The following is a 101,443-nucleotide window of genomic DNA, read 5'->3' on the forward strand; positions in this document are numbered from 1 at the left end:
GCTGAAGAGACGATGCAGCACTAAGAATACTGGCTGTTCTTCCAGAGGACTGGGTTTGATTCCTATAACCAAGTGGCGGCTTGTAACCATCTACAATTCCAGTCTCTGGGGATCTGATGCCCTCTTCTGGCCTCCGTGGGCACCAGGCATGCATGTGGCATACAACAGACACGCAGGCAAAACATTTGTACACACAAAACAAAATAGTATTATTTTTTTTTAGGAGAAGTAATACAACTGATAACAGAAAGATGCCCAAACAAAATTCTCCAGTTCTTGAATTATAAAAGAAAATAAGGATGACTGGAGAGATGACTCAACCATAAAAGGCTAGACCCACCCACAACCAAAAGTATAAAAGAAACACAAGGAAATCCTGTTTCTCTGAAAGGGAAAAAACGGTCATCTTTAGCATACCTACACAATGAGCATTACCATGCAGCTATCAGAGCCACCCAATCCAGAACAGTGACAGTCCAAAGTTCTGGTGGGGGTGCAGACAGAGTGGCAGAACTTGCTTTTCCTTGTAGGAATGCACAATGATTCAGCTACTCTAGAAGATAGTTTGAGAAATCCTTTTAACACTGAATTTATTCTTGCCATTTGGTTCAGCAATCTTACTTCTTAATATTTATCCAAAAGAATCTATGTCTATGAATACCTGAATATAGGTGCTTTCAGATACTTTATCTACAATTATCCAAAATTTGAACCAAAAAAGGGAAAAGAAAATGATGTCCCTTAATAGCTGTGCTGTTTAAGACAATGGGATGTTATATAATGCTAAAGGAAATGAGCTATTAAGACATGAAAAAAGGTAAGCAATCTCGTGCCCCCATGTGTGCTGTAACTTGTGTACATATGCATGCGTTGCGCGTGTGTGCATGTATGTGGAAGGCTAAGGTTGACATCAGGAATCATTCTTGATTGCTCTTCCAGCTTAGTCGTCCAGGGAGGGTCTCTCATGCAAACCCAGATCTTGTTAATACCACTAGTCTCACTACCCAGCTAGCTCGGGGGATCCCATCTCTGCCTTTTAAGGCTGGAATTAGAGGCAGACTGCCATGCCCACCCAGCATCTATGCAGGATCTGCGATCTAAACTTTTGTCCTCACTATTATAAGATAAGCACTTTGACCACGGATCCATCTCCCTACACACGCGACAGAAGTGAAGAGGGAGTCTCAAATACGTATTACTAAGCAAAAGAAGGCAATCTGTAAGGGTTACGTAGCATGTAGCTCCAACTACAGGACATTCTGAAAGAGGCACACCAGTGGAGAGGGTGAACAGGTCATGTGTTGACAGAAGTTGGGGATGGGAAGGGTGAACAGCTGGAACATAGGAAGACAGTGAAACTGCCCCATATATGGTATGGATGACACTATAATGATAAATATGTCATTGTACACTTGCCCAAACCCATAAAATGTACCCCACCAAGGGTGAACTCAAATGGAAACTATGGAATTTAGGGGATAATGAGATGATCAGGTTTATCTACTATAATAAATGGGCCACTCTGATGCAGCTGTTGATGGTGGGGAAGGCTACATGTCATGGTTATTTTGTCAACCTGGTACAATCTAGAATCGCCTGGGAAAAGATCTCAGTGAGAGATTGTCTAGGTCAAGTGGTCTGTGGGAAGTTGTGTTGATTACCTCAATGCCGGAAAGACTCAATGTGAAAGTGGGCGGTACCATTCCCGGCTGTTGGGGCCTGGATTGTAACAGAGTGTACAAAGCTAGCTGAACACCCAGTAGGCACTGTTCTGCTTTTGATGTGATGAGCTCACTTAAGCGTTTGCTGCTGTGATGCTCCCATTATGATGGACTCAAGTTTGGAATTATGAGATGCAATAAATCCCTCCTCCCCTACTTTTTCTTTTTTCAGGGTAATTTATCTCAGCAACAGGAATGGACAAAACTGGGATGCTATTCTCGAGTGTGAGTAGCAGGTGTGTGGGGAACAGCTGCATCTTCTGCTCAGTTTCGTTGCAAACCCAAAGATGGCTCAGCATGTAAGCATATTCTGCTCAGCAGAGGACCTGTGTTTGTCTCCTACTTCCTATGTTGGGTGGATCAAAACTGCCTGTAACTCTAACTCTATGGGATCTGAGACCTTCTTCCGGCTCTGTAGGCCCCTGAAGTCACATGCACACACCCAACAGATACATGCAATTTTAAATAAAATAAAATAATCTTTTAAAAACCTGCCTTGAAACATAGCTATTAGAAACAAGCAAGCATCATTTCTTTGCCCCTCAAATTCAAGTGCACAGCATACGTACTGTGTTCCAAAACTTTTGCTTTCTCTCCCATCACATTGTTGCTTCCCAAATACTATCTTCAAAAATAGTTTCTACATACTTTTTTTTTTGTTTAAAACTTACATATATATATATATATATATATATATATATGTGTATGTGTATGGGTACACATGGTGACCAGACAACAACCTTGGGTGTCATTCCTCAAGATATTATCTATATTGCTTTTTTGAGACAGGGTTGCTAAATTTGACCTGGAATTTGCTAATTTGGTTAGGATGACTCTCCCTACCCCGCCCATGTGTGTCTGTGTGTCTGTGTGTGGGCAAGAGGCTAACCTTGGATACAATTCTTCAGGAACTGTCCATCTTGAGTTTTTGAAAAAGAGTCTGTCACTGACCTGGAATCCACCATTCACTGGCTGGCCAGCCAGTGAGCCTGGGTTCTGGAGATGGAACTAGGGCCCAGCCTTCTTTCTTGATGTGTAGCTCGTCTGAGCTTTGGATCCTCAGCATACATAGAGTAAGGATAGCACATGCATATGTTTGGGTTGTCTTCTCATTTGTGGTTATGCCAAGAGCATCACTTTTGTATTATTTCCCAATTGTGAAGGATTCCCCAATGGCTTGCTTCTCTTACTGCTGTGTCAGCATGGCTGACCCTTTTCCCACCGAGGAACATTTCTGTTGCTTTGTGTTTTTTCTGTCACGTTTGGAGACACCAGAAGCCCAATGAAGCAGAATCTTCCATTCCCAGAGGCTGATTGTATAGAATTTGACTTTTGCTCATTTCTTTCCTCAAGGAGTATTGGAAGAAATTGCTTTGACAGTCCTGGGGATGCAGCTCAATTGGTAGACTACTTGCCTAGTATGCATGAAGCTCTGGATTCTATACATAGCACCCTGCAAATTGGGCACCATGGCACATTCTTGTAGTCCTCAGGAGGTAGAGGCAGGAGGATTAGAGCTTCAAGGTCATCCTCAACTACAAAGTGAGTTTTAGGTCAAGGGATACAGAGACTCAGGAGTGAGAGAGACAGAGGGGTGGGGAGGGAGGGGGAGGAAAGTAATTCCTTTGAGAGAATGGTATAACATTGTCCAGTACCTCTTTTCCTCTGTCTACTGTGAGAATTCTATAGGCCTCACATGAGGGCTCCTGTCCATGTTTGGGACACAGCTAAACCCCCAAGAGCACTCATTTCTGTTCAACTCTACCCACAAATCCTGAGAAACTCTCAGGGTAGCAGAGTGCCCCTGAACTGTTCATAGCTCCCAGTATGACTGTGGATACCAGCATATCACACAGATATATACAGTTGGTGCTCCCTATTTGCAGTTCTGCATTCTATGACCGATAATGTTCAGGGAAAAATTTTATCTGCACTGACTTCTTTTTCCTTGTCTGTATTCCCTAAACAAAACAGCAGAACAGCTATTTACACAATATTTGCATGTATTAGACATTATGAATCATCAGAAATGGTTTAAAGTATGTGGGGGAATAGGTGTCAGTTATATTCAAATACTTTGCCATGTGTGTATGTGTGCATGATGGTGTGTGTGTGTGTGTGTGGTGTCCACACGAGGCCAGAGTACAACTTGAGCTGTCATTTTGACACAGGGTCTCTGATTGGTCTGTAACTCAGGTAACTGCCTGTTTCTGCTTGCCCAGGGGTGTTTTGCATAAAAGCCTTGAGTATCCCGAGAATTTTGGTATTCATCAAAGTAGTACAGCCCCTCCCCCACGAATGACTCCATAGCATGTGCCATTGGATAATCTTATCTTCGCGAATACTGAATGACCCTTAATCGTTTCCCTGTTACAGGATTAGGCAACCCATTCTCCCAGCCCCCATAGGCTAGGGCAAGCCTGCGAGGCAGTTAGCCTCTTGCTGTTTCATTTGTAAAGTGGTAATAAATTGGAGTCCCTCAGAGGACTGTTGGGAGAGAGACTGGGTGAAATCATGCTTACTCAGCACAATGCCAGGCACTTATTAAATATGCAGTTAAGGGTAGGTGATAGCTAAAGGCAAACTGGAAAAACCAAGTGCTTACTCGGCCTGGGACTAGGCAAAGAGAAAGGGACAGAGTCGTGCCCTAGGGTGCAGGAGGAGGCAGGCTCCGAGCTGCCAGAGGGAGGGAAATCCCTGAAAGGGCATTTTCCCAGCCCCCCACCCTCCCGGAGACTCAGGGATGCCTGCCACGCAGGCATCGATCCTCGCACATTGTCTATGAATTTAGAAAGCACCCAAATCCTTCACCTGGTTACTTTTCTAGGGTTGCAGGAGGTATCTGCTTGGAAGGAGGATTTAAGCCTCAGGATCGCGGTGTCTCTGAACCAGGGACTGCGTAGGTAGTTCCCACCCCCAGCAAGTCTCCAGCACGTCCGGGGAGTCCCTGTCCCGCAGCCCCCAGCCCCCGCCCTCGAGGCTCCCTCCTCCTGGGCGGTGAGGATCTGAATCCCAGAATGGCCCTTTAAAAGGCAGAGTCTTGTCCGGACGGGGAGGGCTGGGGGGCGCTAACCCGTCCGCGGCTAGTCCCTTCTCCCCGCCCCTCCCTCCCCTGTGGGTCCCTCCCACTCTGGATCCCCGCGTCGCTCACTCGCTCTCCCCGCGCACGCTCGGTCTCCGTCAGTCCCCAGAGCTGTTCTAGTGCGCGGCGTGGAGCCAGAGCCCAGGCTGGTGGAGCGGCCGGGGCTGGAGGCTGGGAGCGCGGCGCGCACGGCCTCCTTGCGCCATTATCCGCGCTCGCTACGGGCGAGGCCGGCGCCACGATGGCAGAGATGGGGAGCAAGGGGGTGACGGCGGGGAAGATCGCCAGCAACGTACAGAAGAAGCTGACCCGAGCGCAGGAGAAGGTGAGAGACCTGTAGACCTGCCACACCTCTCACCCCTACCCCTGGGATCGAGCTGGTCACTTCCGGATGATCGTGGCCGAGGAGTCCCTGGGCTTGGTCTCCCTGCAGTTAAGGTGTCCCCTTGTCCCCGCTCGGGCTCCGGCCGAGGAGGGCGCAGCTGTCTACCTTGTGCCCCCCTTCCCCCACCGTTTGTACCTTCTCGGCTCCTCTGCAGAGAAGTGGAGGCCCACGCGCCGGGTTGCTTCTCAGGCGCGGGGTCCACTCTCACTCTACCCTGGAGTCCAAGGGTCAGGAGACTGGGAGATGACCCCCAGCTCTCTAGACCCACGCGGGCAATCCAGGCAGGGCTTGTGTGGGGCGGGGGAGGGAGCCTGTCTCGCCGTCCCTAGGGCTGTTCGCGTCCCAGACTTCTAAGGCTATACTTTACCAGCTGGCTAGTGAGGGCACCCGCTGCCCTCTGCTTTCTACGACCTCTCTACCTTAGTCCCCGAAGGAGGGATTGCTTTACTCCTTCCAAGAGGTGTCTGCGGCCTAGAGGGTCCTGCCCAGACCCGCCGGGTTGCAGAGGGTCTGCACCCCTCGCCCCGGCAGGGCTTTGGCGGTTCCAGCCACTGGAGAGAGAGAGATGGTGGGAGCTCCTGGCTATACGGGTGGCCCAGAAGAGGGGTGTGGAGGGCGCCACAGGAAACCCTATCCCTGTTGTCTGAGAGTACTCTGGGGTTTTTGCAGTGGACGGGATCAGGGCTTCCTGGGACACCCTGACTGTGCAGGAAATGCGGGGGTTGGGGGCGGGGGTCCTTCGCTAGCCTGCCTTTTACCCCTAGCCATCCCTGGCTTATTGAATTGGATCACGCCAGCTGCTGACGCCACTTCCCCTGCCAATTCCGACTCTGAAATCTGAGATTGTACAATCTGTGTTTCTGCCAGGGATAGCCCCCCCTCCCCCGCCCCTGGCTGGGCCTGGGCCTGGGCCTGGTGGGTACAGGGACCCGCTTGCCTTCCTCTGCCAGTCTTGGAGCTGTTTATAAACAATGACTTTTGCAGCTGAGAGCTGTGAGCTCCCCAAGGATGCAGCCACGTGATGTGATGGGGGGGGTGGTGGAGCTCCCCTAGAGCCCTCCTCCTCATCCTTGTGGTTACTAGCTAAGGAGGGGGTGACTGAGTTTGGGGAGGCTCTTGCTAATCCCTGGATCTGTCCAGAGCTCCTCACCCCATCAGGAGGAAAAGGAAGACAGAAGGATTTAGAATCTCCCAATAGTCTGCTGGGGAGACCGAGTTATCCAGCTGGAGCAGTAGGCAGATACTGCTCCCAGTGACCTAGTAATTCGTTTAAGGTGCCTGGAGCCTGCTTCCCACTCCTAAAGGAAATGAATGGGCATATGGGGAGTAAGCGGAGACAGGTTCCCTGCCCCCACTACGTGAGACCAACTTCATGTGGCTCCTCACTTTTGCTGGGGGGGGGAGGGGGGAGTGTGCACCTCTGCCCAGATGCATTTTTCTAGCGGTAGCTTCCTTGATGCAACCCTGAGGGCTTGTTCCTCAGGTGTAGGCTATGCTCCTTCCTTTTAGATGGCCCCGTGTCTCTGGCCCGCTGGATGCCATCTCTTTTCAGTGCCTGCCCAGAAGTTTGGGGCAGTTGGCTGACAGCTGGTTGGCTATGGACCATGACTCTAGCCAGCAGCTGGCCTTGTCTGAGCCTGGCTTCATGGGTCTGCAATTGCCTCTTGCCATGGCTGCTGTGTGTCTCATGGGCACTAAGTAGTGAGGGACCATTTGCCCAGGGGAAGCCTAGACAGTCTGACAGGTATCCCGAGACAGTAGCATGTTTCCCATCCTCTCCTTCTTTGATCCTACAGACCCTGTTTCAGGAGACCCTGAGTCTTGCCTAGATCACTGTCCTTTTTTGCTTATCATCCTGCTACTTGAAATCTGCATTTGCCACAGCCTGGGTATACTGCTTGGACGGCCTCCCCAATATCTTCTAGTGGTGGTCCACACTCTATTCAGTGTCCATTGCTAATGGGACCTCAGTTCCCCTATCTTACAGGCAGTCCTGACCCTGGGCCTACCCTTCTTAGTCAAACAAACCAGCCACAGGGCAATTTTTATTTTTAATTCTCATAGAAGGGTATTTTTGGAGCAAGATGGCAGGTGGAAAGCATAGAAAAAGTTGGGGAGACAGCTCAGTTGGAAGTGTTTGTCGAACAGATCTGAGTTAGATCCCCCAGAACCCGGGTATAAAACTGGAGGCAGGAGTGTTGTGAGCTTGTAACCCCAGGGCTGGGGGTGGAGAGAGGAGGGTCTCTGGGGTCCTATATTAGCAAGCTTCAGGTTCAGTGAGAGATCCTATCTCCAAAAATAAGGTAGAATGAGCGAGAAAGAGACCTGATGCTGAGCTCTGGCCTTTACACACATGTGCACACACACAGGACATACAAAGAATGCCTACGGTGTATTTGCATAGGAAGAAGACCCTATTGCTTCCCATTTATTCTTCCTAACTTCTGGGCCCTAGCAGCTGTGGAGACTCAGAGAGTGACAGTTGAGTGCAGTGTGCTCCCTGGTGTCACAGAGTCCTGTGAGGTCACAGGCCAGCTCTCTGTGTCCCCTAATGGTTGCTACTATGATTCATCAGCCTCTTTGACTGCCCTGGGCAGAGCTGTGTTTGTGACCCTCTTGTGTCTGTCTAGCTCTGGTGGGTGTTTAGTGGGTGTTTGTGAGTGACTGTGGGTATTTGGGTGCTTGCTCTTGGAGCCCTGGCTGGCCCAGACCCTGGAATGAGCTGGTTGTATTCTACTTTCGGCTAGCACACATACCAGGTCCTAGGCTGAGTCCCTGTATGCTGTCTCAGGCAGGAAGCATGTGGCTCAGGCCTCCATGGTGCTTACTCCTGTACTGCTATGTGCCTGTAGTGAGTGTGTGTGCCTGGAGCCCAGGCCTATGGGCTTTGTGAGGTCATCTTCCCATTGCATTTGGCTTAGCTGACCCTCTATAAATGGCTGTGTCCATTTTTGGGCCTCAGAAGGGTGGCTAGGCAAAGCCAATTTAGGGTGGAGGCTGGGTCAGATGACAAGAGGATTAGAGGTTGGCGAGCTGGGCCCCCTGGGGGATGGGGTGGTTGGGGAAAAGAACAGCTGGGGTTGGGGGGGGGTGGTGGAATCTTGCCTGCCCAAGCCCATGGCCTAGGAGTCCTCAGGGAAGAGTATGGGAGGGAGGCTGGGCCTTGTTCTCCTAGTACTGGGCCAGTGGTGAAGCACAGGTTGAAGGTCCTAGGTATGGTGGGGATATGCAAAATGGGAACGTTCCCTTGATGGCTGTGGCTGTCCCTGAGCATGCTTGGAGGGGTACAAGCGAGAGTGTGGGGAACACTAGTGCAAGTCTGGGCTTTTCAGTGCACAGCACACTCTGGCATGTGGAACAGATGCTCAGCAAAGGAAGGGGCAGCGTGGTTATTTATAGGACCTGGACACGTGGTGGTAAGCTGCGCCATGTTGCTCTGTTACACTGCCTTGACACAGGGCAGTGAGCTGTCTTGTCTTCCCTTGTGGTAGGCACATCAACTTCCATAGGATGAGCTTCTGCTAGTGACCTAAAGAGTAGCTAGGATACCTGGAGGAGTAGGTGCATGTGTCCTCCCCTCTGACAAGATGTGCTTTCGCTGCAGTCCTGACTCCCTGCTAGAATCATACAGCCCTTGCAACAGAGGTCATCCGGGCCACTGATTTTACTTAGATAGGCTTTTCCCAGTCAGAGTGGCAGGCCTGTAGCTGCTGCATCCATGCAATTCATGCTCTGCATCTCCTTGTCTTTCTGTGCTTCCCTCTGCCCTGCCCATGTGGATCATCTCCTTTCCTCTATAACTTTCTGTGCTGGGCCTCTCTCCTTGAGCTTGGATAGGCTTCCCTGAACCTTCCAGCCTAGATCAGATTTCTTGAAAATTCTTTATGTAAATGGTTTATCTTCCCTGCAAGAGCCTGCATCCTGTATGAGGTGTTGGGTGCTTGGGGGCAGGGTCACAGGGGATGCTGTGGAGATACTGGTCTCAGGAAGGTGTGGGAGAGCTGTAAGCATGTTTGGGATCCTCCTGACCCCTCTCAGACCTGGTGATCTCGGTAGTGTACTGGCTGTGGCAGGTGGAAACTGGGCAATTGCTATTGTACTGGGGGTAGGTGGACAAGGGGAGCCTGCTGGGGAGCCTAGGGTAAGGTGTGGGCCAAGGTGTGAAGGGCCAGTGAGGATGTGAGAGTTTCAGTTTTGTGGAAGAGAGGGGTGGCTAGATGAAAGGCTTGGGCCAGATTTAACTAAGTGTTGGAAGCTGGGGTAAAAATTGTATACCCCGGGGATTCTCACAGCAGCTAAGGCAGAGCCACTCTCTACGACTCCCTCACAAGCTCCCTTGTCACCTCCCTTCTCTGGCTTCTGCTCTGGGTGGCCCTGGGTGAGTTCTTTCCAAGTTGTGAGACTGGGACACTGCTGAGCTTCTTTAGTCCCGACTCTTGCTGTAAGTCAAGGATGTACCCTCATATAGCTTTTCTCCCCCCAAGGACACACATAGGGCCTCTGGGTCCCCCTGACTGTCTGCAGGACCTTAGTCAGGGGGCAGGTACCTTGGGAGCCTCCTGCCCCACTTAATGGATAAGCTGGAGAGAATGATAGCTCCTTCTCACAGGCATGTTGTGAAGAACAGAAGCTCTTGACAACCAAGTACATGCTCACTAAATATCAGCTAGATATAGACTGATACCATAGAACCTCCTTGGGAGCCCTGTGTCCCTACAAGGCCCACTACTCAAATCGCTCCCTGGGAGTGTCCATTACAGGCCTTTGTAGACAGCTAATCCGGCTGATCCCTTTGTCTGTTAGGGCTTAGGATAACAGCTGTGTGTGTGTGTGTGTGTGTGTGTGTGTGTGTGTGTGTGTGTGTGTGTGTGTGATGCACATGTACTGTGTGCATGTTGATGTATGTGTGTGGTACACACACATGTGAATAAGTGGTATATACAGTCTTGCAGGCACAAGGCTTGGGCTTAAGAATCAGAATATTTTAGAGTTAACTCAGTTCCTACAGATGAATCTAACCTGGGCCCCCTTCTTCAGTCTTTTGACACGGTGGCATAGTGGTGAATTCACATATTTGTTCTACACAACATGTAGCATACACTGGGCGCTAAGCACTGAGGAAGTGGGCATCAAAGCTGTGCCCTGTGGAGCTGATGTCCTCGCTGGAGACATGGTCATCACACAGTGGCCACAAGCAGGAGCGTGTTCCATGTGTGGAGACATGGATGGCTGCTTTGACGGAAGGCTAGAGGAAGAGTCTGGTCTCCAGGTGAGAGGCCACCTCTAGTAGTGGGGACTTCTTCCTATTGGATGTCTAGCATGTTGTGCTTTCCTCTTTGGCATGCTTCCACTGGGTCTGAAAAATGCAAAGAAAAGCATGCTGACCCTAAAATTTTACACCATAGAGGGCAGGCCAGGGCAGATGTGTAGCTTGAGGTGGGTGTTTGTGCAGGGGCAGGTGGGTGGGGGTGCCTGTTCAGAGTGCACTTTGGGGAACATGGGAGAGGCACCTAATGGATGCTACCAAAGGTACCAAAGAAGGCCTGGACTAGAGGGGTGCACTTGCAAGATCCCATACAGGTAGTGAAGTGGGAGGTCACAGGCCTAGTGAACTGGGGTGGGGTCATCTCCCCACACCCACACCGTGTTCCTGTCCTTGGGTAAATCACTCCAATCTCTGACCTCAGCCTTCCCTTCTGAAAAAGGGCTGGCACTTGGGAAGTTGAAATGGGAATTTTCGGGATGCTGGTAGGATCCACCAAGAGCCACCAGTAAGATCCACTTAGTCTGTCATTGCTCTAATGCCATAGAGGGGGATCCCTTGAGGGAAAGCCTGGCACCCAGCCCTCTAAAGCCCCCTGTAAGAGGCTGCCACCTCCTAACAAGGTTACTGGATTCTGCACATGCTATTAAGAAGCAGGGGTCAGGATTGGCCAATGGAGAAGAGAAAGGGTGCTATTCCTGCTCAAGAAAGGGAAGCTTCATCAAATATCAAGTTAGTAATAGTAGCCGTGGGTTACAGCATACCTACATCTTGCCTTCATCGTTTCAGTCTTGTGAGTCTCATCTAGCGAAGAAACTAAGGGGCTGGCAAGGTACCTTGGGCAATAAAAAGGCACTTGTCATGAGTCTGACCATCAGAGTTCTATTCCTGGTCCCTGGGCATCCCATGTGGTAGAACACGGTTTTCTACATGTATGTTATGGTACATATGTATACATACACGTGTGGATACACATGAGTAAATAAACAATTGAATAATAAAATTTATTTTAAAAGAAGGACTGAAGCTTGTCCAGTGGTTGACACTTCAGACCCTCTGGGCGAATCAGACCAGACTTCTAGGTCCCTACTTCTCCTGCAGTCAGGTGGAAAGGTACACAGGTGAGGTGGACTTTGGTCCCTGAGACACTTGACCCTTAAATAAGATGTCCCCCAAATCCCAATTGAGGTAGAGGTTTATACTGTGTGAGGTGGACTAGGTGATGGGAGGCTTGTGCTTCAGAGCAAGACTGAAGATGATGGCTCAGTCTCAGAATTGAGGATAGACTAGACCAAGCTGGTGTGTGTGTGTGTGTGTGTGTGTGTGTGTGTGTGTGTGTGCGTGCGTGCGTGCACGTGCTCCTGTGAATGTTGTTCACGTGGAGATCAGAGAACTTTATTTTTGGGACAAGGTGTCTCGTTGAACCTGGAGCTTGCTGTCGGTGAGACCCCTGGATCTGCCTCCTCCTATGCTGGAGTTACAGGTATGCACTGCTGTGCCTGGATTTTACATGGGAGCTTGGGATCTGAACTCTGGTCCTTATGTTTGCATTTACCCACTGGGTCATTCCCCCAGTAGAGAAGCACCTTTTATTCTGAATTATATACTGTATATTTTAGCTTCCATCATTGATACAAAGTCCATTTAATAAAACCACAGGGATACTAGGTGCTTGGAAGTGTCCCAGGGAGGAAATAGCTACACTTTTAACCCACACAAGCCAGGAACTCTTTTCTCAGTGTGCAGTCCCCTGTGGCCTGGGTACTGCCTCAACAGCAGGGTACTGCTCCTGCCCCCTCATGGTGTCCAGGCCTCCAACTCAGCACACAGCAAGTATTCTAAGCATGAAGTCACCCCCAAAATGCCTTACAAAATGATTTCAGCGTACCCACCTTGCAGATGTCCAAATCCTTCAGAGGTCAAGCCTGTTAAGTAAATTAATGTAGTATTTGCATAGAAAATATGCTGTTAGCTGTCCCTAGATGGTTTATAATGCTCAATTCAATGTGAGCACATGCCACATCATATATTGCTCAGGATACAACAGGAACAAAAAAAAAATCTGTATGTGTTCAGACACAATTTTGTCTTCTGAATTGTAGTTGATATTCAGTTTGTTGAATCTGTGGCTGTAGAATTGGAGGACTAGTGTACTTACTGCAGAAGGATGCATGACTTCTGACATTAGGAGACAGTGCTGGAGGCTGACTGTGTTTTTTGATGGAGAGGAGGGATGCTTGTGGCAGGACCAGGGCTAGGATTAGCCTGGAGGATGCTGGTTCCACCCTACTCTGCCACGTTGGGGTAATCTAGGCCTCTCTTTCTCCATGGTCAGATGGATGAGTAAATAGCTTAGGCATGTGATGGAGTAAAATCTCAAGTGGCTGCAGATTTGCTGCCCGGTGAAATTGTTCTTGTGGCTGGTCAGGGCTGTGTGTGATGTCACAAGGGATGGATTGGGGTCACATCATGGGGCTTAAGGGGGAGCGTCAGACTATCTCTGGGTATCCCCGGGAAAGGGCATTTGTATCTGGTGTCCTTTGGAATGATGCCTAGCTTCGTCATCTTCCCACTGCAGTGAGGGCCCTGCACCAAGCTGAGCCCCAGGTCATCATGGGAGTGAGTGGGTGGCCACAGACGGCAGCCACTGCTGCAAAGCCTAGACCTTCCATATCACCACAGGCTCTGTTCCTTATAGAGCCTCCCTGGCATCATGTCAGGGCAATCCCTGCGGAGCCTTCACTTTGTATATTGCACATCTGACCTGAATTAGACCCCAGGGGGAGTGCGGCTCGCTTGGGCTGAGCCACTGCTTTCTCCCACCAAGCACCTGAACATTATGGGTCAAGGGTCTGAGAAGGAGATTCCTGCCTTCCCCAGGAGAGCTGCCTGACTCTCACACAGTGCCCCCACAGGCCTGGACGATCAGGGAAGGCTTCCAAGAGGAGGAGGTAAACCTGAACTGAGCTCCAGGCCAAGGTGGCAGGCTGGGCTGTGAGGACGTGATTCCGGCAGTCATGGAAGTAGAATTCTCAAGGCCTGTTGGAGATGGAAAGTTAATGCAATTGGGAGGATAAGGCCTGAGGCTGAGAAAAGATAAATGGAGGCCAGGCGGGGGGAAGTAGCAGTAGCTCTGTCTCAGACTGGGTCTGGCTCCTGCTTGCACGCGTGTGTGGAGGTCAGAGGTCAACTTCAGGACTCTAGCTTCTTCTTATTTTTTAAAATCAATTTTTAAGTCAGTGAATCTGGAATGTGTATGTGTGAGTGTAGGTTTGTGTAGGGAGTTGGATCCCGCTCTCCCCTTTGCTGAGGATGGTCTTTTGTCTCTGCTGCTGGCACTTACACTCCGGGTAGCTGGCTCATGAGCTTCCTTGCTGTATCCTTTCCTCCTCTGTCACTGGAGGTGTGCTGGGATTACAAATACACTCTGCCACATCAGGGTTTTAGGTTGTCAGGCTCATGTGGCTATTGCCCTTAACCACTGAGCCATCTTCCTGGCCCTCTCTCACCTTGGTATTTTGAATTAGGTTCATGGTTTAGAATTTGGCAAGCAAGTCATGCTGGCTGGCTAGTGAGCCCCAGGGAGCTGCCAGTCTCCACCTCCCAGAACTGGGGTTGCAAGTGTGTACCATCACGTATTGGCTCTTTTATGTGGGTTTTGGGGAGCAAAGTCAGGTTTTTTTTTTTTTTTTTTTTTTTTTGCTGACTTATGTTCCTGGCTTCCTGGATCAAGCCCTTTAGCTTTCTTCCTCAGATCTAGTGGGAACCATTCTGTCTCCCCAGCTTTGTTCAACCAAACAGTCACTGTTTTGGTGTCTTACTGACTCTGGACACAAGGATTTCAGGCCAGCTGGTATAAGAAAGTGAGCTCTGCACTCCTGGGGGCGGGGTAACTTTGGCCAGAGTAGAAACCAGCTATTTCCGAGAGGCCTAAGGCCAGGACCAGGTGGGGCTGGTGGAGAGCCTCCTGTGTTGGCTTTGTGATGTTTGGGCCTGAGGAAGGGGCTTGGGTGGGGTGGGGTGTATGAGAATGGGGTGGCACCATCTGGTGAGTAGGAATGTCAGGACCCACTCACCCTCTTTAGTTACTGCCTAGAAGGGCATGGGACTGTCCCTCCCTCTTGGGTCCTGCCAGGTGTGGGCATGCTTGGCTGTAGGTGCAGGCTGCAGGGTGGGAGAGGATGATGGGATAGTGGTTGGCCGCTGAGGAGGTGGAGATTTCCATGGCTGCCTGTGGTTGGGGGAGCTTTGCTGGAGCTTCAGCCCGGAAGGGGGATAGGGTGACAGGATGGCCTCAACAGCTTCAGCCCCCTTCCAACAGCTGCAGCTTCTTTCTTTGGACCTTTTTCTAAGTCCGTCCTCTCCCGGGGACTTCAGCCAAGATGCCCAAGCTCTGGCAAGCCTGGGCCCACCACTGAGCCCTGGGCACTGGCCTGATACCCAGAGGTCTTCCGTGGACCCCATTTCCATGCTTCTGGCTCACTATGCTTTTCATAGTTCTTAGTCCAAGGTGGCATGAGCTGTATCTTACTCCATGTTGCACACTCCATGGGACTGGCTCAGAGATTAGACATGCATGACGGGATAGATGGGGGCTCTGACTCAGACAGGCCCAGACAGGACTCAGACAAGAGGAGAACTGGATCTGGATGGGATAACAAGGAGGAAGACAATTTAGTGGCATCTAGGGACAGGTAAGAGGACTTAACCTTCAGAGAGAAGGGGCTTTGTCCTGTGGCCCTAGGGTTTGCTTGCTGTCTGGGCCCACTTTTCCTCTCTCTCTCTCTCTCTCTCTCTCTCTCTCTCTCTCTCTCTCTCGCTCTCTCTCCGCTCTCTCTGCCTAGAACCTGTTCCCCCCACCCCCTGCTCTGCCTCAGGGGGATCTTGGGGAGCCCCGATGCTCTGCAGTTAGCTTTTCTCTGTGCTTGTATCAGGGTTCTAGAAATTGAACTGTAGTGCTCTATGGGGTTGGGGCTGTAGGTGGAGGAGTCAGACAGGGGCATGGAATATATTCCTTCCTCCTCCCCTTATCTGCTTAGGGAAGCCCTGAGATATCCTATCCTGGACCTCATTCTGAGCCCAGGTTGTTTTTGCCCACTGTGGTGTGTGTGTGTGTGTGTATATATGTATGTGTATGTATGTGTGTGTATATATATATGTATGTGTATGTATGTGTGTATGTGAGTGTATGTGTGTGTGTATATGTGAGTGTGTATGTGTGTGTTGGGGGTAGAGTATATATATATATATACACACACACACACACACACACACACACACACACACACATATATATATATATATATATATATATATATGGAGATCAGAGGGAGGACATTGGGTGTCCTTATACACCATTGTCAGCTTTATTCCCTTGAGACAAGGTCTCTTTTGAAGCTAGTCAGCAAGTCCAAGCATCCTCCTGTTTCTTCCCTTGCCACCCACTCAGGGCTGGAGTTAGGAGTTTGAACCCAGGTCCTTACACTGGCTTTGCCCACCTTCTGCCCTCCTCCTCTGAATCCAGGGAGTGAGGGGATGGGTGAGGGGAAGTGTCTACCCTACAGCAAATGTCAGATCAGAGCATCTGTGTTTTTAGATGGCACCCCTATGTGGTCTGCCTTTGTTACTGAGGCCCGGGTATGTGTTTGGGAGGTGGGCAGGGGCCTTGGAGACTGGCACTCTAGAGAAAGTGAATGGACCCTTCACTGTGTCAGGGATTTCTCCATGACCCGGTTCTCCCGTTGACTCCAGAAGTGTATCAGGGGGCCTAAGACCTGGATATTCTTGTGAATAAAGATCCTTAGAGATTCAGGGTTGGGTATGAATAAAGCTAGCCCGATCCCTGAGAGGGTGGTGACAGCTGGGTCAAGATATACTCACCACCTCCACGAGGGAAAGACTGGGGTCTGTGACTTGTTAGTGGCTGACAGGAGGCGTAAGGGTGTATTTAAGCAGTACAGGCTGAATCTTGTCCTCAACTGAAGGGCAGACCCTACTTCCTATCCCTTTGACATTGAGAAAGTTGCTTGTGGAGTGGGATAATGTCTTCCATGGTAGAGCTGAGCTGTCACTATTTGTTAGTTCAGGACTCTGAAGGTCAGGTTGTAGCCTTTTACAGGGTGTGTGGTGCACCGTAGACCAGTGTGGGCGTGTGAGGCAGCTCAGTGGCTTCCACTGGTGCGCTTGGCCTTTATGCTTAGTCCAGGCCCATCTTGGGATCCAGATGGTGGGGCCTGAGGCTCAGTGGGAAGGAAGGAGTAAGTCAGCTCTTGCAGGGGACCAGCCCCCAGGCCACACAACCAAGCCAACTCTTGGCTCAGGGCCAGCCTGTGCAGTTTGGGGGGGCTGCCATCTATTCTCAGCCTCACCTTTTTCTCCTGCCCCCTGCTTGGGCCCGTTCTTGGGATTGGCATTTGTTGAGTTTAGACAGCTGCCCTGTGGACAGGGGCAGCTAGGGAGTGGGCCAGTCTGATCAGAGGGTGTGTGAGGCTTAGCCTTGGGTTCTGGAGCCTCTTCCTTCTGGGGACTCCACGCTGCGCTCCCTGGGCTCATCCTCAGCCCTTCCACTAGTAACAGATGGTGGGGCCCAGCTCTTGGCTGGGTCTACTAGAGTTCTGAAGTCATAGATGAAGTGTCTCCAGTGGAGAGGGACTGGGGTGTGTAACGAGTACGCCGCCACACCAGCCCCAATTAACACACAGAGACTCTGTATATGATATTATGTTGTTGGTCAGGTGCTAGTTTCTTATCGGCTAGCTCTGTCTTGATTATTAACCCATTTCTATGTATTTCCACGTGGTCTTACCGAGAGTGGAGGAATGGCAGTTCTGTTCTCTCCAGGCTCTCCATCCTGACTCCTCCTTACTACTTCCTATTTCCTCCTTGTCTCCTAGTTCCGCCTATCTTGCTTTTCTATTGGCCAACAGTGCTTTATTCACTAAACCAGTATGAGAAACATACAGAATGACATCTCCCATCAGGGGTGGCTTGCCCAAGGCTGCAGTAAGGTGACCGTCCTCTGGCTGCTTTCTTCTCCTCACTTTGTCTGTCTGAGCTGGTGGTCCCCTTAAGTGGAGCTCAGTGGTGCTCAGGGGCCCAGGCAGAAATTACGCCAAGTGGTTCAGTTTGCAGTACTATCCATGCTGGACAGCAAGCCAGGCAGTGCTCAACCTCTCTGAGCCTCTCAACTCTCCTCTGCTGTGGTCATTAGGATCTGGAGTGTGGAGCCTTGTGTTGGCCTTGATAGAACTACACAGGTTGTCAGAGCCCTTCCCTCTCAAACTTCCCTTGACGTTCATCTGGAGGAAAGGGACAATGGCTTCTCTGACCTCCCCACCCTCTCTCCAGTCTCCTTTTTGCCTGCCATGCTCTCTAAGTCACTTCCTTTGCCAGCACAAGAAGAGTAGGGTCCAGCTCTGCAGCCTAGGTTGGCCTTGAACTTATGGTCCTCCTGCCTGAGCCTCCTGAGTGCTGGGACAACAGACATGAACCCCCACACCAGTGGTTATTCCAGTATGGGAAGGAATTATGGAAAGTTGTAAGTGAAACCGTGTTCCCATACTTTATTCTTTCCTGTGTGTGGTGTGTGTGCTCACACATGTGTGCATGCATGAATGTGTAGGTCAGAAGTCAACCTCAGGTGTCGTTTCTCAGATACCCTGTGTTTTTGAGACAGGATTTCTCACTGGCCTGGAGTGCTCTGATCCTGCTAAGCTGTCTAATTAGTGAGCTCCGTAGACTTCCCTGTTCTGCCTCCCCCATACTGGGATTACTGGCATGTACTACGATGCTGTATAGTTTTGGGGAGAGGGTTGACAGGTCTTATGTTTGCAAGGCAAGCACGTTACCTACTGAGCCATCTCCCCAAGCCACATGATTCTCTCTTGATGTTGCTTGGAGAGGAGTCTGTTTTAATGGAATTATATGTTTATGTTTTTTTTTTTTTTTGTCAGTGCTTTTATTTTTGTTTTGCAGTGCTGGGAGTGGAACCTAGCACTTCATGGCTGCTAACCCAGCTGGTACACTAGGCCCATGTGTATCTTCCCCAACAGATGCTGAGGGGGTGGGAGGTGGTAGTTTAGAGGCAGATCCACCCCCATCACGGGCTGTCAGGGCATGGAGGGGTAGTTCTGATATATCTGTATAGGTAGGTACAGAACTACAGCCACGGTGGGGGGGGGCATGTGCCTGTCAGGACAGTGCCCTACCCAACTTGACAGGCCTTGGGGTCACCCTGTAGCATTCACATTCCACTGGTCATGCCTGGTTGCTAGGCTTTTTACAGGCCTCCAGGGCCAAACTATTGAGCCCCAGTCAGGGCTCCCCATAGTGGCTACTGCTGGTTCTGCAAGGCTGTCCCCACAGGGACACAACTTTGAGCTTTCTTTTTGCTGAGTTTTGAGGCCCTTGCATTGTGTGTGGCATATGCATGGAGGCCAGAGTTGTTGTTTGTCTCTGTCCCGCCTTATTCTTCTGAGTCAGGGTCTCAGTCAAACCAGGGTTCTCCTATCTCACTAGCCAGCTTGTTCTCGAGATCCCGTGTCTGCCTTCTAAGACTGGAATTACAGTGAGCTGCAGTGCCAACCCAACAGTTACATGGGTTCAGGGACCCTGAACTCCCAGTGTCTTGCTTATATAGCCAGCTCTTTAAGTACTGGCCCATCTTCTCCATCCTGCTTTTTGAGAGTGAGTCTCTCATTGGCCTGCTAGGCCAGGCTGATGGGGAACGCTCCAACTTTGCACCTCCAGTGCTAGAGTTACAAGCATTCCACCGTGCCTGTCTTTTTATATGGGTCCTAGGGCTTGAACGTCTTAGGTCCTCATGTTTGCAAGGCAACCAGTTTACCAACTGAGCTATTTCTCCAACCTGCTTTACCTTTTTAGCCAAGGGGGCCAGGGCAATAGGCTAGGGATCCTGAAGAATTGTAGCCAGGCAGGCTGCTGGAGGGAGCTTGGTCTGGAAGTTGTAGGCTTAGCAGGTGTTTATCCCAGAGGAAGGCTAACTATGAGCTCAAGAGAGTCACAGAGGTATGTGTGGGCACATGTGGGGTAGGGACTAGGTGGGGTGGGCTGGCTTGGATAGAAACAATCCTACTTAGGTTAGTTTAAAGAAGAGGGGGCTGGAATGGAGCCAGCCGTGACTCCAAGAGTGGGCTCTGTGGCCCTGATCTTTGTGCGCCACTTCCTGGCATTTCTGGGTACCTCACTGCCCCATATATTGCCATCTTGGAGAACGGCATCATTTCTCTAATTGCTCAAACCTCGATTTCCCTCCACCCACCCCTTTTTCATACCGTATTTTATTATTCTCAGCATTTCCTGTCCATGTTCTCACCACTGCAGTCTTGTCCGAATGGATTCCCTGACTTACCAGTTTGAAGAATGTCCCCATGTAGCTAGCGTGGAAGTCATGGTAGAATGGAAGTCAACTGAAATCCAGCTTGTTGGGTGGGAAGATGGCTCAGTTGGTATAGACACGAGGACCAGAGTTCTATCCTCCAGAACTTAGTACTCACTGATGTCGAGCCCAAGCCTGTAGTTGCGGGAGATCCTTTTACCCTGTGAGTCTCCATTCCTTTGGGACCCCAGCTTTCCTTCACTCTGATTTGGGGTTCTTCTTCCCATGTCTTTTGAGGCCTGACTCCCTGGCTTCTTCATGAGTCTTTCCATCCTCCTACAAGTCCAGAAACAGCTGGAGAGTATGGGCAGGGGTCCCTGCTAGGGCGGGAGTATATGTGCACCTATGTCATTTCATATCTGGGTATGAGTGCTTGGCCTGGGATTGTGCTCCCTTGAGGGGAGGGGCTGTCTGAGGGCTGGAGAAAGTTCTAGTTTTCTAGGGATGGGATGGAATTCTGTCTCTGGCTTCTTCCCAAGACCAGCATCACAGATACTTGTGTTACTTTGAAAGGTGGAGAGCAGAACTGGTGGCTGGCCTGCTGGTGCTACACTGTCAGAAGCCACAAAGGTTGTTCCTGGCCATGGTCTTCTCCATCCTGGATTTGCTTTCGGTGACTGAGCCCCTGCGTGGGGACTTGGACTGCTCCTCTGTATCTAAGGCCACAGCTGGGGCAGGTGCAGGGCCTTGGGCCCAGCGGCCTGAGCTCTCCCAGGAGGCCAGCCCCAGTTCTAGCCTCTTGCTCTTTGGTGTTCGCCCTTCCTTCCTGTGGTGGGAGTAAAACACAACAACAGCTCTGTCTTGATTGGTTCTTCAGGCCTAAGCTGTCAGTAGCAAGCTCAGTAGCTCTTCCTGGGGTCACTCTGAAGGGATGGAGTGTGCATTTGTTAAACTTAAGGAAGGAAGGGTTGGTGTAGCCTGTCATGGTAGGAAAGGCATGGCATCATTAACTTGAAGGCATCTGGTCACATTGTGTCTGTAGTCAGGAAGCAGAGAGAAGCAGATGGTGCTTAGCTCTCCTTCTTTTTAGTCACTCCAGGACCCCTGCTAGTGGAATGGTGCTTCCTTTATTCAGGATGGACCTTCTCACCTTCATTAACCCAGTCTAGAAAATTCTTCATAGACACACACAGTCAATATGCTTAGACACAAAGTGCTTAGACCTCAGTGTCTGAACCCAGGCTCTGAGGAGAGGTTGGCAGAGCTCACCTGGGCTCGGTGAGAAGAGAAGCTGCCCCTTGAGCAATCACCAGTACATGTGGCAAAAGTCACATCCGGGGGCCACCTGGTAAGGAAGCTGTAGTCCTGGCCTATGCCACCCTGTTTGGTGTGCCTCTGTCTCCTCTCTCACAAAATGGCTGCTGTAGCCTGCTTGTTCCAGAAAAGAAGAGTGGGAACTGTGGTTGGAGGCATCTCCAATGGCAGCATAGACCAAGAAAGGGTCTGCCTGTGAGCATCCCTGAGCCAGGCCCCCCTGTTGGGGGAGTATGATCTCTATGAGGGCCCACCACACGCAGCACTGGTCAGAGAAGCCTACAGGTGCTGCAGCTTGGCCCCAGCCCCAACAGGTGACCAGTCGAGTGGCTGCTGGCCCTGGTCTATCTTTCTTCCCACCTGGACAGCTCTGAGCAGTGCTGACTCAGCTATTTCAAGACCACAGACCTGGCCCTGTTTTGATGGCTGGTAGTGTCTTTGCTTGCTTCCTTTTCTTACTTAAAAATTATTTAGTATGTATGTATGTATGTTTGTATGTATGTGAGCCTTCTCTCTCCTACCATGGAGTCATGGAGTCTGGGGATCAGACTCTGGTCTTCAGGTGAATGCTGCAAGAGGTTTTTTTTTTTTTTTTTTTTTTTTTCCCTATCAAGCCATCTGGTCTACCCTGGTTTGCTTTTCTGATTTCTGAAGGGAGGGCGTTTTAGTTACTCCTTTCATTGCTATGATCAAATACCTGACAAGAAGGAACTTAAGGAAGGAAGGGTTTATTTCAGCTTGTAATTTGAGGAGACACAGTTCATTCTGGCAGGAGCATGAGGCAGCGAGTCGCATGGCACCCATAGTCAGGAAGCAAGGAGAGACTGATGCTGGTGCTCAGCTCCTTTCTCCGAAGTTCAGCACCCCAGCCTATGGGATGGGGCTGCCCATATTTAGGGTGGGTGTTCCCCCAGTCTGCAAATTCACAGACACATCCAGAGGTTCATTTCCGAGGTTATTCTATACGCTGTCAGGTTGACAATGTTAATCATCAAGGGTAATACTCAGGAGCTTGAGGCATGAGGTGAAGATTAAATACCAAGGAGCACAGATTCCTGGTAGCAGTGATAAACACACAGGGAGGACAGGACTGGACAGGGCAGGACAGGACTGGACAGGACAGGACAGGCAGATCCAGGGCACTTTGCAATACTAGAAAAGAAGTGCGGGAAGATGAATGGCCATATGACAGGATGCTCCCCTGGCCACGTTTGGGACATTTGAGCATCAAAAAGAGTAACAGTGGGACACAGTGAATGCAGAACGAAAGCATGAGTCCTTGATGTAGCTTTCCCACTGTCCTTGCAGAGGTAAGCAGGGAGACTCTTCATAGAGGGCTAGAGCACATGGAGGGGGCTGGGCCACGGGAGCGAGTGCTCCTCAAGCTTTCCTGTGCATGGAACGCAGGGTGGGGGCTGCACAGGAGGATGCCTAGGACTAATTCAGCAGGTGGGATGGAGCCTGGAATTCCTTTTCTTCACCAGCCTCTTGGCTAATAGTTAAGTAGTTGGTTCATAGATCTCCTGTGTTGACTACATTGACACAAGCTAGAGTTATTTGGAAAGAGGGAACCTCAAATGAGGAAAAACTCCCACTAGATCAGTCTGTTGTCAAGCCCAACGGGCCATTGTTTTTTTGATTGAACATTGGTGTGGGAAATCCCAGCTCACTGTGGGCGGTACCACCCCTGAGCAAGTGGTCTCAGATGCTATAAGAAAGTGGGCTGAGCAAGCCATGAGAAGCAAGCCAGTAAGCAGCTCCCTCCATGGCCTCTGTTTCAGTTTTTTGAGTTCCTGCCCAGAACTTTCTTCAGTGATGGGCCATGATATAGAACTGTAATTGAAATATATCCTTCCCACCCTAAGTTGCTTTTGATTATGGTATTTTATTATAGCAATAAAAACCAAGACACTTCACTTTGAGCACAAAAGTTGTGTGCATGTATACATGTATGCTTATGCATATGTTTGTGTGTGTATAGGCCAACATCATTATTTTTCTCCGTTGCTTTCCACCTTATTTTGTGAGCCAGGATCACTCATTGAACCTGGGGCTCACTGATTCTGCTACTCCAGCTCTCCAGCTGTCCAGTAAACCCTAGGAATCCTCCTACCTTTTCCTCCCTAGTGCTGGAATCATAGACATGTCCTATTACACATTGCATTTTTTATGTGGCTGTTGTGGATCTGAACTTGGGTCCTCATGAATGTGTTTGATCCCGTAGAATTGGATGTGGTGGGCACACCTGTAATTCCAGTGCTTGGGAGGTAGATGTAGAAGGATCAGTAATATCCTTGGCTGCACAGTGAGTTTGAGGCCAGCCTGGGCTACTTGAGACTGTCTCAAAGGGGAAAAACAAACAAATGAGAACAGAAAATGAGACAAAGGGCAAATGTGGCTGGTGGCAAGGGTTGCCCAGTGAGTATGGAGGAGAGCAAGCGTAGATGGTGTGCTGTGTTATCTGTTCAGGTTTTTTTTTTTTTTTGAGACAGGGTTTTTCTGTATTGCTTTGCAGGCTGTCCTGGAACTAAATCTGTAGACCAGGCTGGCCTCTAACTCACAGAGCTCTGCCTGCCTCTGCCTCCCAAGTGCTGGGACTAAAGGCATGCACCACCAACGCCCAGCCTGTTCACCTTTTTACAAGGTCTGTTCTTTCAAAATGAGAATTTGAGAGGGACTTATGGAGGCTTCAGCCCTCTCTTCTGACCTGTCTTTTCGATAGTCAGTAGTCTGGACCCTCTCTTCTGACCTATCTTTTCAATGGTCAGCAGTCTGGATACTTGGTGGCAGCTCAGACCCTCATCTGGTCCTTGTGAGAGCCAGCCCAGGTCACTCCAGTGTCCTAGCAGAGATGGAGAGGAGAACCCTCATCTCTATGGCAGAACAAGATCAGCGTGGGTGTAAGAGGGGGCTGGGAAGGGTGTGGAGGCTAAGGGGCCTTTAGTGGAGAATGGACCCTGTGGACATTGTTGCTGCTCACCTCTGCCATTGGCATCCTAGTCTGTGGGCATGGATGAGAGCCCTCTGGGGCAGAAGAGGGAGGTGGGAGGACCTCGTGTCCCTTCTCTGCCTAGAGGCCACCTCTGGCCACTCCTGCTCCCCTGGTCTGTCTTTTCACATCCCTGTATCTCCCAAGATTTCCCTATAAGGCTTGCAGCTGGCCACCCTGCCTCTGCCCACCCAGGAAGCCCTTTAAGTATGGAGCAGAGGGACAGTGGGAGGTACCCTCTATGTTCTGGACCAAAGCTTTTAGCTTGGCTGATCCCAGCTCTGTCCTGTATGTGTATGCACACGTGTGCACACTCAAGGGGTGCAGGAGGATACTCTGGAGTGTCAGGGAATCAGTCTAAAACTCCGGGTACCTGGGCAGGTGGACAGACCTTTGGCCTGCTTCTGGGTCCCTTCCTCACTTTTGCCTCCCACAGAGGAGCCCTGTTTGGTTTCTCACAGGGCCTTTTGACTCCCATCCTGTCAGCCCGAGTGTTGAGTTTGTGGGAGCGTTAGAGTGTACATCCTGTCTCTGCGGTCCCCAACCACAGCCTGTGTTGGGAAGAAGAAGTTCGGTGGGGAGGGTGGGGTGATGCTCTACTGGCTGGGTGAAGCTTCACTCGGAGACTTCCTTGTCATGGCTACAGCTCAGACTCGCCGGGAGGAGATGATGAGGAAGGTGAAGGCCTGATGACTTTTTGAGGGTTTCAGCGATGGAGTGGTGGGTCCTGGGAGGGAGGTGCATGAGTGTGTGCTCTCATGTCTGTGTGTAGGCATGCCTGTGTGTTGGAGTGTGGCTAAACCGGGTGAATGGTGGGTGGAGTTCACTGTCTGCTTCCCGTGGCAGGCAGGATAGCAGAGAACTTCAGTTTTCCTGCCTCGCATGGGCTTTGCAGCTTCCCATGGTCTTTCCTCCTGGGCTCCTGGGTTTGGCCCTGGGTTCTGGAACATGCTTATTCTTGCTTATTCTATGTGTGTACATGTGCATGTGTGCTTATTCCTGCCTATTCTATGTGTGTGTCTGTGTGTGTGAGTGTATTTGTGTGTTCATCCATCCGTTCATTTGACCATCTGTCCACGTGTCCCCACAAGGTCAGAAGGCTTGGTCTCACCATGGCGCTGATGGTGGGAGGGTCTTAGCCTAGGAGGTGACTGTCCAGAGTCTAAGGTTCAGTGATTGACTTGTCTGCCTCTGCATTCACCAGGCTTCCCAGTAGGGAAGATCTGACTCTAGTTCAAACAAGCCTGCCCTGGGGACTTAGCCTTCCCTCCCCCTCTGGGCCATTGGACTTTTTGTATGGGTTTTGCCTCTGTGTGTGTGTGTGGGGGGGGGTGGGTTGTTGTAGAGTTGGAGGGTTTGGCAGGATGGCTCATATACTCAGGGACATGACTGAGCCCAGAGCTCATGCTCTTACTCTGGGTCACAAGGAAGGCCACATTGGGTGTTGGGGGGCTTGGGGAGGACTTCCTCCCTTCCCAGAGGCACAGGTGGCTCCAACAGGCACTGACCTATGCCCGACACCTCATTTCAGCCTTCCCAGGGGAAGTGGCCATCTCAGTTGGCCGCTGCAGAGGGGCAGTGCAGCTGGATGTTTGCGGAAGGAGGTCTGGAGCCATCAGTCGAGGTGTCCAGGCAGCTGTTGACAGACACTCCAGCTCTGCTCACATCTGGCCAAGGGCTGAGGATGTGAGGAAAGGAAGCTCTGATAGGAGGTGACATTGAGTGGTACTGATAAGGCTTCCTGGAGTGCTGGCTCTGGGCCTGCTTAATGACCTCCTGTGTTGGCAGGCACAAAGACGTGGAGGTGTGGCCAGTGAGAGTCTTATCCTTTGTCCCACTTGAAAGGCTCCTCTTTGTCCTTTATAAAATGAGACATGCAGGGTGAGTATGTGCTGCTGTGACACTGAAGGTCTGGGACTTTCTTTTGTTATAAGTGTGAATTAGATTCTAGATGACACCCACTGGGATTTTCAAGTGTGTCCTACAACCAAGAGTTGAACCAGCAACCCATAGATAGTGATAGAGATAGCTCATTGCAGAAGGGAAAGTTGGGGCTTGGGAGGTGGGGCAGTGGTAAAGCTCTTACTACTCAAGTGTGATGACCTGTGCTCAGATCTCTGGAAACCATGCAGTGTCTGCGATGCCAGCACACCATGGCTAGGGCAGAGGTGGAGACAGGAGGGTTCCCTGAAGCTCCTGGGCTTTTAAGTCCTTAGGACTTACAGAGCAAACAGTTTAGCCACGGAGCCATTTCCCCAGTCTCTCACATGTCTCTCTGATGCTTCTGGAACCTCCCTCTTTGCTCTATTCTACTTCTACAGAGCTCTGGATACTGGGTGCCATTGAAGTCACCATCACTCTACCCTTCTCCTTCATAGCTCAGCTTAATGTTCTGTGTGTGCTCCTCCTCTCCTGGTCCACATTGCCCGAGATACTGAGGACCCCTGCTTCCCCAGTGCTCCGTGTCTGTGAACTCAGCACAGGAGACGCCATGAAAGAGATGTGTGGGCTCTGTCAGTGTGTGTGTGTGTGTGTGTGTGTGTGTGTGTGTGTGTGTGTGTGTACATGCATGCAAAGGTGAAGGACCTAAAGTGAGTATCTTGTGCTCCTAACCCCAGAATGGGGACAGTTCCCAGCGTGGCTGAGCATATTCATGTTAGGGAGCTTCTTGGGGACTAGAGCTGGTCAGGAAGGCCTCCCTCAGTGGCCAGGGTGTGGTGGGATGCTGGTGTGGATGGTATAGATAGGAATCTGCCCTGGTAGTTTGTCTTCTCTCCGGCTGTGAGTCCCTACAGAGTTTATGCTCAATAAACAACCATATAGTCAGATTATATAAAAAAATTGCAAAATAACTTAATGTTCCATCATTTTGTGTCTGGCTGTATTCATAGCTATACTCCACTGCAGATGGCTTGCTGACCCTGAGCTTGACACACCCAGTAGCCACAAGGTCTCATTGGCTCAGATGTCTGCAGTGGAGCACTTGGGTGAGGAGGGACCTGCAGGGGGCCACTTTCCTGGCCCTTGGCTATACCATAGTTGCTGTCATCGTTCCTTACCACTGTAGAGAAGAAAGATTACAAAGTTGTTGGCCACTTCTACCATTCTTACCCCTTTCCATCCTGTGACCTGGAACCATTAGCTATCCCACTCCCCTACAATATGACATATCCGTTGTCTCTCTTCTCTATCTGAGCTGCCACCCCCTCCCCACATCTTTCCTGACTCCCATATCTGCATCACCTTTGTGGTTTTAGCAGAGATGCAGGGCATAATATAGGTGGGATGATTAGCAAACTTGCTGTTACTGTACCAAGTACAGGAGACAATCAGGCTTTAAAAAGGAAAGATTTATTTGGCTCATAGTTGAGATATTAGGCTATGGTTGATCTACTGTGTTCGAATACAGCTTGACAAGAGATGGCCATGAAGGACCGGGTGTACCGTAACTCCTGGGGTAGGGGTGCTGGAAAAGGAGCAGTGGGTCAGTGAAGGTCCACAAGGGCCATGGGATGAGGAAGGTCCACGAGGGCCATGGGATGGGGAAGGTTCACGAGGGCCATGGGATGGGGAAGGTCCACGAGGGCCATGGGATGGGGAAGGTTCACGAGGGCCATGGGATGGGGAAGGTCCACAAGGGCCATGGGATGGGGAAGGTTCACGAGGGCCATGGGATGGGGAAGGTCCACAAGAGCCATGGGATGGGGAAGGTCCACAAGGGCCATGGGATGGGGAAGGTTCACGAGGACCATGGGATGAGGAAGGTCCACAAGGGCCATGGGATGAGGAAGGTCCACAAGGGCCATGGGATGGGGAAGGTCCACAAGGGCCATGGGATGGGGAAGGTCCACGAGGGCCATGGGATGAGGAAGGTCCACGAGAGCCATGGGATGGGGAAGGTCCACAAGGGCCATGGGATGGGGAAGGTCCACAAGGGCCATGGGATGAGGAAGGTCCACAAGGGCCATGGGATGAGGAAGGTCCACGAGGACCATGGGATGGGGAAGGTTCACGAGGACCATGGGATGGGGAATGTCCATGAGAGCCATGGGATGGGGAAGGTCCTAGCTGAGGACCTAAAGGGGCCAAGTGTACTTTCCAGACTACACAGCCTATCTCAGGTCATCAAAGGGAGGTGTGTATCAGAACATGTGCATATGGGCTCCATGATCACTGGGCTGTCTGTCCCCTTTTGCCTTTCTTCTCTCCCCTTTCTATCCTGGAGAGCTCTGGGGTTGGAGAACAAGGCCCAGGGAGAAAGTGGGGAGCACTTCTGGGCAGACCCTCTGTTCTGGGCTTCCTCTTAGCCCTTTGACCTGGCTTCTCTCCTAGTCTTGGGTTTACCTCTCCTACCCTTGCACATCTAACACCATACCTCTGTCCGACACCTCATTTCCCCAACACTGATGAGGAGGGCCAGAGGTTACCAGAAGCAGGCCACTTTGGAGGCTTCCAGTTGGGAGTACACGTGTGTGTGTGTGTGTGTGTGTGTGTGTGTGTGTGTGTATGATGTGTATAAATATGTGGGTAGGTGGAAGACTAAGAGTCAGTATGGTTGGGTTCAGTGTTGACTGCTGGGCAATGGAGGAAGAAACAGAGTGCCTATGTCCATGTCACTTCTAATAGTCTACTCAAGTAGGAAGTTGATTTTAAGTGACCAGCCAAGCCCAAGAGCCCTTATTACCCTCTCTGGTCTGTGATGGTCTATTCTGTGCCTATTCTGGGCCTCCCTGCAGTGTCATGGGCCTTGGCAGAGGCAGCAGAGTCATCGGAGTATGCAAGGACACCATGTTTGGCCCCTTTCCTGCTAGGCCCACTTTGAATGGGTGGGGCTCCCGGCCGTGCAGTGAGATCAGTAGGGAGGGACAAGCAGTCTCTTACACTGTCTCTGAGGCTTTCTTCGTGGTGATGTCATGACAGCCTGTCTGAGATTCTCCATCTTGGCTGTTGGTAGAACTTTGGAGCCCTGAGGGCCCCGGTCTTACTGTTTTCATCTACTCTTTCCTGGTATGATACAGGCAGGATAATTTATAACGAAAATGTTTCTGGATCGGGGCAGTGGCTCAGCTGGTAAAGTGCATGCTGGATAACCCTGAGGACCTGAGTTCAGATCCTCAGCACCCACAGGGCTGGAGGAGCAGGGCATTGGAACTCATTGACTGCCAGGCTAGTCAAATAGAAGAGCTTCAGGTTCAGTCTCAGAAATAAGGTGGAGAGTAACTGCACCTAATACTGACTTTCGACCCTTGTATGCAGGTGCACACACAAGCGTATACCCCTGTGGACATAAAGGGCATATGTCACACACAGAAAGAAGGGAAGGAAGGAAGGAGCCAGAAAAACGTTTTAGTCAGTTTGCTGTTATTGTAACAGACTTTAGACAATGGACCTAAAAGACAAGGTGGGTCCTTCCCTTAGCCCTGTGACAGGTTGCTTGCCAGTGCCCCTCCTCCCACCCCACCTCCATTCCCTCGGCATTCTGCCTCTGGTTAGCTCTTTTTCCTGGACCGTCTTAGCCTTCCCTTCTAGCCCGTCTACATTCCTTTGTGTCAGCCATGGATACCCAGAATCACCCCCAGTGATACCAGAGACTCACAGTGGCCGCACTGAGCACTGGGGTAAGCACTTTTCACTATTCTGATCTCCCATTATGCTCTGTTTAGACTTAATTTGAGTCGTTCCTATAGTAGCCTGATTGCAGGAGCTCCTCCTCCTATGTAAACTCCATTCACTGAAAACTCCATCATTGGTACAGACCCCAAGTCCCCCCTAGTCATTTCATCCCTGTCTGTCCAGACTTATTCTCTGTCCTACTGCAGGCTACTTGCACCATGTGTCTCTACTCCCTAGGACTCTGCCTCTTGGTGTAGGCCCTATTTTCTTAGGTCTTTCATACAACCCCCTTAGCCTTCCCTCCTAGCCCATTTCCATTCCTTTCTGCCATCCTCTGGCCTGCAGAAGCACTCTCTACTAGGGTCACCACAGCCATTTACCTAAAACTCAGAGAGGGCAACAGACACCAAAGAACAAAACACCCTAGAGACACCCTGATCATCGTGACTCAAGATGTCTAGATCCCAGTGCAAAAACACAAACACGAACAGCCAAGACAAATAAATGACTGCATCAGAACCCAACAACCCTATCAGAGTAGGCCTTGAGGAATGCAATGTAGTTGAAGCATAAGATAAGGAGCAGTGGTTATGAATATGCTTAAGGACCTTAAAGAGGTTATGAATAAATCCCTTAATGAAGACCAATGAAAACACAAAGAAAGAGTTGAATGAAATAATGAAAGCAGTTCAAGACATGAAAGCAGAAATAGAATCACTAAAGAGAATTGAAATAGAAACAAAACAGGAAGCGAAAAATTTAGAATGTCAGACAAAAACCTCAGAGGCAGGCCTCATCCACAGAATATAAGAGATGGCAGAGAGAACCTCAGGTATTGAAGACAAGGTACAAGAAATGAATACCTCAGTCAAAGAGAATGTTGAATGTCAAAAAATCCAGGCACAAAACATCCAGGAAATCTGGGACACTATGAAAAGATCAAATATAAGAGTAATAGGAATAGAGGAAGGAGAAGAAACCCAGGTGAAAGGGACAGAAAATATTTTCAACAAAATCCTGGAAAATTGCCCCAACCTAAAGAAGGAGATGCTTATCAACTTGCAAGAAGCCTATAGAGCACCAAACAGAAAAGACCAGAAAAGAAATTCCCTATAGAACATAATAACCAAACTCCAAACATACAGAGTGCAGGAAGGGTATTAAAAGCTTCGAGTGAAAAAGATGAAATAAAATATAAATACAGGCCTATTGGAATAACACCTGACTCCTCAATGATGACTCTGAAAGCCAGAAGGGTCAGTCTGATGTTCTACAGTCTGAGAGACTACAGATGCTGGCCCAGAGTAGTACACCCAACAAAACTATTCATCATAATTGGTGGACAAAGGAAAACATTCCACAATAAAACAAATTTAAACAGTTTCTATCTACCAACCCCAGCCCTACTGAAGGCACTAGAAGGAAAACTTCAGTCTGAAGAGGCCAGGCACACCCAAGAAGACATGGGATAAATAATACCAGAAGAGTAAATTATAAGAGGGAGAAAAAACCCGCACAGAACAATAAAATAATAGAATCAGTGAACACTATTCATTAGTAACTATCAAATATTAACCATCTAAATTTCCCAATAAGATACAGACTAACAAATTGAATTAGAAGGCAAGATACATCTTTCTTCTGCATCCAAGAAACACATCTCACCATCAACTCAGGGTAAAAGGATGGGAGAAGTCATTCCAAGCAAATGAACCTAAGAAGCAAACAGATGTAGTCATTTTAATATCTGATAAATCAGACTTCAAATCAAAGCTAATCAGAGGAGATAAGGAAGGAGAGTACACACTCATCAAATGAAAAATCCAAGATGAAATTGCAATCCTAAACCTTCATACATCAAATATAAAGACAAGTAAGTTCATAAAAAGACACAAACAAACAAACAAAAACTACTACAGCTAAAATTATATATTGACGTTCACATGGCAATAGTGGCTGACTTCAGTACCCAGGTCTCACTAATAGGTCAACCAGACAAAAACTAAACAAATACTGGAGCCAACAGACCTAATAGATATTTACAGAAGATTTTACTCAAGCACACACACAAAAATTCCCTTCTTTGCATCTTATGGAACTTTCTGCAAAACTTGAACACAAAGCAAATCTCAACAAATACAAGAAAACTGAAATAATACCCTGCACCCTATCTAGCCTCCATGGATTAAAGCTGGGTATCAGTAACACAAGAGGCGGCAGAAAGATTACAAACTCATGGAAACTGAAGAACTCTCTACTGAATGAAACATGAGTTCAGACAGAAATTAAAAAAAAAAATAAACCTTTTTAGAATTAAATGAAAATGAAAATACAACATAGACAAACCGATGGGGCACAGTGAAGGCTGTTTTAAGAGGTAAGTTCATAGCACTAAATGTCTACATAAGAAAATAGAGAGATCCCTTATTAATAACTTAATAGTACACCTGAAAGATCGAGAACTAAAAGAACTTATATCTAAAAGGAGTAGATGACAAGAAATAATCAAACTCAGAGCTGTAATCAATAAAATAGAAACAAAATCAATAAAAAGAATCAACGAAATAAAGAGCTGGTTCTTTGAGAAAAATCAATAAAATTAGAGTCAAAATGAGGATGTAACAAGAGACACCAAAGAAATTCAGAGAATCATAAGGACATACTTTAAAAATCTGTACCCCACTAAACTGGAAAAGGGCATCTATCTCTATCTATCTATCTATCTATCTATCTATCTATCTATCTATCTATCTATCTATCATCTATCTCCACCAAAGTTAAACCAAGATCAGATAAGCAATTTAAACAGACTCATAACCTCTTGTGAAAGAGAAACTGTAATTAAAAGTACCTCCCCCCACCCCCGCAAAAAGAAAAAAAAAAAAAAAAGGTCAGGGCATAGAATTCTATCAGAACTTCAAAGAAAATTTAGCATCATCACTCCTCAAATTATTCCACAAAATAGAAACAGAAGGAACATTGCCTAATTTTTATGATGCCACAGTTATACTGACACTTAACCCAAAGATCCCCAACAAATTAAAAACTAACCAGCATATTTCTCTTATGGACATAGATGCAACATTTCTTAATAAAATACTTGTAAGCCGAATCTAAGAACACATAAAAAAGATTACCCATTATGGTCAGAAAGTGACGGTAAGGTCCTGTTGCTGAAGACAGTATGTACACATGTCACTGAGTGCAGAGAATTAGGAGTGGTACCTAACTAGTGCTTCACTGACTAGTGTTTGTGGTACTGGAAGGTACTCCATACACTACCAATGGAGAAAGGTAACCATCAGCCCAGCTGTAAACCATGCGACTACAGTGGTGACTTGCCTATGAGACACGCTGGTACAGCAGTAACACAAACATTGTGTGAGTCAGGAACCAACCACTCTGAGATGAGATGGAACCCATGGCTGGCACTGCTCAGGTGGCCAAGAATCTGAAACGGGATAGACTGTGGGCCTGGGGGGGAAACCAAATACTACTGTTCCACTAAAGGAACAGAGCAATAATATGACTCCTTATGGCATCCTGCCACACCCATATATCTGCTGCTTTTTTTCAGCCATCATCAGAGATGGGAACTAATAGACAGACCCACAACTGGACAACTTGCAGAGAGTGAGAGATTCTGAGCACTCAGTCTTAAATCAGATGCCTTCATCAAACTCTCCTCTCAGGGATCAGGGACCTATGGGGAGGAGGAGGCAAAAAGATTGTAAGAGCCAGAGGTGATGGGTGACTCCATGGAAACAGTGTCCTCCAGACACAACAGGACACAAGCACCCTTAGACACTGTGGCAGCATGCAAAGGACGTGCACAGGGTTAAGCCAGATGAGGTCCCAGTGCTGAGAAAGGGAAGTGGACAAGAGCTCCCACTCCTGAGAAGCTGTCTGCAATTGGTACCCACTTGCAAAAGAAAAAATGGTTCTCTCCAATGGAGTCTCACTAGTAGTGTTACTCACACTTAAGGGCAGCCCCCATGCTCAGCAGTAGAACAGCAAACAAACTCAATGGTCTTTTTGTGTACTTTTCATTTTTTTGTGTGTCTTAGTGGCTTTTGCTTAGATACCTGATTTTGTGGGGCATCTGTGTATGTGTGTGTTTGTTTTTGAAAGGGAGAAAAAGAAAGTGTGGAATTGGGTGGGTAGGGAGGTGGGAGGTTCTGGGTGGGGCTGGGAAAAGGGAAATTTCTAATCAGAATATAATGTGTGAAAAAAATTGTTTTTCAATTTTAAAAAGGCAAACAAAACAGAACAAAAGAGGACAGGTCTGTTTGGTGCACATGTTAGAGCTGGCCCAGGACGAGCTGGTATGTCATATTTGGGGAGAGCACATGGATGAAAAGGTTTCTCATCTTGTAGCAACCAGGAAACAAAAGAAAGAGAAGGGGACAGAGTCCCAGTCAGCTCTCCAAGGACATGTCCTCAATGACTTAACTCTTTCCCGCTGAGGCCCACACCCCACTGGCACTATAGGCCGGAGGCCTTAGGCACGTGTAGGAGAGATGCTTATCAAACTGGTGTGTTGTACAGGGAGGATGTGTGCACTACTATGGAGTACCACACACTTCTATTCAAGGAATGAACACCTGTGGAATTTGGTATTGGGACAGTCCTGGAACCAATCATGTGTGGATATTGAGGCACCCCATACAACTAAACCACCCTTGATAACTGACCTAATCCATCGATAACGATGCTCATTATCCATTCATGAAGAAAACGTCCTCTTGGCCTGGTTACCTTCCATGGGGTCTTAACTGCCCACACTTCCTTGTTAGGATAACTTTCCAACACAGAAATGTGGGGATACCCTCTGACCATTGCGCAGTGACAGCCCTCTTGTCCTTGTGTCCCACCCTTTAGAGCACCCTTGTTCCAGCCACTGTGCTTGTCAAGCTGATGATTCTCCCTTCTTTCTGTGCCGGCAGGTCCTGCAGAAATTGGGGAAGGCGGATGAGACTAAGGATGAGCAGTTTGAGCAGTGTGTCCAGAACTTCAATAAGCAGCTGGTGAGTGTTTCTGGAGGTGGAACACGGTTGCCAGGTGAGGACCGTGTTTGTGGAGTAGGGAAGCCCAGAAGGGGGAATGGCGCAGGTTGCTGAGGTGTGAAGGACTTCCTGGAGGAGGATGGCTTGGTCCCAGCAGAGACCATCAGACAGAAGAGGCCAGGGTCTTGGGAAAACTTACAATGAGAAACAGGGAAGGAGAAGCCTGAAAGAGAGCCAGGGATTGTGGCCAGACCCGGGGGGAAAAGCTCACATGTCAAGGCCAGAGGGAGCTAGAAGAACTTCTTGCTTAGAAAGGGGCATCTGCAGCATTTAATGTGGGGTCTAAGCAGGCTGGATTGACTTAGGCATCGTCTGGACACGATGCAGGTCCATTTGAATGGCGGGTTCCAGCTGGTCCTTTGTGGATGGCTCGTGGCTCACCAGACAGCACTGGAGGGCAGCTGTCCTGGTGTTCCTCTTTCATAGGTCAAGCGGCAAGGCTCAAAGAACTAGGCCATGCAGCTTTGGAAGTAGATTCAGATGCCATTTGCTTGGCTCCAAAGTCTGGAAGCACTCTGTGCGAATCCTTACAAGGACATATTCCAGGCTTAGCTATGTAGGCAGCCTGGAGCAACAAGGGAGGACTTCCCTACTTAATGGAAAACCTTGGGCATCCCAAATGGAGTTGACCCACACCATTCCATGACCAGGCATGGCCGGAGGCTGAGCTGGCCCATGGTCAATGGCTTCTTCAGGGCAGTGCCATGAGAATCTGAGACCACAAGAATGGGGCAGGACATGGGGGGGGGTGAGGTCAGGGTTCTGCTGGAAATGGGCGAGGGTGGACCTGGGCTGGGAGACTCCGGCATCATGGTACACCATCTATAGCTTGAGGTCTTGGACAACATTGAAGGTGCCTCTGAAAGCCTCTGCAAGGGCTGGCCTGGAACCCAGGGGAAGGATCTCCCTAGTTAGCTGTTTCTCTCAGACTGTGGGGAGCTTTGAAGCCCTTCTGGAAACTGCCATTACTTGCATACTTACTGTGGGCCACACAGCATGGTCAGCCTTGAAGGGAGTCCCATATTCTTTTTTATTTTTTTAATGACTTTCTCTTGAGACAGGGTCTCCTGTATCCCAGAATGCCCTTGAACTCATTCTGTAGCTAAGACTGAGCCTGACCCCTCTGCCTTCATCCTGAGTGCTGGGATTATAGCCTTTCTCTACCACACTGTCTATGTGTGCTTGGAATCAAACCCAGAGATTTACGTATGCTAGGAAAGCACTCTACCCTCTGAGCAAAGCCCTCAGCTCCTGCCATTTTCTTCATTGCCAGATGAACCACTGGGCTTCAGAGCAGTTAAGGCCACATGGCTAGTTTTCAGGGCTTGGAGATTAAAATTAGGACTCTGGCCCTTTAACTTCCTCTAAGTTCACCCAGCACAGAGGACAGCTGCATGTTATGAGCTTGGAGGATGCTGAAGTCTCTTTAAAGCAGGCTGGGCTGGTGCGGGGAGCAGGGGAGTGCAGGGGAAAGGACAAGGAATGCATAGAGGCAGGAGCCTGTGTGTGTGTGTGTGTGTGTGTGTGTGTGTGTGTGTGTGTGTGTGTGTGTCCCAGCGGCCTGGCCCAACAGAGCAGCACTCTGAACACTCTGAATACTTCCCACGGTGTTTACAGGCATGGATCTGGGATTTATAAGTTCTTGCATTCCAGAACAAGAAATTGAACCATCAGCACATGGATAGTGATAGAAACAGAGAACTCCTCTGAGTGAGGATGTGGGTAAGAGATCTGGGAAGAGTTAGAAAGTTAGAAGTTCAGTGAGATTTGTTCTGGGCAGATGGGGACGGCTATACATCATGCACTTTTTTTTTTTTTTTTTTTTTTTTTTAAACACATGCTCTATTACAGGTCAGCCTTAGTTAGAAGGGGTTTCTTTCTGCCAGTTGGCTTCTGTCAGATGCTAATCTTCAATGCCTTACATTACAGCCACATCAGGGCTACCCTTGCTAGGTCTCTGCCCCTGGGCAAGCCTTCCCTCAGTACTCTTGGGGGTACTGAGAGGCTAGGCCCATGGACTGGCACTGAAGATAGCCATGGAGTTTCTCCAGGACTGGGGCTCAGGCTCCCTGGGCTGGCGTCTGACTGTGGCTACTGACTGTTTAGGGTCAGGGTAGTTTTGAGAGTGCAGCTTTGTAGTCTTTGCATTTCAGTGGTCCTCACTTGGAGGTTACAGGTCTGGAACAGTCTGGGGTGTGTGAGGGATGACTTGGCAAGGGGGTGGGGGTGAGGTGTGGCTTGGCAAGGGTATGGGGGCTGTTCTCTATTCTTGAGGGAGAGAATCCAGGAGCTGTGATGAGCTTGATCCTCTGCCAGCCTACAGAACCGGGATCAGAGCTGGGTTGTGGGAAGCCAGAGCTGCTGTTTCTCCTGTGTCTCTGCCGAATCCCTCAGCACAGCGGGCTCTACTCTAGGTTACTATAAGGCTGATGATGTGTTTAGTCTTCAGGGCAGTAGGTCTCCTCCTCCTTCTTGGGACCTCTGGGGGATGCAGAAGTTGCCTGCTGTTACTTCCCTTCATGGTGACCCAGGTGGATGGCTGTCTTTGGATCCAGTTGGTGCTAGTCACAGGTAGTCCCCTTGACTTCTGCCCTGTCCTGAGTGACTGGACTAAGCAGAGCTCATAGGCCACGAGGCGCTGCCCAGCAACCAGACTCAGGCTTGCCTTTCGAATATGCTCAATTGATCCACACAGACATCCTTTCTGTACACCATTCTGTACAGAGATCATGGCAGTCTTGTGTAAACAGATACCTCACCAAGTGGCAAAAGAACTGTTGAGCAGAAAATGCTTCCATGGGGGAATCCTCTCCAGGGAGGGCGCTTCTGGGAGCAGACTTGGCCCGTGCTTCTGGGTCCTTCAGCTGTGGCAGGCTGGGAGGATGGTGCTGTTGGGAGTTCCAGATGGTCTTTGAGAGCAATAATGGTCACCACTGACAAGTGCAGAAAAGGTGCAGGAACTCAGTGGTCACTGGAGCCACACTCACACAGAGCCCAGTCTCAGAGTCCCTTTGCCAATGGGGGTCGTGCAGAGGCTTGAGATGTCATGCATCGGGAGGCAATCCTGGGGCCACCTCCAGAGTTCCAGTTTTTCGTTCCAGTGGGTGTTAGCTCTGGGCTTTCGGGACTCACAGCTTAGGGCTGTTTATTAACATATAGGAGCTGCCTTAGGCTTGGCTCATATCGGAGCTGCCTTGTGGCTGTCTCTGTGGCACATCTTACAAACATTATTACAAGAAGCCATCGCTGTCTCCCTGGCTGGCCAAGACTGTTGGCCCCTGGGGTTCACTGTGATGAATGGCACTGAATGCCTAGTGGCAAGAGTTGGGACTGAAGCCAAATGCCCCCTAAAACTACCAGGAGACGGGAGCCTCTGTCTGCAGGCTTTGGGTGGGACTGAATAGAGGAAGGCCCAGCAGGGGTGTATGGAGACTGGCTGGGCTTGGCCTCCTCTGGCTCTGTGTCAGGTCCTTACTAACATTTATGGGCTCAGCTGAACAATGGCCCAGAATATTCTTCCCCAGCTGGACTCTAATGTCAATGTGACTGGAACCAGGAAGTTCTAGAGAACTGTTGCCCTGCTGTCCTGGTTAGGAGATGAGTGTTCTAGGTAACCCTTTGCTCAACTGAGTGCTGCGAGTCTGCTCACAGCTCAGTGCCTGGGAGGCAGAAGGGCCTTGGTACAGTCTGCAGCTTGGGTAAATTGGTTAAATGCATAGCCAACCCAAGGGGGACCTCTTGCTTGGGTACAGTGTAGGAGTGTGTGTTGCAAGAGATAGGAAGGGGGTAAAGGTGTGTCTGGGATGAGGGATGCTTAGCAGGAAGAGTAAGAGAATAGCATCACTTGGCAAGCATACTTTAATCCTCACCTTTAACAGTGAAGCATTTAAGGTGTTAACATGGGGAAGTCTAGGAGAGCTGGGGTTCTTCCTGTCCAGTGCTGTGAGCTCTGCATCCCATCTCATAACACTGTTAGGTGCAGCTTTTGTTTCCTCGTTTAATTTGTACTCAGTGAGCCTTGAACCTGGGTGTTCAAACTTACTTCTGACCGGGGTTACATACCAGGTGGTCAGCTTCCCTTATCTGCATGTTGCTGATCTGTGGATTTCACTGACTACAGAGTGAAGGTATTTCTAGAAGAATCAACAACAACAATACATGAATACAAGATCAGACAAACAAAAGCATCAGTGTGCTATTTATATCTCATTTGCCTTCTGAGTAATGTGGAGACATGCACAGCGCACAGGAGGACTTATGTGGGTTCTGTGTCTGTGTCATCTCATAAAGGGCTTGTGCATCTGTGGGTGTGGGGGTCTGACAGGCTTCCCGGATGAATCCCCGATGTTTGTCAAAGTACAGCTGTCCTCTGGGGGTGGTGGCTGAAAGGGTGTGAGGGAAGGATTTTGTTCCTTTCACTTTCTCTGTTTTATCATGTGGCATTTTACGTGTTCTTCTTAAACTGCTGGTGTGCTCAGCTGTGTGATGTGAGATGACAAAACAATAAAATGGTTCCACCCGAGTCTAGCGGAGTGAACCATGAGTTTATTGGAGCGAGCGTGGGTGACTCAAAGGCAGCTGTGCACTGGAGAGTCCACCCAGCGTGGGCGATGACTCACCAGAACCCCCCTGGAGTTTCCCGACTTGCAGGCAGCATGGCTGGCTGGAGCATCTCCTCTCCCCAGCCATTGTCACTGTTTATATAACGTGGGGCAGGGACCTTATAAATCTGTACATTTCAGGAACTTCTTGGGAGCCATTGTAACCAGTTACCCACCTAGCCCGAAGCCGCTGGCTGGAGGTGCTCCCTGAATCTCCCGGCCTTTGTGTTATGCTGAGTGCATTGCTGGCTTCACAGCATCCTTGTCAAGTGGTGATGTTGAGAAGATGGTACATGGGGCTATGAACACCAGTGGGAGAAGTACAGGTCCCAGCAGACAAGGAAGGGCCTGCTGGCAGGGGGCAATAGAGGTTGGAGGGTGCTGGGGTGAGCCAGGAAGGTGGCCAGCCCCTGAATACCCTTCCTGGATGTGGACTGGGCTGGGCAGAGATAATTTTCAGGTCCGAGTGCTGGTCTCCTGTGGCTAGTCATGGCCATGTCTCCACCCCTCTCCTCCAGAGTGAGAAGGGCTAAGATGGTTGCTTCCTGAGACACAGCCACCCTCAGCCTCATGACCCTTCTTTCCCAGGGTGAGGCCCACCTCCAGAGGACTGACTCCAAGGCTCTGGGGCCTGGTGTCTCATCTGAGCCATTCCCAAGCGCTTGTGGTGTGCCAGGCAGGGTCATTATTTGTTCTGTATTCCCGAGTCTCGGGAAGCATGCTGGCTTGCTTACTGCATGACCCCCAAACAACTGTGTGCTCTTTCCCTTCTTAGATGGCTTCTGGAACCTTCCAATTAGCACTTTGGGTTACCCATTGTAACCCTTCTAGTACTTGTATCTCAGCATTTCTGGTCCATTTCTGTACCTCTGGGACTTGAGGGCCGGCTGGCCCATGGTTCTATCCCTTTGCTGGCCCTGTTGCTTCAGGTGGTCTGATACTCTCCTAGCTCGGGAAGCTTCGTAGTTGGCTAATTCCTTCTCTACAGCTTTTTCTACGACCCCTCTCACCTGGGCTAGCACCCTTAGAGTTCTTGAAGAATTTCTATACTTCTTCACCCTGCTAATAGCATTCCTTCTGTGCGTTCCTCCTTGGAGTCTGCCAACCCCCATCCATCAGCACTGCTGTCCCTGTGAAGGCTCGCAGGAGCCCCCTGCCCTTCCTTTGATGCTGTGGGAGTCCCTCTTCCTAGGTACTACCTAAAGTTGCAGAACGAAGTGCCTACTGGTCCTTGTACCTACCTGGCCGTGTTTCTGTGTTCATTTGTGACTTTTCCGCTGCCATTCAAGATCCATACCGCATTGTTCATGTACTCTGTGTTTATGGTATTCAGCAATACCCCAGCGTGACATCCCCTGAGCAGGGGCCTTGTCTTCTAGCCATTCTTACAAATGGAGCTGTGGGGCTCCCAATGGAGGGAGTAGCAGTGACAGGAACCATGGCCAGAGGGCCACAGCTGCTATGCTCCGAGGTTCCCGACTGTAGGAGAACACAGGTTGGGGGCCGTTGACAAGATGAAAACCTGGTTTGTCATGAGATGGGTAATAGGAAGGAGAGGGTTGGTAACTGGTGTCCCCAGGCCCTAACCTAGTTCTTGACTTTTTTGGCAGACAGAGGGCACCCGGCTGCAGAAGGATCTCCGCACTTACCTGGCTTCTGTTAAAGGTAGGGTACTTCTGTCTGCAAGGAGCTGGGGCTGCAGAGCCTTGGCTGGACCACATTCGTGGTACTGATGTCTGAGTAGGGGATGGCATGTGGAATCCATGTACCTTCTCCCTATCCCACAGCCATGCATGAAGCCTCCAAGAAGCTGAGTGAATGTCTCCAGGAGGTGTATGAGCCCGAGTGGCCTGGCAGGGATGAAGCAAACAAGATTGCAGAGGTAAGCATGGGAGGGTGGCCTTGCTTTTTCCCCCAGGGCCATTTTGGCCACAGCTCCTATCCCCACCATGCCTCACCCTCTGGTGCAAGCTACCCCGATTCTGTGACACTTGTATGCAATGAAGCCTTGGCCAAGCTGCTTTCAATTTTCTGCAGGCTATGCTTTTGGTACCCTTCACATTGGGGTTTGAGGAAGTGGATTGCGTTAGGGCTCATAGTCACACAGTCTTTCATGCTCACCGTTACTGTGTTTGGATACTGCAGTGACCCTAGGGACGCTGCAGCCTCAGGAAACCCAGGGTGTGGGAGTTCACAGAGCTTAGAGGTGATGGGCTGTGGGACGAGGGCTGGGGACCGTGTGGTGTAGCTCTCCGAAGCACTCTTGTTCCCATGTTTCAGAACAATGACCTACTATGGATGGACTACCACCAGAAGCTGGTGGATCAGGCTCTGCTGACCATGGACACCTACCTGGGCCAGTTCCCTGACATCAAGGTAAGAGACCTCTTGGCCCATTGTCTTGCTTTGGCTTGGAGCTTGTGGAAGGAGCTGGAGTTTAGGAGAACTCCAGGGTGGGCTCAGGTGCGAGGTGGTTGCCCTGTGGTCAGGTAACTGCTTAGCCTGGCAGTTTGTCTCTTTGGGACTGGTCTCTCTGTGACTGGCTACCAGCTGGCTTATATGACATCGTAGGGGTGACATAGTGCACTGATGATACACCAAAGTTGATTTTACCCAATTCTAGTAGAGTTTCTTGGGGCTATGCTCACCCTAGAATGAGTGACAGCTTGAAAAGCTACAACCCAGAGTATCTTCTCTACCCAATAATTGTTGCTACTTATATAACCTCAGGCAGGGCCTTAGGTGGGAGGATGTGTAAGAACCTACATTGTGTATTTGGTAGTGTGTGTGTGTTGCCTGTTAAGTGTGTGTGTGTTATTCAATGTTCAGAAACCCAGTTGCTTCAGCTGGAACTGAATACATGCTTTGAGCCTTGAATGATAAAGTCTCCACTGATGCTACAGACCCCCTGGGTGCTGTGTTCATAGAGGCACAGGGGTCTGAGGAGCCTCGGAGGGTTGGTAAGGATGCCTCCTTTATGTGCTCCAGTGCAGATATAGAAAGCCACAAATAGAACGGTGCAGAAGATCTGGGGCCTGAGAAGTGTCACTAAGGATCTCCCAGCCTGGCTGAGGAAGAGCTTTGCTTCATATGACACTGACTAGGGGGTTCTGACCGATGAGTTCCTGTTGCCAGGAAAGTAGGTGACACAGAGGAGGACTGCGTGCCCTGCAGAGTGAGCTTTCTGTCTACAGAAGGCTCTGTTGCCAGATTGGGGTCTACTTCAAGCCCGCTGTGTTTACCTTGCCTGTTTTCTCTGGGCCCAGCCTGGGAATCTTGGCATCAGGCCCCACTAAGCCCTCCTCCCTCTGCTCCTTAGTCACGCATTGCCAAGCGGGGGCGGAAGCTGGTGGACTATGACAGTGCCCGGCACCACTATGAGTCTCTTCAAACCGCCAAAAAGAAGGATGAAGCCAAAATTGCCAAGGTAAGGGCCGGGGCAGGGTCAGGGAATCAGAGAGAGGTTAGTTCAAGGTTCTCAGCTGTGGGTGGGGAAGTGCTGAGCCCAGGGCCAGAGAGTAGAAGACCCTGTGGGCGCCTAGGCAGGCAGGTGGGGGCTGTTGATGGCCTCTTTCTGCCCTTTTGCCCTGCTCTGAGGCAGTTTTCCAGAACAAGACTAGACCCGGCTTCAGTTTCACTGGTGTCGAGCTACCTTGCTCAATGCACTGAGTGGAATTCTGTCATGGGATCCAATATGACCCTGTCTTGCTGGAACAAGCCTGTGGGCTAATCACAGGGCTGGTCACAGTTCTGTGGTGAGTGGGTGGGTGGCAGAGCCCTGTGTGCGAATCCCTCTACTCTGCTTACTCCTCTTAAGGTTGTTTTGCAGGTACAGTTCAACTCCCTTTTCCGAGACCGCTTGGGTGGGGTTCCCCTTATTCTCTTAGCCTTGGGGGTTGGGGAGAGGAGAAGCTAGCTATCCTGCTGCATGCTGGCCTCTTTATGGGGGCTGGCTTGTCTACTCTTCGTGGGGTTGTGGGCTTGGTGTTTAATTATCTATGTCTTTGTTTTTTTCCCTCCCACTTCCCTCCTGTCTTTCCAATCTCCTTTGCCTTGACCTCTCCTTCCCTTCCTCCCTGCCCCCTCAGCCTGTCTCGCTGCTTGAGAAAGCTGCCCCCCAGTGGTGCCAAGGCAAACTACAGGCTCATCTTGTAGCTCAAACTAACCTGCTCCGAAATCAGGTGATACTGGCTTCTAACCTTGCACGTGCTGGCGCCTTCTGGTCTGCTGTCCTCTCCTGGGTGTCTCTCTGCCTAGCCTCTGCAAGCTTCCCTGGGATAAGGGAGGGCTTGCCTTCTTTCTGGGGTTTGGAGGAAGACAGGGCTGGAGTCAGAGCTGGAGACCTATGGCACAGGGTGGGGTGAGGTGGGGCTTTCAGATGCTTTGGAGACTCCTATTTTAGAGGTGGCAATTGACTGAGGTGTCCTGGCAGATTGCGGCCTATGAGTTGTGGTTGACCGGGGCACCCACCCAGATCTATGCTTTCTTCAGATGGCTGACATCCACTACTGCCCTAGCCAGGAACACCTTTGAGTGTCTACCCTCTCTGGGGACTCCTGCTTTGTTCCTCAAGCTGTTTGGAGCTCCAAAGTTATTCTGGGTATTTTGAGGAGACGTGTTGCCCCCAGAGGCACTCTTACTTCCAGGATCCCAGAGCTGCTTGTAGCTGACGGGGGCTCCTAACTAGAGGCCCGGGGTGGCCAGCCTGGTTCTTGGCCTGGACTCTGTGTAGGTGGTCCTTGCTACAGAGGACTCAGACCTGGCCACTGGAGGGTACTCAAAAAGGCCTCTGTGTTCTGACTGGGATACCTATCAGGGAGGCCTGGGTCCCGGAGGGTCATCCTTTGGAGGTACATGGAGGAAAAGGTTTTAAGGAAGTTTCCACTGGATGCTGGGCCATACCACCGCCCTGCCAGTGGATCTTACAGTCTTAAACCTGGAACTGCCTGAAGTTTGGCTGGGGCCTGCTGCAGGTGAGGCAGGTAGACCAGAGAAGTGAACTACATTTCTTTTCTTTTCTTTTCTTTTCTTTCCTTTCCTTTCTTTTCTTTTCCACCTTGCTGAGACTCAGGAAACTCTTTATAGCAGGGATGAAGCAGGAAAGGGAGACTCGACTCAGGAAGAGGTCAGATTTCTCCTGGACGGTGCCCTCTTTTTCCTGGGCCTCCTGGTTTCGTCATCTCCAGCCACATGTATCAAATGCCCAGGAAGGGGAGGGAGGGAGCTCTGACTTGGCATGGCTAGCTGCCTAATTTCTGACCTGACCCACTGCCTAATTTCTTGAAGGCCAAGGAAGGCTTGGGACTAACTTCGGAGACACTGAGGTTAGGATCTAGGTGGCTGGCTGCTCATGCAGAGCCTGTGGGCACAGGCTTGCAGGAAAACACCAGGCAGCCTTGGGAGGTAGGGCAGGGGTATCAGGAAGCATTTGGGCTGAGAGGGGATGGGGCACCAGCTGAAGCCAGATTTATGTTTGTTCCTTCCCAACAAGGTGGAGTGCTTTGAATGCATTGGAGAGGCCCCTGGGATGCTGTAGGGCCTGGAATGGGGTGTGCCTGATGCTTCAGGGCTCTTGAGGCAGCTTTGAGTGGGGAATCCTGCTTGGGAGAGTTCCCAGTTCACTTTGGGGGAGCAGCAGAGGAGGCTGAGGTACAGGATCACCTTTTCAAATGCTGGCCTGTAGATGGTGCATTTTGCCCATGTGACTCTCTCTCTCTCTCTCTCTCTCTCTCTCTCTCTCTCTCTCTCTCTCTCTCTCTCTCTCTTGCTTTCACACATCTCCTCTCCCTTTCTAATGCAAACTGGAATACTGGAGCAACTTTGGAGTTGCCCTTGTCACCAGTGGCAGCTGGCTGACTGTGAGCTTGGACTTGACTTTAGGAGACAGTGTATCCTCTGCCAGTTGAGCTGGTAGAACTAACTGGCTTCTTGTGGCCCTGGTTGGTCCTGGGAGCTCTCTAGACTTGTTCCCGTCTTTTGGGCTCGGCTGCAAGCCTGGTCCAGTCTCTGTAGTCAGCTCCTTGCTTTTAGAATGGAGAGGGGTATGGGGGCTGTAAGCCCTCCTGCAGTACCCAGAGCTCTCCCTGCTCTGTCACTCCTAAGTGCTTCCTAAGGGGTGGTATCTGTGGTGTAGTGTACATAGCTGCCTCCCCAGTACTCCCTAGAAGGCCAGGGTATCAGGCACATGGCAAAGGACTCAGGCCCTGACTTCCGGAGATTTAAAGTGCACTCTGCCTTTGTTCTATGCAGAGTTGCTGGAGCACCCGACCTGTGCAGAGGGGCTCCCAGCTTTGATCTGACCTGTTTCAAGGGAAATGTTTGTGTTTAGACAGACATTTCCTCCCTTCTCATTTGTGTGTGTGTGTGTGTGTGTGTGTGTGTGTGTGTGTGTGTATACCATCTTTGCAGGGCGTGGGGGTGGGGTGGGTGTGAGGATGCCCTCGAGCTAGAAGAGGGAGTCAGATCACCTGGAAATGGAATTAAAAGGGGTTGTGACCTTCCTGGTATGGGCACTGGAACTGAACTGAATTTGGGTCCCCTGGATGGGCAGGAAGCCCCCTTTAACCTAACTACTAAGCCATCTCTCTGCCCCCAAATTCAAAGCGGGATCAAACTGAAGCCCTCGGGTGCACAGTGAGCATGCATTTTTGTGAGCTGTCCCCCTGCCTCACTTTTAAAGGTTTGTTAACCCCCTGCTTTTGATTAGATTCTAATAACATTCACTCAGGAGCCTGTGTGCTACCTGGAGTGTATCGTAATCAGAAGCCATGGAGGTCCTTTCTCTTATTCCATCCAAGGTTCCAGCTTGGGATATGCTGGGGCTGGGTGCTCAGGGGTTAGACCTGAAGCTGGGTGGAGTGGCCAGCTGGGCCTGGAGGGAAAAAAGTGTGGTTTTTGTCTGAGTGGTATTCTGACCAGTTGTGGTCCCAACACCAGCTTTAGAACAAAGGGCTGCTGGGTTATGTATGAGTCACTTTCCACAGCCCTGTGTGTGATTCACAGCCTCACTTGGTGCTGGGGTTTAGTGCCACCTCTTGGTAGATGTGAGCACTTTGTAGAAAGAGATGCAGGGAGAGCCATGGGTACTGGGCATGGGCACTTCAGCCCAGCGCCTTCTTCCCTGTCTCATTCTTTGCCCTTCATAGAGGTACCAAGCCACTGCCACTAGTCCCTGATTGGATCAGGTCATAGGAGAGGGATCTGTGGGAAAAACTTGCCCAGGAAAGTAAAGACAAACTGGAAACCAAAGCCAGGTGGGCTCTGGCCCTAAGAAAGCAAGCAGGACCCTTCGGAGGGGTCCTGGAATGCAGCGGCCAGCCAGCTGACTCAGAGCTGACACTCGGTAATGTGGGCAGGGTTCCACTGAGTCTGGGTCTGCCTCTGTGCTCCAGCTCTCTAGGTTGTTTGCTTCCAACCCCTGTCCAACTCTGCGTATGTGTGTTTAGGCTAAGGGCCAAGTTCCCGTATTGTCTCTGAGAAGATGTGCACATTAATATTTTGAGACAGAATCTCTCATTGGGACCTGAGGCATACTGGTTCTTTTCAGCTGGCTAGCCAGTGAGCTCAAGGGATCTACCTATGGGCACCTTCCCAGAACTGGGGTTTCAAATGTGTTCTACCACACCTGGCTTTTTATGTGGGTGCTGGGGATCAAACTCGGGTCCTCCTACTTATCCTGCAAATACTTTACCAACTGAGCCATCTTCCCTAGCCCTTGTCTCCAGCCTTCTTATTGGCTTTCCCTCTAAACCCTCCTTTTGTAATGGCAGCTCAGCCCTCCCATTCCCAGAGTGTCCCTTTAGACCTAGCCGTAAGAGCTCTTAGGTCTCCCAGAGAGAGGTTCTGGGTGGGTATCCACATCTAGTCTAGTGTCTATTCTGCATCTAGACAGGAGAGGGAACCAGTTATTGGGGTAGGTCTGTCTCAGCTCCCCAGGGCAGATTTCCGGGCAGAGGCTAACATACCCCACTGCCTCTCCATCCCAGGCAGAGGAGGAGCTCATCAAAGCCCAGAAGGTGTTCGAGGAGATGAATGTGGACCTACAGGAGGAGCTGCCATCCCTGTGGAACAGGTGAAGTCAACAGGGGTCCATATACCTGGCGGCCAGCCTGGCCCTTGTCTACCTACCCACTTCAAGGCTCTGTGTCTCGGAGCATGAAGCATGCAGTCGCCTGTGGTTTTCACCATATTACCTCCTCTCCCTCTGACAGCCGTGTAGGTTTCTATGTCAACACGTTCCAGAGCATCGCGGGTCTGGAGGAAAACTTCCATAAAGAGATGAGTAAGGTAGGCCAGGGTGACTCTGCAGTGCAGAGGATGGGTCAGCGACAGGGACGGGGAGCTTGGGCACTCTGGTGATGGCTGTGGGTGGTCCAGTCCAGCCCCAGCCTGCCCTGCCCTGCCCTGCCCTGTTTTCTTGCCTGGACCCATGCTACTGAAATATGACCAGCCCCCCTCTCTAACTATAATCATCCTCTCAGGCAACTCTGAGACTCAGGGCTAGAAACAGCGATGGGTATTTTCCTCAATCTGTAGGAAAATAATAAATAAGTTACCGGAATTTCTGTAAAGAACCAAGTCTCCTGTGTTTCTTGAATAGTGAGATGGGTTACTTCTCTTCCTGAATCTGGCACGGGAGGCGTGATTAGCTCGCACTTTCATGTTGTATTAGAACGGAAGCTGTGTAACATGGCCGCTGGTGACGCCTGCTGTGACAGCTGTCCCACTCCTGGTGGCTGTTTTTACTTTGTCTCTGGACCCAGAGGACTGAAGTGATGATGGTGGATCCCAGGTTTTGGGGCTGAAGAGAGCGAGCTTGTTTGGGGTCTTTTTCTGACCACCCTACTAGTTGAGGTGTCTCTTTCTTCCTGCCTTCCCTCCTCCTTAAAGACTTGAGGCAAAGCATACAACAGTTAGGACTGGCAAAATGGCTAAGTGGGCAAAGGTGCTTACCACATAGGCCTGGTTGGTGACTTGAGTTTAGTTCCTGGAACTTCAGTAATGGTGGAAGTAATGGCGAATTGAGTCTACAGGGTTGTCTCCCCAGTAATAAATAATGTAGGTTGAAGAAAGTCAAAGCAGATATTTTAGGGAAAGGAACCTTTGTGCAAAGTTAGTTCAAGGCACAAAAGGCAGAATTATGTATTAAGTAAGAGAAAAAAAATATCTCTGTACTTCCTAGTTGCCAAAGCAAAACTCAAAATGTTATCAGTGATCAGACCCACAGACTGCGTGGGTCAAACCTCTTACCTTTTGGAGGAATTGCTGGGAATTATAGGGTGGTTTGGAAGCTTCCTAGCAAAATGATCTTAATAACTAGGATTAGCAAACATTAAATCTTCAATCTGCAAAAAACTGGTTTTAGGAAATAAAATGTTTTAGTGTCTGGTGCTCGAAATCCAGCAAGTAGGGGGATTAAGGTAAGAGAATTGCAAGGTTGAGGCCTGGGCAACGTAGCGAGACCTTGTCTCAAGCTAAAGTGAACAAAGAGCTGGGGATGTGGCCCAGTAGTAGAGCCCTGCCTGACATGTACAAAGGCTTTGGTTCAGTCAAAGGCTTTCCACATGGTAGACAAGTGCTCTACTTTTCCCCAACTGGGAAAAGTGGAAACTACAATAGACTCTTACGTGGCATTTGGGATAACCCTTTAAACAGCAAGGGAGAAAAGGTGGTCCTCGGCAGTAATAGCTCTCAGCAGTGTGGCTCATGTCCCCTGATTTCTATGCGGTCGGTTGTCTGGGGTTTGTTGCTGGTTCTGTCTTCCACTGATGGGGTCAGACGAGCTTGCTTCTGGTCGAGGCAGGGGCAGCAGCGAGGAAATGGGAATTCCTGCAGAAGGTGCGCCTGTCCAAGTCTGCTTCTGTTCACACTTCCTCCCGCAGCTCAACCAGAGCCTCAACGATGTCCTGGTCAGCCTAGAGAAACAACATGGAAGCAACACCTTCACAGTCAAGGCCCAGCCCAGGTGGGTTAAGGTGGGGAGGGTTGAGGTCAATGGGCCCTGTGACTTGATGGCCAGCACCACAGGGGTGGCTACTTCCTGAGACTCTCATGTCCTTCTTGGTTTCTACGGGTCAGACCCTGGGTCTCTGTGAACCTTCCCAGCTCTGCCTCCTGTAGTCTGTGGAGGAAGGGATGGGGCTAGGGAGCCTGCAGATCCCTTTGTAGAGCAGAGGACGGGGTGGAGACAGGGCTGATTGTTGACAGAAGGCTGTGGTTCCTGTGTGCCAACCTTCCTGCCTCCTGTACAAGGTGAGGTCCAAGGGTGTGGGCAGCGTCTCTGTGCTTTGTCCTTTGCTGCCTTTCCCAGGCAGCTGTAGGGGGTGCTGTCTCCCCAGGGAGAGGGGAGCAGCAGAAACAACCTGGAATCTGGCATTGAACTCCTTCTTGGAGTGTGAGTGTGTGTGTGTGTGTGTGTGTGTGTGTGTATCTGAGTGTGTGAGTGTGTGTATGAGTGTATGTGAGAGTATGTGTGTGTGAGTGTATGAGTGTTTGTATGTGTGTGAGAGTATGTGAGTGTGTGTGTGTGTGTGTGTGTGTGTGTGTGTGTGTGTGTGTTGATTGTGTATGTACAGCACGGTGGCATCATCTGCTTCTTGGGTCACGGGTCCGCTGCCCAGAACTTTGGAGTGTTTCAGGGAACAGTCTTATTCCCCTTTCTCTGCTGAAATTAAAACATGTAATTGACAGAGAGGAGCCTGCACATGTCCTGGGGAGCATGGGGGAGGGGAGAAGGGGAAATGAGGGCAGATGAGTCTGCAGTCAATTTAGAAAGACCGTACCCGCTTGGAAAGACTGTGGGGCCAGGCTGGGTGATCAGGTTCTTGTCAATACTCTCCATTAAGGTTCCCCATCTGTGCCCCACCCTGGCGTTCTGCAGCCTTCCAGGATTGGTCAGAAACTGCCCTTGGCAGGCAGAGAGGGACACCGGACAGACAGGAGGAGCATGGACTGCAGATTGAGGAGGGGAGGAGAGGCTAAGAGAGAGAGGTGAAGGCAGGGCTTCCACGAGCAGGCTGAGGGTAGGGGCAGAATCCTGGGGGAGGAGCACAGGGCAGGAGGCTGAGAATAGGTAGAGGACAGGGGCAGAGTAAGGACAGTGTGGTTAGAACAGGCTGGGTAGAAAGGTCAGACTGGTCAAATGGGTCAGACTAAGGGCAGCTAGAGGGCAGGCCGTTTCTTAGAGACCCCTGAGCAGAAGGGGGCAGAAGGCCGCAGAGGAAGTTCCCATGGCTCCTCCTGCAAATGAAGCATCCACACCCCGCCATTCCCACAGAAAGAAAACTAAACTGTTCTCACGGCTGCGCAGGAAGAAGAACAGGTACCACCGTGAGTGCAGTGCCATGGCCTCTGGGCCCCGCCCTGACTGCGCATGTGCCTGTGACCTGTGCCTTGCTGAAGGGCCCACTAACCCCTAACCTGCCCGTGTGTCCGGTTGCTTGGGGGGACATAGGTCAGGAGGGGATGAAGGACCTGGGATACCAGGGAGGTAGGAGGTACAGGCCAGGTGGTTTGAGGGTAAGTATAGCCCTGCTCTGTGCACACCTAGAGACCTGGCGCTGGCCACCAGCACACAGGTGGGAAAGGTACCCAGCAGGGACGAGTAGCCACACTGTTAAAAACATCACGTGTACACTGTATTCTACACTGCTATGTATCCTTTAGGGAGGGAAGTGCAGACCCATCAAACATGGCCACCTCAGACCAGGCGTCTGGGGCACCAGTTCTAGTGGTCCTTCTAGAATGTTCAGATCCTCACTTGTCAACACCACAGCTCATTATTTCAAGTGGCTCTTGAGCAGCAGAAATGTGTCCACTGTGATCCGGGAAGCTGAGATGGTAATGCTAATCTATTTAAATTAAGTAGACCTATGGTGGCTGGGGCCTGCTGCCTGTTGCAGGCACCGCTGGATCCCCGCCCTGCGTGTCCAGTGGCTGCAGTGCGTATCCCTGTCCCTTCGTGTTTCCAAGTGACCCTGCTGCTCTCTTCGCCCTCTCTCATCTGTCATCTGTCTGCAGTGAAGTCAGCAGTGTTTATTCATGCCAGCCTTGCCTGGGGATGTCTCTCCAGGGTGTGCACTACTAGGCTGAGGAACCATGGGAAGAAAAGTGTAGAGGTAGCGAGAGCTCCTGGGCTGTGGTTCAGTCTGTGCAGGTGGGGAGGGGCAGGTGTGGAGGGACAGGTCTGGAGAGGCAGGTGGGGAGGGGCAGGTGGAGAGGGGCAGGTGGGGAGGGATAGGTGTGGAGGGACAGGTGGGGAGGGGCAGGTGTGGAGAGGCAGGTGGGGAGGGGCAGGTGGGGAGGGGCAGGTGGGGAGAGGTAGGTAGGGAGGGGCAGGTGGGGAGGGGCAGGTGGGGAGAAACAGGTGTGGAGGGACAGGTGTGGAGAGGCAGGTGGGGAGGGGCAGGTGTGGAGGGGCAGATGTGGAGGGGCAGGTGGGGAGGGGCAGGTGGGGAGGGGCAGGTGGGAAGGTTGTGCTGAGGTCAGTGAGCAGGTGAGGTGTAGGCTGCTGTCAGGAGTGGACAGGCTGCTGTCTGATGAAAGAGAGACTCACTTTGCCTCTAGGATGTTTGGCTTGTTTGTGCTGTGGACAGTGGGCATTTAGGCGTAGGTCCTCACAGGTTTGCCCCAGCTTTGAAGGCAAGTCCCCTGTGAGCCACACAGGAGCATGCCCGCCCTGTTCCTTTCACTTCTAATTTATACATGCACACAGTTCCAGAAATGGATTCACAGGGGTTCATAGTTGTATCCACAGGACACAGGTTAGCACACTTTTTTTTTACATGTGAATCCGATGGGGCTCATACATGGATGCACAGATTTGCACACAGGATTGTGGGGCTCACTCATGTACACAGCTCCACATGTGGGTCCATGGACTTCATGTATACACACATGTGATTTTCCATGGTCACCCATAGGGTGTTCACAAACTACTTCATGTTTCTAGTTCCTTGTCCTACTGATATTGCTCTCCTTTTGTCCTTCTGCAGCGACAGTGCCCCTGAAAAAGGGAACAAGAGCCCATCACCTCCTCCAGATGGCTCCCCTGCTGCTACCCCTGAGATCAGAGTGAACCACGAGCCAGAGCCAGCCAGCGGGGCCTCACCTGGGGCTACCATCCCCAAGTCCCCATCCCAGGTAGGCATGTCTATTGTCTCCACGACCTGCCTTTTTTTCCTTCTGTTACTCTGCTTTTATCTCCTCCCCTTTCTCCATCATCCCCTGTCTGGGGCCAAACAGGTTTTGAACCTGAGGCTCTGCTTCAATGAGAACTCAATCTGCATGGCCTACACTGAATCTAGACGTTCTCAGTGGCCTTGGTCTACTTGACGATGGTATTTGTAAACATTCCCATCCATAGAAGTGAGCACCTTCCCCTTCCTGTCTCCCTGTCCTGTTTCCTTGACTCCCTAGGTCGTTGCTCTGGGTGTTCAGCCCCCAAGTATCCAGTCTTTCTCCAGACTCAGGAGGTCTTGCCCTTCCTCTGGCAGGGACTGGGAGCAGAACCCCATCAGATGGTCTCACAGGAAGAGAATGGGCCCAGTGAGGAAAGGTGGGGGACAGAGGGGACAGGTGCATGGCCTCCGCCATCTCCATCCTGTCCTGCTTCATCAAGCCCTCTTTCCTGCAGAAGCCCCAGGAGATAGCTGGGCGGGATTGAAAGGATTGGGCCCTCTTGCTTTTGTTCATGGGAAATTAGGATCACAGTGCCAAGAGTGGCTGGCTGTAAGAGCCCACACCTGAACGATGTACTGCCATTGCTGAGGTTGGGTCCCAGGCCAGTACTGGCTACACTTCTGTTCACTGGGTCTTTTGCACTGCCCTGGGCAAGTGCCCATGATTAGGGCAATCTTTCACCTGGTCTACATATGTGGGGACCTAGTTTAGGCTGGCTTCTGTAGGGATAGCCTGAGCCTGAGCTGGAACTCCTTTTGGGTGGTCCCAGCCTAGGGAAGTGGAGGTAAGGTCTGTGGGAGAGCAGAGATGGGCAGGGGAGGTGGCCTTTAACTAAGTTCCCTCATAGGTGTGTAGGGTAGACCTTCCCCCAGTGGGCTATGGGAACTTGTCAAAGGTCGAGAGCAGGTGGGCCACTTGCTTTGCCTTTGTTTACCCCCTTTACCTCTGTCTTCCCCCTCTTTATCCTTTCTCTTTGCATGGTGGTTTCGGGACTCAATTCTTGGTTTCGTCTCTTGGGGTGGCCTGTTACCTTGGTGTCTATTTAGGGGAGCAGTGACTTGTCTGTTCTCCTTGGTGGCCTGGGAGAGACTGACTAACGTAACCATGGCGTTGTCTCTGTCTTCCTGTGCCGTGCTCTGCCATGCCTCCCACGCTTCCCCACTTGCTGGCCCACAGCTTCGGAAAGGCCCGCCTGTCCCTCCGCCTCCCAAACACACCCCATCCAAGGAGATGAAGCAGGAGCAGATTCTCAGCCTTTTTGATGACGCATTTGTCCCTGAGATCAGCGTGACCACCCCTTCCCAGGTCAGCCGTGTCCACCGCGGCCCAGTCTTCTCACCTTCCCTCTCTCTCTCTCTCTCTCTCTCTCTCACAGCATGCATGGCCTTCCATTCTCCACCCTGAACTCTAAGCTTCTGTCAAGAGCCAAGAGCTTGGCTGGGGAGATGGGCTGGAGCCTCCATCTTTGATCCATCCATCTCTCCCCATCCATCATTCTTCCATCATCATTCATCCCATCAATCCCAGCATGCACCATTGCTAGATATAGGGACGTGATAGTGATGAGTCTTCCCTGTTTCTCATGGTGGTGTCAGCTTGGCAGTCACCTCACAATGATTGATGCTGTAATGGGGACATGGAGTGGTGGGCAGCCATGGGACATTCCCAGGTGTAGATGACATTTGCCTGGGAAGGGTTCACAGACATTGCTTTAGAGCTATCAGAACTAGGTCAGAAGGGACAAGACACTAAATAGAACAGATGGCTGGTACTGGTAGGAATCGGGCAGAGCCCTCTTGGATACTATGATGATCAAGGGGCAGAGACTTACCTGCCAGGGCTGCTGTTCATTAAGTGTCATGAAATGCCCACCCTCAGATGGAGATAGAAGAGAGGTGCCTCGTGTGGTGGAAAAACATCTTTTAAGACTGGAGTAGGCTGACACACAGTCACACCAGCCTGGAGTGATCAGCTCCCTGCTGGCCTTAAGCTTCCTGGCCTCCTATTCCGTGCAAGGCTTCCCTTTTGAGGAGGTGGCTAGTCTAGACCCTGGGGAACTTGACCAGAGCCCTTCCCAGGTGTCTCTAGGCCCTACCTTCCCCAGATACCTGGAGAAGGGGGACAGGGCCTGAGGGTGGGAATGTGGAAGAGCCAACTTAGAATGGAGAGCAGTGGTCACTGCAATAGGAACCTAGAGAAGGTGGACCTTTAGCTCCCATGGAAGGACCATGGGGTGGAGCCAAAGCCCCTTTATGCTAGAAGGTGGTACAGAGGCAGGAAGGAAGAGGCATTGTGGGAATGGGCTGAAAATCTCCAGGCTAGCTTGTTGTAGGGCCTTCCGTTTGCATGCCTGTGTCTTGAGGGTACCTGGGCAGGCGACTGGCATGTGTTTAAGATAAGAGCATATGATATCAGGAGAGCTAGCAGGCCCTGAGTGAGACGGCATAGCTGCTTACTTGTATCATCTTCAAATACCCCCATGTGAGGGAACATAACCCACTTACCGGCTGAGGGACCTGATGTACGTACAGCTTATCCCATGGCCACGTGTCAGAGGGAGCTAGAGAATGGCTGGCCAGGCTCCATGTGTGCCTGTCCCCCATGTCATTGCATGCCTTGCTTGCTACTGCTTCTCGTCCATCTGCAGGGACTGGGGCCATCTGTCTGTCACGGGGTGGAAGAGAGCACTTTGGGTGGTATTGCATGCGTGGGGGTGAGCTCATGTTGTTCACGGTACTGGTGCCAACCGGCTGCTTGGTGTGATGTGAGCAGTCTTCATCCATTCAGTGTCTTGGTTTTGTGTGGGGAAGAGCCATTTGCCGTAGGCAGGACTGAGAGAAGACGAGCCACATCCTGACTGTGGGCCTCCTCTGACAGCACTTCAGGAGTAGTATTGCTGTCTGGGCTGGGGTGACTTCTAAGAAGGGCTGAGGTTGGTGACTCTATGGCAGAGGTGCCTGAATCATACTGTGTGGGAGGCATCTCAAAGTCCCGAGGCTATGATGTCTCTAGCCCAGCTTTCAGACAAGGCTGGACTGGAAAGGTTAAGGGTCAACCTGACTGGGAAGTGGGTCCACTTGGCCTGGCCTAACTAAAAGGGACCCCAGGTTCTCATGCTGTATGGGCTTTTAGTGTCCTCAGGACCAGAGAGGCTCCTCTGAAGAGCCGCAGGCCACGCCACAAAGTTGATTGGGATGGGCAGGGGTCTGGGGCATTCTGTGAGTTGGGCTCCCATGGGAAGCGAGTGGAGGTAAGAAGTTACTGGCCTGACCTTGCAGGGCCAGGGCCCCTCTGCCATCTTCCAAGTGCTGGGGAGGTAGCATGCTGAGCCATATCTCTGCTTGGACTGGGGCCAAGTCTTCCGTTGCTCTGAGGAAGAAGCCTGCAAGCAAGACAAGATTGCAGCTTCTTTAAGGCAGCCAAGTCAGCATGTCCCCAGGGAACTGGTTTTGCTCAGCACCCGCCCAGCCTTGGAAACCCGTCCTGGCCAGCTCCGACTGACTTGTTCAAGGGTCTCCCTTATGGGACTGGAGAGACACCTCCCATGATGTGCTAGTCTTGGGTACATTGCAGCTCTACATTATTTGTGGAGTACTAGTTTCACGTATGCTTCTGGGCTGTAGCCAGGTTCCCCAAAAGGGACTCTGGAAGTATCTGTGGGTATTGTCTACAGCTGTAATTTGGGTACTCTAAGCTCCCTGACACTGGGATCCCACACCGAAGACACCACTGGGGCATGTATTGCTGCTAAGTCTTTCTTCATCCCTAGAACTGGATGGCAGGCTGGGGTGTCCCAGTAGGAGGCTTGGCTAGGGGCTAATGTGTAGTAGTATTCGAGCATCTGTACTAGCCTGTCTTTGGAGTCCTGACAGGGTTCCTCTGCAGCTTTGGAGGCTGTCTTGGAACTCACTCACTACACCAGGCCGGCCTTGAACTCAGAGATCTACCTGCTTCTGCCTCCCAAGGGCTGGGATTACAGGCATGCACCACCACCAAGGACAGGCCAATACAGATGCCGGAATACTAACAGTGTGAAGACTTTGACCTGGGGACCTCTCGGTGGGCATATCCAGCTCAGGCCACAGCCTTGTGCTGCTCTTGATACACAGGGGCAATGTCAGGAGAGCTCGTGGGGGCAAAGGGTAGAGAAGGGATGGGAGTGATCTGTTCTTGGCTGATGGAAAAACTGGCTAGTTGTTGGATGTCCTAGATGGGATCAGGTGTCTTCACATAGATCAGAGCCTGTACTAGTTTGTCTAGTTGTGGACAGTACTCGCTCGCGCGCGCGCACGTGTGTGTGTGTGTGTGTGTGTGTGTGTGTGCACCTGTGCACATGCACACATGTGTGTGTGTGGGTGTATCTGCTTTCCTCTGTGTGCCCAAGGCATAGGCTCAGTCTGTTACTAACTGCTTTCTCCCTCTGCTGCTGCTGTCACCAAGTTTGAGGCCCCTGGGCCTTTCTCAGAGCAGGCCAGTCTACTAGACCTGGACTTCGACCCCCTTCCGCCAGTGGCAAGCCCTGTGAAGGCACCCACACCTTCTGGTCAGGTTGGTTGTGTCCGCCAATGCCTATGGCCCATCAGCCTCAGGACCAGGCCTTGTGCTTGTGTGAACCCCATAGACTCAAGGGTTTGAGGGTGAAGGGATAGGTCACTGGGCCTTTTGTCCAATGTCCTAGCCCTTAGTTCCCTTACCTCCTTTGGATATAGGCTAGAGTAGAGTGGGCTAACCGGGTTACTTTCACTTAGGACACGTCCCACAACCTCTGGTCACTCCAGCATCCTGCCCCTCTATTAGCCACTCTGTGGGTCTCCCTGAAGCCCTCAGAGCCCAACTTGGAGCCTGCTGGGTTGGGGTGTGTATGGGGTCCCTGGGTGTGCTTGCTACCCTGTCTCTAACCTCTGTACTAACTCTGTCCTTTTCCCATTACTGCTGCACTCAGCCAATCCCATGGGATCTCTGGGAGGTAAGCCACAGCCCTGGGGGCTGCTCCTCTGTGTGTAAAGGCCCAGTTACTCTTCCAGCCTGCATATGACACACTCGCTTCTCCATGGTCATATGCACAGGGGCCACTGACAATACATCCCTTTATTAGGACCGCAGGAATGAGCTCCTTGTAGCTCCAGACTGGGTCCTGCACTGGTTTTGGTTAGATTTCAGGTCTTGCTGGTGTTGATCTTGACAACCAGCCAGCAGGTCGTCTAGAAGTGTCAAGGAGTCCTGGTTCCAAGGCAGTGATAGAAAGCTGTTTTTCTGGGGACCCACCCCTGGGACCCCTGGGCATGGGGATTCAGACTTGGAGGGATTCACACTTGGAATGTGCCCAGCAATTGATCATAATAAAACCTGGGTTCCAGGACATGATCTTGCAAATGCCAGTGTATCAGGTACTGTTGGGCCACGCAGCAGCCAAGACTCTGTGGGCTCAAAAGTTTCCATAAAAGCTTCATTCTGTAAAATGCTAGCTGAGTTTGATTGGGCTGGAGAGATGGCTCAGTGGTTAAGAACGTTTGCTGCCCTCACTGGGTTCTGGTCCTAGTACCAACATCAGCTGTTGTACAACTGTCAATAATTCCAGTTCCAGGGGTTCTGATGCCTTCTAGGCTCTGCAGGCCCTTGCACACATGTGATACATATACATTTCTATGGGCACACACATACATGTAGATAAAAATAATAAGTCTTTTAAAAAGATGCCAGGTGTGGTGGCTCAAGCTTGTAACCCCAGTACTGGGAGGCAGAGATCAGGGCATCACTGGATATCACTGGCCAGCCAGTCTAACTGAAGTGAACAATGAGCTCAAGCTTCAGTGAGAGGACCCTGTCTCAAAAAAACCAAGTATATAGTGACTGAAGAGATGTAAGGGCTGGACCTCTGGCCTCCACACACAAGATCATATATGTCACATATGTGCACAAGCACACACACACACACACACACACACACACACACACACACACACAGAGAGAGAGAGAGAGAGAGAGAGAGAGAGCCTGTAATTGCCAGAGAAAGAAGACTGGAGTGGGCTGGCAGGGCCCTTTTGACCATTTTGGTAGATGCTGTGCTTTGTGGTAGCATCACACCCGCCTCATCCCTCCTTGATCATGGCAGGACCAGAGCCACGGGAGGCAGTTGACCACAAAACTGACCAGGCTGCCACCCCAGACCACATTCCTTGTTAATGCTGGCCACTCAAGATCACCCTCTCTTGTCTCCTGCCCTTGTCCAATATGCCTCCCCCTCCCACCTCCCTGGCCTCACTCTTTCCCATCCTGGTGGCTTGTCACTAGTCCACAGAGAGTCAAGCTGGCATCCTGCCTTCCGGGGAGCCCAGTTCTGCTGAGGGCACCTTTGCTGTGGCCTGGCCCAGCCAGACAGCCGAGCCAGGGCCTGCCCAAGTAAGTGTCCCCTTGTTCCCATCTGGCTTCTTCCCATCTCTGGGGTGTTGTGTGGACGAAGAGTCAGAGGAGACACATAGTATGGACAAGACCTGGTGGTCCCGGGATGGTGTTACTAGGTGGTGCGGAAGGTGGTGATCATGGCTCAGATCACACCTACCTTCTCCTACTCTCTTACCTCAGAGCACCCCTGCAGAGTGGGAAGAGAGGGACGTTTCAGAGGACATAACAGGTTATTCTATTTCCCAGAATTTTTCTGACCTGACTTCATCATAACCTTATCAACCAGATACTCTCTTCTCCTCTATATTTGAGGAAGTGGAAGGCAGACAGGTTGCATAAGTAGGTTCCAGTGCTCAGAAGTGGCTGAGTCTGAGGGTTGGTAGAGGTTCCCGCATGGTGGAACTTTTGCCATGGTCTACTGTAGCTAGTGCCCTGGCTCGGACGCTGTACCTGTGGAGAAGCATCATCCAGGGCTGGAAAAGGCTGCCTAAGAATGCGTGATGGGTCCAGGGCATCCGGCAAGCTTCAGCTAACCGATGAGTGCCAGCGTGGCAGGCACCGTGGGCAGGAGGAAGCTGGGTATTTAGAGGGAAGGGCTTGTAAGGCAGAGGTGGGGGCAGCATTCATGGTAGTATGCCATCCAGTGAGCTGCAGTCCATTCTTTACACACCTGTCACCGTGTGTCAGCCAGCATTTCCCCTCCACTTGCCTCTTGTACAGGTATCAGCCTCTTGTACAGGGATCAGCCTGTCCTGCAGGATGCTCCTGGATTGAGTGAGACACATTTCTAGCTCAGCCAGGCCAATACCTGTGGCTCTCTCACTTGCACGCTGCCCTCCTCTGGTGTGTCAAGGTCATGGCATCCAGCTCCTTGTCTGATCCCTTGCTGGCATTTTATGTTGCAGCCAGCAGAGGCCTCCGAGGTGGTGGGTGGAGCCCAGGAGCCAGGGGAGACAGCGGCCAGTGAAGCAGCCTCCGTAAGATGGCAGGGACCATGCCCTGTTTTTTTCTTCCCCATTGTCTGTCTGTCCAGTGCTGCCTGTCTTCTGCCTGTCTGCAGCTTCCCTGTGTTCCTCACCCATGCTGGTGCAGGCCACAGTTCCCAGGAAGAGCACAGGGCAGGGTAGTTTGGCACCGGACGTGAGCTCGTCCCCTTCCGTCCTGTGGCCCTGGCTTTCCCCACACTGCCATTGGTGTGGCTGACTTATCTCCTGTCCCCAGAGCTCTCTTCCGGCTGTGGTGGTGGAGACCTTCCCAGCAACTGTGAATGGTGCCGTGGAGGGCAGCAGTGGGACTGGGCGCTTGGACCTGCCCCCGGGCTTCATGTTCAAGGTGAGCTCAAGCTAGCTAACCCTGTAGGCTGTGGCTCCGGTGCTTAGCTCAGGAGCCCCGTGGCTCACTTTTAAGGCTGCTGTACAGAGTAGCATAAAGAAAGCCCTCTGTCTTTTGTGGGCTAGATTGGGGTGTCCCCCTGACATGCTCTCCCAACTTCTGCAGGTACAAGCCCAGCACGATTATACGGCCACTGACACTGACGAGCTGCAACTCAAAGCTGGCGATGTGGTGCTGGTGATCCCCTTCCAGAACCCAGAGGAGCAGGTGAGCCTAGTGGCTGGTGGGAATTCCAGGGCGGCTGCTGCAATGGTGTGTATAGGCAGTAGGGGGCAGCAGCAGAGGCCCACTCTAGCAGGGCAGGGCTAGGTTGCAATGATCTGTGCCTCCCTTTTCTTTCACCTTATTTATATTACTCTCCCTGCCCCCTCCTGTCCGTCCCTCCCATTGGCCCTCTCTGTGCCTCTCTTTTTAGCCTGTTGTACTGCACTTCCTTATGCTCCAGTGGCAAGGATTTACTAATGGAGCCATTTGCCTAACTCCATGTGCTTCTAAAGCCCTAGGTTTCTGTCTGCTGGCCACTTCGGTGGGTCTTTCCTAGCTGGGTGGAATTTTAAGAAGCTAAAACCCTGGTCTCCAGCCAGCAGGGGGCTGTGTATGGTACCAGAGGTGTTGAAATGGGTTATATGCAGAGTCAAGAAAATGCAGAGATCCACAACAATGCAGATAGTGATAGAACAAAATCACAAAGACCCAGGAAGTCGCCAGGCTTGGGACAGTCACAGTAACTTCAGCAGTGAGGGCCTGCAGAGAAAACCCCTGTGCTGGTTAGCGTTGAAGGAAAAAGCAAGTTGGAATTGAAGGGCTTAATAGAATGGATTTGGGGCTGTCTAGCAGGCATGTTTTACCTGTAGTCTCAGGGTCACATGTGTCCTGGCAAACATATTTAAAGCATTTTGTTTTGTTTTGAGACAAGGTCTCATGTATCTGGAGCTGGCCTGGAACTTGCCATGCAGCTGAGAATGGTCTTAAAGTTCAGATCTTCCTGCCTTTGCCTCCAGAGTTCTGGGATTGCTGACATCCAGGACTGTGCCTGGTGTGTGGTGTCAGGGATGGACCTGGTTCATGCCAGGCAGGCTCTACCAACTCACCATGCCCCAATCCCCGATAGTATAGGATTTTTGTTCTTTTGTTGTCAACTCAAGTATGAACTTTGTAGATGAACTTTGTAGCTGTCACAACGTCTAAAAGTTGGACACATTGCTAGAGGCTTTACATTTTTATTACATTATTTATTGTGTGTGTGTGTGTGTGTGTGTTTGCGCGCACACGCGCGCGCATGTGACATGATCCATGAGTGAAGGTCAGAGAACAATTTACAGGAGTCTTTCTTTTATCTCTCCTTCCACCAGGTAGGATTCAGGGATTGAACTCAGGTTGTTAGGCTCAGCAGCAAACACCTTTATCCATGGAGCCATCTCACTCCCCTCCTATGTTTCTTTTTCGGTGCTGGGTATTATATTGAATCAAGGGCCACATGTATGCCCTACCACCACACTATGTCCCCAGCCCTCTTTTTTAATTTTTAATTTTGGGCCAGGAGCTCACTAGATTGTTCAGAAATGACCTTGAATTCACGCTGGTCCAGGCTGGTCTTGAACTTGTAATCATCCTTTTTCAGCACCCCCTCCCCAATGATCTGATTAGAAGCTTTTAACTGCTTCCAGAACTTTCTGGCTGTTTATAGACTTGGGGACCTGAGAGGACAGTTGGGGTTTTCTTGGAAGTTGTTTGGGTTTGGGAAACCTTGTTCTAGAGAGAGAGACACAGGAGTCAGAGCACCCTCCAGGCTTCTTAGAGTTGACAAAACAATGGAGAGGGAAGGAAAGTGTTAGGGAATATGTCCAGGGTCACCAGCAATCATGACTAGACTGAAGTACGATGTCAGCTTGTGTTTCTGGCTGAGGCAGGTGTTTTGTGTCCCAAGGACTGCATAAGAACAGTGGTGTAGTTACTGTGTGACAGCTATCATTTGTTATGGCCGATGCCCTTCTTCATTTAGGATCCCTTCCCAGAACAGGTGAGTGGCTTGGCTCGTGTAAGAAGCTGTGAGAAGAAACGGGCGTGCCTGCCTGGCCCTTCGCTGTATCAGAAGGGTCTGGGTTCTAGGAGGGATACATTTGCACGTAGCAGGTGGTTATGGCTTGGTACTGAGGCCATTGTTGAGGCTTAGACCAGTGCAGTGTCCAGGCACAGAGGAATCAGCAGGCAGGGAGGCTGGCTCCTCCCAAGCCTGCTTGGGTCTTGTTAGTGTACTGGAAGGTGTTGTGATGTGGGCCTGGGTTACCCATGCTCTGTTGGCCGCAGGATGAAGGCTGGCTCATGGGAGTGAAGGAGAGCGACTGGAACCAGCACAAAGAGCTGGAGAAATGCCGGGGTGTCTTCCCGGAGAATTTCACTGAGCGGGTGCAGTGACGACGGACGGCGGAGCCCCTGCAGCCTTCTGGTGTGTGAAGAACACCTTTTCCCAAAAAATGTGTGCTTTCCTTTTCTTTGTTTCTCTTCCTCTTCTGTTTTTGTTTGGAAATCCTTGAAAAGTGTCGGGAAATTGGGGAGTGGAGACCTAAGTCAAGAGGCGTTCCCCCAAAGATGAGGTGGTTTTCCAAAGAGCCTTCCGGCCAGTTCAGTGGACTTCTCCAGTGTTCCCGAAGCTGCTGTGTCCCCCTAGTTGAGTTCCTGGTGCCCGCATGTTCAGGGCGGGCCTGGGGCGCAGAGCCACCGCCGCACTTGCCTGATGCTTGGCTGTGCCACCGGGCAGGGCTTGGGTCCTCTTCTGGCAGCTGCCGTGGGTGGGGCCTGCACACTGGCCCAGCCTGGTCCCGCTCTGCAGACCACCCGTGTGCTGTTTGAAAATAAGCCCTAGTGTTCAAAATGCAGCGAAACAACAAAAACCTGACAAAACCACCCAGGAACAGTGCATGTGTCTTTATTTGCCTAGTGTGTGAGTGGGACCCAGGGCCAACGGAAGCTGGTGTCCCTGAGGTGGGAGACTGCATGGATGCTACCTCCCCTAGGCTCAGGGCACGTGCTCCCTGGGCTTCCCACTGGTGGTGGGTTAGAGATCAAGTGACAGACACCCTCTGGAAACTGTCCTCGGTGACCTTATTTAATACACTTTGGCATTTAGGGGGTGGGTAGATGGATGCCAGCACAGTGCACGGGAAGAGAGTGTTGAGGCCTATGGACAGGGTGCCCTGCGATGGGACCACAGACCCTATGAGAGCCTGAGTCCAGCTGAGGAAGGGCCAGGGTAGAAGGTGAACCAGCTATGTGGTTGCCCCTCTCTGCCCTCTCCCCATGGCCTCTCTGGAAACAGCTGTTAATGTTTGCCTCATGGACAGCTGGAGAAGTTCAGTGTCCAGGGCTGTGGAAACAATCTGGCCTCCAGAGAAGGTCAACTAGAGTTCAGAATGAAGTCCCTGTGCCTTGCTGTAGGCGACTGGGCTGCTTTGCTGTGGGCTTCCACTTGTGTCTTCTTTAGGTAGGCAGGGGTGCCCAGCCTGCAGCTTGTGGGCTAACTATAGGATAGCTATGGATGTGGCCTGACACTAAACTATAAACTTATTTAAAATTATAGAATTTATTTTGGGGAGGATGAACGTTTTGGTAATTTGATTTATGGTCTTGGGTGTGAACGCCATTGAAGACATCTTTCTTGTTCCGCTGTCAGAAGGTTGGACACACCTGTAGAAGACAGTCATTTCTAGTCAGCTGCCTAGGAAGCTATAGCTTTCCCGTCCTTCCTTTCCATGTTGTCCTTTCCCTTGGGGGCCTTGGGTTTGGAGTCCGGGTACAAGCCTAGGAGGATACAAGTGTCATCTGCTGTTATGGGGGTACACAGGCAGGGTCTTCAGTGTGGTCATTATGGAGGTCAGTGGCGAGCTTTCTTAAAACAAAAACAGCAGGACGGTGGTGGCTCGTGCCTTTAATCCCAGTATAAGTGCACATCTGTGTTTATTGTTGGATTATTCGCGATAGTTAGGGAATGGAAGTAGCCTAGGTGTTCATCGGTAGATGAACAAATAAAGTATGGTATACATTCACAGTGAAATTTTATTCAGCTGTAAAGAGACATAAAACGATGAGATATACGGAAAACAGGATGATCCTGCAAGATATATTAAGTGAGGAAATCAGGACTTGGAAAACAAAAAAGAAAACACACAGCAGTCTTCTAAGGAGAGGCAGGCTCTCAATGAGCTGCGGTTGACTCAAAACCATCCCCAGTGAGAAGCCTGTGCAGTGACAGGGTCTAACTTGTGATCTGCTCCCATACAGCATCGGGAATTCTTGTTCGATAAGCAGACACAGTTTCTAATGAACCTGAGGGAAAGCAGCCTGGTTTTTTGGACAGCATGAGTGATTGGTTAACTGATGGAGCACAGAAAGTGGCCGAGGTCTGTTAGAATCTCCAGCAAACACTGAGGTCCTTTGAGCCCTTCTGTCTGTGTGCAAGTGTTCCGAGTGGCCCCCCCCCAGTCTCCTGCTCCTCTGCAGCCAGTGAAGCAGGTACCACAGTCCATGGCATTCACCTTAGACAATGACTACTTGGGAGAGGGCTGAGTGGATAAAGTGCTTGCTGCATAATCATGGGGACCAGAGGTCAGATCTCTAGCACCCATGTAATTAATGCCAGGTGATCATGGCAGCCTGCCTCTAATTGAAAGGTGGAGGAGGAGGAATTCCAGAAGGCAGCTGGCTAGCCAGACTAACTTGTATTGTTGAGCTCTGGGCTTGCTTAAGACCTTATCTGTCTGTTAGGGTTACTATTGCTGTGATAAAACCCCATGACCAAAAGCAAGTTGGGAAGGAAAAGAATTTATTTGGTTTACACTTCTGTGTCAGTGTTTATCAGGAGGAACGCAAACATGGCAGGAACCTGGAGGCAGGAGCTGATGCAGAGGCCATGGAGGAGTGCTGCTTGCTATCCTTGCTCCTCGTGGCTTGCTCAGCTTACTTTCTTATAGAACCCAGGACCCACCCACAATGGGCTGGGCCCTCCCCCAACAATCACTAAGTGAGAAAATGCCTTACAGGTCTGCCTCCAACCTGATTTTATGAAGGCATTTTCCCATGTGAGGTTCTCTCCTCTCAGCTGACTTTAGCTTCTGTTAAATTGATGTAAAACTGTCCAGCCCACTGCCTCAGTCAATAAGGTAGTGACCGATGAAGGAAGATTCTCAATCTAACCTTGGGTCTTCACATGCAAGTACACAAACATGCATATTCACTACATGTGCTCATACACATGTGGACATGAACACATACATGCTAAATAAATAAATGGGCTCTTCTAAGGCAGAGAAGGGGCCCCTGCCTCTGGGGCTTTGGGCAGGTGGTAGCCACTCTTATTGTCTGCAAACTGTCAGGTGACATGACTCAGTGCTTCCTGTACAATATGAGGATTTGAGTTCAGAAAATGTGAAAAAAAAAAAAAAAAAAGGCATGGTGCATACCTATAGTCCCAGCACTGGGGAAGGGGAGGCAGGTGGGTTCCTGGGGCTCACTGGCCAGCCAGTTTAGTCCAGTCGTCAAGTTTCAGGTAAAAGTGAAAGACTCTGCTTCAGAAAAACAAGATGGCCAGCTCCCTAGGAACAAAGTTGGGACTTCTGGCTTCCACATGCACACACATACACCTGAATGTGCACCTGAACACACAAACATGCATGTGCATATATGAAAGAAATCAGTGTTATGCTGGATTTCTTGAGTTGTATTTTAAGCATACCTGATGCTCATTTTCCTGTAAACAAGCACAGATATTAAGGGATGGGGTAATTTGATTCCCTAATAGCAGCCAGAGTATGGCTGCCCTGAATAAAAGGAATGTCAGTTAAACAGCCAGCAGCCAGGGTACCCCTGTGCCAGCACCAACCACTGAGTTCCTGCAGGCACTGGCTCAGGAAAGTTTATCCTAGCTAGACCTTTTGTCCTCCATAAGCTTGGATGACTGCTAACCTGCACCCCCTTGTGGTCTAGGAACTACTGTGACTGTGACAGTGATTAAGACTGATTAAACTGACACTGACTTATGCTAAGAGGAAAGGCTGTGATTGATCCAAACACCACTTCTCAGGCTACATAGTTAGTCTGCCGAGGCTCCCTGGATGTGTTCACTGGGAGACACCCTCCTGTGCTGCTTGCTGTCCCTGAGGTTAGAAGACTAGGCAGGATGAAGTCTCTTTTAGGTAGTTTTTCTTCCCTGCTTTTAATACTGAGTGGAATGGGAAACAGGGAGGAGTGAAAACAAAACAAAATAAACAACAACAAACAGAAAATACCCAGCAGAAAACACAGACTGTAATGGTCAATGGCAGTCAAGCCATTGGCAGGTCCAGCAAGATCAGCAAGACAAGCTTGCCTGCTGTGCTGTCTTGAGTTCAGGCAGGTGGACAGTTTAAGAATGGCCCGGGCAGGGAGGAGGGCAGGGTGGGGGTTCAGAGAAGAAGCCCTGTGTTGTATAATAGTCAAAAAACTAATTGCAGAGAACAAAGAAAGGCCATTGAAAGCAGCAAGAGAGAAAGATCAAGTCCTATACAAAGGAAGATAGATTAGAATAACATTTTTCCATGGAGATTTTTCATGAAAGTCAGAAGGAATCGGCCTGATAATTTATAAGCTATGAAACATTATGCATGTCAACCAAGACTAATATACTATACAAAACTGTAAATCATATGTGAAAAAGAAAGGAAAACTCTCCATAGCAAAACCAGGTTAAAGGAATTTATGACCACTAAACCAGCTCTACAGAAGATACTGGAAGGATTGTTTAGGTCTGAAAAGAAGGCAAAGCACTCTTGAGAAGACACAAGAAATAAACAGTTCCAGAACACTGGATCAGAAGAGGTCAAAACAAAACAAAAAACAAAAACAAAACAAAACCCCCCCAAAACCCCAACCCCCCCAAAAAAACAAAACAAAAGAAACCCCACAAAGGCCAGAGAATGACAGGAAATACACAAACAACACACACTTTCATCATAACTGAGTATTGATGGCATCAATTCCATGATAAAGAAACCTTTTTCTAACTAACAGATTGGATCAAAAACCAGGATCAATCTTTGTGTTGCCTCCAAGAAACATACCTCATAATTGAGAATCACAGTCCTTGATAGCCACACATGTGCACATTCATGCCCAACAATCTCACATACATGGATGGACATATGCACATATATAAACAAATACACAGAAATAAAACCAACTCTTGTTTTGTAACTGTATACGTTTATCCCTTGGTTTCAATGAGTGCTTGCTTCTAGGAACCCATGAACTCTCACATCTGTAGATGTCCAAGTGCCTTATGTAAAATATTGTCGTTACCAGTCCAGGAGATGTGCCGTGGGTAAGGCACTTGTCTTACAGGTGTGAGGACATGAGTTTGAGTCTCCAGAACTCATTTAAAGCCTCCCTGGTTCTTCCCTCTTGAAGTAAGAAAGTATTTAACTTAAAAAACCTTTTTCAGAAACCTACAGTTATGAGACCTTGGATATTTTAGAGAGACCTTGAAACTGAAGAGAGATTCACATATTTTAGAGAGCTTTTGGATGTTCTAGAGGCTTAGGATACACTCTTCCAGCGGCAGAGATGGAAAATTTCTGGAAGATCAGGCCAGCTGCCCAGGATGACACAGTGCTAAACAGGGAGACACTCTGTCTCCAACAATGTGGAAGGTGGGGATCAAAAACCAACACACATACACACACACACTGTATATACATATATACATCAAGGATAAAAAAACTGAATAAGATGGTATAGTATGGTCATATACTAATTAACAAAGGCAATATGTTCTGAAAAGTGAATCTTTGGTGACTTCATTATGGGGAATTTACATAATCTATAATAGCTATGACACCATCTGGTGATATGCTTTTGGGACCATCCTTATGGTCTTTGGTTGGCTAAAAAAATCTCATTGTGCAGCCCATGGCTATGTGCCACATGAAAATATTTGCTTATGCACATATTAAATATTAAAATATTATTAAATGTGAAATTAACCCTAAACTGGTAAAACCTTAAATGTGCATCATCAGTAGAAACCATAAGCAAATAAGTAGACAATGAAATCATATAAATTGGGGACACACATGAGGGAACCCATCCTAGTGGACCAGCTCATCCTGAGTCTGCCAGCATCCTGATCCCATTTCCACCTGTGGGAGCAGTCACACCACCACCAACTGGAAGAGGAGAGCCATTGGAGTGTTGGATCTGCTTGCATGCACCAGAAGAGAACCTTGGTCGTGTACCCACTAGGAGAGGGAGAGACCCTACCAGTATATAGTATGCACTGGAAGGAGGGGTGGGTAGACAACAGAATAAGAACACAGTGAACAACAGAAAGGTCAATATGACAACCCCAGAGTCTAGGGACTCCATACCAGCAAGACCTAAACATCCAACACAAATGAAGCAGAAGAGAATGACCCAAAAAACAACTTTATGATGATGACAGAGACCCTCAAAGAGGTAAAGAGAAAATCCCTTAAAGAAATGGAAGAAAAAAAAATTTAAGAAATGGAAGGATACAAACCAAAAATTGCAAACAAACAAACAAACAAACAAAAAACCAATTCAAACAGTGCGAGGCTTAAAAGCTGAAATAGAGACAATGAGGGAAGGCTAGAAATAGAAAAGCTGGGGAAATGATCAGGATGCAAGCAGAATCAACTGAATACAAGAGGTAGAAGAGAAAAATCTCAAGCGTTGAAGATACACTAGGAGAGATAGATTCATCGACCAAAAAAAATCTTAAGTCCAACAAATCCCTGATACAAAATATCCAGGAAATATGGGACACCGTGAAAAGGCCAAACTTAAGAATAATAGGTATAGAAGAAGGTGAAGAAACCCAACTCAAAGGTGCAGAAATTATATTCAACAAAATCATAGAAGCAAACTCTTCTAACCTAAAGACAGACATGCCAATGAAAGTACAAGAAGCTTACAGAACACCAAATAAAGTGGACCACAATAAAGGTCCCCATACCACATAATAATCAAAACACCAAACATACAGAATAAAGAAAATTAAGAGTAGCAGAGGAAAAAGGCCAAGTAACATATAAAGGCAGACCTATCAGAATTACATCTGACTTCTCAATGGAAACCTCTAAAGGCCAGAAGGTCCTGGATAGATGTTCTACCAACACTAAGAGACCACATACACCAGCCCAGACTATTATACCCAGCAAAGCTTTCAATCACTATAGAAGGAGAAAACAAGATATTTCATGACAAAACCAGATTTAAACAATGAATATCCACAATTCCAGCCCTACAGAAAGTTGTGGAATGAAAACTCCAACCCAAGGAAGTTAACTACACTCACAAAAACATAGGCAATAAATAATCCCACTTTACCAACAGCCAAAAGAAAAATGGGGGGGGGGATCCACACACAGTATAACCACCACCAAGAAATCCAAAACAAACAAGACTTAACAATTAATGGTCATTAATATCCCTCAATATTAATGGTTTTTAACTCACCTATAAAAAGACATAGCCTAACAGAATGGATACAAATACAGAATCCATCCTTCTGCTGCACACAAGAAACACACGTTAATTTCAAAGACAGACATTACCTCAGAGTTAAGGATTGGGGAAAGGTTTTCCAGTCAAATAGACCCAACAAACAAGCAGGTGTAGCAATTGTAATATCTAACAAATTAGATTTTAAACTAAAATAAATCCAAGAGATAAAGAGGGTCATTTCTTTTTCATCACAGGGGAAATTCATCAAGATGAAGTCTCAATTCTGAACATCTATGCCCCAAATACAAAGGCACCCACATTCGTAAAAGGAACGTTAGTAAACCTCAAATCTCACATAAAACCTCACACACAGTGGGTGATTTGAACATCCCACTCTCAACACTAGACACATCCACCAGACAGAAACTTAACAAAGAAACAAAGGAACTAACAGAAGTTATGACCCAAATGGTTTTAACAGACATTTATAAAACATCCCATCCAAACACTAAAGAATATACCTTCTTCTCAGTGCCACATGGAACTTTCTCTAAAATCAAACACATACTCGGCAATATAACAAACCTCAATAGGTACAGAAATGGAATAGCCCCTGTATCTTATGAGACTACCATGCTTTATAGTTAGAATTCAACAACAGCACAAATTCCAGAAACCCTACAAACTCGTGGAAATTGAACAATGTGCAATTGAGCCATTCCTGGTTCAAGGATTAAATAAAGAAAAAAATTAAAGACTTCTTAGAATTCAATGAGAATGATGACACAACATATCCAAACTTATGGGACAATTTGAAAGCAGTACTAAGAGGAAAGTTGATAGCACTAAGTGCCCACATGAAGAAACTGGAGAATAGTCACATTAGAGAATTAACAGCAACTGAAAGTGCTAGAACAAAAAGAAGCAAACTCACTCCAGGGGAGTAGATGCCAGGAAATAATCAAATTGAGGACTGAAATCAATAAAGTAGAAACTAGGAAAACAATACAAAGAATCAATGTAACAAAGAGTTTTTTTTTTTTTTTTTTTTTTTTTTTTTTGAGAAAATCAACAAGATAGATAAATCTTTATCCAAACTAACCAAAAGGGAGAGAGAGAACATGCAAATTAACAAGATCAGAAATGAAAAGGGGGACATAACAATGGACACTGAGGAAATACAGAGAATCTTCAGATCATACTTTGAAAACCTTACTCTACAAAATTCAAAAATTTAATGGAGATGAACAATTTTCTGGATAGATATCACTTACCAAAATTAAATCAAGAACAGAAAGCAATATAACCCCTAATGAAATAGAAGCAGTCAGGAAATGTCTCCCAACCAAAATAAAAGCCCAGGGCCAGATGATTTCAGTGCAGAATTCTACCAGAAATTCAAAAAACAGCTAATACCCATACTCCTCAAAGTGTTCCACACAATAGAAGCAGAAGGATCATTGCCAAACTCTATTAATGAAGCTACAATTACCTTAGTACTCAAGCCCACAAAGACACAACTAAGAAAGAGAACTACAGACCAATATCCCTCATGAACACTGGTACAATAAAATACTGGCAAATTGAATCCAAGAACATACCATCATCCATCATGACCAAGTAGGCTTCATCCCAGGGATGCATGGATGGTTCAACATACAAAAATCTATTATGTAATTCACCATATAAACAAACTGAAAAGGAAAAACCACATGATCATTTCACTAGATGCTCAAATAGCTTTTGACAAAAATCCAACCATGATAAAGGTCTTGGAGAGATCAGGGATAAAGAACATATCTAAACATAATAAAATCAATATACAGTAAACCAACAGCCAGCATCAAACTAAATGGAGAGAAACTTAATGCAATTCCTCTAATATCAGGATCAAGACAAGGCTGTCCACTCTATATCTCTTCAATACTGTACTTGAAGTACTAGCTAGAGCAATAAGAAAACAAAAGGTGATCAAGGGGATATAACTTGGAAAGGAAGAAGTCAAACTCTCACTATTTGTAGATGATATGATAGTTTACATAAGTGACCTGAAAAACTCTACCAGGGAACCCTTACAGCTGATAAACACCTTTAGCAAAGTGGCAGGATACAAGATTAAAAAAAAAAGTAGCCCTAATATATACAAATGATAAAGGGGCTGAGAAAGAAATCAGAGAAACATCACTCTTTACAATAGCCACAAACACAAAATATCTTGGGGTAATGCTAACCAAACAAGTGAAAGACCTATATAATAAGAACTTTGAGTCTTTAAAAAAAGAAATTAAAGAGGATACCAAAAAATGAAAAGATCTCCCATGCTCTTGGATAGGTAGGATCAAAATAGTAAAAATGGCAGTCTTGCCAAAGGCAATCTACAGAGTCAATGCAATCCCCATCAAAATCCCAGCACAATTCTTCACAGACCTTGAAAGAACAATACTCAACTTCATATGGAAAAACAAAAGACTCAGGAAAGCTAAAAGAATCTTCAGGAGGCATCACAATCCCTGACTTCAAGCTCTATTATAGATCTATAATATGGTACTGGCACAAAAATAGACAGGTAGACCAATGGAATTGAATCGAAAACCCTGATATTAACCCACACACCTATGAACACCTAAACAGCTAAAATTATACAATGGAAAAAAAGAAAGCATCTTTAACAAATGGTGCTGGCATAACTGGATGATGGTGTGTAGAAGACTGCAGATAGATCCATATCTATCGCCATGGACAACACTTAAGTCCAAATGGATCAAAGACCTCAACATAAATCCAACCACACTGAACCTCTTAGAAGAGAAAGTGGGAGGTACCCTTGAACAAATTGGTACAGTAGACTGTTTGCTGAACATAACACCAGTAGCCCAGACACTGAGATCAACAATTAATAAATGGGACCTCATGAAATTGAAAAGCATCTGTAAGGCAAAGGACATAGTTAACAAGGCAAAATGGCAACCGACAGAATTGGAAAAGATCTTCACCAACCCCACATCTGACAGAGGGCTGATATCCAAAATGTACAAAGAACTCAAGAAGCTAGTTACCAAACCATCAAATAATCCATTAAAAAGTAGGGTATAAAACTAAATAGAGAATTCTCAATAGGGGAATCTAAAATGGCTGAAAGACATTTAAGTGCTCAACATCCTTAGCCATCAAATGCAAATCAAAACAACTCTGAGATACCATCTTACTTCTGTCAGAATGGCTAAAATAAAAAACACCAATGACAGGTTATGCTGGAGAGGATGTGGAGAAAGGGGTACACTCCTCCACTGCTGATGGGAGTGCAAACTGGTACAGCCAGTTTGGAAATCAGTATGGCAGTTCTTCAGGAAAATGGGAATTAGTCTACCTCACGATCCAGCAATTCCACTCTTACACATATACCCAAAAGATATACATTCACACAACAAGGACATCTGTTGAAATATGTTCATAGCAGCATTATTTGTAGTAGCCAGAACCTGGAAGCAACCTAAATGCCCCTCAATTGAAGAATGGATGGAGAAAATGTGGTACATTTACACAATAGAGTAGTACTCAGCAGAAAAACAAAACAAAACAAAACAATGGAATCTTGAAATTCGAAGGCTAAGGGATGGAACTCGAAGAAACCATCCTGAGTGAGGTAACCCAGTCACAAAATGACAAACATAGTACGTACTTACTCATATATGGATTTTAGACAAAGAACAAAGGATTACCAGCCTACAATCCACACCACCAGAAAAGCTAGGAAATAAGGAGGACCCTAAGAGAGACATACATGGTCCCCCAGAGAAGGGGAAAGGGACAAGATCTCCTGAGTAAATTGGGTGCATGGCAGGAGGGGATAGAGAGTTAGAAGAAAGAGAAGGGGAGAAGAGGAGGGGAGAGGTTGGCATGAGGGTGCAGGAAGATTGAGTCATGGAAACAATAGAGGAGAACAAGAAAAGAGATACCATAATAGAGGGAGACTTATAGGTTTTAAGAGAAATCTGGTGTTAGGGATGACCCCAACTAACAATCTAAGCAATAGTGGAGAGGCTACATTAAATGCCTTTCCCCAATACTGAGATTGATGACTGCCTTATATGCCATCTTAGAGCCTTCATCCAGTAGTTGATAGAAGCAGAAGCATACACCCACAGCTAAAACTCCTGGAATTCAGTTGCATAGAGGAAGTAGTGATGAGCAAAGGGATCAAGACCAGGCTGGAGAAACCCACAGAAACTGCTGACCTGAACAAGGGGGAGCTCATGGACCCCAGACTGATAGCTGGGAAACCAGCATAGGACTGACCAAGATCCCCTGAATGTGGGTGTTACTTAGGAGGACTGGGAAATCTATGGGGGCCTCTGGATCAGGATTTATTCATAGTATAGGAATGGACTTTAGGATCACATTCTACATAGAGGGACACTCTCTCAGCCCAGACACATGGGGGAGGGCCTAGGCCCTGCTCCAAATGATATGGCAGACTTTGAAGACTCCCAATGGAAAGCTTATCCTCCCTGGGGAGCAAAAAGGGGAATGGGGTCATTTGGGGGAGTGGGGGGGGGAAAAGAAAACTTGTATTGACAAGTAAAACAAGCTTGTTTCAAATTTAAATAAAATTATCAAAAAAAGGAAATAGCATAAGTTGATGAAGTGAACAAATTAAAGATACTTATGTATATAACAAGTGCTGGAAAATAGTCAAACTATAATATTAAGAAAAAGAAGTCAGACACAATGGACTGACACTGTAATTATATTATTCAAAGTTCAAACACAGTCAGTTGACATGATATTAGTAGTTGTATTAAGTAGCTTTTTTTTTTTTTTTGATGCCGTGACCAAAGACCTGAGAAGATGTGATTGAAAGCGAAGGGTTTATTCTGGCTTACAGTTAGTCAGGGACATCCCATCATAGCAGGGAAGACATAGCAGTGGGGGCGGTGGGGAGGCATGGACACAGAAGCAACATGCTGGTTGGTCACATTGCATTTCCAGTCAGGAAGCTGAGTGTGACCAGGAAGCCTCAAGTCCTGCTTCCAGTGCCCAACTTCCTCCAATGACACCCAGTCTCTTAAAGTTCTTCCTCCTTCCCAGACAGTGCTATCGGCTGGGAACCTGGTGTTTAAACACATGGACGTGTAAGGGCTACTGCACACGGAAACCACAATGCTGGTACATCAGTAAGCGTGTTAGTCAATGACAGAAGGCTCATATGCAATACGAGTCCCATAAGCTTATCCCTACTTGGTGACGCCACACCACCTTAGACTATGTTACTCTGTGTTGTGCACATAGTGATGAAATAGCCCATGATGCACTTCTCAGAACCCATTTCCTTCATTACACCATACTGACTGTGTTTGCATATAAACTGTGATCATCTGAGTGCCCTTAGTTCTTTTGGAGCTGAGAGCCAGAGTCTAAGTGCTTGGATGGTGCCTGTTTCTGGTAGTCCAGGGAAGACACAGAATGAGAACTGGGAAGGTTGTGCTAAACAAGAGATCGTTAAATAATACTGTGGAAAGATACTGTTTTATATTCAGCTGCTATATTAAGCCCAGTAGCCCAGACCAAAGCAGATTGGAATGACTTGTGCCAGGTACCATGTTAACATGATTTAGTTTTGAGTTCATTTTCATACTTTCCAAAAACACACAAGAAATTCAAGGCAAACAGTAGAAACAGAAGCCAAAGCAAGCTGGGAAGACACGTGTCTTAGATTTCTATTGCTGTGATAATATAGCATTACCAACCAAAAGCAACCTGGGAAGGAAAGTGGTTATTTTATCTTACACTTCCACATTTCAGTCCATCAGTGAAGGAAGCAGGACAAGAACTCATGGCAGGAACAGAAGCAGAAGAAAGCACTGCTTACTGGTTTGCTCATCATGGATTTCTCGGTTTGTTTTCTTATAGCTCTGGGGTGGTCCTGCCCACAGTGAGCTGTGGTCTCCCAGTCAAGGAGAGGTACCACAGGCTTGCTCACAGGACTTTTTCCCATGGAGGGTTCTTCTTCTAAGTGGACACAAAAACCAGCTGGCACAATGCACTTTAAAAAGGTCCCCCTGCCTTCACCTAACACAAAGAAAGCGACTTCCAGGCCTAGGGCTGTGGCTCTTGACAGAGTATTACTGGGTGATTTAGATCCAGTCAAGTTGACAACAATGAATGACTGTTGTACCCACTTAAACCGAACCTCCAGAAAAACCAGGAAATGTTTTAAATGAAAGAACTATTTTACAAAGGTATGTATTTGGAGGGATGAGAGGGGAGGGGCAGCGAGGGAGGAGAGGGGAGAGGAGGAGGGAGGGAGGCTTGTCTGCAGAACCTCTGACTCAGAGCTCTCCTGGTCCCAGGGAGGAGTGCCTGGTGCGAGGGAGAGTCACCAGGGTCAGAGATGACTTAACGTTCAGATGCCATCTGTTCTGGTTGTTGTTCTGAGAGCTGTTCGTGTCCAGAAGGGGGGAACTGTCTGTCTCTTCCCTGCAAAGAGGAAAGAAGTGGGGCTTCCCAATGCAACCCCAGACCCCTTAACTTCCTCCTGGGAGTCCCACTGGCCACAGCCACCCAGGAGCCATGACAAAGCTATTACCGTTCTGGCCTGTTCAGGTCAGTGTGCAGGGCAGAGAGGGGAGGTGGCTCTGCAGGGGCACTCTGGTGACAACAAGAGGCTTCAGGAACTTTGCTTATCTGTGTCCTGGGCCCAGGTTCAAATATCTCTGCACACAGCAGACCCCGCAGGCAAGAGATGAACCTCAAGGCCTTACTAGCCCTAGATGGGAGTGTATCCTAGTACCTCAACAGTCTTCTTCTTCTTCTTTTGGAGCCATAAAAAGTAAACACTGGACAAGAAGGAGGTGAGAGAGAGGTCAGTCAGAGAGTTGGGTGCGTGTCCTTAGGGGCACTGGAGGTGGGAGGAGCCACTCACCCGATGCCTGCCGCAGCCAGGAACATCAGGACGCTGATGAGGATCACAGCCCACTTGTAGGTCCGAACGGCCTTGACTGGGGTAGGAAAGGAGGAACCAGGTGTTTGGAGGCTGGGGTGGGCACTTGAGGTTATAAAAGGCTGTGTCCCGGGCAGATTTGCCCTTCAACAAAGTGTTGAGCGGTGGAGAAGGAAACAGCGGGGAAAGGTTGCTGCAACTGAGAAGTGCGAGAGAGGCTTGACGAAGAGCCGTGGAAGCTTGAGGGCTTGAGGTGTAGCCAGTGAAGCCCGAGGACCTGAATTCCATCTCTGGTGAGATGCACCTGTAATCCCGGAGCTTGGGAGGAGGGGCCAGGCAAACTTCTGAATCTCACTAGGGGCCCTAGTATGTTTGATGAATTTTAGGCCAACGAGAGACGATGTCTCAAAAAGAAGATGGGGAGTTAGGGACGCCGTTCCCCGGCAAAATGCTCGCTACTCAAACCCAGCATCCAGGTAAAAGTCAGATGCAGTAATCTGCATGGGTGTAACCTCTTCATTCCTGTTGGGGGGAAGATGGATGGGATCCCCAAAGCTGTGGGGCATCAGGCCTGGATGAGCAGGGGTGAACAAGAGAGCCTGTGTCTCTGAGAAGGTGAAAAGCAGGTCCTATGATTGCCATACTCTCTCTCTCTCTCTCTCTCTCTCTCTCTCTCTCTCTCTCTCTCTCACACACACACACACACACACACACACACACACACACACACACACACACACACACACCATGGGGTGTTGGGGTGCTGGTGGAAGCCTGAGTGAATTGTAGCAAAACGCTGAAGAGTCATTTGACCAGGCTTAGCTGAGGGGCAGGGAGGAAGGTAGAAAGAGGCTCCTGGCCTATGGTTGTGGGGATCTGAGGACAGCTACTACGAAGAACACTGAAAGTAGAGCCAGTAGTAGAGATGGGATGGCTGTTAGTATTCAGGCATCTGTACTGGCCTGCCTTTGGGGTCCTGACAGGATGTGCCCTCATGCAGTCACTAAGAGCACCACCTGTGCACATTCACTACGTTCCCTTTTAAAAGGGCCCTGCCACGCATAAAGAGCAACACATTGGAAAATGGCCACTTGACACTAGGGAATTTTCTTTCCTTTTCTTTTCTTTCCTTCCTTCCTTTCCTTTCATTTCCTTCCCCCCTTTCTTTTTTTGGGGGGGGAGGTGGGGTTTCTTTGTGTAACAGTCCTGGCTACCCTGGAACTCACTCTGTAGACCAGGCTGGCCTCGAACTCACAGAGATCCTCCTGCCTCTGCCTCCCAAGTGCTGGGATCAAAGGTGTGCTACACAGAGAAACCCTGTCTCAAAAAACAACAAAAGAAGGCTCTACCCATCTCCTACCTTTCTCTTTCTCTGCTTCTCTGCCTCTCTGTTTCTCATCTCTCTTTCTCTCTGCCTCTCTCTTGTTCCCAGAGGCTGGTTTCCCCTTTCCCATTTATTTTCCAACAACAAAGCAAAACCAACACCACCACCACCAACAACAACAACAAAAAACAACAAACAAACAAAAAACCTTCTACCCAAGCTCTGTTGCTTGGCTCTTTAAATTACAGCAATGGGAGGGTTGTGGGCGTGCTCAATCTGAGGACTCAGAAGCAGTGGCTCTCAGGCTCTAAAGCCAGGCAGATTCTATTGTTCTTCATCCAATAGGAAAAGAAAATCCTGGCCCATTCTAGCTAGGACTGAAAAGAATGATGGGCAGAGATGGGAAACCCAGGGGTGGAGGGTTTGGGAAAGAGAGGTCCCATGAGTGGAGCAAAGGCCACTGACCTGTGCAGAAGTTAGGGTCGTTGCAGGACAGGAAGTGCGTCTGGCAGTCAGTACACACAGTGACCTCCGTTGGGGAAAGCATGTCTGTGAGAGCGATGGACAGGAACCTCAGACATGGCAGGGCCTCTCATCCCGTCCTCCAGCTCAGCCCTGGGCATACTCACCACATGAGTCATTGCAGGCTGCCCAGGAAAGTGAGATGGTGGAGAAACTGAGGCAGTAGAGAGGCAGACAGAGCTGGGAGTGGCGGGAGTGGGAGCAGGGTATGGCACTAGGGACTCATGGAAGGACCCTAATCTGTGGGTTAGGACGGAGCTCCTGGGGAGATCTCAGGAGGGATTTCCTATTGGGTTCATTGGATTCTCCAATCCATGATCGAAGGACGATGGGTGGGGACTGGGAAGGGACAGCCCCATCTCCTACCCCTCTGCTTCAGCTCCTGGGACCTGTCCTTCAGCTTCTCAGCCAGCAGACCTTTCTGAACACGGATCTCTTCCAGAAGTGCTGACTTATCTGGGTGTAGCAGAAGGGGACGAAACTCACCGATATGAAGTCAGTCTTTTGTGTACATGTGCACATATATGTATAGGTATGCCTGCATGTGAGTGTGGAACCTGGCAGTCAATCTTTGGTGTTGTTCCTTAGGAATCACCACCTTATTTCTGACCCAGGGTCTTTTACTCTCTGGCTGTCAAGTGAGCTGCTAGGATCCTTCTGCCACTTCAGCACTGGGTGATAGGCACAACCACTATACACACATGCGTGAGGTATATGAGTATAAATCTATCTGTGTCCCTCCAAGTGCAGGTGTGCACATGTCACAGCATGCATATGGATGCCACCGGAAACCTCGGATGGCAGTCCTCACTTCCGTCTTGCTTCTCGAGGCAGGCCTTCTCACTGTTTGCTGCTGTGTGTATGCAGCTAGCTGACCCAGGAGCTCCTGGGGAATCTTATGTCTCCACCTCCTACCTCCCTTTAGGAGCACTGGATTACAGACATGTGCTACCACTCTTAGCTTTACCAGGCTGGGATCTGGGGATCTGAACTCAGGCTTGTGTGGGTAGCGGTTTATCTACTAAACCACTTTCCCATTCTCCCCCGAGCCCTAGACTTGGTCTCATGTATCCAGACTGATCACTACATAGCAGAGGATGCTCTTGAATTTATGATCCTCTTGTCTTCACCGCTAAGTGCTAGAATTATGTCTGTACCACCACAGAATGCATAGTGACACAGTGACACTGTGTGCTCTTCAAGGAAGCTTCCCTGCCCACTACCAAAAGAGCCTCCAGGGAGTGCTGTTTAGATCAGGTCTTGATAATCCTACTCAATCCCTGCGGTCCTTACCATCCCTCAGCTTCTTAATGGCATTGTCTAATTGGGTGAAGAATGTAGCTGTTTCTTCTTCCAAATGGTCTCGAGCTGAGAATGGGACAGGGGACAGAGGGACGTTGGGGACAGGATCAGGTCAGTTGAAAGGGTGCTCCATCCCTGCCCGGCTGTGCCTCACCAAGGTACCAGGGCGCTTGTAAGGTGTTATCCTCCAGGAAAAAGGAGTGTAGGACTTGTGAGAGTTCTGTGGGTGGCCCTGGGCTGCCCCAGAGCACCTGCAGGTCATAGTCCAGCAGGGAAGGCAGCTCTGGCCAGCACCGGAGGCAGCTTTTCCCATTGGACACTGGTAGGAGGCAGAGCAGCAAGACAGGAAGCATCTTCTGGGGTCTTTGCCATGTATTCACAGCCCCATATGGGGAACGCGTTGCCCTGGGAACAGCAGAACAAAGGTAAATTCCATGGACACGGCAAGGGTCATTTGAAGTGAATCTAGGCTTAGGCATCACAGCCGGCAGGGAGGGAGAAGAAAGTGATATCAACATCAACATATGAAAGAAGTCGGGGGCAGCAAAGGTCTGAGCTTCAGGGCTGGGGGACGGTGGGGGGGGGCACTGAGATGTGCTATTTTGGTAAAAACTTAAAGAGTTATAATGGCATTGACATACATACAGACAGACAAACAGCAGCGTGTCCAGTCTCAGTCCCAGGAGGCAGAGAGAGTATCTTAGAGGAAGGGGTAAGGTTTCACAGTTCAAGGGGAAGAATCCTGGGGTATGAATGTATGACTATGGGAATAGAAAGGAGGAGAAGAGAAGGGCCATATGTAAGTGAGGTTTAGTCATTATACTGGTGGGATGTGTGGCCTCTGATGTCTCTCACCTGGACTCCAGTGGGTGGTCTCCAGACTAAGACCCATCCCTATAAACACCAAGTGAGCCTTAGCTTAATCTCTTGCCTCAGAATTGGTCACTGTGCTTGGCAGGGAGTATTATCTGATGATTCATGTGTTAACATGAATATGAGGATGACGTTTCCTACACATGAAATCTGAGAGGCACGCTCAGAACAGAAGTTCTCAACTTAAATCCTGATGCTATGTCTCGCTCGCATTCTGAGTGCTGTCTCCTAGATTTACGACTGGGTTCATGCGGGCACTTGAAACCTTTCTACTTTCCCTCTAAGTCAGTTGTTTGTCCCACTGTGAAAGCAAAATTCCTGACAAAAGCAACGTATGGAAGGAAGGATTGATGTTGGCTCACAGTTGGAGAGCACATAGTGTCACTTTGTCTTAAAAAAAACTGTGTGATATCAGTGTCTTAAAATTGTCTCGTTCAAAGAATTGAAATTCTTTGAAAAATAATGTAAATTAGTGAGGGATTTTATTAGTAAAGGGAAGGAGTGGATATGATATATAGCAAGGGAGGTGCAGGCTCTCAGTGAGGTTTGTGCAATAGCCTGGGTTACTTAACCTTATTGCTAAAGTGGAAATAATGCCTATTGATAAAGCTATTTCTTTTAAAATAATAAAATTTAGTTCCTTTATGGCTCCTGGAGGATGAGGAGTGGTTGCTAGGGGCAATAGGCTTTTTTTTTTTTCTCTGACAAACTCATTCACAGGTATGCTTTTTCCTTTGAGTGCATGCACAATCTTGTATAGGCATAGGATGTTAAAGAAGGGATTATACCTTAAAGTTCATTCTGGGGACACAACTTATTTTACTTCATACATATCTAAAGCTAGTGCAGGCTGGATCAGCTCACTGTCTCTAGTTCCAGATTTTGTTTCAGGACATGTTTGAGCACAGAAGGGGAGTTGCTAGAAAGATATTGGGACAGAGTCAACTGGTTGCCTTATTTGGAAAGGATTTTGCATATAACTAAGTGTAAGTGGGGGCCCTGGGTTGCTAAGGCATCCCATAAAACTTCAAGAGGTTTATTCAGTGTTTGTATTTGAGGGGTCAGGAACTTTGAAACCATCCCAGAATTCTGATACTCATACTTTTGACTCCTAAATCCCTGCTCTCTGGGCATTCAGAAGCTCCACCACTGTGTTAGGAAGGCTCCTCCCATAGCCTTTTAGCAGGAAACTGAGCTTGTTGCAGGCTTAGCTGCAATGTAGTCCTGACTCTAGTGACACAGTGTTAGTGCAGTTCCCATGACTCAGAGAAATCCTCCAGCAAGAATTCTCCACTTTAGAGGAGGGTACAGGAGAGCCCAACAGAGGAGTGAATATGTTTAAAGGACATGATACATGTGCATATAAATGTCTTAATAAAATCCACTGTACAAGGACCACACGTAATAAAAATAAAAGAATACCCCACTTTAGACACCAGCTTCAAGCTCTACAATTTGCACAGCCATTTTCTCTTCTCACATGTCACTAAACAATGTGCAGTCCCTATTCTGCCTTCAGATCTGATTCACCGGAATAGCTTGCAGAACTCCAGCAAGCATCCTGTCATTCTGTTTCCATGGTAAAGGATAGAGATCAGGGCCAGCCAAGTGGAGACACATGACAGGGACAAAAGGTTTTGGAGGGTCCTGAACACAAAACCCCATGTCCCAAGGGTGCATTTCTCTGGTGTGTTAATGTAAGCCATCTAGGAAGCTCACTGGAAACTGGTGTTCAGTTTTCCCAGGGGCTTCATTGCGTTGGTATGACTGACTGCTAAGACAACCAAGAACCAAAGACTAGATAGCCCAGGGACCTAGGATCTAATATAGTGATAACACGATTCCTGATGATTCTCTACTATATTCAGCCATCATCAGAGAATTCTCATCCTGTAGCAGAGGGAACTAATACAGAGACCCACAGTCAGACATGCAGAGAATGAGCAAGGCTGGCACACAGCTCTAAATGGGTTGTCTCTAATGAGTTCCTTAGAGCTCAGGGAATCCCTCAGAAGAGGAGATGGAAACTGTGTAAGAGACAGAGGGGATGGAGGATAGTAGGAGGGCAGGTCCCCCCATAGCAACATGAAAAACTCATGTAAACTCAGAGACTGAAGTAGCGTGCACAGGGCCTGCACAGATTTGCATCAGGCCCAGTTTACTGTTCTTATGGGATGCCTGGGTATAGGAGCAAATGGGTCTCTTAACTCTTGTGCTTTTTCCTGGGCTCTTTTCTTTTTGTTGGTTTGTCTTGTCCAACTCTGACATGATACTTTTGTTTGATCTTATTGTATTTTATTAATTTCTATGTCTCTCATCTATTTATTTATTTATTTATTTATTTATTTATTTATTTATTGAGACAGGGTGGCCTTGAATTCACAGAGATCTGCCTGCTTCTGCCTCTTGAGTGCTGGGATTAAAGGTGTGCGCCACTATACCCGGCTTCATTATTATCTCTGAGAAAGAAGCCTGTTGTTTTCAACTGAGAGACAGAAAAAGAGTGGATTCAGATGGGAGGGGAGGTGGTGAGTGGAGGAGTAGAGGGAGGAGAAACTGTAGCCAGGATATATTATGTGAGAAAAGAATTTGTTTTCAAGTAAAAGAGAAAATGTCAATAAAAAGAAAGTATTCCTGTTGGCTGGCACTACACAGAAGTATTCAGGACCCAAGTGTAGCCCTAAGCATTTAGAGCAAGGGGCTTTTAAAGGAAAAACAATATCCTGCTGTCTTGCTCTGCAGCTGCAGGGAGAGGTTTGCACAAGCAAGCAGTTTAGCAGAAGCTAAGATAAGTTCACTAAGGCATCATGACTTTGGTTTCTTAGAATAGAGTTGTGTAATTTTCTACAGGATTCTCCATGGAGAGCAAATTCTAGTTAAACTTGAAATGGCCTCAACAAGAATACAAGGTGGAGGAACTTCTTCATTGCCTTGTCCTGTCACATACCTCTTTCAGTCTCCAATTTAATGTTCCCAGCAAACTTAGGCCCCAGTGAAGTGAGCTAGTATAAATTGTAGGCAATGTCTGGTTGAAGTGCACCAAAGCCACATGTCTGGGAGAATCCTCTGCATGGCTGGAGATAGAAGTTCAGCCTCAGACTCTCCTGTTAATTCAGTGAGACTCATGGAGAGCCATGGACAACACAGAGCTGTGACAGCTAGGACAGGTAACATTTATCAAGCTCACATGGTTCAACATCCAAGGCATGTGGCCAGAGTAGTGGAAGGCAGCTTGTTCTAAGGACAGAGTAATTTATTCCTCCATCCCTCATACATGTATTCCATGAATACTCATTGAGCTGTGTTTACTCTGTGTCAGCTGAGTTCGGCATACTGATCACTGCATGTGTCCACATGTGGGTGTGTGTGCCTAGATTTGAATGTATATGTGTGTGGAGGCTAGAGACCAATGTCAGATAGGCTATAATAATTCACTTAAACTATCCCTACTGAAAATACCAGAAGACTGAAAAGAGGAATAAGTTTAGCCAAGAGACCTTAGAAAGAAAACAAATGAAGCTATAATTACTAAAACACAAACTATGATTAAGAATACAAACAGCAAAAAACATCAACACATACCTTTCAATAATAATTTTAGATATTAATGACCTCAACTCCTCAAACAAAAGACACAGTAACTCAGTATCTTTCTGTTTTTCAAAAGAAACCTATCTTAGCTTTAAAGATAGGCATCACCTTGATCTGAAAGGATAGAAAAAAGTATTCTAGTTGAGCAGGACAAGGAAGTAAGCAGGTGTTGCTATCCTAATATTTGACAAAGTAGATATCAAGCTAAAACTAATCACAAGAGATAAAGAGGGACACTTTCTTCTAAGCAAAGGAACAATTAATCAAGAATACATTATGACCTTAGTATGTATGCAACAAGATCCAGTGCACCCAATTTTACAAAAAGTACTACTGAATCAAAGTCACAGATTAATATCAACCCATTAATAGCATGTGATTCCAATGCCACATATTACCCAATACGATAAGCAGGTCATCTGGACAAAACAGAAACAAAAACAAAAAACAGAGAAACAACAGAGTTAAATGGCATATACATCAAATAAATATCTATAGAATATTCCATCCAAACACCAAAGAATATATCTCCTACTCAGCAGCCCCTGGAAGCTTCTCTAAAACAGAAAACCTACCGGGGCACAAAACCTTAAGAATGATATAACCTTAAATATGCTGACTACAATACAAAAGAAAAAAAAACAACTTAAAATCAACAGCAAATGAATCCACACTAACTACACAAATTCAAGGAGGTTAAATAACACATTACTGAACAATAAATGAGTTAAAGGAGAGAGCAAGAAAGAAAAATGTAAAATCCAAGAGCTAGATGAAAATGAACCCACAGAACATCACCACCCTTGGGGCATATCAAACACAGTCCTAAGACAGAAATTTATAGCTCCTCACCCATACTTTCAAAAATCAGGAAGAGCACAAATAAAAGCAACTTAAGAATTTGGAAAAAGAAGAACAAACCAAACCCAAGACCAATAGATAAGAAGAAATAATGATGATAAGAATAGAAATTAATGAAATAAAAGCAAACAATACAAAAAACCAGCCAGCTTTTTGAAAAACAAACAAACAAACAAACAGACAACTAATAGACCTTTGGCTTAACTAACCAGAAGAAAAAAAGGACCGTAATTAACAGAATTAGAAATGAAAAGGAAAACATTACAACAGAGACCTACCCCCAAATTAGAACTTTCTAAAGGAATACTTTAAAAACCTATACTTCATTAGGTTGGAAAGTCTAAAAGAAGGGAAACAAAGGAAAAGTGGATCTGGGGGAGAGAGGGAGACTTGGAGGAGTGGAGGGAGTGGGAACTGCAGTCAGGATGTGTTGCATGAGAATATATATATATATATATATATATATATATATATATATATATGTGTGTGTGTGTGTGTGTGTGTGTGTGTGTGTGTGTGTGTGTGTATATATATATATATATATGATCAATGGCATTGCCAATGTAGAGCTTAAAAACAAGGAAGAAACTGAATTGTCAAATTAGTAATTGCAATTCATCAAAAATATATTCACTAATAGAGAAGTAAAAAGTGCCATCGGATTATGTAATAAATATTTTAAGGATAAAAGAAAGATTCTTGGAGAAAAACTAAACAAACCCATGATGGGGGATGTCATTCTGTAAACATGTTTCTCTTATTGGTTAATGAATAAAGCACTGCTGGCCAATAGAAAAGCAAGATAGGTGGGACTAGGAGACAAGGAGGATTCCAGAAGGAGTAGGAGTCAGCATGTAAGGACTGGAGAGAGCAGAACGCCGGCCCCACTCTCTAGTAAGATGAGACCACGTGGAAATACTTAGATTAATAGAAATGGGTTAATAATTAAGACAGAGCTAGCTAATAAGAAACAAGTAACTGGCCAACAGCATAATATCAAATACAGAGTCTCTGTGTCTTAATTGGGGCTGGTGTGGCGACGGGACAAGACTGGTAGGGAAAAACTTACTCCTTACAAACCCACAAACCCCATAATTTCTCAGTATATTTATTAATAATCTTATAAACACCGATGATAGTCTGAGACATTGCTTCATGCTTCGTGTTCATGAAATGCAGGACTCATGTAAAAGACTCCCAGTCTCCAGGTCTAAACCCATGGAGGAGAACTAGTCTGGACTGTGCAGTGAAGGGCCGTACCAAAGGGTGGATACTTCTTGCAGGGAAGAGAAGAGTGGTCGTTAGTGTTCTGAGAACAAGAGGAAGTCCAGCATTAGGGGACATCCACAGGGATGGACATAGGGTCATCTCAAATACACCCCCAAAGAATGGGTTTAATTGTGGGGTCCTGAGCACTGCTACCTCAGGGTCATCACTGTGCCCAAGCCTTGTGTGAACCCAGTGCCTTTACTGGATCTTGAAGGTGGGAGTATATACCTAGCACACAGGCCTGGCCTTATTCCTGTCCCTTTGTTCCTCCTCCCACAACAACATATTTTTCTCTGATTAACTCATTTACACTTTCATCCTGACTGGGTCTGAAAGTAAAGGTGAATATGATTTTTTTTCCACTTCTTACCTACCAGGTAAGGAAAATTAATGACAACTAACTGAAAAACTAAAAGTATACAGGATGTTCAACTTAGCCCATGGTGATATGTCGTTATGATCTAATAAAGCCACTGGAGATTAGAATACAAAGCCAGCCACACTAGTTAGTTCTCGAAGCTGGGCAGTGGAAGCATATACCTTTAATCCCAGGACACAGGAGACAGAGGCATATGGATCGCTGTGAGTTCATGACCACACTGGGAGTGGTTCACTGAGAGTGAACCAGTTTAAAAGAGAAACAGAGACCATGCCTTTAATCCCAGGACTAGAGAGGTATACAAGGAAGAAGCAGTGTTTCATGTGAGATTTAGTTTCCCATCGTAGGGAAGATAGGATCTCCATTTCAGTTTCGGTAGAGATTAAGAGCTACTGCCTGGCTGCTTTGCTTCTCTGATCTTCAGCTTGAACCCCCATATCTGTCTCTGAGTTTTTATTAACCATGCTACATTAGCCCATTTACCATTTGTGGAGCTCAACCAAGGTTGTATGCCTAGAGCAGCTCAATCAGCAAAGCAGATTTCCAGCCATAGTGAGACTGGATGCACAGCACATCTTACACAAGTTCCTGATGCTGATTTCAAAGGCCATGTACAGTCTTAGATTTGTGTGTTGGTTATAAAACTAATCATATTACTTCATATAACTTTTCATCCTTCCTCTGTCTTTTATGGGAGCTTCCTGTGGATGCTCATATAGAAGCATCAATTAATTCAATGAAGAAACTTTATTGCTGTCCAGATGAGTAATTATGCAAGCAGTAATGTCTGCTGTAACTGAGGAAGATTGCCTTCAAGTGCAGTGTGACTTAGCAAAGGGAAACAGAATCTGAGGACAAACTTTAGCAGAGTCCAATGTGACATTGAGATAAGCCTTGTCATAGTTCAATAGTCTGCCCTGGCTTCTCCTCAAGAAGAACCACTACAAGAGACTGTGATGCTGTAGAGTCACAGGGATACTGACTCATCATCTCACATCTGAAAGCACAAGGTGTTCACTGCTATGTGTGTTGTCAGTATTTTAAAGGAAAAGAATGATGTCTTCCCTTTTCAGACATGATGCTAATGGACTGATTGGAGGGATTAGATTAATTGGATTGTTTTTGGCTTTTGACTTCTATATTTACTTCATTTTCCAGAACTAAAACCAGCTTTCTTGTTAAAAAAAAAAGGAATGTTATAGGGAATACTTTAGGTTCTATACTCTTTAAGTTGAAAAATCTAAAAGAAATGTTCATATTTCTAAATTCATTGAGACTACTAAAATTAAACCAAGAAGAGATCAACAACCTAAAGAAACCCATAGCAAATACATTCATATGTACATTGAAATAGTATTTTTAAAATGCCTCCAAACAAACAAAAACAGAAAAAGAAAGGGGAAAAAAAAGCCCTGGCCCAGGTGAATTCACAGAATTCTACAAGATGTTAAAGAAGATCTACAGCCAAAACTTCTTGAATTATGAAAATCATATAAATAGAAGGCAATATTTCAAACACTTTCTATGAAGCCAGTATTATTCTCATACCAAAACCAGGTGAAGACACAACAAAAAGGAACACCATATACCAATATCCTTGATGAAGGAATAAAATACTTGAAAATTGAATATAAATACATTTAAAGAAGTTTGTCCACCATAATCAAGTTGGCTTTATCCCAGAGATTCAGAGATGGTTCAACATATGTGTCCTGGCTAGTTTTATGTCAGCTTGACACAAGTTAGAGTCAACCTCATTTAAGAAAATGCCTCCATAAGTACAGATGTAGGGCATTTTCTTAATTAGTAATTGATAGGGGAGGGGCAAGCCCATTGTGGGTGGTGTCTTCCTTGGACTGGGGGTCCTGAGTTTTACAAGAAAGAAGGGTGAGCAAGCCATGAAGAGGAAGCCAGTAGGAAGCACTCTTCTATGACACCTGAATCAGCTCCTGCCTTCAGGTTTTTGCCATGTTTGAGTTCTTGTCCCGACTTCCTTCAATGATGGACTACAATGTAGAAGTGTAAGCCAAATATGCCCTTTTTCCCCTCCAACTTACTTTTGGTGTTTTATCATAGGAACACTAAAACTATATGTATATCAATAGCTCTAATAAATCATATAAGTGGACTTATAGACAAAAATCACATGATCATCTCAATTGATACAGAAAAAAACCTTTGACAAAAATCCAACAGTCCTTCTTGATCAAAGTCCTAGTGAGAGAAAGACTAGAGAGAACATATCTCAACATAATGAAGACTATATACAACAATCTCATAGCCAATTTTATCTTAAATAGAGAAGAACTTGAAGCAACCCCAATTAAAATCAGGAACAAGACAGGGCTGTTCACTATCCTTACTCCTTTTTACTATAATGCTTGAAGTGTTAATTAGAATAATAGGACACTAGAAGGAAATTAAAAGGGTACAAATAGAAAAAGAAGCCAAATAATCCATATTTGCAGATATGATATCATACATCAGAGATCTGAAAATTCCCACAGAAAATTTCTGGAAATGATCAACTTTTCCAGCAAAATGTCGGGATACAAAATCAACTTAAAAAATTAGTAGCCTTCCTATATTCCAATGACATGCATGCTAGGAAAGAGATCATGGAACCATTCCCATTCACAATAGCCTAAATAATTTAAAATATCTAGAAAAAAAAACTATCCAAGGAGGTGAATACCTGCTACAGTGAAGGCTTTAAACCTCTGAAGAAAAACACCGAAGAAGACACTAGAACATCTGTACACATGAACTGCTAGAATTATTATTGTGGAAGTGAAACCTCTTACCAAAAGTCACTTACAGATTAAACTCAATCCCAACCAGAATCCCCACAGCATTTCCCACAAATACATAAGACAGATTTTAAAGTTTATAGAATACCACAAAAGATCAAGATGAGCCAAAGTAATCCTGGGATGGGAGGGCAATTCAAGATATACTACTGAGCTACAATAATAAAAAACAGCATGATAGTGGCACAAAACAGACATGTAAATCAATGGAACAAGATAGACCATACAAACAAGTGTGCATGACTGTAGATACCTGGCATTTGACAAAGGTACCAAAACACGTGCTGGAGAAAAGAGCTGGGGAGCCCGGATGTCCATGTGCTGAAAAGTGAACTTCGATCCCTATTTATCACCCTACACAAACCAACTCCAAATGGATCAAAGACCTCAATGTGAAACATAAAACATCAGAACTGTTGTCAGAACAGAAAAGCAGTATGTTGGTTCCAAACCTTCCCAGATCCCAATAGACTGAATTTAACACTTTCCTGCCTGGAAAGTAAACTTTCCTGTCTGGGTGTTCTCATTAGCCTTTCTTTGCTCTTCTTGGAAACATAGAATATGAACCAAGTTCATAATTCCAGGCATGAGAAACCTCCTCTCCAGGTGTTTGTCAGGGGAGTCTAAAAAAAAATCCCAAAGCATTGTAGGCTATTGCTGAAGCCCTGACTGTCTACCAGAAGTTAAAGGTAAGGCCTTATTGCTGAAGACACCATCCATAGTACTTGGAGGAAGCTCATAGTATTGGAGAATGCCATACAAGATGCAAAAGGAGAGGAGCAACTGGTAGTTCTACATAGGTGTAAAGCCTGTGAACCATGACAATGACTTAAAGCCTACTCAACAGAAAAGAATATGCCTGGTACTTTATCCCAGCCTATGGCTTGTGAGCATATTCCCAGACAGGAGATTTACTATTGCCTGTTCCTAAGCCAGGATGATTTATGTCTTCTAAATACTTATTTTTGTATCCACAGAGAAGAATTATTGGGTGTTCTGTGTTGTGAGAGACAAAGAAAAAAAGGTCACTCCAAGTGAATTTTAGGCCTGTGGCAGCAGCCACTAGAGGATGGACTGAATCTTGAACAGCCATCCAAAGGTGTGCTTATTGATGTTTGCACCAAGTTGTGTTTTGGATAATTAAGTTCCTCATACCAAAAATCCTGATCTGCTCTATAGATCTGAAGGACAGACAGTATGCCTCTGCCACTTTAGTCCTTACCGTCTATGGTTTGTAGTACCTGATAATTCAAGGACTCCAGGTGTGCCAAGACCATCTTGTGACAGAAGTCATGTAAGGCTGTGAAACTGCTTCAGAAAATCAACTCTATAAATCACAGAAAACAACCGCCGATTTCCACCAAGGTTTCTTAAGATCAAAGTACTTCTAGAAAACAATGGTTCATTCTGATATTTACCTTAGATACAGTGAAAAACAAGTATGCTGCTCTAATGTTTACCCTTGCTACAGTGTCTCTGCTAGAATCCTACAACATATCCCCCTTTGTTTAAGCTATATAATTGACAATTATGCCGCCACACAGTGAAATCAGCCTTTTCTCTATCATGTCTCATAGTCTTACATAGAGAAGTCAGAATACACTTTAAAGTCAGTAAAGTTAATTAAAGCAAGTATAACAATTGATATGATAAGACATCTATTAAAATATTAATAGGATTAAATGAAGCTATGGTATCTACAAGACTTTCCATAACATCCATCCTAGATATATCAGGCAACTTATTAGAAAAGTTTTCTTTAATTTCTTGTTGTAAACCATAAACCATTTAAAAAGAATTAGAGTGATTCAACAAATGCATTTTAACCTTTTCCCAATCATACTTGCTTTCATTAAACCATAAAGATATAATATTCCAATCATATTTTAGTTTAGTTTGTTCTTTCAAAGTCTTTAACTAATCTCCCAAAGGTGTCACATCTCAAGTCAGCCATTTCATTAACTATCTTACTATTTTATTCTGTTGAGCCCAAAGTTCTGCAGAATGCTGATGCCAGTCGTGGGCAAAATCAGCAGCTTGATTTCTTTATGAAGGGTCAATCCAGCTGTTACAGCAGTAATAGTCAATGCAAATAATTCCCATAACCACAGTAATAATCAGCCCAACCATACGAGTTCTTCACTACCTTTGAGAATACTCTTCCAGTGAGTTTCTGGACTAGAGTCATCACAGGTGAGTCTTGTTGTGGCCTTGACAGCTTCACCAGCACCAGGACTGTTGGCCTTGATGTAAAAATATATAAACTTTCAGAAGTGGTATCCAATAACATACTAGCATTTATATATGTATGAAGAAGACATCTTCACAAGTGATACTATAGTTATTTGGGGGGGCATCATATCGTCCTTTCAAGGTGATGGCATACAAGCTACAAAGGTGTGGCTTTGATTTAATCTAAAGGATAGAGAATACTTACCATCATTAACATTTACTTTCCTTTCCAAAGTTTAAGAGAACAGAAGGCACTTGCCAATTTTCACGAATTAGTCTAAACTGAATCGCTAAATTGCAATATGGGGCCTGATATCCCAACTCCACGCTATTGGATAGGTTCATTAACAGTAGAGCTACTTTCCATAGCTCCATTCAAACTATAATGCTGCCATTTTAATTCTGAGAGAGAATACTTTCCTCAAGGGAAGCTGTAAGGACTCCAATAAATGTTGTCTCTATGGGAGATATTAATAAAAACTTGAGATTTCTCATTTTCGTATTGTCAATGAACCCAGTCAGATTCCTTGTTGGTAACCCATGTCTCACAAAATGACAGATTTATGGAACTAGTAGCATTAATCTCCTGTCCAGATGCATGAAGCATATAAAATTTATTATAAAAATCCTGGGTAGTATTATGATTAAATGTAGATAGCCAAATTTGAAAAGTTATGTTTAGACAGTGAGTCCCATTACCCATACAAATAGGAATAAATTGCACTCCCACACTATAATTTATACTGTCCTTACCCTCTTCCTCAGACTTATCAGGTCCTCTGTGGTCATAAGGACCAGGTAGCCAAGAGGATTCATCAACCGCAACAGAAATATCCACATCTCCTAACTTACTCCTTTATTAATAGAAGGATTGGGAAAATAAAACCAGTAAGTATAACCAGTCCCTGTTACTGTACAGTTACCACAGACCGCTCAGCAAGGAACAAAGTTGTACCATCAGAGGTTTTCCCAGTCAGTCAAACTATCATTCCCCCTTTGTCATAGAAATTTGTAAACTGTCCACTTCCAAGGCTTTCTGTGTGTTTTTCTTTCCCAGAGTCATGTCACACAGGTCAGCAGCCCAAGCATCGGAGAGATTTCTCTTGCTCATGTTGAATTTTTATCAGTTTTGAGAAGCATACCCTTGGCCCCATTGTGACACCTTCCCTAATTTCCGTTTTGATGTCAAACATCCTTGAATACAGAAGCTGCCTCAATTCAGCTGTTCCCACTCCCATTATGCTCCAACACCCTTCAGTAGCTGTTGCTCCTGTTTCATTAGTATTAACAATGTAAAGTTAGTAAAGCATTATGAAATCTATCTCTTTGAGTTCTCATATCCCTCTTTTGTTTTATAAGCATCTCTTTTAGAGTGATTAGATCTTTAAACAATTGCTTGTCTTGTACGATTATATGTTTTATGTTATAATGTACAAAATGTTTCATTTTACTGGAAACATAAGCAGAGACATCAGTTTTAATTTGTATCAGTGTGCTCATTATAGCCATTGCCTCTAATAAATGTGTAATTACAGGATCAGCATTTCAGAACTTACAGCAGATGTCCACTGAAATCCAGAGTGTGTATCCAGAAAGCAGAACATTTCCCTGTAGAAGCCAGATATGTGATGACTCTCAGCCCCTTGGTTGGTAGAAACTGTGTTTTGTTAAATTTATACATTCCAAAAAGTTTTTTTACCCATTAGCCACGGGCTATTAGGTCGGATATAGAGGTAGCAAGGAATTTATGAGGCTAAAGATAGCCCAGCACAAATTGTACTTAGGTGTAGTGAGATAGCCACCCCGCCTGCACCTGTTGTAATGACCACGCCCATTAGGGCGTGGGAACAGGTGCAGATGTGACCCGCGGGGGGGCTAGGTCTGAGGTTCCAAACCCCAGTTCGCTTTCTTACTTCCTGGTCGGAGACAGAGAGGATCCAGGGGTATCCTTGGAATGGGGACTTCATCTGTTTCTGGTGTAAGTGATTTCTCCCGGAATAAACATCTGCCAGCCTATCGTTTCCCCAGAAACTTATTTCCCACGCAATACTTAGGTTCTGGATCAGTAACATCCTAAACTCCCCACAACACTTAACCTGTAACCAGCCAACTGGCCTATGCTGACAGGGCTTCTTTCCAGGAATCCTGGTTTGAAACGGCAAGGAAAAGGATTCAGCCTGGATATTCACCGACAGATGAGTACGGACGACGTGGGACACACACTCTGTCATTTTATTTAGCTGTGAAGAAAAGTGAAGTTATGAAATTTGCAGGAAAATGGACGGAGCTGGATAAATGGTTGGGAATTTTGGGGGGTCCTGGTGGAGCTGCCATGTGATAATATGGAAATTAGAATCCCCTCTTAGGGCTCTTTAGTCTCATTAAGAAAAGGATTTAAGAAGAGATTTAAACAGGCCCCCAAGGACAATTTAACACAATTTAAAAGTAAACTCAGGGCAGGAAAGCTGTAAAATTTTTCAGGTGCCTAGACAGGGAGAATGGAGACCGGAAGGGAAAAAGCCATGCATTTGAGTTAAGCTTTCGTGGAGTCCAGCCACACAGCATACTAGTAGCTGAATGCCAGGAAGGGGGACTTCAGAGAAAGAGCAGAGAAATCGCAAAATGCCAGAAAAAGTCTCCAGCCAGTCTCTGAGAGCAAAAACCAGAAGGAAAAAGAAAAGGGAAAGTTATTCCTTTCTGAGCCAGAACTCAAAAGCTGGTGGACCCAGTCAACAGCAAGGAGCTCCTAGAGCTCGTGCTAGAGGGCAGAGGGTCTGGGGAGCAAAACCACATTGTTTTGTTCAAGGGATAATTATTCCTTCTGTCTCTTTAGCTTGGTTTAAGGCGAATCTGATTTACTGTCCCTTTGCCAGGTCATTGACAGTCTAACTGGTCTTTACCCGGGGCCAACTACCTCATTTTCTTGATCAGAAAGGCAGTTTCCCTAATGGCCTCAGTGTTGGATTATGTGATACAATCTAGGCCCAGAAAGACAAATGCTGCCCATTTCCCCACATGTGCCCATCCTAGCTTGTAGTTATTACCTGTGTGCATTTATTGTGGCTAGGAAATAAAAATGAGGCCCAGGGGAGGCGGGGAAAGAGGGGATGGGAGGGTAAGAGGGCACTTGTGACATGGAAGTAGAATGGGACAGTAGGGAGGGATGGGGAGGCAGTAGAGACAGAAGGAAAAGCAACCAAAACTAATACACACCACGAGGAAGCCTGCTACTTTTGTTATAGGGAGCCTACAAGAGATGACCACTCAGACGCAGTTTATAGCCAACTGAAAATAGCAACTACAATGAATACTTTCTATTGGCTTAAAGCAATGTCCAAGTAGTCTTCTCTGGTAGATATCCCACAACACAAGAAGATCAAATTCTAGTTAAATCCTAATTAACTTCAGCAAGATGGAGGAATCTCTGCACTGTATTGCTCTGTCACACTCTGTATGTTAATTTTAAAATAGAGCTGGGACCATCATAGAGCCCTCCTCTAGTAGCTGATGGAAACAGAAGCAGACATCCACAGCTAAACACTGAGCCGAACTGGAATCCAGATGCAGAGAGGGAGGACAAGACCAGGCTACAGAAACCACAGAGACAGCTGATCTGAACAAGGAGGAGCTCATGGACCCCCAGACTGATAGCTGGGAAGCCAGCACTGGACCGGCTCAGACGCCCTGAACATGGGTCTCAGTTAGAAGGCCTGGGCAGTCTAAGGGACCTCTGACAGTGGAACGAGGATGTATCCCTGGTGCACAAAAGGACTTTGGGAGCACATTCCCCATGGAGGGATACTCCCTTAACCTAGAGACAGGAGAGAAGGCCTAGTCTCTACTCCAAATGACTTGACAGATTTTGTTGACCCCTCCTGGAAGGCATCACACTCCCTGTGGAGTTGGGGGTGGGGTGGGATGGGAGGGCGGTCGGGGGGCATTGGAAGGAGGGACAGAGGGAGGGAAGAACAGAGAGGAAACTGGGATCGATATGTAAAATAAGTAAAATAAATTTAAAAAATCCATAAAGAAAGAAAAATAGGACTGGGGAGGTGGCAGGATTAGAAAGGGCTTGCCTAGCAAATATAAGGTTCTGAGCTCAGATAGACAGCATTCAGGCAAAAAGCTAGGTGTGGTAGTGTATGTAATCCCCATGCTGAGTTAAGTGGGCAGACAGACCTTCAGATCACTCTGGCCAGCTGGCCTAGCCAAATTGGGAGCTTCTGTTTCAGTGAGAAATCTTTTCTCAGAAAATAAGATCAAGTGCAACTAAAGAATTTCAATAGCAACATTTGGCTGTGAGATACATATGCATACACACATTTCATGCATGTGTAAACACGCACAGGCGAACACATACAAACATAACAGCACAGCACAGCGCGCGCGCGCGCGCGCACACACACACACACACACACACACACACTGGGTGAATAAAACAAAATAAAAGTGCCTAGGCACTAGAAATAGGAACGTCTTGAGGTGCTTGGATCTCAGAATCATACCAGGGTGTCTGCACTCTGACTCTTTTATTCTGAATGACTCAATTGAAAACAGGTGCCCTCCCACCCCCAAGGTTGTTGATTCCTTTCTGTACTGTTCTCTATACTTTTGTTCATTTCAGTGCTGGCTCATACATGTGTTACTGGACGTGTGTATATATATTTACATATCACTACCCAGTCATTTTCCTATTGATTCTGATTATCAGCTCTCAAAAGTGACATTTTGCAGAGAGCTGTCCCCTCCCCTTTTTTTCGTCTCAGCCCAGGCGAGAAGATAGTGCAAAGGCGAGGACAAGACACTAGAGGGCGCGCGCTGCTCGTTCATTTAGACTAGCATGTCCTGAATCTCTCCCGCAGTAATATATCAAGGAAAATTCTTGCTAACAGTCCTTCAGTGCGCTGTAAAAGGACAGCAGTATGAACACTATCTGGGGTGCCACTTGCAGCCCCATGAGCAATTTAAAAACCTATAGAGGAGTCACCCGCTTATACTAACACATTAGCACCGGAATGTGCTTCATGGCGGCTATGTATATTACACAAGTGTGTTTAGGCTATGGGTTAAATCTCCTGCACTTTCCAGCCATGAGCCTGAGGTCATTCTTCTTGTCCTGTTACTTCCACTATAATGGGAGATAGTAAATGTTCCTAGCTCATGTTTATTATATGGAAGAGCACTTAGCATCAGTAAGTTGCTTAGAACAGTGCTGGCAAGCAAATGGTGAGTGCTGTATATTAAATATCTGCTCAAGCCTTCTGTAGGGCAAGCCATTGCTTCCAATGGTGTTGGCTGTTTCTTATGTGCATTGGTTTTTCTCTCTGCTTTCATACGCCCATAATCTCTGCTTTTACTTCCTTTTGCTTTGTATTTGGCTTTTGTGTTTTGCTTTTTTGTCCCCCCTCCCCCTTTGTCCTGTAGTATTCACTCTTTCATGCTAGTCTTCAAAGCAATGGCAGAACATTTCTTTCCACTCCTTGAGTTAAGCTTTCTTCTAGGTCACATCGTTTTCCTGCCGTGCTGTATTTGTTTTCCTCATTGTGGATGTGTGTGTCAAATATGCACATCTGTTATTTGTGTAATTGAACCTTTTCATCTTGGCTCTTCAATCATCCACTACCCATTTTGCTCAACATTCAAGTGATTTTTCCCAGTCGCTTTCTCCTGTGGGTTTTCAGTTCTTGGCACGATGCAGGGATGAAGAATGTCAGTGTTTTTGTCCTTCTTTTTCTTTTTTAAAGTAAGCGATTCTCTGATAGTCCCACCATGAATACAATATGTTTATATCACACTCACCCTCTTTCCCTCCAGCACCTCCCGTACAATCCACTCTCCCACTGCAGTGTTTCTTTGAGGGCTCACACACAGACATTAGGGTTGAGGTATGCTCATGGCTCTCCCTTGTCATGAGCGACCTCAGATCCTGAGGTCAGCCCTGGCTTGCTCCACTATAGAGTCAGATGCTGGCGAGAACCCTCAGGATGTTGCACACTTCCCACCAGTCTCTGGACTGTGCCAGGTTAGGTGGTGGATGTTGCACACTTCCCACTGGTGTCTACTGGTAGCTGGCTTTCCATTTGGGGGACAGGGGGAGCACTAACCTGAGTCTCACTTCTCTAGTTATTGCTGAAAAAAAGTATTATTGTGTAAGAATGGGGCTTTACCATTTATACTTTTACTAGCCTTTTTATTTTTTAAATGGTAAGTTACCGTTAAATTTTTATATAGTTGGCCCTCCACATCTGAGGGATCTACACCATGACTTAAATGCTGAAAGTAGTAGGTACTCAGGGGGTTTAGGGCTCAGTGGGTAAGAGTGCTTGCTGTGAAACCATGAGGACCTGAGATCACATCTCCAGCATGGAGATTTGGGTATGGTTGTGTGTGCTGGTGACCACCAGCACATAGGGGACAAGTGGATCCCAAGAGCTCACTGGCCAGCTAGTCCAGCCTACATGGAGAGGTCCCCTCTCAGTGAGAGACTGTATCAAGACAATAAAGGAGACAGCGATAGAGGAAGTCTCTTGGCTGTCTTGCTCTGGCTCTGTAGGCATGAACCCACATAGCATCTGCTATGTAACACACACACACACACACACACACACACACACACACACACACCACTAATGCGTGGGAACTAAGATTCATTGGACTCAGTGTAAGTGAGGTTTACTAGGGGAGGGTTCACTTACACATGAAACAGATTACTGCTGCGGGTTCCCACTCCACGGATGCTACCTGGATGATCTCTGCCACCCGGCCAGGAAGCAAGAGCATGAGCTGGGGTTCTGGACCCCAGACCTAGCCTTCCCCATCACATCCACACCTGTGCCCATGCCCTAATTGGAGTGGTCAGTGCAGCAGGTGCAGGCAGGGTGGATATCTCACTACATACCACCCCACTCCCATACACAGATACACACACACACACACACACACACACACACACAGATACAGACATATACACAGTCACAGATACACATACACACAGAGAGACACACAAAGACACACACTCAGATACACACACAGACACACATAGACACAGACATACACACAGACACAGATACACATACACACAGAAAGACACACAAAGATACACACAACAAAGAAAAAAAGGGGGTAGGAGACATGGAGAGGAGTTGATAGAGAAGTTTTTCTCAGCAGTCAAACAATACAAAGACAACACAATAGCATCCAGTACCCAGACTTTCTCTGTGCTTTCCATCTTTATGTCAAAGATGGGGGGTGGTGTACGTTTACCTCCAGAACTGAGAGCTGTGCTCACTGCCTTGGTCTACGCTACCATCCAGCAGCATGCTGCTGGCTTGGAGATGTGGTCACTGCCATTGCCAGCTCTTGTACACACCATTCAGTTAACAGGATCTCTTAAAAGCCTTGCAGTTTTTTGCCACTATGCTGAGTCAGGAAACCTTCCTTAAAGGAGCCGTGCAAATCTCTGCTTGTCTCTAGCAAAAGAGTCCCACCAAGAAAATGCTGTTACTGAGAAGCCTTGCTTGTCTCTGTTCTTTTGTTTTTAAAACACCCTTTTCAGTCACTTTTCTCTGTAAACAATATTTGGGAATTTGGGTGTCATTCTTTCCAAACTGCTTTCTGCTGGTAGGGGGCGCTGTCATGGGGATTCCAAGAAGACACAGGAATCCTGGCTGTAGTCATCTGGAAGGCTGCCTTGTCTCAGCTGTTTTGAATGTTAGATCATTTGGAACACTGTTTCAGGGGGTCTTGCTTGATCAAACCATGTTAGTCTGGAAGGAATTCATAGTTTTTCATTTTCTGTGGAAACCAATATAAAAATTCTTTTCCCCAGTAACCTGTCCTTAGACTTACATTTTGAAGTCAACACACTTTTAAAATAAATAAATTGGATTAATTCAGTAGCATTGATAATCAAGTGCATTGTAGCAACTGCTGTTCCTTCCTTAGCAATTGAGCAATTCAAAGACAACACAATAGCATACAGTATCCAGACTCTCTATGTATTTTCCATTTTCATGGCTTTTTTATTACTCTGTTTCTTTAACTTCTATTTTTCATTTATTGAGACAGGGTGTAACTTTGGCTGTCCTGGAATTCACTCTGTACACACAGAGATTTGCTTGCTTCTGCCTCCGGAGTGCTGCAATTAAAGGCACGTGCTACCACACCTAGCTACTCTCTTTCTATTTTTTTTTTAAAAACTACTTTATCCTGTTTCTTTTTATCTCCCAAGCCTAAGTATATTTAAAACACACTGTAAACCTTTAGAGGTTTTTCTTTATCTGAATCTGTCTTTACTGTAAATCTTTAGTTTTTCTCTGGCCACGAGTCTTTTATTTGCTAAACAACATTGCTAAAATTAAAGCAGCAGCTGTTTTAGCCCCGGTCTAACCAAGATGGTGGGGGTATGTTTATTGCCAGCACTGAGAGCTGTGCTCGCTGCCTTGGTCTATGCTGCCATGAAACAGCATGCTGCTGGTTTGGAGATGTGGTCATTGCCACTGCCAGCTCCCGTACACACCATTCAATTATTAGCAGGGCTTCTTAAAAAAGAGCGGTGTGCTTTTTTTTAAATTTCTTAATTTGGAGGAGAGGGAATGAAATCTACCTTTGGCCCCAAGTGGAGAAATGACATCCTGATTTGTCTTAGAGATTAGACCTTCTATACTTCCTATTTCCACTTTTTTTTTTTTTTAGGAGTTGATTGAGGGGGCTGAAGTGTTGGCTCTGTGGTGAAGAGTACTTTCTGTTCTTGTAGAGATCTTGGATTTGGTTCCCAGCACCCACATAGCAGCACACAACTTCCTATTGGGGACCCTGTGCTCTCCCCTGGCCTTCACAGGCACTGGACACATGTGGTATAAATATACATGTGGGTAAAACATTCATACATGTAAAACAATGAGCCTTTCAACTAATTTCTGTGAATGGCAGGGATAAAGGTGACTCAAAGCATTGTTGTAACAAGAGAAGTACTATCAAGCCCCACATGGCAGATCCTCAAACAATACTCTGCCCATCCACATGCCTGGTGATGTGATCCTTGGGTATCAAAATTCTTGGGTATACTCAAGTCCCTTATACAACACTGTGCATAATCTATACAATCCTCCCATATAACTATTATCCGTAATACTTAATAAAATGTGAGGATTGGGTAAGTAGTTGTTGGGCCGCATTACTGAGGGAATCATGACAAGAGAAGGTGCTCATATTTAGCACAGATTGGGCCATCATTGGGTAAGGACTGAAGTCCAACAATGGGTACTGGGAAGAGATGGAACATAGGTGACTTAAAGGGACTGTGGCAAGCATCCTTCTAGCTAACTTCCTTTGCTTGGTTTAATACATACACAGGAAAATACTTATCTCCAGAAGCTGTGCTTCCTGGGATTTCTCTGGAACCTGTTTTCAAGAGTTTGTAAACCATGACTTGTTAAACAAGGACACTCTGTGCAAGTCTTACTTGATCGTGTGTGTGTGTGTTTTGTGTATGTTGTGTAC

General features: G+C 47.6%; 2 protein-coding genes across 10 annotated transcripts; one reads left to right on the forward strand and one right to left on the reverse strand.

The window, feature by feature from the left end:
- The first annotated feature begins 4,843 nt into the window (after positions 1-4,843).
- On the forward strand, positions 4,844-63,248 carry Bin1 (bridging integrator 1). 9 transcript variants are annotated; one of them, XM_051202436.1, is made up of 19 exons: positions 4,844-5,128; positions 34,651-34,731; positions 40,982-41,036; positions 41,159-41,253; positions 41,652-41,747; positions 42,691-42,798; positions 43,460-43,552; positions 47,357-47,442; positions 47,582-47,657; positions 49,253-49,335; positions 52,364-52,511; positions 53,727-53,855; positions 56,991-57,098; positions 57,493-57,516; positions 58,842-58,949; positions 59,858-59,929; positions 60,174-60,284; positions 60,450-60,551; positions 62,652-63,248. In XM_051202436.1, exons 1-19 carry the CDS (start codon positions 5,045-5,047, stop codon positions 62,757-62,759), a joined length of 1,767 nt encoding a protein of 588 aa, XP_051058393.1. In that variant the 5' UTR covers positions 4,844-5,044; the 3' UTR covers positions 62,760-63,248. The 9 variants fall into 9 exon arrangements, with proteins under 9 accessions (XP_051058393.1, XP_051058384.1, XP_051058385.1 ...); XM_051202427.1 differs by lacking the exons at positions 56,991-57,098; positions 57,493-57,516; positions 58,842-58,949 and having other exon boundaries at positions 4,846-5,128; XM_051202428.1 differs by lacking the exons at positions 53,727-53,855; positions 56,991-57,098; positions 57,493-57,516 and having other exon boundaries at positions 4,846-5,128.
- Positions 63,249-76,168: 12,920 nt separating this feature from the next.
- On the reverse strand, positions 76,169-80,299 carry Tex51 (testis expressed 51). Its single transcript, XM_051202290.1, has 6 exons — positions 80,082-80,299; positions 79,919-79,993; positions 78,992-79,081; positions 78,569-78,652; positions 76,762-76,837; positions 76,169-76,316 (listed from the first exon to the last, which is right to left on the reverse strand). Exons 1-6 carry the CDS (start codon positions 80,278-80,280, stop codon positions 76,169-76,171), a joined length of 672 nt encoding a protein of 223 aa, XP_051058247.1. The 5' UTR covers positions 80,281-80,299.
- Positions 80,300-101,443: the final 21,144 nt, after the last annotated feature.

The sequence above is a fragment of the Phodopus roborovskii genome, unplaced genomic scaffold, assembly GCF_943737965.1.
Source record: "Phodopus roborovskii unplaced genomic scaffold, PHOROB, whole genome shotgun sequence".
NCBI classification, from domain to species: Eukaryota; Metazoa; Chordata; class Mammalia; order Rodentia; family Cricetidae; genus Phodopus; species Phodopus roborovskii.

Excerpts from the sequence above, each read along its gene's own strand:
- Bin1 (XM_051202436.1), top strand. The coding sequence starts at position 5,045 with ATGGCAGAGATGGGGAGCAAGGGGGTGACGGCGGGGAAGATCGCCAGC. Across the intron at positions 52,512-53,726 it reads TCCCCAAGTCCCCATCCCAG|CTTCGGAAAGGCCCGCCTGT; the intron begins GTAGGCATGTCT and ends GCTGGCCCACAG. Across the intron at positions 60,285-60,449 it reads CCCCGGGCTTCATGTTCAAG|GTACAAGCCCAGCACGATTA; the intron begins GTGAGCTCAAGC and ends CAACTTCTGCAG.
- Tex51 (XM_051202290.1), bottom strand. The coding sequence starts at position 80,280 with ATGCTTCCTGTCTTGCTGCTCTGCCTCCTACCAGTGTCCAATGGGAAA. Across the intron at positions 78,653-78,991 it reads CCAGGAGCTGAAGCAGAGGG|ACATGCTTTCCCCAACGGAG; the intron begins GTAGGAGATGGG and ends TCGCTCTCACAG. Across the intron at positions 76,317-76,761 it reads CTGGCTGCGGCAGGCATCGG|GGAAGAGACAGACAGTTCCC; the intron begins GTGAGTGGCTCC and ends TCCTCTTTGCAG.